A 144179-nucleotide genomic window follows, 5' to 3' on the forward strand; every position below is an offset into this window, starting at 1 on the left:
ATGGGAGAAGGATACATTCATAGACAGCAAACAGTGTAACATCAAAGCAATCAATCTTGGACCACTTCCAAGAAGAGTGAGCTCCAAGCTAAGATCAGCATTATGAGGAGTTAGCAAGTCAGAGGAGAATAAGTGTCTTTCAGGCAGAACGTTCCAAAGCTTAGGAAAAAAGAGAGGGGGCGGAGAACAAAAACTTGAGAAACTGAAAACATATTTTTTTTCTGTAAATGTATCATGAAATTAATAAGACATAAAGCGAAAGAGAAATTTAAAAAATTAAACAGTATCAAGATCCGGACAGGTCAGATCAATTATGTTTGAGCTTTATCCTTAGAATCTTGTACACAGACTGTTTTCAAGGTCCATGGTGACAATACTAGACTCTAACACAAGGTGCTGCAGAAAGATCCATGGACAGCACCAAGGAATGAAGGGGCTGAGCATGCCCTGGGGGTCACAGCACCTTGAGAGTAAGAATTCTGTTGATATTAAACAGTTAGCATGGGCTGGGCACAGTGGCTCACGCCTGTAATTCCAGCACTTTGGGAGGCCTAGGTGGGCAGATCATGAGGCCAGGAGATCGAGACCATCCTAGTTAATATGGTGAAACTCCGTCTCTACTGAAAATACAAAAACTTAGCTGGGAGTGGTGGCAGGTGCCTATAATCTCAGCTACTTGGGAGGCAGAGGTTGCAGTGAGCTGAGATCGCACCACTGTACTTCAGCCTGGGTGACAGAGCGAGACTCCATCTCACACACACGCACAAAAGAGTTAGAATGGATAGGACTTGAAGGACATGAGAGATAAATGAGAAGTAGTAGTTAGAAAAATGTCAGCTTCTTCTCTTGGAGAAATGTTGATGCCGAGCTTGGAGATATTGGAGATAGGTGACAAGGGGATAAGGAGAGTTTGGGCATGTACACAGGGATGGAAGGGAGTGGTGGTGAGCTCTCACCCTTGTGTATGTTCAGATTGAGATGCTTTTGAAAAATCCACATAGAGTGCTCTATGGCAACACTGTTCAAAGTAGCCAGCTGTGAGCAGAGTCCATCAAATTTCATCATCATATTTTGGTAGAAGTGTTGTGAGTCACAGGGATGACGGATGTACCAAGTAGCTACTGACTGTGGAAGGTGATGTGTGAATGCTGGTTTAAGGGTAGGTTAGGAAGAGAAAAGACATAAACTTTCATGAGAAAGTACCACATGTGAGCTCAACTACAGGAATAAAAGAGAGTCTGGCTTCTACCCTATAGTTTGTGAATTCTCGGAGAAAATGTGAGAAAATAAACATCCTTCTCAGATGAGTTCCCTGGGTACCAGAGAGGTAGGAGAAAAAGACATATTGAAGTAGTCTCTCCCAATAGAAAATATAGAGTTGCACAGTCAGGCTATGGCTGTTTTTTCATCTAGGCTCTTTCATTCTTTCCGATCACACACACGGAGACACACACAACCTAGATGTTAGTTGCTAATGGTCTTGAACTCCTCTGGGATTCCATCACCTTTTGTTTCCAACAAGGAACTGTGACCTTTTTAGGCAAATACCTTGCCTGGGTCACAGACTGGGGAAGCTCAGTAGAAGAGACAGAGCAGACACTGCAAACTACGCTGTGCAGCCTGAAATCAAGAGCATCCAATGTGAATCAGACTGACTTTGTCAGAAATGGGATGATGGATCACCACACAATTGACTGTTACGACAGCGGAAAAACTCAAACCAACTTCTGAATGCTCAATTACAGGAGGGGCACATAAACAGAGGCATGCAGCAGAAAGCTGAGGATTCAATTTCCTTGAGTTCCTCTGCCTGATTTTCATTACACCCACTCTCATTTATTTGGGGCCTCAGGCTTGAGTACTCAGTCTTTCTTGATTTTCACGCATAAATGACATTTTCCTAGTTTCTACCTCACCTCCCGTCCTTTGTCATTTCCTAATGGGCTCCGCTCTGACCATGCTCAGCCTGGGGTGCCAGTGTGGGCCTGTGGGCTGCTGAGTGCCTTGAGTCTGATTAATTCCCATAAATATATTTTAAGTAATTATCCAAGGAAGAAATGCCAGCACCTACCATGGGAGGTGACCACCAGTATGTGAAAATCACCAGCTCCTTAACAACAACCTCCAGTCAAATTTAATCAGGAACATTGGGCTCTCTCCCTCTAACAAAACCAGCTAGTGCACGTAAAGAGGCCCTTGCCACTGTCTTACAAAACCAATAAATCTATACATCAATAAATCAATCATTATCAGCCCAGATAATTATAGCTTTCCTTTGTGGTTGAAAAAGCAAAACTTGTTTCTGTCACCTCCCTATAAGCTTCTCTAGTGACAAAAAACACATGTCAAGAAAATCTCATTGATCTTATTATGTCAAAAACAATTACTATTAAGGGACTGAACGGATCAGAGCTTTTAGAAAGAGCTCATGATCAAAGCCCAGGATAGAACGCACTAGTTAGAGCCATGGTTACATGCCCAACTTATCAGAAATATCAAAGCCAGGTATATTTTTAATAAAAAAAAAAACAATATAACAGCTAAAGTTGATTGCCTAATTATTATAAATTATTCCGATAAAAACTCAATTTTTAATTTGTAAATGAAAACTTAGAAAAATAAAAATTAACCTAGATTAATCCATACGGAGCTAGAGTTTGTAAACAGGTCTTCTAAGTAGAGCACCTGCACATTCAAGCAGGATCTTGACCTTTGAGTAGAAGCACTGGCCTCACCCTGGGTCCCTGCCGTCCTCCCATGACTTGCTTGCTCTTATCCTTCCTTCCATTAAATCAGGATGTCTCATGGACTTTTGAACAGTGTGTGTAGAGTGAAATGCATTAAATTTTCAATAAGCTATCCTTGATTTCATATGTAGACCTTGCCACTTACTGTAGCCTAACTTTCTTAGTCAATACCATAGAATAATATTATTTGTCTAAAAAGGTCTACAAGAGAACATAGCATATTGAGTTGACCCCCACCTCTTAAGAAAGGAAAGATCATTTGTGTCTCTATCTGGCTTACTATGTTTTTTCCTCTGCAGCCCATAGTATCACTGCACCATACAACAGTTTTTAATCTATCCTTCTCTTCTCCATTAAAATATGCTCTAATAAAATTATTTTCCATCAGTAACTTGATGGAAAATCTAGTTGCTGAGCTGATGATGAGAAGCTCATTGTCTTATTCTTCAAACGCTCATTTTTTGTTTTGCATGTATCTAGTAGAAATTTAATCACCTTATTTAGCTGAAGCATTCAATTTTAAAACTTTTATTTGTTTGGACAAACATTCTTACTCTTTAATGATCCAATTACCTATTTGAAAACACACTGAATGTCACTACAACTATTAACTACTCTAGGCTAAATGATGCCAAGTTTTTTTAGCCACTGAACTTCAGGTGACGTGTGTGTGTGTGTGTGTGTGCGCGCGCGTGTGTGCGCGTGCGCGTGTGTGTGTGTGAACATATATGTTTAAGGGTTTGAATGAAAAATTTTAAGCAAACTTAAACATAGCAAAAACAGTACAATAAATACACATGGTAGCCATCACTCAATTTCCAAAATTATCTACATTTTATCAAATAAATTTTCACTAGAGTAACATATCATCTTGCTCTATTCCTCTTAGTCTTCCTCTGTTAAAAATAATGGTACTTTGATATACTGAAGAATGCATCAGAGTCTCTTAACAGCAGAACTGATCAAGCATAAGAAAGAATTAGTGAGCTTGAAACAGGCTATTTGAAAATACGCAGTCAAATGAGACAAAAGAAAAAAGAAAAGAATAAAGCGTGCCTACAATATCTAGAAAATAGCTGCAAAAAGCAAACCTAAGAGTCACTGAACTTAAAGGTAGATAGAGACTACTTACCTGGACTTAAAGGTAGGTAGAGAGAGAGAGGTATGGGTAGAAAGTTTATTCAAAGATATAATGACAGAGAACTTCCTAAACCTAGAGAAAGATAGAAAGATATCAATATTTAAGTACAAGAAGATTATAAAACACCAAGCAGGTTTAACCCAAATAAGACTACCTGAGGACCCTTTTTATACAAATTCTCAAAGGCCAAGGAAAATAAAAAGATCCTTAAAGCAGCAAGAGAAAAGAAACAACTAATATGCAATGAAGCAACAATACACCTGATAGCAGACTGTTCAGTGGAAACATATGCCAGAGTGAGTGGCATGACACATTTAAAGTGCCGAAGAAAAAAAAAAATCCTAGAATAGTATATTCAAACAGCAAAAAAGGCTATTTGAAGAATAAGATAATGAGCTCCTTGTCATCAACTTAACTAGATTTTCCACTAAGTTACTAATATAAAATAATTTTGTTAGAGCATATTTTAATAGGGTGGAAAGGGATGGATTAAAAGCTATTATATATATTGCAGTCATATGATGCAATGTTCTTCAAATATAAATACGAAATAAAGACTTTCCTAGAAACACAAAAGCTGAGGTATTTTAGCAACACCAGACCTGTCTTGAAAGAAATGCTGAAGGGAGTTCTTTAATATGAAAGAAAAGGATGTGAATAAGCAAGAAGAAATCATCTGAAGGTACAAATCTCACTGGTAATAACAGGCACGGAGAAAAACACAGAATATAATAACATTGTAATTGTGGTGTATAGACCACTCTTATCTTTAATAGAAAGACTACAAGATGAAGTGATAAAAATAGCTATAACAATTTTTTAAAACATAGACAATACAATAAGATATAGATAGAAATAAAAAGTTAAAAAGCATGGAGATGAAGTTAAAGTGTATAATTTTTATTAGTTTTTTCTTTGCTTGACTATTTGTTTATGCAATCGGTGTTATATTGTCATCAGTTTAAAATAATGAGTTATAAGATATTATTGGTAAGCCTTATGGTAATATCAAGCCAAAAAACATAGAACAGATACACAAAAAATGAAAAGTAAGAAATTAAAATATATCACCTGAAAAAAGTCATCTTCACTTAAATGAAAAAAAGAAGGAAGGAAAGAAAGAAGGTAAAATTACAAAATAACCAGAAAACAAATAACAAAGTAGAGTAAGTATTTACTTATCAATAACAACATTGAATGGAAATGGACTAACTTCCTCAACAAAAGACATAGAGGGACTAAATAATGAAAGAAACAAGACCCAATGACCTGTTGCTTATAAGAAACACACTTCTAAAAAGATACACATATACTGAAAATAAAAGGAATGAAAAAGATATTCCATGAGAATGCAAACAAAAAAGAGCCAGAGTAGCTATATTTAAATCAGATAAAATAGATTTCAAGAAAACTATAAAAAGAGAAAAATAAAGTTAGTATATAATGATAAATTTGTAATTAAGCAAGAGACTACAACAATTATAAATATATATGCACTCAGCTATATATATATATATATATATATGGCAAATGTTATTAGAGCTAAAGAGAGAGATGGACCCCATTCCATTACAATAATAGCTGGAGACTTCAACACACCACTTTCAGCATTGGACAGATCATCCTGACCAAAAGATCAACAAAGAAATATTGGACTTAATCTGCACTATAAATCAAGTGGACCTAAAAGATATTTACAGACCATTTCACCCAATGGCTGCGGAATACACATTCTTCTCCTCAAAATATGGATCATTCCCAAAAATAGACCATACATCAAGCCACAAAACACACCTTAAAAGATTAAAAAGAATTGAAATTATATAAAGCATCTTCTTTGACGACAACGGCATAAAATCAGAAATCAATAATAAGAGGAATTTTGGAATATTGTTCACTTTCATGGAAATTACACTATATGTTCCTGAATGATCAGTGAGTCAATGAAGAAATTAAAAAGTAAATTAATGGATGCAGCTGGAAACCATCATTCTCAGCAAACTATCGCAAGAACAGAAAACCAAATACTCCATGTTCTCACTCATAGGTGGGAATTGAACAATGAGATCACTTGGACACAGGAAGGGGATCATCACATACCGGGTCCTATTGTGGGGAGTGGGGAGGGGGGAGGGATAGCATTAGGAGATATACCTAATGTAAATTACAAGTTAGTGGGTGCAGCACACCAACATGGCACATGTATACATATGTAACAAACCTGCACGCTGTGCACATGTACCCTAGAACTTAAAGTATAATAAACAAATATATATAAAAAAATTTCTTGAAACAAACGATAATGGAAACATAAAATACCAAAACCTGTGAGGTACAGGAAAAGCAGTGCTAAGAGGAAAGTTTATAGCTATCATGGCCTACATTGGAATAGTAGAAAAACTTCAAATAAATAACCTAATATTACATCTTAAAGAAGTAGGAAAGCAAGAGCAAACCAAACCCAAAATTAGTAGAATAATATAAATAATAGACATCAAAGCAGAAATAAGTGAAATTCAAACAAAGCAATACGAAAGTTCAACAAAACAAAAAAGTTGGTGTTTTGAGAAGCCAAACAATATCGACAAGCAGCCAAACTGACTAGAAAAAAAATGGTACAAATGAATAAAATCAGACATGAAAAATGAGACATTACGACAAATACTACAGAAATTCAAAAGATCATTAGAGGTCACTATGAACAACTATATGCCAATAAATTGGAAAACATTTATAAAATGGACACATGTGTAGACACATCCAACCTACCAAGATTCAATCATGAAGAAATCCAAAACCTGTACAAACCAATAACAAGTAACAAGATTAAAGCTATAAAAATAGTCTCCGAGAAAAGAAAAGCCTGAGGCTCAATGGTTTCACTGTTGAATTTTACCAAACATTTAAAGAAGAAATAATACCAATCTTACTCAAACTAGTTCAAAAAATAGGGAAGGAGGAAATACTTACAAACCCATTCAATGAGGCCAGTACTACCCAGATACCCAAACCATAAAAAGGCCTAAAAAGAAAGAAAGAAAGAAAGAAAGAAAGAAAGAAAGAAAGAAAGAAAGAAAGAAAGAAAGAAAGAAAGAAAGAAAGAAAGAGAGAGAGAAAGAAAGAAAGGAAAATGACAGACCAATAGCTCAGGTGAAAATTCATGCAAAAATCCTCAACAAAATACTAGCAAAGTGCATTCAACAATACATTAAAAAACTCATTTATCATGACTAAGTGGGATACATCCCAGGAATGCAAGAAAGGTTTACCATATGCAAATCAATCAGTGTGAGAGCTTATGTCAACAGAATGAAGGATAAAATCTATATGATTATTTGAATTGATGCTACAAAAGCATTTGATAAAATTCAACATCTCTTCATGATAATAATCCTTAAAAACTGGATATGAAAGCATATATAACAGTTCCTCAGCTAGTATCATACTGAATGGAGAAAAGCTGAACACCTTTTCTTTAAAATCTGGAACATGACAGGGATGCCTACTTTCACAACTGGTATTCAACATAGTACTAGAAGTCCTAGCTAGAGAAATCAGACAAGAAAGAAGAAAGAAATAAAAGGCATTCAAATTGGAAAGAAAGATGTCAGATTATCTTTGTTTACAGATGATATGATCTTATATTTGAAAAAAACTAAAGACTATTAGAACGGATAAACAATTCAGTAAAGTTGCAGAATACAAAATCAACATAGAAAAATCCGTAGCATTTCTATGTGCCAACATTAAACAATCTGAAAAAGAAGTCAAGAAACAGTTCTATTTACAATAGCTATAAATAAAATAAAATACCTAGGAATTAACCAAAGAAGTGAAAGACCTCTATAGTGAAAACTATAATAAATTTAAGAAATTGAAAAGGACACAAAAAATGGGAAGGTATTCTATATTCATAGATTGGAAGAACCAATGTTTTTTAAATGTCCTAAAGCAATCTACCTAAAACAACCTACAGATTCAGTAAAATCCTTATTGAGTTAACAATGACATTCTTCACAGAAATAGAAAACAAAAATCCTAAAATTGATATGGAACCACAAAAGACCCAGAATAGCCACAGCTATCCCAAGCAGAAAGAACAAAACTGGAGGCATCACATCACCTTACTTACTTTATGTATGTATGTATATATGTATTTTTATTTATTTATTTATTTATTTATTTATTTATTTATTTATTTATTTGAGATGGAGTCTTGCTCTGTCTCCCAGGCTGGAGTATAGTGCTGTGATCTCAGCTCACTTAAACCTCCGCCTCCCAGGTTTAAGCAATTCTTCTGCCTCAGCCTTCCAAGTATTTGAGATACTGGCCAGAACCTCCTTCCTTACAGAGGCCTAACTTTGATACAAACCTACATACAATGTCACCATCTGAGGTAAGACATAACTCTTTAATCGGACTGACCTATTTTCAGATCTCTTACTACTCAGCTACGTACTAACCAATTTTTTTCTCTCCATGGACATCAGCTCAGCTTTCACTGTGTAAAAGTTTTAGGAAAGTTTTAGACAGGGGGAATGAAAAGCTCAGAACATGCCATCCCTCAGTATGCCACTTTTATATGGTAATTACTTCAAACTGAGGGCCTTTGGGGAAAGCAAATATAAAAAGGGACTTTCTCTGAACTGTGACAATATAATTATCACAAACTCCCTCCCCAGGAATGTCATCAACCAAAGACGATTAGCTGACAGAAGAGACTGGAGATTGACACTACACCCAGATAGTCTTTGGTACGGGTTATTACCTATTCTTCTAAAAGCCCATTCATCTTTTCCAAAATCATTTACCATCTTCAAAGTTGCCTACGTCACTCCTTCCTTTTCCCTTATGAAGAGGTTAGTCAACCTTCTAGATCATCCTGGGTTTTGAAGTATTCACTTTTCTTTCCTGTGATGTCCTAAATGCACGTGACAAATGTGTGTATATTTTCTCCTGTTAATTTGCCTGCTGTCAGTTTATTTCATAGGCCTAATTTTCAAGCCCTCAGAGAGAAGAGAGAAAGAGAAAGTGTTTTATTTCCTGAAATAGTTGAGGATGGACTGTTTTATTTGTCACTGTAGACTTAGACTCTGTACAGTAGAAGAAAAGACAGAGAAGAACAAAAGAGGGAGAGAGAGAAAAACTTTAAAAAAGGATAAGACATGAAGGAATAGATGGAGGGAGAGAAGGAAGGAATAAAGGCAAGAAAGTAGGAATTCAGGAAGCAAAGAAAAAAGGAAAAAAGAGAATTAAGGAAGGACAGGAATGAAGCTGTCCGGAGTAAGAATCTGTAATGTCTTTGAGGATTTGAAATACTGCCATCAGTTTATTTTTATAAGGAAAATTGTGCAATATTAATTTCAGCAAATATTTGCATTTTGCTTTACACTTTGCAATGTCATTTAATATAAAATATCACACTTTATATTATGATAATAAATAATATAATAAGTAACTCACCAAGCCAGCCTGTGCCAGAGGAAAAAGGAAGATATCCACTGGGAATATTTATCATTGCAGTAATATAGCACACATTTCCAGAAAATCTGTAATAATACTCTCTGTCCTTTGATATAAACAAAACCACTGACTTATCTACCTGTTCCCCAAGTATAACAACGAAACAGATAATGCTATATTTACAATTATAATTTATATTTAGAATTTTATTTATTCGTTTGTTTGTTTATTGGACAGAGAGAGAGAGACTATCTGGAAACATAAAACTACATGGAAGAAGAAAAGGACTTTTAACTATTTTAAAGTTAACCTTTAAGAATTTTCATAAGACTCCAGTCAAACCCAAAGTCAGTCTTCTAAAGCTGACTCTACTGACCTTGGAGGATGCAACTGACCAGAGGCTAGTAAGTTTGCTAAATTATTGTGGATAACAGGGGTGTATGGTGACATGAATTTACATATGAACAAAATAGGAACTGTTGGCTTGATTTCCCTCAGGATGCAAACTTGGTAGAATACCAAGAATAAAAAGTCACCTTTTATTCAGAAAGCAGCATCAAATTATTTCACCAAACACACGTTTTCAGAAGGACTGCTGTAGTGTAAAATTAATTTTATCGTTTTTATTGCAATTTATTTAATAACACATCCTCTGATGTATGGAGTCTGTCATATTCAACTGAGTGATTTGAAAATAGAACTCCCTTTCCCCCAGCCTCCACACATACCCAAATAAATTAGGAATAGAAGTTCTATTTTGGAAGCTCTTTGCACTTTCGCTTCTAGTTTTCTGTTCTTTTTCAATTATAAAGTGCCTAAAATATGTCATGTATTTGGATTAAGTTTTTACATATATTAGCAAAATAAATGCTTTTCATAATGTGGAAATGCTTCTTCTTTTGAAGCTAAATGGTCTCACAGTAGTGATTCTAATCTATGACTTTCTAAATTAAAGCATAAACTTTCTATTTAATATAGCTTCTTTCTATCTCCAAGTTTGGGGCAGTTAAAGAAAGACTTGATAGTCTCTAAACATTATGAAGATAATGACAATTAATATTGTTTTGGTCTTCACACAGTTTTTTTTCTTCTGTCTGTGCTTTCTGGCCAAATATGATACTTGAAATTCTACCATTGAAATCAGGCTTCCCTTCAGATTATATCACAATGCTCCTAATACAAACTTATTTCCTAGAAAGGGGATACACCAAGTCCTTTGTTTTTGGTCTTAGCAGGAAAAGAACCAGTGTATATAAAACATGTATAATATGTCAATGTTTTACTAATCCAAACAACAAACGTATTTTACCTCTATTTTATCACAAAAGGGATTGAGGTTTAGAGAAGGTCTATACTTACTAACAGTCACACATTTCAGAGCAGAGGGAGTCAGAATTCTAACCCTTTGATGGTCTCTCTTAAGATGGTACAAAGCTATCAACCTTAAGGGCTCCTTGTTATTGTAGAACTCACGAGAGACTTTCCATGCCTTAGCATGATCTGAAACCTTAATATTTTCATTCCTCTCCTCCTCCTCCAGCATCGTTTCTCATCATCTACCTCTTTCTACTTGATTTCAAACCTAACATCACAGCCATTCTAAATATAGAAATTTGACAGTAAGATTGCACTTAGATTTCTAAGTAACAAATAATTAACCTTGTCCTTCAAAATGCAGAGGATACTCTCATGTGAAAATTTGGATCTACAAAAAGAACTAAAGAGCACCAGAAGTGGTAAATATGTGGGTAAGTAGGATTTGTGAGCTTGTACTCTCTACCACTTTAAAAGCAACTGACTGTTTAAGATAAAATAACAATACTGTATTATGAGATTTATCAGTGAAAATAAAATATGCAAAATACAAAAATATCTAGATGGAATGTGGAAATTTACTGTCGAGCAGTACAAATGTGTTAAATGAAGTGATACAATAGTAACTGTAAGTAAACTTTGATAAGGATGCTTATTGTAATTCCTATGGCAACTGACATAAAAATACAAAGAAGTATAACCTAAGAGGCAATAGGGAAATGAATGAAATATATATAATGTTTCAGCATGATTGTTTTTCGTTTTTCATTATTATTAATTTTTGTCTCCAGTTCTCCTTTATTGACAAAAAAACTCACATAACAGAAAATTTACCATTTTAATGTGAAATTCAGTGTCATTTAATACAGTCACAATGTTGTGCAACCATTTCCTCCATCTAGTTCAGAAGCATTTCATTAACCCCAAAGGAGACCCTGTAGCCATTAAGGTACATTCCCTCCTTTTGCTAGCCCTAACCACTAATCTGCTTTCTGTCTCTATGGATTTACCTATTCTGATTATTTTTTTATATATTAGTAAAAGAAATCATATATTCCTGGCAAGAATGTGAATTGTAAAAATACTTTGAAAATCTCTTTAAAATTTTTTCCTATAAAATTAAACATTCCTACCTTTTGATACAGAAATTCTACTCTTAGGTATTTGCTCAAGAGAAATATGACACAACCTGATTCATAACAGCTCCAAACAGGAAGCAACCCAAATGTCTATCATTAGGTGGATTGAAAAACACTATGTACTATATTTAAAACAATGAGATACTACTTATCAATGAAGTAAAATAAAATACTGGTATAATACATAGCATGGATGCATCTCAAAAACTTTATGTTCAGTGAAATGAATCAGACACAAAAGTATATATATTGTTTAATTCTGTTAATAACAGATTCATAATAAGGCAAAACAAATGTTTACTATAACAATTGCAACAGTGGTTGCTCCAGTGAGTAGGGATTGCCTGGACAAGAAATAATAAAATATTCTGGGGTAATAAAAATGTTCTATATTTTGATTGGTGTGACTCTTTCACTATATTTAAATCTTACCTCAATTTTAAAATAAATAACATAAAGCAGATACTTCTATATTATGAATAAAGAAGAAATTAGATCATTGAGATCCAAGACTTTGAAACATATTTCAAAGTGATGAGTCCTCCATAGACACTTAGATAAGGAAGAACTTTGAAGTTTCTTTAATACAACTCCTTTCTTCGTTACTTCAGGTGAGGCCCAGAGATCAAGTTTCCTTTATCTTACTATACATTTGAGATTGCATTTTTATTTTAATTAAAAAAACATTTCCTATAATAACCATTCAGATTGTACTCCGTGAACTAGAGAGAAAATTTCAACAAACATATTAGCTCAATTAGACTAATTCATTTTTTGAATTCTTTAATTGAAGGAAAACACATAAAGAGGAGAATATATAACATAATTGTACAGTATAACAACCATAGAGATCAATAAATAGCACTCTAGAGGACACCTATTTTCTAATCCAATTGCTATTTCTTTCCATATTCCCAAAGATGCTGCCCATCCTTACTTCTAATATAGCAGAGTAAAGTAGATGTGGCTGTTTTTGAAATCTTATATAAGTGGGATTTTACTAGATTTACTCATGGATATCTATCTTCTTTCCCTTAGTAGTATTTTTATGAAATTTAATCACATTATTTTTTAAAAACTAAAGTTAAAGAGTAAATTTACTATTGATAATCTATCCTAACAATGGTACACTTTTTCCAGTGTTTATATTACAAATAATGAACATTCTTGTACATTTATTGTATACTTGTACTTGTGCTATTGTTGAATATTTCACAGCACAGAAATTATAGAATTATTTAGTATATGATTGCTTATATTTAGTAAATCATGTTCCAAAATGGATTGACTAGTTTATGTCTTACCAGCAAAAGAAGAGTTGCTCATTGCTCCCTTTCCTCACTCACACGTTTTTACTGTCAGTCTTTTTATGATTACCCAGAGAAGTGTGTGCCTATCAGTATTTCATGGTAGATAATTCTTATTTCCCTGGCTGCTAATAAAGTAAGGACTTTTTTATAGGTTGAACTGCCAAGTGCCCATGTTATTTTTGAACGATGACCATTCAAGTTTTTTGCCCATTTTTAAGTTAGGTTACCTGTTTTTATAAGAATATTTCTATATTTTTTATGTATATCACTTTCAACTTATGTGTTTCAAATATGTTTTCTATTCTATGTTATTTTTTCTCCCTCTTTTTTGATAAAAAGTTAGGACCTTTCTAACTTTTTTTGCCAAATGTAACAATATGTTTATTTATTTGCTATTTTTGTCTTATTTTTAAAAATCCTTCCACATACCAAATTCTTGGATGTATTTTTTCTACTTTAGTTTACAAACATTTTATTGTTTAGGCTTTTATAATTTGATCTACAATGCCTCTGCAACTGTTTCATGTATATTGTGGTGTGAATGTCAATTTTTTTCGTATTTATAAAAAAATTATACCATACATTGAAAATATTATCTTTTATTTACTATTTTTATAGAATCAACAGTGTAATATATCAAATGTCCATATATATATTTGTAATTGTTTCCAGCTCATTCTTTTTGTTCTATTGCATATGTCTCTATCTACTGTACTCCCAATATTATACTGTCTTAATTACTATAACTGTATAAAAAGTCTTAATATAGTGTTCCCTTTTTTGCATTAAAATATACATATGTGGTCAGCTTTTTAAATATCACACTTTTGTACACATACAAGTAAGGCCTGGGGTATTGATTAGGATTTCATTGAATATGTAAGTTAACTTAAGATGAATTTTTAATTTTACAACAACTTGCCTTGAAAAATATCATTTCTTTCAAAAATGTTTTGTCATCTCACCAAACCCTTTCAACATCATACTGGAAGTCCTAAATATGCAGTAAGAGAAGAAAAATGAAATATAATATATCCAGATTAAGAAGAAGAAATAAAACTACCTTTGATAGTAGATGACTTAATTGTTTATGTAGAAAGTCTGAAAACATCAATAAAAAATTCTTGAAAGTAATAAGTGATTATAGTAAGGTTGTCAGATACAAAATTAAAATACAAAAGTCAATCACTTTCCTATATGCCAGCAATGAACAAGTAGAATGTGACATTAAAAGCACAATATTATTTACATTAGCACTCTCACAATTTAATACTTAGGCATGTTTAATAAAATATGTGGAATATCTGTATGAGGAAAACTAAACTTGGATGGAAGGAATCATAGAAAAACTAAGTAAATGGAGAGGTATCCCATGTTCATGGATAGAAAAATTTAATATCAACAAAATGTAGCTCTTTCCCAATTTCTTTATTAATTCAAGGCAGTTCCAATCAAAATGCCAAACTTTTATTTTCTGGAGAGTGATAAACTGATTCTAAAATTTATCTGAAGGGGCAAAAGAGCCAGAATAGCCAACACAATATTGTAGGAGAAGAACAAAGTCAGAGGACTGACACTATTTGACATCAAGACTTACTACAAAGCTTCAGTAATCAAAACTGTGTAATACTGGTGAAAGAAAAGGCAAGTAGATGAATGCAACATAATGGATAGTTTAGAAATAGACTTACATAAATATAGCCAACTGACTTATGATGAAGGAGCAAAGGAAACAAAATGAACAGCTCTGGTTTGTTCATTTTAATGTCTGTAAAGTTTTCAATTGTTTCACATTGTTTTATGTTTTCATTATAATGCTGATGGGGCATTTGGGTTGTTTCAAGTTTTAAAACTTAATAGTTTTAACATTTAGTTTTAAACTTAAAAGTTTTAAAACCTAATAGTTTTAAATGTAAAAGTTTTAAACATAGTTGTTTAAACATAATATAACATGTAGTTTAAAAGGATAGTTTAAACTATTAGAATAAAGTTATGTAGATTTTTGTAGACTTGGGGCATAAATGCAAATATATGTTGGGTGTATACCTAAGAATAAAATCGGAGGGTTGATGTTCATTGTTAGTAGACTTTAACAAACAGATTTTCTAAGATAGGAGTCTTTATTTCTGTCTCAGTAAAAGATAGTTTTTATAGCTCCATATCTTCATTAAATTTTCATATTACATAATTCTTCAGTGTTAGCAATTCTGCTGAGTTTTTATTACATCTCACTGTGGAATTAATTTTTGCCTCCCTGATTTTTAATAATAGAAAACATTCTTTTGTATATTTATTGACCATTTGGTATCTGCTTTTGGGAAATATCTGTTGAAACTGTTCCTTTTCCTCATGGTTTGTTGGTTTTTAAAAATTTTTTTTTTATGGTGGTTAATACATTCAATGTATGTACCATGTATTAATTATATATGTTTTAAGTACACACTCTATGACTTGCTTTTGCACTTTCCTAATTGTGCTTTCATTAAAAGTCTCTTATTTTAATGTAGTAAAATGTATCAATTACTTCCTCTTAGCATGAGTGTTCTTTATATCATGTTAAAGAAGCCTCTGGCTCCAAGGCATGAAGCTATTATCCTATGTTATTTTGTAAATAATTTATTGTATTTTTAAATTTCATAATTAAATCTACAGTCCCTCTGGAATTTATTTATATATATGGCATGAAGTAGATTGTCAATGGCTGTATTTTTAATATAGATTTGCAATGGACTCCACAACATTTATTGAAATAGAAACCATGTATTTCAGTGTTTTTCAATGTATCTTGATAATAACTTTTGATTTTTTAATGTAGAGGATTAGCACAACTTTTATGTATTCTTAGGTATTTAGTGCTTTTCATTAATTTAAATATTTTTATTTTCCATATCTCAGCTTCTAATTGTTGCTGAAATACAGATATGTAGTTGACTTTTAATCAGGTAATGTTTAAAAATTCACTTGTTATGTCAACTAATATGTCTATCTTTTTTTAAACAACCTAGTACTCAAAATGTTGTGATAGTTTTATTATTTAATGCCTGATTGCACTCATTAGACAACTCTCAGCATAATAGTGACTAAAACCTGAGAGTGTAATTATTTTATAGTCTTCCAAACTTAGAGAGAAAACCACAGTATTTCACCTTGAAGTAAAATGTTTGCTCTAAGTGTTCCCCGGTATCAGATTTAAGAAAATAGTGTCCTTCTTAGTTTTCTAAAAAATTCTTCTAAATTTATTTTGTATGTATTAAATGTCTTTGCATCTATTAACAGTTTATCCTTTATTTTATTTTATTATGTGATATATATTACAGTAACTTTAAGTAAATATTTTCCTATTAAACTAGGTAAGCAAAGTGCACAAATCATAAATGTACAGGCTAATTAATTTTTCATTATTTTCAGTTTTGTTTCACATGTGTTAACTTTTGTATTAGATATTTACCTAGCAGTGGAGTTCCTGGATTATATGTACCTTTCTCATGAGTTTTTCTTGAAAGTTCTATTTAACTTGCAACATCATCTCACTCTCAGTAGCCTTTTTCAGATTTAATAGATGCCTCCAAACTTAAAGAGATTCCAAATAATGGTGTATCTCTCCATTTCTTTTTTCCTGAATTCTATGCAGTCATATTTCTTTATATTTATATATTTATTTACTTAATTATTTACTCAGTATAGTTTTTCCAACTGTGCTCATCACAAGTTTTGGGTCAGTTTATGTAGTAAGCTACCAGAGGCATCTGACGGACCATTTGTTAACTAAATTAGTGAACTGCCTATCTGGTCTTCAATGTTAACCTCAAAAGATTTGGTTCATCAAAACCAGTAAATTACCTTTGTAACAACTGTATTTCAGATTATTTCTGACTCTTAATTAAAACAAGATCTAAAGTCTCACCCTATCATTAATAAGGCAATCAGTCAGAAAACAAAAACTACTTTAGAACTGCCTTACATGTGCTAGAATACTATTAATTAATTTGGGAAAAACAGTGAAGTTAAAATGTATACGTGCTGAGTAATTTAAAGTCTTTAGCTCATGATTTTATTTTTGAAAAGTATATTTCTTTTGACAAGTTTTCATTTGCAATAATGAGCAGATAAACCAAAAAAATGGTAAGGACATTTAGAAGATGAGTACAAATGTCATAGAACTTGATAGTTTTGTGTGCATGTTTATTCATATTTTTGTATGTAGTTTTTTCATGAGTATATCAGCTGTTAAAAATTTATGCATCTAGCCCAAAGATATAAGAATCCATGCATAAATAAATAAGACTTTGAATACATTTCAGAGGGAAAGAAAGCACCAAAGATAAGGAGCTATTTAAATCTGTTTAACTATTTGAAATGAGAATTATTTGGCATTCTAATTACGAAGAGATGCTCCATTTAAAAAATAAGTTTAATTAGGGATTTTAAGGTCTGCTGTAGTAACCAGAATACAATGTAATTTGTTGCTGTTATTGGCTCACAGATAAAATGAAACATCTGATAGGGAGTTTGAAAGAACAGAAATCAATTGAAAGCATAATGTAAAGACATTAAAAAAATCTTAATGCAATTCTTAGCCAGTTTTTGTTGTTTGTATGTGTGTTTACTTATTCATTCATTCGTTGTATATAGTAATATATTTCCATGTTGTAATATTGAACCATGCTTACTATATGTCTTTTGTGGTATCTGGTGAATTACTTCTTTACTCTCACTAAGCAACAATGAAGGCTTTATCATGGTGTTTAATTTTATGCTATTCGTTGAATCATCTGCGTAAGGATTTATTTAACAGATGATCTGATTTATCAAAATGTTACCTTCTTTATTGTAGAAAGTAAAAAGTTTCCTCTTCAAAGTTCCCCTTCTTGTTAAAGAATAAATCATAAATGTTAGAAATCATAGTTTCTTTTAAAGACGAACTTTCTTCAAGCCTCCTTGCTTTGTGCTAATAACTCTTCGTTAAACCCTATCCTATGTAATACAGTGAAATACAATGAACAGTTCTGGTTTGTTCATTTTAATTTCTGTAAAGTTTTCAATTGTTTCACAGTGAGCATGCCTGTGGACATGTTCACAGGCAGGTTCCAGCTCACAGCCTATGCTCCTTCCTTATTTGGAAATGTTATTGCTTCCTTAAACCTTTCATAAGCAACTTCTTTGCTCTTCCTTGCATTTACCTATTTAGGGAAGTTTTAGGATATTAGCAAATTGGGTATCCGTTTAAGAGTGAGGTCCCGCTCCAGCCAATGGACGCAGGACACAGCAGTAAGGACTACCAAAATGCGTAATAGATAAATACATCTGCTTTTCCGTTGTTCCGGTATGCTCTCACCATTGTTCCATTCTGCTGAAAGTAAAGATGGCCTTGCTGAGAGATCTTTTTTCTCTGTGCTGACTTTTTTTTTGCAGCACCCATTATCTATTTCTAAAAGTTTTGGTATTTCTAACATTTATCATAGTTTACACAGAAACTTCACAATGGAGTGAAAGTGGCAGGAATTTTGTAGTGCCAGTCTCAAGTTTGACTCTTTTGACTGTGGAGATTTCTTACGTTTTCTGTTCCTCAGGAATTATCACCTGATGGTGTGTTGTAAAATAAAACATGTCAGTATAAATGCTTGTTCCTCTCTGCTTCTCACTGCCTCAAGAATCAATTCTTAGTCTAAAATACATGGTCCTTTATTATATTCTATAATGAAGTTTTCTAATTATTTCCTGTTGCTCTTGTTACCCAAATTATTTTGACATCTTTCAAAAGTTAAAATGGTATTATAAAAAAGGAGTGTTGGATTTAATCTCAGAAGGACCAAAAATAGAATTTTCCTTCTAATACTTCTTAACTGTTGGATCTTGGGCAAGTTACTTCATCTTTCTACTTTCATTTTCCTCATCTGTGAGATGGAGTTAAAGATGTCCCTCAAATGGAATGATTACAAGGATTAAATGAGACACTGTATGAAAACTCATTAGCTGAGTTCCTGGAAGAATGTATGAATTCCATGAGTCCTCCTTTCTTTCCTGCTTTTCTTTCTTGAGAGCAGGCATTATATATTTTTCCCTAAAACACTTCATTCCCTGTTGCACTTAGTGTCTAGCGTGGATTGGGTCTATGGCTAATCAGAAAGAGTACTTGGTGTTTCGAACACAACTTGATAGTCAACATGCTTCTTCCCTGATATTGCCTTCATCCTTTTCTCCACACATATGTTGTGAGTGCCTGCTGTACACCAGGCAAGCTCCTGGCACCTTGCTGAAACCATTATAAGAAACAGCAACTGTGAAGACACTGCTGTGTCAGAACTTGCGGGTCAATTGATTAATCAGATAAGATAACAATAGAACAATAAAGTCGTAGAGGTGAGGATGGCAGTGAACAGCCTTCAAATAGCTATGTGTTATAGTCCTCCTTATTACCCACAACCCAGCCAGTGTCTTATCCTTCACGAGAGGGATACTTTTCCTTTTGGTCACAGCATCAAAACATATTTGGTGTCTTTGGGGCATGATTGTTTGAAAAGAGGCATGGGGAGAGAGAAAGTCCTCAGACTGGTGTACAAGAGTCTTTCTTGATGAGCTGCCTACCCTTCCTTCATAACCTTAGTATCATCTACCCACTTACACGTAACCACACATCCTGAGCTCTGTGCATAGAAACTACCCAATGTTACTCTGTGTGTGTATCTTCATATGTGCATATGGATAACGGGATGACTAAACACTCATTTGAACCACATATAAACAAAGTGGTTTAAAAATACCAGATATTTGACTGACTGATCCACTTTTTATTTGCTCATTCATGACATTTAGACCCAGAATTGAAGAATTATACATAAACAAGAATGTCAATTATGCCCATATTGGTCTCTGGGAACTTTCTACTCAGCCCCAACATAGTCAGTTCTAATTAACTTAAAATAATCACATGGGCTATGTTTCAAAGAGAGAGAAAGAGCACTGCCCTCTGAGAATTTATGTTAACAAGTCAGTTGTTATGAACTGAATTACTTTTTGAAGCCAGAAAAAAGATACTCAGTATTCTGTATTTAAATCCAAAACTGCATTATCATGTTATTTTTTATTCAGCTTGCATTATGAATATTTATTAAAGGCTTTTGTTTCCAACCCCTCTCATAATATATTAAGGTGGTTTCATCTCAGTCATTTTCTGAAATTGGATATTGTATCATGACAATTCCATGTGCATGTTAATTGAGAAGTTATTGAAAATACAATTAAAATTAATGGCAGGCATTGTTATTACCATTGTTATTATCATTATTATTACACAGCTGTATTCGGATATAATCTGATCTTTTCAATAGCTCTGTGAGGTAGAAAAGACAGTATTATAATCAAGAATTTATAAACAAGGTCTAGTGCTTAGCTGAGGATATTTATCCATTGGGTCAATAGTTATGTACCTATTTTGTGCCAGGGTTGGAATGAGGTCTCCAAACTTTTGACCTGGTTTTCTTCATTGATTAGAGACTTCATTTTATTTTTTTCCCCACTGTAATCAAAGTATTTAAGTGCCACCTACAGCAAATTCAGCCCTAGAAGGTTTTGGGTTAAAGTGCACATTGGACATTTCCTGAAAGATAGCTTTTAAAGAACACAGTATTTCCTTTGCCCCCTTCAAAAATTAAGATTGTCTTTCTAGCTATTTTCCAAAATGGTTGTGTCTTTCTTAGCTTTGGAACGATTTTGCTAATTTTCCCTTCTGGTCATCTACTTTGCCAATATTTTACCTATTTAGAAGAGAAAAAAATGTCACCTTATTTGGCATATAAAAATAGAGAACCCTTTAGTTTCTCATCTGAACTTGGAAGATAATGGTTTTAAGCAAATGCTTGGGCATTTTGCACAAGGGTGTACTGCCTTCCTTATGGTCTCATCTTCTATCAGCCCCTGCCTCTGATTCTTTAGGCTCCCGCGTTTCCTTCCATCCTTTCTTCCGCTTGGAAAGCTGGTGGAATTGGGGATGTGTTTCCTGCCCAGGTGCTCTGGCAGTGATTAGATAATCTTATCTACTTTGGAAAGATAAGCAAACAAATGAACACTTGGAAACAAACCTTTGACAGCCTCTCATGATAAGAGCATGCCCATCCTTCTGCCCTCACACCCTACTCGCGTGTACTCAGATTCTTTTCTGGGGTAGCATGGGCCCCTGAAGAAGGTCTGTACCTTTCATTAAACCTGTGTGTAAGTCCCATTACTACATTATCATTTGTTTTGCCTCATAGCTTCCCATCTTGAGGAAGACATTACTTATCCGTGCCTTGGTAGAAGACACGTTTCTTTCTCTCTGTGTTATTCGAATGTGCTGTTTGTTGTGGCTCATCCTCGGTTGGGGCTCTTTCTAGACACTATCTCTGTGACCTGCAGCTCTGAGGTCTAGAGTCACATCCAGAGTTTCTGAGAGATAAGGTAATGGATAAATTTCAAAGTAAAGGAAATATATGCAAATAAAAATGAAAGTACTGCTTCCTGAACTGCATTGTGGAGGTTCCACAGATGCTCTGCACATTTCTCTGAGTTAGGCTCTACTTCATGAACTGAACATCCTAAGGCCTAGAGAAATGAAGGTATTAAGCCAAGAGACAAGTCTGTGAAATATCTCTGTACTTCACCCCAGCTCTCTTTTGCACCAAAGTGCCATCTCTTTCTGCTCCACTGTATCACCCTGAGTACACACAGGAGAAAAGGCATAATGAGAAATGGATGCATTGTTAAGACAATATATCTCTAGTGAAGAACAAGAAAATTCCAGATCTCAAACCCAAGTTTTGCCATTACTACCTGTATCCTCAGTCAAATTTTGTAACCTCTAAGGACCTCAATGTTTTCAACCCTAAAATGAGTCCAGCAATGCCTGCCTGAAAGGGCTGTTGTGATGATAAAATGTGAATAAAAACACTTTCACTAAAGTGCAGTGAGGACCATGACACTTGAAATGTCTTTGAAATACAGGTTATTCATCTTCAAACTGAAATAATTGCCGTTACTATCTGCATGGTCTCATCCAGTTCTTAGACTTCATGAGTCTATCTTGATTGTGATCCCTATATTTGATCCTTTTACTGTTGTCTGATTCTGTAAGTGCTTACTTCATCCTAACCCAAACAAAAGTGCATTGTTGTAGCATGTACAAGTATATCCACCACGATTCAGACAGAAGTTCAGCCAGAATGCAAAGATATACCCTTGGGTACTGGCTCCTACCACATCAGAGACATGTGCAGAGACAGGAAGCACCATTCACACATTACTCGTACCAATGTCAGCTAAGAGCAGGACTAGGAGGCCATAAGGATTTTATGGCAGCCCTGGGCCATGTGAGTGCATAAGAGGTCCATACTCTGAGAGGTGCAAGAGCACAGCCAATAGCACTGCAGCCTCTGGAGTCCCACTGTCTGAGTTCAAGTCCTGTGTGACCACTTTCTAACTGTGTGGCAAGTTACTTCTACACACAACTGTCCCATCTGTACAACGAAAATAATAGTAGCTTCAACTTTTCAGGCTTTTGACAAAGATTAAATGACCTAATAAGATTCTAGCACTTAGAAAAATATCTCACAAATAATATAAATTAGATATATGTCTTGCTTGATTCTCAAAATAATCCTGGGTAACAGGAATTATAACAAGTAAATGAAGGTTTGGTAGGTAAAACAATTTTTCCCCAGATTATACCTCCAATAGGAGATGCATCTTGGCATTCAAACCCTGATAGTCTGGACTTAAAGCCTGGGCATCTCTAATTTAACAAAATACTATCTGTGTCCAGTGAAATGATTATGTGTATGCAACTATAAGCCTGGAAAAGCAAATCTGCAATGACAGGTGCACTACTCCAAAAAATCTTTCGGAGTAAAATGTAAACACTAAGAAGTAAGTATACCTGCTAAAACTTAGAGATGCTTGAGGGACAACAAATCTTGGGGCAGAATACAGCCACAGAAAATAATGATTTAATGAGTTTTCTAACTATCAGGGAGCAAAATAATATAAACACTTAACTGCTAATGGCAATGATTATAAAACCAATGGAGTATTTCATGAGATTTAGTGCAATGCCTCCAAAATAGGGGTTATGTTTTCTCAGCTTTTGAAAGTGAGCTGAAAATAAAATTGCACATCATTTTATAATTAAAAGACTCTGAGGGCCTCTAAAAATTTTTATGCTCACCCCTGAGTTATGTTACTGTATTGCCTGTTGTCAGTGACAAATCAAATGGCTTTAGCAGTCATAAATTATCAAGATATAATAATTTAATAATCAGTGTGATGAATGAGGCCCCAAGTTAAACAAAAGACTCACACTGAATTCAAGATCATCTAAGAGAAAATCTACCAGCTAATGTTAGGTACAGAGGCAAGTAACCTAACATTGACTAAGTATCGCTCTTTAATGTTCCAAGCTCTGTCACAGGTGTTTTAAATGGCTACGTCATATCATCCTCACAACAGACCTAACAGAACTAATTTATTAACAGGTAAATAGTAACAGAACTGTGTTTGAAACACAAGTCACTACAACATGTCGTTCTTATCCTTTTTGTTTTTCCCACCTATCCTCTTGGACCGTCTGTTTTTCCTTCCTTCTCTTCTTTCTTTTTTGATTCCCACCTTCGCCAAATAATTCAACCAGCATTTACTGAACATGTAGTACACATTGGACACTGGATTAGTTGATAAACATTGAATGGGCAGCGAAACCCGCTCTGGACTATTTCAGTGGAGCTGGACCTAAAGTGGGGGAAATGAGCATAAACTATTATACCCATGAAGGTGAAATGACAGCTAAGAGAAGTGCCGTGAAAGAAGGAATAATTCTACAGCAAAAAGGAATGTGCAGTTAAAGAAGTCATCCTTAGGAAATGATACTTTAAATGCCATGTAGAAAGTGAGTCAATTACCTAGGAAAATGGATGAATGTGTGAGGGCCTGAGAAGTATTCAAGATGATTGAATTGTACATGAAGAGACCAACGACCTAGGTGGGTGGATTATTGGGATACAGAAGCAGCACAAGGAGACTGAAGCACAAAGACCTAAGGTAGGAGTGAGATGAAGCTGAGTATGAGAGCCTTCTGAGGTACCTTTTAAAAATATCATTTCATTTTATTGTTCCCAGGGTAAATATTTTATTTTATCTTAAGAAAAATAAAAAACCAATAATATATCAGTGTTTCAAAAAGCTGACTATGGATAATAAAAAATAAAGGATAGATAATTTGGGCAGGGGAGGAGAATAGGAATGAAGAAAATGTATGGGGAACTACCAAAAAGAAAAGGGAAATTACCATGCCCTGAGCAAGAAGAAATAATGTCCATAACTATAGAAGTAGAAGGGTGCTAGTGAAGATAAAGGGAAAATTCTTAAAAGAATATGCCTTATGTGAACTCTGTTATTTCTAGGTATTAGCAATTTCCTTCCCAAATGTGATTAACATACTCCTATTAGTTAGGATAAGTAGTATCTGAGATCGTCACTAAATGTCCACTGGGGCTCACCTCAGTCAATGAACCCAGTGGATTGGGGAAAAAAAATCACTGGGGAGAATATGAGGACACAATGGTAGTCATAGCGTAAGTTTCATAGCTTATACAAACATTAACTCAAAATTGATCATGGACTTAACCATAAATCATAAAACTATAACACTTTTAGGAAAAAATTTGGAAGAAAGTTTTTGAAATTTAGTACTAGGTAAAAAGTTTTGATTTCACACCAAAAGTGTGACCATAAAAAGAGGAATCGATAAATTTCACTTCACTAAAATTAAAAGTTTTGTGTTATGCAAGTTCCTGTTAAAGGGATGAAATAAACCTACAGACTAGAATACAATAGTGTGGCCAGGTGCAGTGGCTCATGCCTGTAATCCCAGCACTTTGGGAAGCCGAATTGGGTGAATCACGAGGTCAGGAGTTCAAGACCAGCCTAACCAACATGGTGAAACCCTGTCTCTACTAAAAATACAAAAATTAGCTGGGTGTGGTGGCGCATGCCTGTTAATCCCAGCTACTCGAAAGGCTGAGACAGGAGAATTGCTTGAACTCGGGAGGCAGAGGTTGTGGTAAGCCGAGATGACTCCACTGCACTCCAGCCTGGGCAATAGAGCGAGTCTGTCTCAAAAAATAAATAAATTTTTTAAAAAGTACAATAGTGTTTATCTAACAAAAGACTAGTGTATAGAATCAATAAATAACTCACAAAATTCAACATTAAAAAAGCAATCCAATTAGAAAATACGAAAAAGACATGAAGAGTCACTTCACTAAAGAGAATATGTAGATGGAAAATAATCCCATGGAATGATCATCAGTCATCAGGAAAAAAAAAACTAATTAAAACCACAATGAGATATCACAACACACCTATAAGAATGGTTAAGTTGAAAATTAATGGTAGCACCAAGCATCCAGAGAAAATCGATGCTTCATCTATTTTTGGTGAAAATGTGAAATGGCAGACCAACTCTAGAAGGCAGTTCGAAGGTATCTCATAAAGATCAACATGCAACTTCATCAAATCCAACAATTGTATCCTTGGGAATTATTACCAGAGAAATAAAAGCTTACACAAAAAACTATTTATAGCATCTTTATTCACATTAGCAAAAAAAATGGGAAACAACACCGATACCTTTAATAGGTAAATGGCTAACAAATGGACACGCTCATAACAAGGAAAATTACTCAGAAATAAAAGGAAGTGAACTACTGATACAAGCAACAACCTGCAGGATTCTGAAGAGAATTATGCTGAGTTAAAAAAGAAAGCCAAAAAGATTACAAACCATATTATTGCACTTGTATAATGTTCTTAAAATGGCAAAATTATAGAAATGGAGATCAGTGGTCACTAGAAGTTAAGATTGAGGGGCATGTTTAAGCAAGAAGGAAGTGATGAAGATACGGAAGAGCAACATGAGGAATCCTTGTGGTGCTGAAAATATTCGTTTGTTGACTCTGTCAACGTTACCATTGGGAGCATGATGGTGTACTATAGTTTTGCAAGATGTTAACACTGAGAAAACAGGATAAAGGGCTAATGGGATGCTTCCATTATTTTTCCACCTGCATGTGAATTGACAATTGTATCAAAATAAAGCATTCAATTAAAATAATAATTTCTCATAGAAACAAAGAGTAGAATGGTGGTGGGGTGAGATCCCAGAGATAGTCAAAGCATACAAAATTGCAGTTAAATAGGAGACATAAGTTTAACAGCTCTACTGCACAACATGGTAACTATAGTTAATAACAATGTAGTTTTAAAACTTTATTGGAGTAAAAGAAAAGAACAATTGAAATACATTTCTATACATCTGGAAAATATCTGTGATACATTAATAAATAAAAGAAGTAACTTGCAAAGTAATACAAATAATGAGATGCAATTTCTGATATAAAGAAAAAGACAGAAAACAGAAAGTTGTATGCGTACATGTTTGTATAAGTGGACACACCCCAGACTATTGACACTGGTTTCCTCAGGGATAAACTTATTAAGGAAAGGACCACTATTTTTCTTTAAATATTTTCGTATTGCTTGAAATATTACAATAAACATCCATAGTTTTGCGATTAAGAAAAATATGAAAAATCATATTTTTGGAGAAAAAATCCTAGAGTTTATAACACATAAACTAAATCATGTTTTTACTAAGTCTGAGTGTGTGCAAGCAAGTGTAGGGGCTTGCATAGAAGGTGACCACCTTCTGTTTGGGTTTTCCGCCTCTTGCATAACCAGCTCCTGCTGCTGGTGTACCTTGCAGAGTCCCTGCAATTCTATGAGTCATGGTTTCAAAACCACCGCACTACACAGTATCAAATACATTGTCCATGTCTAAGATTATTGAACAGTTGGGAAGTCCAAAGTCAGGGGGAAGATCTCCATGGTCTCAGGCTGTATGTGACATTCAGGATGACCTCTCTAGTCTTGCTCCACTAGTGACTGTTCACTTACCCCATATACAGGTCCACATGGTCTCTTACACTTTTGTAAAAGTATAACCTAGGTCAAGGTCATCCTTTTTTGGAGTTAGGTGCCCTAGCCTGGATATAAGCTTTCTCTGGGAATACCATGTAACCACTCACCCTGTCAGCATTGCTGACCCAGTGGGGCCTACACTCTTTTTGGTAGTCCTGATCCTGAAGTGACTTCTACAGCAAGTTAATTACCCCCAAGTTCACAGTTGTCTTCTAGATTCAGGGAAACCTGCCATTCAAGTTGCTACTCGTTTCCCACTGAGACTCAAATTTAATTGCACAAGTGCATTATACAAAACTCATTTAAAAGATAGCTATGTGCTTAGGTCTGTGTGTGTGTGTGTCTGTGTGTGTGAGCACATGTGTGTGTTCCCCTAATATATACACATGTATCTTCATCTATTACTATTTTTCTTTCTATATCTCCATCTATATAAACACATATGTACATACACATACACACACATGTGTGTGTGTGTGTGTGTGTGTATATATATATATATCTCTTTTAGAAGTTTTAGATTCTGAAGGCAAATGAAATCCTTTCCATGGTAAAAAAAAACATTGTTTATTTCTAGTACAGTTTTCTCAAGTAAAATCTATTTCATCTAACTTCCATTGCTTTCTGGACATGGCCTTGTTGCAAAGGGGAAAAAGACACAAACATATATACACACAGCAACAGCAAGGCAATCCTTTCCTGTTCCACACATAATTAAAAACATAATACATTTTCCTTTCTGTGACACTGTCAACTTTTCTCCAGCTGTGTTTAATCCCATGACCTTGAAAGGCTTCAGTCATAATAGAATGAAAGGAGGAGGAATGTGGGGTTTGATCTTGCAAGTGGAAAGATTCTTCTATTTTTGAGCCAGAGCTCCCATTTCGAGCCAGAGTTCTGAAAGCGAATTAATCTTTTCACTCACTGAAGAGGCAAAAGGTCCTTGACTACCCAAAGATGCTCAGACATGAGTTTCTTTGACAAGGGCAGAGCCTGGGTCTTTACATTAGTGATTGGCAATAAGAAAAGAAAGAAATATTGGGGTAAGTGGATGGGAGAATGTTTCAAAATCTCAGAAAGATAAAGTGGAAAAATGGAAAATGTGTCCCTTGGTGTTAATGGCTTAGCATGAAGAGGGGTACCTATTTGGAATGTGTAGAAGATATTGTACAGTTTCAAGATTTCACAGAAATTCATTCAAATGTTCTCCCACTAAAACAAATTAACACCTTTTTAGTGTTGAGAAAAGGTAGGGAGAAAACATATTCTTAATCCCATTATTGAAAACAATGTGTTAACATGTAAGGCTGTTTCCTTACAGAGTTTCTCTATACTGCATATATGTACTGTATAATTATGATAATTCTGTTTTACAGCCATGTTTCCTATTTATTAAAGCTAAACACTTCCTCTATACCATCACAAGTTCTTGTTATAGTAGAGTACGTGTGAGCAAGGAATATGATTTTAAGTCTGAGTCTTTCACGTGTACATTTTATCTGATTTAGACAAAATTCTAATTAAATTAATTTCATTTTTCTCATTTTAAAATGGTAGCTTGAGTAATACATTCCTTATAGGGTTGTTGAGATGATCAAATAATAAAATATAGATAATATGTTTATGACAATTGATGGTACATAGTAGTCAATAAAAATTAGCTTAAAATGATAACATGATTTGATACTCCTATTTTAGTTTATTCTGTGACTGTCTAATAATTTAGTTAACCAAATAGCTATTGTTAGACTTTTGAATTATAGCAAATCTTTACTTTTAAAAACTGTCAAGATATTATGGATCATTAGACTTCTATTTTTAATTATTATTTCTTTCGGATAGTTTCCCAGAAGTAAGATTGCTATGCTAGCAGGTATTCTCTTTTTAATTGGTCTTGATACATATGAATTTTGCTTTCATTAGGAATTTATCAATCAATTTTTTATGTCAACAACATGAGCATGTATATCTCTTAAATATATTTTCAAGGACATAGTTTTATATTTATTTCTCTCAAATCAATACTTCATCATTGAAAACAGTAATTTTTTGTTATTCTAATTCAATGTTTTCTAATTTTATTTATTAATTATATATCAATTATATATTATATAATTTTGCTTGTTAATCAATTATATATTTCTTATATATTAATTTTAGTTATTAACTATATATTACACATTTTTGAAATGTTAAATATCAAAGATCTTTATTTTTTAATAAAAAATATTCCATTTGAAGGTCAATCATTTCACATTTACATGATTTATTTATGAATACTACCTAATCAATACTTTTTGAACTTTAAAAATTTTCTTACAAGTGAACAAAATAAATGTAGTAATATTTCTTCTTGCTTACTTATACTATTTATCCGTGCTGGGCTGGCAGAGGTATGTTTATGAAGGGCACCATAAATCGCTAAATTTACTTAACAAATAATTAAGCTTACTTGTCAAATGACTCATAACACAGTTTGATCAAGTTCCATGGCTAAAATTCTGTTATGACAAAACACTACAATAAGGGGAGAGTTGGTTCTTAAATATGTTAGATTTTAAAGGAAAAAGACTTCTATTTTTATGGTATCTGTTGACTTTTAAAATTATTGTGATAATATCATTCTCCTTTCCACTTCTGTGAATTCATCCATGCCATTTCCTCTGCCTGAACTGTCCTCCCAACAAAATCCTGCCCACCCTTTAAAACATACCTCTGACAACTCCTTCTCTGGGCAAGTCCCGTGAGCCTCTCCTGTCAGGGTATGTAGGCACACTCTGTACTGCCACTCAGCACATACCTATCATAGTATCTGTGTGGTTTTGGAACTAATTTAGATTCTCATTTCCCATATTATCCTGCCAGATTCTTGAGGGCAGTAATTGTCTCATTAGACTACCAGGTCAATGTTTGGCTTTAAAAAGGTGCTTTGTAAATATTAACATGGCTTCATCTTAAGGAAACTATATTGATCTCACCAAGTGCCCATGTGTGAAGCCCAGTGTCCTCTGGTCAACATTTCCTCAATTGCATTGTCTAAGATTATGGACTCTTATGGTGCTCTTCCCTTCTAGGGCCCATCAAGGCAAATTGGCATATTCTCCTGCTGTTTTGTCCTAATCCCACAGGTCATTAGGTGGATTTGTGTTATTTTTGCACTTGTCTGAAAGTGCGTATTAAGTATAGTCCAGAGTTGTATGGAGAATTTTTACCATTCAAGAGTGGATGCTGGTGGGTATACTGAGAACCCAAAGGAAAATAGTAATATCAGATCTTTGTTGTAAGGTGAAGTCAAAGACTTCATTGGCAATGTTGATGCTCCTGTGTCTGCTAATATCTTTGTCAAATACCGTATGATGTAAATTGTTTGATCATGGTGAGAGGGTTTAGGGGAAGTGGTAGAAATATGCTGAAATAGAATAGTATTACAAAATGTTGCAATTGGAGAACAATTTCTAAATTAAATTGGTCTATATTTTCTTTTTAGTTAGGCCTAATGCAAACACAGTTTTCATGATTCCACTGGAAATCATGTTGCTAATTAAAACTCCTGTGCTATTGGAAACCCAGAATTGTCCCTTTTCACTTTATACTACACAAAACCCCAGGTGCAATAGCAATGCAAATATTGTTCTGGGAGAGATAATAGTTTGTTGAACGAATGAGTGATCTAGTAAATAACTGCACTGCTAAAAATAGTAATTAACTGTGGATACACATGATAAATTTTATTTCTACCTCTTTCATTACATTTAGGATGGCATTGTGCCGCAGAGCAGATACTCAATGAATGTTTTTATTTAGGGAATAAAATAATTAGCCATTGTATGTGTACACTTTTTAAGTCCTCTCCCATTAGAAGAAAATCTTCATGAAGCCAGAAATCTATTTTGTAGCTTCTATTTTCTGGGAAGAATCTACTGAAGTACAGACCCACAGTGGGAGGTCAGTTATTCATTGACTGAGTGGATACTTAGATTTAAAAGAAAAGCATCAACGCTGGACTATGGCACAGGATGATAATGAATTCATCAATGTAACAATTTTGCTGATTTCGAATGGCTGCTTTCCTATCACAGTTCCAATCAGATTGATGGTGTAGTGAGCTAAATTTGCACCATAACCAGCTTGATTATTGAGTGGTTTTTGTAAGCTAAATTGGCAGAAATGTAGTCATTAAATCCATGTTTATCAATTGCTTTTTATTTATTTAATTGGGATAGATTTCTCTTGAAGCCATTCGACAGATGTTTGGTTATGTTAAGATTTATTTTGGCTTGAAATGTTCAATTAAAGGGTCACTGATTATATCAGTCAGGGTTCAACCAGAGGAGCAGAAAAGTCATACAGGTAGTCAGGAAGGGAGGGTCACAGGCAAGCTCAAAGCCACAAGCACAGGTTGAAGCTGTCATTCACACAGTCAGGAAGAGAAGCTCAGGAGCAGGACTGGAACCCCATGGGGATGGAGCACGCTGCTACCCACAGCTGGAATCTCTTTTCCCTCCCAGGGAAGCCACAGTCTTGCCTTAGCACCTTTCAGTGGATTCAGTCCCAGCTACGCAGTTATCCAGGATAGTCACCATAGATAGTAAAATATAGATAATATATTATTATATATGTTATATATAATAATATATATATTATTACATAATACACATATTAATTATATATAATAATTATATATTAATATGTGACTTAAAGGCAGCTGATTGGGGCCTTCATTACATCTGCATAATCCATTCACAGCAGCACCCACATTATTGTTTGACTGGATGACTAGATGCGTAGCAGAGCCAAACTTATGCATTATAAAAGCCATCACATCTTTCTCCACCAGGCCTGAGACTCTACTCTTCCACACAGAGACAGAAGGCCAGGGAACAGCGGGAGAAGGATTTTACCACACACACACACACACACAAAATCCGTCGTGGGCTGCAGGCACCCGCCACAATACCCAGCTGATTTTTTTTTTTTTGTATTTTTAGTAGAGACGGGGTTTCACCGTGTGCAGGATAGTCTTGATCTCCTGACCTTGTGATCTGCCCGTCTCAGCCTCCCAAAGTGCTGGGAACGACAGAGCGAGACTCTGTCTCAAAAAAAAAAAAAAAAAAAAATCCATCTTACGATGTGTTCTCTATTCCACACAGGCAGGGAGGATACTACCAAAATAAGCAAGCCCCTAGCCCACTAAATATTCTTAGTCCCCTGCAGTCTGGAGACTCCCCGTCCTTGCCTAGCAGCAACAGGCAGCTCAAATGTGGGAAAGCCTGCTGCCCTCCAGCGTAAGGCCTCAGCGGCCAGCAAGGACCAGTGGGAGTCCCACTTGCTTGAGATGGCCAACTTTTTTCTAAAATTTATATGAAAAGATGTAGGCCCTAAAATAGCTAAAATTACAAAAGAATCTAGTGGGAGGAATCACTCATTCAGTATCAATGCCTGCTGTACAGCTGCAGTGATCATTTAGCCACATCAGTTTTTGTACCCTGTGTCTATTATGCTCCCAAGCTGACCAAAGAGAGAATTAAAAATAATATATAAATCACTTCTGTCACAGCAATCGACTACTGTTGTATTTTTTAGCCAAATATAATATTAAATGACTTCCAAGTTTTGTTAAATATAATTTACTAATTGTTTCTGCAGTGGTGTCACCTTTCAAGGACAATGTACTCTTCTTTCCTTTATAACATTATAATGAGACTTTTAAAAATATGAAAAATATTTGCTGGTGTTTTAGGTGTGGCTCTGCTCCGTTATTTACATGTGCTGTCATTAAGTACTACCACAGCTTATCGGCAGGTATTATGTATTCCATTTTACAGATGAAACTAGAGCTCAACATAGAAGTTAGAAGATTCAGAATTTGAATTAAGACATTTGAGTAAAAACCCAAGCTCTGTCATTGTGCAGACTCCACGACCCCTTCACCAACAAAAAAAAAAAGAAAAAAAAGAAAAAAAAAGGTCATTAATTACACATCTACAGTATTTTTCCTTTAAAAAATGTTACTTTGGGAAAATGCATTTGTTCATACATTTGAAACATTTTCAAACATCGAGCCGTTCTTTTAACAGGATTTTAGAGCCAGTATGCCAGCAGCAGGAACAGAAACACAAAACCCAAAAGTTATTACTTTATAGTCGCATTTCATTTTTACAAAATATGTTTCATCAACTTTGTAACTGGTCTTTTTCTCTAGTCTTCTTTCTAAATGTCATCTATTTCTCAAATCAAATTCTTTCATAACATTTATCTGTTTAAGCAGGCATGCTACTGATTCTGAATGCAGTTATAAACAGGAATTCCAAAAATAATTTTAGTTATAGAGGCATTTTGAAATAAATGGATAACTCTTGTGGTTTTTCTCAATTTATATGGAAAATATTACAGTATTTAATATATTCAGGAAAATAGAAAAACCAAACAATTTATGTATCATCACATCCCCTCAGTTCTAGAGTTGGGAAAATTGGCTTTTTATCTCAGTTCTTCTACTTAGTTATATGAAGTTCAGTGACTTTGAGAAAAGAACCCAAAGATTCTTTTCTAATCCCCACTTTCCTAATTCTAGACATTCATGCAATAATTATAATGCCAGCCTTACGGGTTATTGAGAATAAATGAGAATGTATGTGGCATGCTTTCCTTGTTTGGACACCGTATCCTGGGATAGCCTATATTTCACACACATACTCTGCGTGGCTGCATTCATAATATGCGTTGTTTTATGACGGGAGCGAGCTACTCATTTTCAAACATTTGTTATGAAGTTTTGTATAATAAGTCACATGCATGGATGGATGTGAAAGAATTGTCATTTTGTTTAGTCTCACAAGGAATTTTTTTTTCTCTTTAGTATTATTATTATTTTATTATTATACTTTAAGTTCTAGGGTACATGTGCATAACGTGCAGGTTTGTTACACATGTATACTTGTGCCATGTTGGTGTGCTGCACCCATCAACTCGTCAGCACCCATCAACTCGTCATTTACATCAGGTATAACTCCCAGTGCAATCCCTCCCCCCTACCCCCTCCCCATGATAGGCCCCGGTGTGTGATGTTCCCCTTCCCGAATCCAAGTGATCTCATTGTTCAGTTCCCACCTATGAGTGAGAACATGCGGTGTTTGGTTTTCTGTTCTTGTGGTAGTTTGCTAAGAATGATGGTTTCCAGCTGCATCCATGTCCCTACAAAGGACACAAACTCATCCTTTTTTATGGCTGCATAGTATTCCATGGTGTATATGTGCCACATTTTCTTAATCCAGTCTGCCACTGATGGACATTTGGGTTGATTCCAACTCTTTGCTATTGTGAATAGTGCTGCAATAAACATACGTGTGCATGTGTCTTTATAGCAGCATGATTTATAATCCTTTGGGTATATACCCAGTAATGGGATGGCTGGGTCATATGGTACATCTAGTTCTAGATCCTTGAGGAATCGCCATACTGTTTTCCATAATGGTTGAACTAGTTTACAATCCCACCAACAGTGTAAAAGTGTTCCTATTTCTCCACATCCTCTCCAGCACCTGTTGTTTCCTGACTTTTTAATGATTGCCATTCTAACTGGTGTGAGATGGTATCTCATTGTCTCACGAGGAATTTAAGAACAATTCCCAAATTGCTTCTGGGCCTTGACTTTCTGTCATGCATTCAAATGACAAAATCTTTGCCTGGAAGAATGTGCTACACCTGCTGAAGGTATGACCACCCCCTTTTGGCTTCTGAAGTTTGCTCATACTGAATGAATTCTGATCTAAGTTCTGTGCATTCCTGGAAAATGGTTCATAATTCAAGGAAACTGTTATAGGTAAAGAAGAAACAGAGAATTTAAGTGACATGTAGTAGATCTTGTGTTGGGTTAAATTCAGAACTAGAATTTTATGTTCATAGAACGTTTGTTCTTAGCGTCCTCCCGGTTTCTCCCACCCCGCCATAAATGGACAGTGTTTAGATTGCTGTCATTTCATGAGATGAAGTCAGGGTGCTGCTGTTTTCTGAGTCAGGCCTCTGACCTTTCAGGGTGATGTTAAACACATTCTTATTTCACATTTACAGCAATTACATTAGAGATTCTTTACTCTAGAATTTTCTTTCAAAGAGGACTTAATTCATTGTGTATTTTATAATGAATTTAATCAGTTATTTGAATAGCCAATATTCATTAGAAATAATTTATTAAATTAAAACACTATTATTTGTATATTATGTCATGAGGTACCATCTTCACTCCTGTTTGACCTTGACAATGTAAATTAATATTATCGTTTCTAATGTGTTATGTAAATGAGTGAGCATAGGCTCAGGAAATTTGAGTGCTTAGCCAGAGAAATAAGGTGACAACGCTGAATTTTAATCTCTGTGGCACAATTTTATGTTCCCTTTAATGTACCATAATATTATGTAACCTTCAATTATGCAACATGAATGAGAAGCTAAAGTCTTATAATCTATTGTTTGATATATCTTGTCACAGGCTTTTATATTTTCTCTCTTTTTGTGTCACACAGCTCCAGTTATGCCCTTGATAAAATCAGTCAGAATGATTTGCTATACAAGAGTCATTCATTGATTTGTCCATCCTTCCTATAAGCATTTCCTGAACATCTATTATGAGCAAAATACCATGTCGGATGCTAGATAAAAAGAACAGAGAAGTAAAGTCTATTCTTAAAGGCAGCACAGTCAAGGGAGGTATGTACAACTGAATCAAGTGTGACAGTCACTGTGATGAGGGCTATGCTAAAGGTAAGCACAGGTGCTTGTGAGAATGCATAAGAGACAAAAGGAGAAAAATCTTAATATCAATGTTGACTTTTTAAAAAGACTGCTTAACTCACAAACTAAATTAAGCAAACAACAAACTGAGCCTCACAAAAGGAGAAAAACCTTAATATCAGTGTCAACTTTTTTTTTTTAAGACTGCTTAACTCACAAACTAAATTAAGCAAATAAAACAAAGTGAGGCTCACAAAAGCATAAATCTTGGCATAAATTACATTTAAGAGTAAATCATTGAATAGAAACCTGAGTTAGTCTAAGTTTTCCGAAAATGAAGATCATGGAATGGGGGATAGGGCTTATTTTGTAACTTGAAAGAAGGAAGACTTTGTATTGTGAATGTATGGCTGGACATTGGGCTGTTGGTGCCAAGCAAGATAGCACAGGAAAGGGAAAATACACAGGAATATTTTTATGCCAAATCCCATTGCTGATATATGCCTTTTAAAATGAATCCATCAGGAAAATTCCATATTGGCTCTAAGGAAAACTTTCTCCTAACTTTGTCTTTGGTGCACTTTCCATACGCAACTACATTCTTTTGACAAGAGGATGAAGTTAATTTTTTTTTATCCTAACAGTTTTTCTTATGCTTCATCTCCTGCTTGGAAACCTTTCTCTATGTTTTTCTAAATGTCCCCAACTCATAAAGGCTTAGTTTTAACAATCAACTAATATTGGGCAATTAGGTGATGTGCCAAGTACTTCAGTAGATGCTTGAATTAGAAAGGCAAGTAAGATGGTTTGGTCCTGTTCCTCAGAGAATTCATTTTTTTGGTGGATTTAAACATGGCACTTATTTCACAGTTATCTGATTACAACTATGGTAAGTGCTGTGGAGAAGGTGAGGGTATAATCAGAGGGTGCTAATATACAATTGAGAATTAGGGACAGATGCCATAAAAATAGTATTTGAACAGCACTCTGAAATATAAATTTAGATTAACTGAATTAAGAAGAAACAATATGTGATGAGGTCCAGGGGCAGGTGAGTCCCTTGGAGGAACTCATTGAAAGCTATTGCTGCCAAATCACAGAAAGGAGATGATGGTGCTTGTGGCTGACTCCAGGTTATACCTAAATAAGGCAGACGCAAAGTTGTACATGATCTTGTTGATCAATATTAAGACTTTAAGGGTACTTACTGAAATTTAAGTTATTGATGATTTTAAACACATTTATATTTTATAGACATATACTTGTTTGTGGAGGTAAATACGAATTGAAACGTTGATGTCACAAGACCAGAAAAGAGAATATTTCTGTAAGGCAAGAGAAAAAATCTTATTCTAGGCTAGCATGTTACATTGGAGATGGAGATAAATTGATAGAATTAAACATATTAAACAATAAAATTAGCAGTAAATATTCTTTGATGGAATATGAGAATAAACAAGAAGTGAGTGAAAAGCATCTAGTCTCGTCATTGGCTTGTGTGGCTATGGCGGATAGAACACAGATAGCTAGAGAATATAAGGTTAGGGATAAAGGTCATGAGTTGAGGTTTCAGCATTGAGACTTTAATTACCTATATGAAAAGTCCAGATAGATGTATTGAGTAGAATTTTGAAGTATGGAACTAAGAAAGCAAGTCTGAATTAGGGATACAAATGTGGGAACTGTAAGATAGAAATTTGAGCCATCAGGAGGAACAATGATACCATTAGTACATATATGGCAGGAAGGGAAGAATATCTTTAAACTAAAAAACTTGAGAAGTGCTTATACATTTATCAATCCAGTAGAGAAGACTAAATTGGCAAATACAATAAATTAGGTATACCTTAGCCCAACCAACTCCACTCAATCCAGATAACTTAAATTGAACATGAGATAACTCTGCTAACACCTGCCCTTGACCTTGCCCAAACAACATACTTAGTAAGTAAAGAACTCTTTTTCTTCATGTGCAAGGCTAATTCCAAGAACTGCCTCTCTCATGCCATCCTGGAATTCTCCATCATATCATCAAATTAAAATATTTGAATACACATGAAGTTCATATGAGAAAAATATATTATTTACAATAATGGGAGTCATGTTTCTTCTGCTTGAGAAATTCCCAAAAAGTACAAAACAAAGAAAGCGAGATACCAGGGGAGTGAGCAACGGTGTCTGGGGCTCAGACTCCTGGCAGTTACTTGGCCAGAATCCCTGCCCCTGTTTTCCCCTGCCCCATACCCAAGGTAGAAAGGAAATAAGGCTCTCTCCATCAGAAAAGAGAGTAACAAATATAAAAACAGGTAAGGTGAAAAAAACGAATTCTGTGACGTTAGAGTGAAGTTGAAAATATCAATATTAGCTCAGACTTCGGATAGAAGATAGATGATAGATAAGTAGATGGGTAGAGAGAGAGAGAGAAAGAGAGAGAGCACAGACGCAAGAGAGGAGAAAGATAGATGATAGATTTTCTAATGCTGTCAGTTTAGAGGGCCTAGAAGCAATGAAATCCCTGTATCAATGAACACGTGCAGCAACCAGATTTTAGTTTCCTAATATTCTCCACTAAAGGGAACAACTGATCTTTTTGAGAAACAGCAAATTCCAGACTGTGTCTGGGAAGTGTATATGCGTCTCGAGTATCTTCTTGTTCCAGGAAGTATAAGATTGCTTAAAGAATGGTGGGAACTTATTAGAAGGACAAAAGAACCTATTTAAAGGACTTTTACTGGTCTTGTATGGGAGAAACTCATCATAAAATAAGTAATGGTAGTAATGAATCATAATCTATTGAATAAAATAATTCATTAGTCTAATACTGACATACATATACATATATATGTACATACCTAAATACATAAGATAATAAAGTTCTTCCTTATAGGAGAATGGCAATTAATAAATGTAGAAGAAGAAATGGAGCCGGGCGCGGTGGCTAAAGCCTGTAATCCCAGCACTTTGGGAGGCTGAGGCAGGTGGATCACGAGGTCAGGAGATCGAGACCATCCTGGCTAACACAGTGAAACCCCGTCTCTACTAAAAAATACAAAAAACTAGCCGGGCGAGGTGGCGGGCGCCTGTAGTCCCAGCTACTCGGGAGGCTGAGGCAGGAGAATAGCGTGAACCTGGGAGGCGGAGCTTGCGGTGAGCCGAGATCCGGCCACTGCACTCCAGCCTGGGCGACAGAGCGAGACTCCGTCTCAAAAAAAAAAAAAAAAAAAAAAAAAAGAAATGGAATTAGAAAATCACTATTTGGCCACCATCATGGTAATAACTGCCTGAGTCAAGAATCATCAGTGGATCATTCTAATGGGTGAAAGTTTAAGCACTAACAAGATATTTCATGGTCTCAAAGCCTCTTGCCACAAGATGTTTATAATAAAAAACAAAAAGTAGAAACTTCAGAGCAAAGAAGTCTGACAGACACTGCCAAAACCAGTCAAGCCAACACCATGTGTTTCCTAATACAAGGCACTGAGAAACACACAGGATGACTTCTGCAGCATCCTTGCCAAAAACACCTAACGATAGTTTTATGATGATGAAACAAAGAACCACTTTCAAACTGAGGACATTTTATGAAATAATTTGTCAGAGCTCTTTAAAATTATCAAATAAACGAAATATAAAAAAGAACTGTTAATGAAGGACTTAGAGGACTGTTAGATTATAGAAAAGCAAAAAGACATTGCATCTAAATGCAACAAATAAATTAAGATTCAATATTTTTATAAAACACATTGAACAACTAGCAAAAATTGTGATAATGTCTATGTATAATAGCATTGTATCAGTATTAAGCTTTGATTTTAATTATTTTACTCTAATCATGCGAAATTTCTATTTTAGAAAATACAAACTAAAGTGTTTTGGGATGAAGAGAATATATATTGAAAAATACATACATATATGAAGAAAAAAAGAAAATGGTATAAACTGTTAGCTCTTGGAAAATGAGAACAGTAAGGTCATTATTTGTGCTATTCTTACTATTTTTCTACAAGTCTGAAATTATATCAAAATGACATTTAAAAGAAAAAAACATGAGATAGATTTTTATGACTTGTATAGTTCCTGCTTATTGTAAACTTTTGAAATACAAAAGTGTATGTAAAAAACAAATAAATGTCCATTATCTCACCACTAAAATATATTCATTGTTAAAACTTTAGTAATTACATTTCAGTCTTATATTCTCCACAGGAACACATACACACACCAACACACAATTTCAATACTTAACTTTCATTTGTTAATAAAAGCACATTGTCCTAGGTTTAAAATATTCTTACACATTTTAATGAAAATATAATGGTCTATACTTCAAATATATTATAATTCATTGAATCACTCTCCCCTTTTTCATTATTTATGCAATATTATGCACTTATATGTAACACTATAATAAAAACAGAATTGTGGATAAATTTCGTATGCATTTATTATTTCCCTAGAATTAGTTAAGTGAAAAATTTCTAGGTGAGGTTATGTAAATATTTTTATTTCCTCTGAATATATGTCATGCCTCTCCAGTCGATTGATCATTTCTCTGCCTCTTCAGTCTCCTCAATCATTTTTCTCCCCCTACTCCCACTCAGCAAATAACATTTGTACCTACTACATCACAGAGAAGAAAGAAGGTACATCTTAGATTTTCTGCTAACCAGTCTATGAAGATTCACGTTTTTCCCATTTTTCTCTTTCCTTCTGGTTACAATAGTGGAGCTACCCTTCCTCCTATCCAATCTCTTCATGAGATCTTTGCGTCTCCTAACTTCCTATCTTTTCAGGACCCCTAAATATTGACTATCCTTTCTGTATTATTTATATTTACTTTAAATGTTTAATATTGAAATATTCTTAGTTTTCTTCCTATCTGACAAACAGAATTCACTCTCTCTTCTTTTTCAGAATCAAAATTATTTGAGTATTATTTATTCTGTCTCCAATTTATCAACTTCCATTCCTCAACGTTGTTCAACCTGCTTTTGTCCAAATAACCATGTAATAATAGCTTTTCAAAGGTCATCTCTCCCTTGACCTTTAACCTAATTCAGACCTTTTGGACTCTAATTCACTTGCTTTCCAATAGTTTTCAACAGTATTAAACATATCTACCTGTCTTTTCACTTTATATTCCCTTATCAGAATATTCCATCTGGACTCATAATTTTAATTATCACTTACTTACTGACAACTCCCAAATATTATTTTTGTCTTAATTTCTCCATTTCGATGTACGTTCTATGCATATAGGACAAGAACGTCTCAAACGCTTTCTATGTCTGTGGTGAGGTAACCTGAACACCTATGCATGTCAGTCATTTTACATTGTAAATGCCTATTCATGGCCCGGGGGAAGTTGGGTAAAGATTGAGTAGCTATTCTCCAACTGGTGTCCTAGGGATTCAGTCTCCTTCCAAAATGTGACTTACTCAGCTATTTTGAAGATCTAGGCTTCAGTGAGTGGAAAAAAATTAGAGTGGGAGATCCCAAAGGACCTTATAGGCACTAGAAATAGAAATGATTTATCTACTCACATTTTGTTGGCCAGAAGTGCCAATGCCTAGATCCTCATGTGCTGGAAAATGCAGTTTTCTTAGCTGTTCAAAAGGAAACCAAAATATGATGAATATATTATCTCAGCTCCTGTTCCCCAAATGGAGATAAAGGAAAACCCATTCCTTCCAGTTCTTCCAATGCTCCTCCTATCTTCCAATATTCTTCCAATGCTCCTATCTAAATAATTGGCAACCTCTTTATAAGTGGAACACTTTTAGTTTCATATTCATCTTCCTCCCCAGTTTAAAACCCTTCAATCATGTGCCTTAAGATAGATGACATATTTATAATTCTTAAGGCATCACACAACAACTTGAACAATCTGACCTTATTAGAGCATCCTCCAACCCCCTATCATATGTCCTCCAGTTACCCTGTACTTTGATGATCTTTCAACGTGCTGTTTTGTTTTCTATCTAATAATATTTGACTGTAGTATTCCCTTCTCCAAAAATTGTTTGCCTATCCCTTACTACATCAATTCTATATTTTTTCTTTAGATTAGATCTCAAATATTGCTTTCTCAGGTAATTTTTCTTTGATCTCACAGTTTAGAGAAGATCCTCCTATTCTACACTTTCTCAGTGTGGCACGTTCTTCTTTATTTTACATACCACAGTTCTAATTTTGCATGTAACTGTGTGGTTAATTGAAATATCTCTATCTCTTCCACATGTAGTAAGAAGATATGCAGAATAGAATAAATACCATTAATTTCCACATGTTATGCACAGGGCCTATCTCACAGCATGATCTCAGTAACTATTTATTGAATGAGTCAATAGATTAATGAGTACATGAGTCAAAGGCTTATTTTCTCTTATTGCAAAATATTTCACAGGAAAGTCATCTTCAGTGACGAGAGACTCATCACATACTATTACGAATATGAACGTTAATTTTACTTTCCATTGAGATTCAGGCCATTTCTATTAAATTGTCTAAGCTCTTTTGTGGTAAGTATTTTCGTGGATGCAACAATTTATTCTCACATTCTACATAAGCAGTACAGAGAAATATACCGCTACATTTTTCTTGGTTTGTAAAAAATAGGACGTTCTAATTATTCTACCTTTTCTCAATCCAAGAGAATTTGCATTTTTAATTTTACTTCACTATTGATAGTCTCTCAACAAAAATGGAAACCAGTTGAATCTATCCTTCTCTAATTTGGAGAATGGTCTTTCATTTCCCAAGGTCACATATACTTTCAAAACTAATTTGTGCTAAGAAAGTGACATTAGTAATATGGTACACTAGGAAGCTCTAGGTCATTGTTCCTACATAAAGATGCTATCATGGAGTAATAGCTGTAAAAACACCACACAAATGAAAATAAACATGTTAACGATGGGACCAGAATTTCACATTATGTAGTAAAAACAAGATTTTTTTAAATCTTAGAAACAACATTTAAATATACAAATTTGTAAGGATATTTTAGGTTTTGCAAAGATACATTTGAAATTGTGAGTTATGGTTTCCAACAAGCCCCTCAATCCTAATATATATTATACTATTTTATTGTACCCTTTATTTCTTTTTCAACAAATTTAATGAAATTAATTTAATAATTTTTTTTTTAATGTCAAGTCGACAACAGACTAACTAGAATAGCTTTGTGGGAGCTCTAGAAACCAGGCAAGGGTCTATAGCAGCTAAGTGAAGACTTCATAAAGAGAGAGAACACACACACACAACACAAACACACACACAACACATGCATGCATGCACATACACGACACACACGTGCACACACAAACATACACACAACACACACGCACACACACACAACACACACACACATTCAAAACAGTGGGAAATTGTGTCATGCTTTTGTTCACCCTACCACATTCTTTGTGCAGTGCAATGTGGCTTCATGCAGTCAGGAGGAAGCTGCCTAGTTGCCAGTTCCTCCTTCATGATGGAAGAGAATGAGTAAAATTAACTCGCAATGTTTGGCTTGTCTGGGGGCTCCCCAAGGAATTGACTGCAGTCTCACCTGACTTGGAACTAATGCAGGAATGGAGGCATGGTTTGGAGATCATGTTGAAGGTGACAGAAAGCAGTAGCTGGTGCTGTAGCATGTAAAAAGTGCAGAGGAATTGGAGACCTATGGGGTGTCTGACAGCAAGAGATTACAAGCAGAAAACGACATAGAAAATCCAAGGCCTTGAGAGAAGCAGAGGTTAGATTCTTGGGAAAGTTAGACATTTAAAAACAGCCATGGGTATGGATAAACTGAGTAAACAGCATACATATATGCTCAGGAAATATGCAAGACCAGAAAGACCTAAAAGAACCTAAGCTTTCATGTTGAGTCAATTAGTGAAGGTCTTTCCCTTCATGGAGTCAATCTACAAAGACTGGGAGAGGTGGCTGATTTTACGAATGCCCAATTTTCTACAAAAGATCACAAGGCATACAAAGAATCAGGGGAACAAGTCCATTCAAAGAAAGAAAATAACTCTCCAGAAACCCACCCTGAAGAAACATAGGATTCAGATTTACTGGACAAAAAAATTAAAAAATTAAGACAACTGTCCTGAATATACTAAAAGGGCTAAAGAGAAATATAAAGAACTAAAGTAAATCTGGATAATGATATGTGACAAAATGTGAATGTAAAAAAAAAAAAAAAAGAAATATAAATTATTTAAAAATTACCAAACAGCAATTTTGGACATACAAAATACAATAACTGAATTCAAATGTTAACTACTGGAGTTCAACAACAGATTTGAATAGGTATGATACAAAATTAGCAAACTTGAAGACAAATCGTTTGAAGTTATTGAATCTATGGAGGAAAAAAACTGTAGAAAAGCAAGCAGAGCCCAAGGGACATATGAAATGCCATAAATTTGACCCATATATACATTATATAGGTTCTAGAAAGAGAAGAGAGTAAGGGGTAGGTAGGTTAGTTGAAGAAACAGTGGCCAAAAATATTCCCAATTTGATCAAAGACATAGACGTACAAACACAAGAAGTTTAACCAACTACTTATAGAATAAATTCAAGGAGACCCAAACCAAGACACTTTATATTCAAACTGTTAAAAGTTAAAGACAAAGAGAGAAACTTGAAAATAGTAAGAGAAAAGTGACTCATCACATCTCAGACTTCCTCAGTAAGATTATTAATGGATTTCTCCACAAGAAACCTTGCAGGCTGGCGAGGAGTGGAATGATATACTTCAAGTGGTGAAAGAAACAGAAATAAAGACAAAAACTGTTCACCAAGAGTATTATACCTTGCAAAATAATCTCTCAAAAACGAGAAATAAATTAAGACATTTCCATGTAAACAAAAGCTGAGGGAGTTTATTACCACTAGAACTACTCTAGAAGAAATGATAAAGGAACTCCCTGAAGTTGAAATAAACTCATACTAGGCAGCAACTTGAAACACTATGAATTAAATACATGGACAAATATAAAAACCTGTATTGTTTTAATTTTGATTGACAACTCCACTTTAGTTTATAGAATTTTTTAAAAAATAAATAATTATAAATCTATGTTAATAAGTACACAGTATATAAAGAAGTAACTTGTGGCATCAGTAACATAAAGTGGGGGAAATGTTTAGTGAAGTAGAAGGGAGGTAACATTTTATTTGCTGTACTCCTGCTGGTAAACTCATTCACGGCTTTCACAATTGTAGACCAAGCATTAATTTTTTTCTAATATTCTTAGTAAGACCACTTTAATAAATTATTTTTAAGAAAGGTAAGGTGGATGGCTCTTAAAGAGGAAGATTTAAAATAAAGAGATGAAATTTTTTTTTTTTTTTTTTTTTTGAGACGGAGTCTCGCTCTGTCGCCCAGGCTGGAGTGCAGTGGCCAGATCTCAGCTCACTACAAGCTCCGCCTCCCGGGTTTACGCCATTCTCCTGCCTCAGCCTCCCGAGTAGCTGGGACTACAGGCGCCCGCCACCTCGCCCGGCTGGTTTTTTGTACTTTTTTTTTTTTAGTAGAGACGGGGTTTCACCGGGTTAGCCAGGATGGTCTCGATCTCCTGACCTCGTGATCCGCCCATCTCGGCCTCCCAAAGTGCTGGGATTACAGGCTTGAGCCACTGCGCCCGGCAAGAGATGAAATATTAACTGTTGTTAAAACTAAATCAGGATATCCCAGTATCATTTGATAAGTATACCTGGTGAACTTCCCCATAATGAGAAATAGTAAGTAGGTGCTAGAAGCCCACCAAAAGGTATAAAATGTCTCTGAGATGACTTTGTTTTTGGAAAGAGTCAGAAAAAGCATTCTAAAGACCCTAATTTGATTCTAAGATTTTTGAATTGGCCCCACTTCTTTTTATATCAGCTTAGCACAGAAACTCCAAGGGCACTCTCCTTTTACCTCTACAGCCTCATCTCAACTTCTTAAAAAGAGTGCACCTAAAACTGGATAAACACAATATTATGTTTGAAGTTCCACGTTTATACCTCTCTCCTGAGATTTTATCATTCTCAGGAGGGAGGTATGTGATATATATTATATAACTTTTATTTCACTGTTTTCCATGTTTTGTATCTTTTTCCTGACTCCTGCTTCTCTATCACCTTCCCTTCCAGCCCTGATTCCCACTCAACATTTGGCTTAACCTCCCACCTCCCAAGTACACCTATATTTCCTGACCATTCTCACCAACATTCTAGTTATTTATGTATAAACTGCTCTAAATCAGATAAGCCCAAATAATTTCCATTGCAGTCTTTCCTGATCATATTCTCTCTTCCCTGACAAGCAGAATGAATTAATCATCTTCAAAGCACATCTGCATTCTGAAAAAAAAAAAAGTCACCATTAAAGCCAGCAATATGCATTATGCTAGAAAAAAAGATGCAAGTACTTTGGGAAAACACAACTGAGAAAATGTAATGCACACATCTATAGGAAATTAAGGTGTGCTACACAGTAGGACTTGACGAGGTCTGGGATGTGAAATGCAAAGCATTTTGTCAGAGCTGATGAAATCCATGTTATCCTTTCGAAACCTGCCAGTACAAAGACAGCTCAACACAAAAAGTCTTGCCTAGCTTGACAATCAAATAGAACCCCACACAGAAGCTGCATAATCACAGGGTTGGAAAAAATGGAATATGTTCTTTCAATCAGTACCACAAAAAGCTCTATTTAAACAAATACAAATATATGTGGAAAGAAATAGAAACAAAATATTTTAAAATGACACAGCCCAAAACAGCTGGATCATTTCAGCATGGATGATCCTATTTTCTTGCCACAGCAATATAATTTATAGTTTTGTTAAATACTTTTTGTTTATTAAAAGAATCCAGACAGATTGCCGATTTTTGTTTCAATTGTAATAACAATTTCAGCAAACAAATGACCACTTAAAGCCACACTTTTATGGGATACAATTTGTTTCTGTTCCTTTCAGACTGCTACCATATTAAATATATTTTTCCCGCACCTGTTTGTTCAAGGACATTTAAAGAGCACTGATACATATTCAAACTGATGTACTTCCATAATGTACTTATGATGATATCTTAGTCCATTTGTGTTGCTATAAAGGAACACCTGGTAATTTATAAAGAAAAGAGATCTATTTGGCTCATGGTTCTGAAGGCTGTGCGAAAAGCATGGTGCCAGCATCTGCTTCTGGTGAGGGACTCTGGCTGCTTCCACTCATAGTGGAAGGGAAAGAGGAAGCCCGTGTGTGCAGCTCATATGGCAAGAGATGAAGCAAGAGAGAAAGAGGTGTTAGGCTCTTTAAACAACCAGTTTTTGTGGGAACTAATAGAGCAAGAATTCACTGATCACCATGAAGATGTCACCAAGCAACTCATGAAGGATTCACCTTCATGACCCAAGCACCTCTCAGTAGATCTCACCTCTGATACTGGAGATCAAATTTCAAGCTGAGATTCGGCAGGGCCAAACAAATCAATCTAGCAGATCACCATTCTCAGCTAATCATAGAAGGAAAGCAAACCACGAATGACCACATCTACAAGGCATTATATTAAATAATATGTGTAGCACTAAGATGAGCCAGATGCTAACTCCTTTCTCCTACGCTTACCCCCTGAGAGAGATGTCTGGAACCAGCAACCAATTTATGCATTAATTCATTCACCCATGCAACTCGTTCTTCCAAAATTAATTATAAATATCAAGGAGAAGATTGTTATTGATCTACAGGGCAACGTTAATAAAACTGAAGAAGTAGGATGTTATTATGTTGGAGGTGGAATCATAGGTTTACGTAATGGATTAAATTTGGAACTCAAAGGCAAGGGTCAAGCCAAATAGAACTGAAGTTTTGTAACACGGAGCCAAGGAGTACCATCTAGTACTGGCTGGATGAATAATTAGATGGATGACAATGTGTTAATATGTTTTGGTAGGGGGCTGATATGTTTGTTTCAGAAGGTATTAAGGTTAAGACATCAATAAAATATCTTCATAATAAAAATATAGAGCATTACAAGAAATAGGGTACTTCAGGCAAGCCACAATAATGCTCCAGAGTGTCCCTAAAACATGCAAGGCCTTTTCAAATATCCACAACTTCTGCAAATGTTTTTCACACTAAGACAGATGACCTTTGAGGCTCTTCCTATCAGACAAAGAATGAGGCATTTCTCAAAGTTCCAGAAACACATCCCATGTTTCTTTTTTTTTAATTTCTGTGGGTATATAGTTGGCATATATATTTATGAGGTACATGAGATATTTTAATATAGGCATGCAATGCATAATAATCACATTAGAGTAAATGGGGCATCCATCACTTCTAGCATTTATCCTTTGTAGTCCTTTGTAGTACGCACAATCCAATTATACATTTTTAGTTATTTTAAAATGTACAATTAAATTATTACTGACTATAGCCACCCTGTTGTGCTATCAAATATTAGGTCTTATTCACACTTTCTATTTTTTGTGTGTATACCTATTAGCCATTCCCAATTCCTCCCCACATCTCTCAGCACACTCCGGCCTCTGGTAACCATCCTTCTTACCTTCTATCTCAATGAATTCAATTGTTTTAATTTTTGGCTCCTACAAATAAGTGAGAGCACGCAAAATCTGTCATTCTGAGCTAGGCTTATTTCACTTAGCATAATGACCTCCAGTTCCATCAGTCTGTGTTGTTGCTAATGACAGGATATCACATTTTGTTTATTGCTGAATACTACTCTCTTATGTATATGTACCACATTTTCTTTATCTTTTCATCTATTGATGGGCACTTAGGTTTCTCCAAAATCTCAGTTATTGTGAATAGTGCTGCAATAAATGTAAGAATGCAGATGTTTCTTTGACACACTTTATTTCTTTTGGGTATATACATAGAAGTGAGATTGCTGGATAATGTAATGGTTCTAGTCTAGATCTTTGAGGAACCTCCGCACTGTTTCCCACGGTGGTTGTACTAATTTACATTCCACAGGGTATGAAGGTTCCCTTGTCTCCACATTTGTTATTGTCTGTCTTTTGAATATAAGCCATTTTAACTGGGGATGAGATGATATCTCATCATAGTTTGTATCTACATTTTTCTGATGATCAATAATGTTGATCACCTTTTCATATAGCTGCTTACCATTTGTATGTCTTCTTTTGAGAAATGTCTATTCAGATATTTTGCCCATTTTTAAATCAGATTATTAGATTTTTTTCTTTAGAGTTGTTTGAGCTCCTTTTATATTCTGGTTATTAATACCTTGTCACATGGGTAGCTTGTAAATATTTTCTCCAATTCTGTGGGTTGTCTCTTCACCTTGTTGATTGCTTCCTTGGCTGTGTGGAAGCTTATTGTATTAGTCAGGGTTCTCTAGAGGGACAGAACTAATGGAATAGATAGATACATATATAAAAGGGAGTTTATTAAGTACTAACTCACAGGGTCACATGGTCCCACAATAGGCTGTCTACAGGCTGAGGAGCAAGGAGAGCCCGTCTGAGTTCTAAAACTGAAGAACTGGGAGTCCAGTGTTCGAGGGCAAGAAGCAGTCAGCACAGGAGAAACATGTAGGCTGGGAGGCTAGGCAAGTCTCTCTTTTCACATTATTCTGCCTGTTTTTTATTCTAGCCATGCTGGCAGCTAATTAAATTGTTCCCAACCCGATTAACATGTGATGACTCAAATGTTAATCTCCTTTGGCAACAGCCTCACAGGTACACTCAGGATTAATACTTCGTATTTTTCAATCTAATCAAGTTGACACTCAGTAGCACTCATCACGAGTCCACCTCTTTTCAACTTTAACTCACACACATCTTCTAAGATCATATATAATCTTTAAATAAAGACAATAAAAAGGTCATAATTATCTCTAACATAACACAACTATCCTTCATACAACCAGAAACGCACAAATCGCCAAACTAAATACTATTACATAAAATTAACATTACTTAAATGCTGACGTGAAGTCAATAAATCTTATGTCACATGATAAAGGAGAAAGGAAATAAAACCAAGATATTTTCTTAGTACAAGTGTATGCATTCACAAACACGTTTTTAACAAAAGGAGAACATACTCATGACAAATAGAATCCTTGTTTCTGCAGCTGGTCACATGGCCATAGCTGCTGTTGACTACCTTCTATTATCCATTCTGAATTACCTTTGCCTTCAGCAAGCACCTCAGCAGGTCATGTTTTGCTTTTGTTTTTGTTTTGTTTGTTTTTGTTTTCTCCTGGTGGAGTGACCCAAAACTTTATTCCTAACCCATCTGGGTCATTTGTAGTTCTCCCTGGATTTGGCTGTTGTAGTTTCCCATTGACCTTAATAACAGGGCATGGTAATACTAAGAGACTCCCCAGTGGATCTCCTGTAGTCCATGATTACTCTTCTTTACCTGCGTTGTGGAGTGGCAGACTGATTTCATCTTGATAGTCCAGGTCAATCACCCCAGCCAACACTATATCTCCCATTTTAGCCTGTTGACTTAAAGGTAGGAGGAGTCCAAAATATCCATGTAGCAATCTTAATTTCCAGTTTAATGAAATCGTCATTTTGTCTTCTGGTGGCAGCATTCCTCCCTCAGGAACAAAGACTTCTAGGCCAGCAGAAGGTAATGTCGTGGGAACAGGAAGAAAAAAATTTTGCTAGTGGGTCACTAGGGGTGATGGTGAGTGGTGCCACTTCCACTTCCACCCCTTGATTTCTGGACCCATGAATCCTGGCTATGGGAGAAACAGTACCATATATTGGATGCTGATTTAGAGCACACATGCCTTTCTGGAGAACTTTACCCTAGCCCTGCAAACTATTGTCATCGAGTTGGCATAGTAGTTGTGACTTCAAACGGCCATCACTGTTGCCTCAGATAGCACAGGGTTTATCTCCAACAACAGTGGAAAGGCTGATAGGCTGATGGGCTGATGGCAGCATGGGTCACGGAGGGGATGTTACCACTACTGGGGATGGGGAAGCTGTTTCTTCTGGCAAAAAGGCTTATCAGAGTTCACAATCTCAGTGTCCCCACCTTCATCAGGGTCCTCCCACACATTCCTATTGCAAGTTGCAGGGCTCCATTCTTTTCCAATCAATGCCCTCACTTTAACCGCAGACAATTGGCAAGGCTGTGCATACACCTTTTGTTACAGGTCAGCCACTTGCAGGATAAGAACTTATGTCTGTTTTTCCACAATTTCAGCTTTTTCTCCACAGGAGATAAGACTCTCACTCAGGGCAATCTTAGTAGATTTGAGGCTTAGTATCTGCTTCTGAAGCCAGGAGATAGAATCCCTGAGTTCATCATTTTATTTCATCACTTTTTCTACTGAACTTAGGAGCAACCAACCAGCTTCAATATATTCCTTGGTTCTCCACATATGGTCAATCAAAGGTGTTATGTTTGGAGTCACTAAACTCCTTGCCTCTCATGAGCCATGAATCAAGAGTGTCAAATGCATTTATTTTGCATAAATCTCTAAACACTTCATGCCAAAGACGATCAGTGTTCTCCATACTATTAGAAGTAGAGTTCTTAGCATTTTTGGGTCTAACCATATTAAGCAGCCAACTCCAGAAACCCCAAATATTTAATAATCTGTTTCTCTAGACCTCACTCCTGGTACCAAAATCTGTATCAGTCCTGGTTCTCCAGAGGGACAGAAATATGTATATACATGTCATTAGTCCTGTCCCTCTGGAGACTATATATATATATTTACATATATATTTATACACATATATGGGAGTTTATTAAGTAGTATTAACTCATATGATCACAAGGTCCCACAATAGGCCATCTGCAGACTGAGGAGCAAGGAGAGCCAGTCCAAATACCAAAACTGAAGAACTCGGAGTCTGATATTCAAGGGCAAGAAACATTCAGCATGGGAGAAAGATGTTGGTTGGGAGGCTAGGCCAGTCTCTCTTTTCTCATTTTTCTGCCTGCTTATTTTCTAGCCACGTTGGCAGTTGATTAGATTGTGCCCACCTAGATAAGGGGGAGTCTGCCTTTCCAAGCCCACAGACTCAAATGTTAATCTCCTCTGGCATCACCCTCACAAACACACCCAGGATCAATACTTTGTATTTTTCAATCCAATGAAGCTGACACTCAGTATTAACCATCACATTTATTAACATACTGTGATCTCATTTGTCCAGTTTTGCTTTGTTTACCTGTGCTTCTGGAGTATTACTAAAAAAACTTTGCTCAATTCAATGTGCTAGATAATTGGTCTATACGTCTGTTCATATGCTAGTATTACGATGTTTCGGTTACTATACCTCTGTAGTTTAATTTAAAATCAGGTAATGTGATTCCTCCAGCTTTGTACTTTTTGCCTAAGAAAGTTCTGGCTATTCTACATCTTTTGTGGTTCCATATAAATTCTAGAATTTTTTTTTTATTTCTGTGAGGAATGTCATTGGTATTTTGATAGGAGCAGCATTAAGTCTGTAGACTGCTTTGAGTAGTAGAAACATTTTAGCACTATTGACTCTTCCAATCCATGAACATAGAATATCTTCTCATTATTTTGCATCCTCCTCAATTTATTGTATCAATATTTTATAGTTTTATTGTTATTGTACTTTAAGTTCTGGGATACATGTGCAGATCCTGCAGATGTGTTACATAGTTATTTACATGCCATGGTGGTTTGCTGCACCCATCAACCCGTCATCTACATTAGGCATTTCTCCTAGTGCTATCCCTCCCCTAGCCCCCGACCCCCAGCAGGCCCCGGTGTGTGATGTTCACCTCGCTGTGTCCATGCGTTCTCACTGTTCAACTCCTACTTATGAGTGAGAACATGTGGTGTTTGGTTTTCTGTTCCTGTGTTAGTTTGGTGAGAATGATGGTTTCCAACTTCATCCATTTCCCTGTAAAGGACATGAACTTATCCTTTTTTATGGCTGCATGGTATTCCATGGTGTATATGTGCCATATTTTCTTTATCCAGTCTATCATCAATGGGCATTTGGGTTGGCTGCAAGCCTTTGCTATTGTGAACAGTGCTGCAATAAACATACGTGTGCATGTGTCTTTATAGTAGAATGATTTATAATCCTTTGGGTATATACCCAGTAATGGGATTACCAGGTCAAATGGTATTTCTGGTTCTAGATCCTTGAGAAATTGCCATACTGTCTTCCACAATGGTTGAACTAACTTCCACTATAGTTTTTATTGTAGACATCTTTCACTATTTTCATTTACTTAATTTTTAGGTGTTTTAATTGTCGATATAATAAGATTACATCTTTGATTTCTTTTTCAAATTGTTTGCTGTTAAATATAGAAATGCTACTGGTTTTTGTATGCTGATTTTGTTTCCTACAACTTTACAGAACTTGTTCATTAGTTCTGATAGTTTTCTTGTGGAGTCTTAAAAATTTTCCAAATATAAGGTCATATCATCTGCAAAAGGAAAATTTGACTTCTTTTTTTTCCAATTTGGATGCCCTTTATTTCTTTCTCTTGTCTGACTGCTCTAGCTAGAACTTCTGGTACTATGTTGAATAACAGTAGCGGAAGCAGCTCCTTGTCATGTTACAGATCTTAGATGAAATATTTCAGAATTTCCCTTCAGTATAATACTACATTTGGGTTTGTTGTATATGGCTCTTATTATGTTACGTTTCTTCTGTACCCAATTTTTCAGGGGTTTTTAACTTAAGAAGAAATGTGGAATTTTATCAAATGCTTTTTCAGCATTAGTTGAAATGATTATATGGATTTTGTCCTTCATTCTGTTAATAAAATATATCACATTGGTTGATCAGCATTTGTTGAAACATCCTTGCATTCTTGAGATAAATCTTACTTGGTCATGATGAATAATCTTTTTAACGTGTTGTTGAACTCAGTTTGCTAGTATTTTGTTGAAGATTTATGTATCTATATATATCAGGAATATTGACCTATAATTTTCTTTCTTAAAAGTTTCTTCATCTGGTTTTGGTATCAGGCTAATACCATCCTTGTAGAATAAGTTTGGAAGAGTACATTCCTCCTCTATTTCTTGAAATAGTTTGAGTGGGATTGGTATTAGTTCTTTAAGAGTTTAGCATAACTCAACTCTGAAACCACTGGGTCCAGGCTTTTCTTTGCTGGCAGACTTTTTTGAACAGTTTTGATCTTGTTAATTGTTATTGATCTGTTTAGGTTTTGGATTTCTTCATGGCTCAATCTTTGTAGGTTCCATGTGTCCAGGAATTTATTTATTTTTTTCTAGATTTTGAATTTATTGGCAGATAGTTGTTCATAGTAGCCACTAATGGTCCTTTAAATTCCTGTGGTGTCAGTTGTAATGTCTCCTTTTTCATCTCCGATTTTATTTAATTGGGTCTTCTCTGCTTTTTTCTTAGTCTGGCTAAAGGTTTGTAAGTTTTATTCATATTTTCTAAAACAGCTTTTTAATTTTACTGCTCTTTTGTATTATTTTCTTCATTTCAATTGTATTTAGTTCTGCTCTAATTTTTATTATTTTCTTCTACTAAATTTGGACTTGCTCTTGCTTTTTTATTTCTTTAAAATGCATCATTAGGTTATTTATTTGAAGTTTTTCTTCTTTTTTGATGTAGACTCTTATAGCTATAACATTTCCTCTTAATACTGCTTTCACTATATCGCATAAGCTTTCTGTATCAAAAAATATTAATTTATTAATTTTTTCATTGATCCACTTATTCATGAACATAATTTTTAATTTCATGTGTTTGTATAGTTTCCAAAATTCCTGTTGTTATTGATTTCTAGCTTTATTCAATTGGAGTAAGAGAATATGCTTGATATGATTTCAATTTTTGTGAATGTTTTAAGATTTGATTTGTGATCTAGCATATGATCTATCCTTGAGAATGCTCCATGTGCTAAAGAGAAGAATGTGTATTCCGTAGCTGTTAGATACAATTTTCTGTAAAAGTAGATTAAGTCCATTTGGTGTGTAATGTTGATTAAGTCTAATGTTTCTTTGTTGACTTTTTGTCTGGAAGAAAAATGCTGAAAGTGAGTGTTCCAGTGTCCACTTATTATTGTTTTTGGTCTATCTTTCTCTTTTGCTCTAATAATATTTGCTTAATATATCTTGGTGCTCCATGGTGGAGTGCATATGTATTTACAATTCTTATATTATCTTGCTGTATTGGCCCTGTTATCATTTTATAATGATGTTCTCTCACTTTATAGCTTTTTTCTTGACATTTTTTTTTATATAAACATAGCTACCCTGTGCATCTCCCCCCCACACACAATCATTTGGACTGCATTTGGTCAGATTGGAAGCCAGCACAGCTCTAGGTCTTACCCAAGACTTGCTGTAACCACTACTTGGGTATTGCCTGATATGGTTTGGCTGTGTGCCCACCCAAATCTCATCTTGAATTGTAGTTTCCACAATTCCCATGTCATGGGAGGCACCTGGTGGGAAGTAATGTAATCATGGGGTTGTTACCCTCATGTTGTTCTCGTGATAGTGAGTGAGTTCTCATGAGATCTGATGGTTTTATAAGGCACGTTCCCCACTTTTTGCTGGGCACTTCCTGCTGCTGCCATGTGAAGAAGGACTTTTTTGCTTCCCCTTCCACCATGATTGTAAGTTTCCTGAAGTCTCCCCAGCCAGGCTGAACTGTGAGTCAGTTAAACTTCTTTCCTTTATAAATTACCCAGTCCAGGTATGTCTTTATTAGCAACCTTGAGAACAGACTAATACACTGCCTATATTCATTCAAGGACCTTTGGAACCACAGTCAGCATTGGTAAAGCTAGCCAGAAGTGTGTTTTTCCTTTCAGGGCAGAGAGTTCCATTAGGCACTGGGCATGTTCAGACATGCCCTTCAGGAGCCACGGATTGGAGTAAAAAATTTAGAAATCTGTCTTGTGCTCTATTGTATTGCAGCAGCTAAGCTGACCCTGAAACCAGGAGACAAAGTTTTTACCACCTTTCCCTTTATTTTCTGCAGGAAGAGGAACCTCTCCCCATCTCCACCAGCCTCATAGTCCCATGGGGAGTACTGACAGGCTACTGCCAGTGTTTATTTAAGGTCCACGAGCTCTTCGAGCAGCTTGTGGTGAATGCTGCCAGGCCTGGGACTCACCCTTCAGGGTAATGAGCTTATCTCGGGTCCAGGGCAGGTCCAGCAATACCATCCAGAACCCAAGACCTAGAATCAAGCACCCCAAGAGCCTGCTTAGCGCTGTACACCACTGTGACCAGTTGATACCTAAGATACAAGATTAAGTCCCCTTTACACCTCCTTTCCTCCACTTTTCCCAAGCAGAAGGAGTCATCACCAGAGCCACCACAGTTCAGAATATGCTGGGTCTCACCTGAAGCTAGCAAATCTGAGTCTCATCCAAGGCCCACTGTATGTTACCTGAGTTTTGCAACTGGTTATTCAGAGCCCAAGGACTTTTTAGTCAGCAGGTAATAAATTCTGCCAAGAATGAATCCTTTCCTTTAAGGCAACAGGTTCCCTTCTGGCCCAGAGTGTGTCCAGAAATGTTATCTTGCAGGTAGGGCCTGGAATTGGGTCCTCAAGAACTCTGTCTGGTGCCCTATACTACTAGGGTTGAGCTGGTATACAAGATTCAAATAGAGTTGTCTTTACTCTTTTCCTCTCCTCTCCTCAAGCAGAAGGAAGGAGTTACTTCCACTGCTGCAAGTGGCACTGCCTTAGGTTGAAGGAGGAGTAGTGCAAGCACTCCCTTAGCCACTCTATCTGGTTTCTCACTAGGTCACATGTCTTCCAAGTTCACATGCTGTAAGCCCAGTATAGCACTAGGACTTGCCTAGGAATTACAGGCCTTGTGCCCATGATTAGCTTTCAAGATTATTTAGGACCCCAGAGCACTTTAGATCACAGTGTTGAGGCTTGTCAGAACTCAAGTTCTGACTACTGAGAAGGGTGATTCCCTTCTGGTTAGGGCTGGCCTAAATGCTACCTCCATGGGTGGACGCTGGCTGAGTTCTGCCAGGTTTTGCTTTCGCTGTAATGGGGCAGCACTGAGTTCAATGCAAAGTTTCACAATCACTGCACTCTCCCCACCTCGAGTGCACAGATTCTCTCTCCATGACATGTGGTCACTGCTGGGGCATGGTGGAGGAGTGGTGTTGGTGATTCAAGACTGTCTTTCCGGCTGGGCGCGGTGGCTCAAGCCTGTAATCCCAGCACTTTGGGAGGCCGAGACGGGCGGATCATGAAGTCAGGAGATCGAGACCATCCTGGCTAACATGGTGAAACCCCGTCTCTACTAAAAAAAATACAAAAAATTAGCTGGGCGTGGTGGTGGGCGCCTGCAGTCCCAGCTACTCGGGAGGCTGAGGCAGGAGAATGGTGCGAACCCGGGAGGCGGAGCTTGCAGTGAGCCCAGATCGTGCCACTGCACTCCAGCCTGGGGCACAGAGCAAGACTCCGTCTCAAAAAAAAAAAAAAGAAAAAGAGAAAGACTGTCTTTCCTATCTCTTTCAGTGTTTCTTTCAGTGATACAAAGTTGAAAGCAGGTACTAGGATTGCTCATCTGAGTTTTAGTCCATAAGAAAGTGCTTTTGTTGTGTAGATAGTTGTTAAATTAGGTGTTTCTGCAGTGGGGACAATTGATGGAGGCTTCTATTCAGACATCTGGCTCTGCCTCTCACTCCTTATTTCCATTTCTTTAAAACTCAGGTCTCCAGTTATGCCACTCTGCTTCTAATTTAATCAATGCCTTTCCTTGGCTAATATTTATAGCAGAGTTACTCCTCATGATTCAGTGTATATAGACACGTGAGTGCAGAGACAACCATTATCTGATTTGTGCTTTCAAGGGGAAAGGGATTACATACCAGTTGGAAGATGTGCACTTAAATACTAAAGTAAACCAAACAATTCTGAGCCCTTCTTGTACCCTCCAAATATCTTTTCTAAAGTTTGATTACATTCAAAATATCTGAAGATGGAAGTTTAACTACTGGATTGCAATATCTTTACAGGTAAAGGTATTGTTATCTTTTTATTTTTATTTTTTGCCTTCCACAGAGCTTTGTTTATAATGGAGATCAATGAACATGTGTTTCAGGAATAAATTATGAAGGCATTGCCTTAGAAGTTGAAAAGCAGAGATTGACTGTTTTAGATATGCAGTAAGGAGATAGGCAGTGCTTGAATAAGGGTCTCATTCATTCATTCATTTACTCATTTTTTTTTAAATTATGAATTAACATCTCAAGCAGAAAAAAAAGCCAAGATGAGGATACTGAAGTGGGGATGGGAACTTAATATTTTCAAATCATTGACACGAATGGCCTGAACATCATGGAGGATTTTTATTCAACAATGGGGAGGGATCATGTAGGGAATCTAGAGGAGGAAGCTCACACAAGCTAAGAATCATAAATCTGATGACTTGGGGATTGACAATGCTTGTAAAACCCATTTGTAAAAAGAACACAGTTGACTACATAATCTAGATCCAAATCATGCACTTTTCTGTCTTACCCATATTTTAATAAAATAACAGTGTACCTTTGACAAAATGGCAAAATGGGCACGGTCTAAGAGTTATTTGTCTTTTTAAATAGTCACTGTGCAAATTCGTAGTTATATGGCCCAAAAGTAAGCATATTTCAGGTCCAGTAATTTCCTTTTATATCTAAAAACTGAGTGTGTGCGTGTGTGTGTGTCTGTGTGTGTGTGTGTGTCTATGTGTGTGTGTGTAAAGCTCAGCCGAGTATTCAGCACTCTTAGGGACACTGACTTTGGAACTCTTGAGTGTTGCCCAGTGGGAGCTTCTAATAGGCTGCCATTGAAGTCATGCCCACATCCATGAGAGAGAAACTACATTTTGTGTGCTTTACTTTTAATTTACAAATTATACTTTAAAATTCCAGTAAAACATGAGAATCAGGGAAGTCTTCAAATTATGACACGTTTTCAGTAGTTAAAATTCCTGAGTCTACAGCTACTGTGCTTAGTCACAGCACCTGTAGCATGTAATATGTGCCCCATGCCATGTCTATTCCACTGTATTCCAGGAAGCCTTACCAAACGAAGTGTGTATGCATGCCTGTGAAAGACTGGTAGATATTCCTTTAACAATCATATGGGCAATGATTAATTTATGATGATTTTCTATTTGAGAAACTGTATAATCTTTAGTCCTTTATAAAAGAAAAACTCCTAGCTGATGTGGTTGACATTTCTACATCTGAGCTACTGGAAGAGACTCCTATGTGGTTTAGAAGCTTCTGGAAGAAGCAATGTAATGACAATAGGTAGAGAGTTGCTTCCTATTTTCTAGCTGTGACCTGAGGAATTACTTGACCTCTTTGTGTCTCAGCTTTCTATTCTAAAAGTTAGGTAGTGATACCTTTTAGAGCTCTCTTATTATTAATGAGAAAACAGTTACCTTGGCCACGGTAAACCTTCAGTAAACAGTAGCTGTTTAATCTTCAATATGGGCCAGGCTTGCCAGCAAATGTAATGGGGAGGTGGGAGAGACCCCTGAAAGCTTTCTTGAAAACATCTATTTCAGTTTATCTACCATAGCAGAAAAGAGAAAAGCAAAGCAGAGTTTGGGAAATAATGTTGGAGAGAGTAAAAGGAAATGAAATAAAAATTCTAGACCTGGTAAGGAGAGGGGAGGAGCAAATCAGACAATGCGATGAGCACCAAATGTCCACCTCAAATCAGAATCTTGGGAGCGTCTCTAAAGGAACTAGAGCCATGGCTCACTGTGTGGATTAGAGGACCTCAATACCCCTGACCTTAGTGTCCTTCTGCAGAAGTCAGAACCCAGTGAGGCTTTTGTGAGAATCATCTCATTCCTATGAAAATGTTCATACTATTTTTCAGTCTAATTTATTATCTATGGTGTTATTCCTTTTATATAGTTAAAATTGTATTTATTTTTAAATAGGTGAATTTCACCCTCCTACTTGTGTCTTTTGACCTGTCCTGGACCAGTGGATACTGATCCTTTACTGTGTAACCTGTTCAGATGTCCTGTCCTGGTTTTTAGTTTACTTCTCTGATCTAAGATAATTTGTCCAACTCCTGACTTTATCCACTCCCCAACAGATCCTGGTTTCTTAACATTTTCCTTGGGCATCCTGGAAATCACACTTAATCTTTCTTTTCTTTCTTTTTTTTTTTTCTTTTTTGAGATGGAGTCTCGCTCTGTCTCCCAGGCTGGAGTGCAGTGGCGCGATCTCGGCTCACTGCAAGCTCCACCTCCCGGGTTCACGCCATTCTCCTGTCTCGGCCTCCCGAGCAGCTGGGACTACAGGCGCCCGCCACCACGCCCGGCTAATTTTTTGTATTTTTTTTTTTTTTCAGTAGAGATGGAGTTTCACCGTGTTAGCCAGGATGGTCCCGATCTCCTGACCTCCTGATCCGCCCACCTCGGCCTCCCGAAGTGCTGGGATTACAGGCGTGAGCCACCACGCCCGGCCAGAATTAATCTTTCCATAAGCAATGGCCTCGCACTAGAGCCCTCTGATTACTACAAATATCTTTCGCAGTTTGGTGTCTAAACCCAGGTGGTGGAGGAAGGGGCCTAGCAATGTCATTCCGAGCTTAATTCATGGAGTAAGAAGAGGGAGTGACCAAGCAGGCAGCAGTGGCCATGTGAGTGTGGTCATGAAAGGATATACCTAGAGCTCTCCAGCCATCACAGAATCACTGACAGCAAGGTTAGCCAACCAAAATAACCAAAACAGATTTCCTGTGCCTAGAGACATTTTAGAGCTACAGGAAGCAGTGCATTCCCCAGCATCTGCTAATGGTGATCTCAAGTATCCAAAAGCGCTTCGAATATTAGCCATGTTTTTCTTTTCTAAGTTTCTGTATTCAAAATATATTATTTTCAATGCAACATGATCCCTTAGAGTGAATCTTAAAACAAAAAAGCAGTAGAGATTAGTGAAAATATATGCAAAATCCAAGTAAAGCCTGGAGTTTTACTTGATATTAATGTTCTATTAACAATAAAGTCTAGTTTAGAAAAATGTATTATAGAAATGGAAAATATTAATATTAGAAGAAGTTGAGTAAGAGGTGTTTAGGTACCACCTGTACTACCTTTGCAACTTTTATATAAATCTAGAATTATTCTGAAATAAAGTTTATTTAAAAAATTAATGATAGCCTTGGGGAACAGCCAAGATGGAGCAACCAAGAAAAGCATAGCATTTCTCTTAGTGATTACAGCAAAACCTCTGGATAAATACCATAGCAACTACCTGAAGACTCTCAGGAAACTGAATAATAACAAAACAATTGGGGACAGAGGTGAAATGTGAAGAACTATCCACAGAGTATTGGTGAACTTCTTGTTTCCCTGCCATTTATCTCCCAGATAAGCAGGCCAAGTCAGAAACATACGGGGTGGGGACTACAAAATCTCCAAAAGTAGTTATCTTCATAACAAGAGGACGAAGAAAAAGGCCCCGCAGAATGTGAAAAAATAATCCTCTTAATAAAAAGTCAAAACCAGAAGCTATTTTTTTTTCTTTTTAAGTCCTGTTCCAAGACCAACTCCATACACAGAACTATATCACAGGAGCGTGTCTATTCAGCAGAGGTGTTAGGACACCACCAGAAAACCTGCCCCTCTGTGTAGAGACATCAGAAAAAAAATATGACTAGAATCACTACGATTTTTTCTCTCTTCCCTTGTCACATTGCACAGGGCAGGCCCAATCATGTGAAACTGTGTGACAGTGTGGGAGGCTAAAACTATGAGACAATGTCACCTTGATGGACATGAACATGGATAAAGGGAGCCTCTTATTGCTTCCTGAGAAAACAGACCAGGAGAAGCAGATTCCTAACTCTGTGCATGATGTGACATAAGCCCTGGGGTAACCCTCAAGATGCACATGTGTGGAACATCTCCCTCTTTCCACGCCCATATCAAGGGCTTCGAGAATTGAACTTTTATGTACACATCTGCACAAGTGCCAGAGCATGTTCTGAGGGGCACATGCATGGGAGAGATCAAATAATAAAGCAAATGCTCTAAAAACTCAAATGATACTATACCCACAGTCCACAAAATGTGAGGAAGAACCTGCAGTCTGAACTTAATTGCATTGATTACCTGCTTAAACAAAACTAAACAAAACTAAAATAAATATTCTCAAGATCTTAACAGAAACCAGAGTTCCACAATAAAGTATTTAAAATGTCTGGAATACAATCTAAAATTACTGTACATGCAAAATTCAAGGGAAATACCAAAATCTTGCAAGGAAAAGACAACTAACAAATGCTGACCCTGAGATTACCCGGGTGTTTCAATTATAAGACAAGACTTTAAAGCAGATTTTATAACTAGTTTCATAAGTTAAGGTGACTAGATCTGAAGCAAGTAAAAATATAGAAGTTTTCAGCAAGAACATATAAACTATTTTTTAAATGGAATATAACATGTGAAATAGACTGGACTCAATGGTAAAATGGAGATGGAAAAGGGAGGAGTCAGTGAACTCAAAGCTATGTCAAAAGAAATGACTGAATCTGAAGAACAAAGAATATATTGTTTCAATATATTTCAAAATATATTGAAAAAATATGAACAAAGACTCTGAGACTTGCGAGTGAAGATGAGAAGGCAATGGTGCAAAAAACATTTTTTAATACATGGCTACTTTTCCAAATTTAATGACAGTCATATTATTCTTCAGTTCTGCTTACTCCGTCTGTTCTGAAATTATCCCTACTGATATCTACAGTTAAATTCTATTCACTTTAACTGCAATGTAGTATTTCATCATATACATATGTTATCCATTCTCCTAATGAACATTCTGTTTTTTTCTCAAATATTTTACTATTATAAATGATTCTTCACTGATCTCCTATACATATCCCCCATTCACATACACATTAGTTTATCTAAATTGCATATAATTAATAAAGAATATTGGTGATTCAAAGTGTATACATGTTTTTTCTTACGTTGATAAATAATGATCTAAAATGATTGTAGTAATTTTCACTCCCTTCAGCACTTTATGAGAATATGTGTTACTGCCCAAGTTCTTCACACCTGTCCTCTGGGAAAATATGCATAACTGGATTTTCTGTTCCTGATTTAATTTTTATTAGATTTAGGCCAGTTCAAACTCGATATCTCAAGTTAATTTTGGAGTCATTATTTTATTGTACTCTGTATAGTTTTTTATTTTTTATTTTTTGCTTTCCTTGAGCATATGCTCTTGTTCTTTTTTCTAACATCTTGAGTTAAATTCTTAGCTCATTAATTTTCAGTCCTTACTTTTTTATAAACATGTAAGTCTATACGTCTCCTAAGAACAATTAGAGTTGAATCCCCTAAGTTGTCTCTATGTTAACTTGATTTTCATTTAGTTCTAAATATTTTATAATTTACAATTAGGTTTTGGATTCATGAATTATATAGGATCTTCTTTTTTCTCTCAAACATACAATAAGATGTAGTGACTTCTGGATTTTTATTCTGCCATTGGCATCTAGGTTAAATGTATTTCCTTAAGATAGTGTATTCTGCTTGCTATTGATTATTAACGGTTTGTAGACTTTCAATTTGTGGAACAGTAGATTATTTGTAAATTATTAATGTGTGTTCAAAAAAAAACTTTTGATCTCCAATGGTTGGGTGACCTAGAGTCGAAGTATTAATTGAACTATATTAATTGAACTAACTATATATATATATGTATATCTTCTTACTGAATGATATTCATCTGCTTGATGTATTATTTATTGAGAAACTGGCTTTAAAATCTGAACACTATAATTATAAAATTTAAATTTTCTCAGCAATTTTACCATTTTAATTTTAAGGCAATGATATATGCTATACACATTTTACATTTACTGCGATTACCAGAGCACTGTTCTTTTTTCACTTTATAATGACTTTTTATTCTATCATCTTTTTAAAGTATCTTTTACATGTAATATATATATTCAATATTAATATTTTGCAACAGCTTTCTTTTTATAATATTCACCTGATATACCCTTTTGTTATACCTATAACTGTCCCTTTACTTTCAATCTTCCATTATCCTTTGTCCCTCTGTTAAAGAGCATATAGCTGGCATTTAAAAAGCCAAATCTGAGAATCTTTGCCTCTTAACTATAAAATGGAGGCTGTTCAAGTTTATTTTGTTTAGTGACATTTAAAATCAATGTATACTGTCTAACTTTTTTAACATGAATATTTGACATAAAATCCCATACTTATTTAGCACCTTTACTATTCCTTACTATTCTTCTAAACCTCATACAACAGTTAGGTCTCTTGACTTTTATTTTTTCTCTTCTTACATTAAATTATTAAAACTTTGAGTTTCAACTTCCTTTTATAACCTTCCAATGAATAATTGTTCAGACAGTTAATGAATATTTATATTTATGTGTGATTTAAACTATTCCTTTGCTCATCATTGCATCTTGTATCTCATTTGTTCCATCTGGATAAGTTTCCTACATATGGAAATGTAATATTTGATAGGAAGTACAGAGACAAGGAATCTGTTGGTGACCTGTCTGTTTTCATTTCCAATTACTTTGTCATTATTCTTGAATAAACTGCTTAGCTGATATAGAATATTGTATTAATAGGTGTTTTCTCTGATGCATGGGAAGATATATTCCATTGTCTCTTGACTTTTACTGTGACTTTTGAAATTTCTACTCTCAGAGTAATTGCCATGCTTCTAAGGAAGAGGATACGCCAATAATTCCTAACCAGTACTATGTGTCAAGGATTCTTTTACACAAATTGTGTGTACTAAATCCTTGACTTTTCACAGCAACCTAGTGACCAATGTATTTATGGTGTTTTTCAGCAGGCATTATTTACATTTATCTTTTGTCAATGGGATTGAGGTTTGGTTTTTTTTCTTTATATCATTCAGAGATATCACTAAATGGGAGTAAATGGGAGTAATTTTTGTTAATTTATTAGCTTGGGATATATCCAAGCCCTATGTGTATTTGACATTTGAATTCCAGCTCACATAAACCATACAGATTCTTCAAAAAAATTTTTTTTTTTTGTTTTGTTTTTTACTTTGACAGTGGAGTGAAACCGTTAAGCTTTTGTGTTTGGCCCTGTGCCTCTGGATAGACCTTTTTTTTTTTTTTTCTTGTACACTCTTCGTTCATGGTATAGGCTTTATCAGACCACAGCATAAATCAAGGAACTCAGTTTTGATTCTCTGCTTACATGCTTTGGAATCATGTCCTGTTCTTCTGTGGCCATGAACCCAAATTCCTAGCTTACCTGGGATGATCATCCTCTTGTCATTACCTACTCTCCTCCTGATGATCTCCAAGGACAAAGGAGGTAATTATAAATCTGATTTTAAGTTGCTTCTTTTCTTCTGTGTCCTGTTTTCATTGTATCTTATTTCTCTCTTATTTTTTATTTCTCTTCCTTATAGTCTTCTCATCTCCAAACTTAATAGAAGGTCTGTGTGATGACTAGTTTTATGTGCCAACTTGGATAGGCCACAGTACCCAGGTATTTGTTCAAACATGCCTAAATGTGATCATGCAAGTATGTTTTTGTATACAGAATGAAATAATTTTTCAACTTTATTCTTCTCTATATGGCTATCCGTTGTCCCAGCATCATTTGTTAAAAAGGCATTTTTTCTCCCAACTAGATAGTCTTGTTACCCTGTCAAAAACCAGTTGGCTACAGATGTATGGGTTTATTTTTGGACTTTCATTTATATTCCATTGAGAACATGTCTTTCTTTGTGCCATTATCAAGATGTCATGATTGCCATTGTTCTGTATTAGCTTTTGAAATCAGAAAGGGTGAGTCTTTCTAATTTGGTCTCATTTTCCATTTTTTTTTTGGTCTGTTCTACGTTTATTGTAATTCCATGTGATTTTTTACAATCAGCTTGCCAAATTTTACAAAATGTCGGCTGGGATTCTTGCCATCTTGTCAATGATAATTTCTCCAACTCATGAAAATAGGATGTTTTCCCAATTATATAGATCTTTCAACAATCTTTTGAAGTTTCAAAATATAAGTTTTGCCCTTTTTTGTTTAATTTATTTCTAAATGTTTTCTTTATTTTGATATTTAAGTAAATGTTACTGATTTTTAATTTTATTTTTGGATGTTTATTGCTTTTTTGTTGAAATAAAGTTAATTTTCATATATTGGTCTTATATCCTGCAATCTTACTAAACTCATTTACTAGCTCCTATAGTATTCTAGTGGATTCTTTAAGATTTTTTGCATACATGAACATGTTATCTGCAAGGAGATAATTTTATTTTTCCTTCCTATATGTATTTGTAATTTATTTCTCTTGTCTAACTGCCCAGACTAGTACTTCCAGAGTAAGATTAGTGGACGAAGACATCGTTGTCTTGCTCCTGATTTTAGGGAGAAAAGCATTCAACCTTTCACCATAATGTCTGAAGTTGGAGTCACTGCTGCCTTTTACCGTGTTGAAATGTTTCTTCTCTTCCTAGTACATTGAGTAATTTTATCATTAAAATATACTGAATTTTGTTAAATCCTTTTCCTGAATATATTGAAATGATCGTGTGGTATTTTTCCATTAATATGATGTATTATACTAATTGATTTTCAGATGTTAAACCAACTTGGTGTTCTTGGGATAAACACAACTTGGTTATGGTGTATGATTTTTCAAATATACTACTAGACTCAGGTTGCTAGTATCTTGTATCCATATTCTTTTTTTTTTTTTTTTGAGACGGAGTCTCGCTCTGTCGCCCAGGCTGGAGTGCAGTGGCCGGATCTCAGCTCACTGCAAGCTCCGCCTCCCGGGTTCACGCCATTCTCCTGCCTCAGCCTCCCGAGTAGCTGGGACTACAGGCGCCCGCCACCTCGCCCGGCTAGTTTTTTGTATTTTTTAGTAGAGACGGGGTTTCACCGTGTTAGCCAGGATGGTCTCGATCTCCTGACCTCGTGATCCGCCCGTCTCGGCCTCCCAAAGTGCTGGGATTACAGGCTTGAGCCACCGCGCCCGGCGTATCCATATTCTTAATAGATATTAATTAGTCTGTAGTTCTTTGTTTGTTTGTTTGTTTTACTCGTTACATGTTTGGCTGGTTTTGGTGTCAGGAAAATACTAGCCAAAAAACAGTTTTAAAGTGTTCTCTCCTACTTTTAAGAAGATCTGTAAAAAATTATTACTTCTCCAAATATTTTGTAGAATGCATTGAAACCATCTTGAACTGGCTTTTTCTTTGTTTGTTTTGGATTTTTCCTTTTTCCTTTAAAGATGGAGTTTTAGAGCAGTTTTAGCATCACAGCAAAACTGAGAGTTAGGTACAGAGATTTCCCATACATTTCACAATTTACCTGAGGGTTCACTCAGTGTTTTATCTCTATGGGTTTGGACAAATGTATAATGGCATGTATCCACCATTGCCAGACAGAGTAGTTTAACTACCCTAAAAGTCTTTTGCACTCTGCCTATTTTTCTTCAAACCTTGGCAAGCAATGATTTTTTAAATTTTTATTTATTTTTATTTTATTGAATTAAGTTCTGGGGCACATGTGCAGGATGTGCAGGTTTGTTACACAGGTAAACGTGTGTCACGGTGGTTTGTTTTAACCAACCACCCATCACCTGGGTATTAAGCTGAACATGTATTAGCTTTTTTCCCTAATGCTTTCCCCACCTACCCTTCCCTAACAGGCACCAGTGAGTGTTGCTTCCCTCCCTGTGTCCATGTATTCTCATTGTTCACCTCCCATTTATAAGTGAAGATGCAGTGTTTGGTTTTCTGTTCCTGGGTTAGTTTGCCGAGGATAATGGCTTCCAGCTTCATCCATGTTCCCATAGGACATTGTCTCATTCCTTTTTATGGCTGCATGGTATTCCATGGTATATATGTACCATATTTTCTTTATCCAGTCTATCGATGGGCATTTGGGTTGATTCTGTGTCTTTGCTATTGTGAATAGTGCTGCAATGAACATACATGTATCTTTATAATATAATGTATCTTTATAATAGAATGATTTATATTCCTTTGAGTATATACCCAGTAATGGCATTGCTGGGTCAAATAGTATTTCTGGTTTTAAATCTTTGAGGCATCACCACCCTGTCTTCAACAATGGTGGAACTAGTTTACATTCCCACCAACAATATAAAAGCATTCTTACTTCTCAGCAACCTCGCCAGCTTGTTTTCCTTGACTTTTTAATAATTGTCCTTCTTACTAGCATGAGATCTCATTGTGGTTTTGATTTGCATTTCTCTTTAAAGATCAGTGATGTTGAGCTTTTCTTCATATGTTTGCTGGTTGCATATATGTCATTTTTGAGAAGTGTCTGTTCATATTTTTTGCCCATTTTTTCATGCAGTTGTTTTTTTCTTGTAAATTTGCTTAAGTGCCTTGCACATTCTGGGTATTAGATCTTTGTCAGATGGGTAGATTACAAAAATTTTCTCCCATTCTGTAGAATGTCTGTTAGCTCTGATGATAAATTTTTGTTTTTTTTTTGTTGTTGTTGTTGTTGTTTTAATCTAATTAAATAGCTCTTTAATTAGATTCCATTCATCAATTTTTGCTTTTGTGGCAATTACTTTTGGCATTCTTATTATGAAATCTTTGCCCATGCCTATGTCCTTAATGGTATTTCCTAGATTTTCTTCTAGGGTTTTATAGTTTGAGGTTTTACATTTAAGTATTTATCTTAAGCTAATTTTTGTATAAGGTGAAGAAAGGGATCCAGTTTCAATTTTCTGCATGTGGCTAGTCAGTTCTCCCAGCACTATTTATTAAATAAGGAGTCCTTCTCCCATTGCTTGTTTCTGTCAGGTTCGTTAAAGATCAGATGGTTGTAGTTGTGTAGTTTTATCTCTGAGTTCTCTTTTCTGTTCCGCTGGCCTATGTGCCAGTTTTTGTACCAGTACGATGCTGTTTCAGTTAGGGAGCATGATGCCTCCAGCTTTGTTCTTTTTGCTTAGGATTGTCTTGTTTATGTGAATTCAGTTTTGGTTCCATCTGAATTTTAAAATAGTTTTTTCTAATCATGTGAAGAATGTTAATGGTAGTTTAATGGGGTAGCACTGAATCTATAAGTTGCTTTGGGCAGTATGGTCATTTTTATAAGATATTGATTATTTCTATCCATGAGCATGGAAACTTTTCTTCATCTGCTTATGTCCTCTTTGTTTTCCTTGTCAGTGGTTTGTAGTTCTCTTTGAAAAGGTCCTTCACTTCATTTGTTAGCTGTATATTTTACTCTCTTTGCAGCAATTGTGAATAGAAGTTCATTCATGATTTGACTCTCTGCTTGCTTGTTGTTGGTGTATAGGAATGCTTGTGATTTCTGTACATTAATTTTGTATCCTGAGACATTGTTGAAGTTACTTATCAGCTTAAGAAGTTTTTGGGATGGGTTTTTCTAGACACAGGATTACATAATCCACAAACAAAGATCATTTGACCTCCTTTGTTCCTATTTTGAATATGTTTTCTTTTTTTTCTTTTTTTTTTTTTTTTGACAGAGTTTTGCTCTTGTTGCCCAGGCTGGAGTGCAATGGCATGATCTCGGCTCACCGCAACCTTCGCCTCCCAGGTTCAAGTGATTCTCCTGCCTCAACCTCCTGAGTAGCTGGGATTACAGGCATGCCCCACCACGCCCAACATTTTTTTTTTTTTTTTGTATTTTTAGTAGAGATGGGTTTTCTCCATGTTGGTTAGGTTGATCTCGAACTCTCAGCCTTAGGTGATCCACCTGCCTCGACCTCCCAAAGTGCATGAATTACAGGCATGAGCTCCCGCGCCTGGCCCATTTCTTTCTCTTGCCTGACATCTCTGGCCAGAACTTCCAACACTATGTTAAATAAGAGTGGTGAGAGAGGGCATCCTTGTCTTGTGCCAGTTTTCAAGTGGAATGATTCCAGCTTTTGCCCCTTCAGTATGATATTGGTTGTGGGTTTGTCATAAATGGCTCTTATTATTTTGAGGTATGTTCCTTCAATACCTAGTTTATTGAGAGTTTTTACATGAAAGAATGTTGGATTTTATCGAAGGCCTTTTTTTGCATCTACTGAGATAATCATGTGCTTCTTGTCTTTAGTTCTGTTTATGTGATGAATTATGTTTACTGATTTGTGTATGTTGAGTCAGCATTGCATCCCAAGGATGAAGCTGACTTGATCATGGTGGATAAGCTTTTTGATGTGCTGCTGGATTCGCTCTGCCAGTATTGTACTGAGGATTTTTGCATTGATGTTCTTCAGAGATATCGGCCTGAAGTTTCCTTTTTTGTTTTATCTCCACCAGGTTTTGGTATCAGAATGATGCTGACCTCATAAAATGAATTAGGGAGGAGTTTCTCCTTTTCAAGTGTTTGGAACAGTTTCAGAAGAAATGGTACCAGATCATCTTTGTACCTCTGATAGAATTCAGTTCTAAATCCATCTGGATCTGGGCTTTTTTTGTTGTTGTTAGTAGGCATTTATTATTGTCTCAATTTCAGAACTTATTATTTGTCTATTCAGGGATTAAACTTCTTCCTGGTTCAGTTTGGGAGGGTGTATATGTCCAAGAATGTATTCATTACTTCTTGATTTACAAGTTTATTTACAAAAATGTATTTATAGTATAATCTGAGGGTTGTTTGTATTTCTGTGGGGTCAGTGGTGGTATCCCCCTTTTCATTTCTGATTGTGTTTATTTGAATTTTTCCTTATTAGTCTTGCTAGCAGTCTATCTATTTTATTATTTTCAAAAACCAGCTCCTTTTTTTGTTGATTGTTTGAAGGGTTCAGTTGAACAAAATAATTTAACACAAATTCTATTTTATAATAAAGTATTGAGTGCTGTACACAAATAGATGTTTGTAGACATAATGAGATGTGAAAACAGAAAACACAATATCAAAAAATTGCTGATAACACAGTAAACTGTAGAGTATTAGTTTGTAAACCAACAGGTATCTAAGGCAGATCTCAACCAATTTAGAAGTTTATCTTACCAGGGTTAAAGGCATGCCCAGGAAGAAAAAAAACAAAACAATATGCAGAATTATACAAATAGTTGTAAAGGAAATGGCTGTGCTTCAGTCAGGAGTAACCCAAGGCAGACATCTGGTACCCCATGACACAGCAGGTTTGGAGCACAGGTGCACAGTCCCATGCACAATGTAATTACATTTGTGTAGCCTTTAATGTTACCTAGTTGTGTGATCTCATATCTGGCTTTGAGCCACTCTTGTCTGTGACAAATATAACCACACTGCTGACTCAGTAGCAGAGAGAGGGAGAGAATAAAGCCATGTCCCAACTGCCTACAGTCCCTAGAGTGTTCTTTTAGCTACCAGTCACCGGTCTACCAGATACCCTTGGACCCCAGCTCAGGTTGGAGTCTGACAATTGGCCTAGTCAGCAGGATCCCAAGGTGAGTGAACCCTTGGTCCCCAATGATGCCAGGTCAGCCATGTGGCCCCAACATGGGCTGTGGTCCCCGGTGGCAGCCGTGCTGTTGGAAAGGCCCTGATGGAAACATGGGCAGTGGTGGACGGGTCCCCTGCAAGCATGGAGAAGGTACTGAAGCACCTGGAAGCACAGAGCACCGAGAAGGAGCGCACCTTTGCTGGCAGAGTTGGATGGGCATTTTTTACTGTGCTACGCGAAGTACACTTTCAGTCCCTACAGGATGCAATGCAGGTAAAGAACCTCCAGGTGCAAGCAGAGTCCCTGGAGGCCCTGACACACAGGTTGGAACAAGAATAGGGACTGCTGTTAAAGCAGGCCTGGGCCCACCATCCCGGCCAGAGGCTCCCACTCAGTCTGATACCAAAGAGAAAGAACCTCCGCTCACCCAGTGGTCCATCAGAAAATAGAGGAGAAACAGCCATTGGGGCCCCAGAAGCAGGCTCAGGAACCCCCTATTGTGACGGAGCACACATCATACACTGTCTATACCTCAACTGAGTTTGCCTTTGGGATGAGGGAGCTGACAGTATCATCTGCTCCACCTCTGAAATGGAAACATTGGCCTCCATTATGACCCATCCCTTCCTCTATCAGCAATGGCAAGTGAGCAGGCGGTTAGCACAGAGGCAAGGTGACCAAACCCTAATTGAATGCATGATGGCAGCCATACAAACAGTATGAAATGATGCCAGAGAAATATCAGAAACTGTGAGTACATGGCAGTCATATGCAGACTTGGTGCAAGTAATTTAGGAAATAGGTATGCGGCAGGCTATGTTCGATCTGAATACCCGAGGGCCAGATAAAGAATGCTTTACCTCCCACCTTTATGACCTTGTGTTGGGCTCTGTGCCCCTGGGTGCCTTTGGGCCCCTGGTCGCTGTCCTCACTCCATATGTGGGGTGCCGGCCACCTCACTGGACAAAAAGGGGCCCCAATGGGTGACTCACATGCAGATGTGGATTGATTTGATTTGGGTTGGGGTTGCCTGAGAGAAAACTGATAGGCAATCCAATGCGATGCTGTTAACTTTGTGGAGGAAATTGTCCCCAGAATAGCAATTCCAGAAAATGCCCAAGAGGGGGCAGGACGATGCTGCTCCACCCAGTCCCCACCCCCACGCCCCCCCTCCAACACACACACTCCAGACACTCCAGCTCAAGGACTACTTGCAGATGTGTGGAGGTATACAGCCTTTTGTTTTTGATTAGAATTTTTTTCTAATTTTTTTAAATAGTTTTTTTCTAAGAATTTTAAAAGTTTTTAAAATTTTTCTAAATTTTTAAAATTTTCTCTAAAGTATGTGAAGAATGTCATAGGTAATTTAATAGGAATAGCACTGAGTCTATAAATTACTTTCAGCAGTGTGCTCATTTTAATGATGTTGATTCTCCTATCCATGGGCATGGAATATTTTTCCATTTGTTTGTGTCCTCTGATTTTTTTCAGTAGTGGTTTGTGAAGAAGTCCTTCACTTCCCTTGTTAGCTGTATTCCTATGTACTTTATTCTCTTTGTAGCAATTGTGAATGGGAGTTCATTCATAATTTGACTCTCTGCTTGCCTGTTGTTGGTGTATAGGAATGCTAGCGATTTTTGCACATTGATTTTTGTATCTTGAGACTTCTAAAGTTGCTGATCAGCTTAAGAAGCTTTTGGGCTGAGTCAATGGGGTTTTCTAACAGCATCGTGACATCTGCAAACAAAGATAATTTGACTTCCTCACTTCCTATTTGGATTCTCCTTATTTCTTTCTCTTGCCTAAGTACCCTGGCCAGAACTTCCAATACTATGTTGAATAGGAGTGGTGAGAGAGAGCATCTTTGTCTTGCGCCAGTTTTCAAAGGGAATGCTTCCAGCTTTTGCCCATTCAGTATATTTGGCTGTGGGTCTGATATGGATGACTCTTATTCTTTTGAGATATGTTCCATCAATACCTAGTTTATTGAGAGTTTTTAACTTGAAGGGATGTTGAATTTTATTGAAGGCCTTTTCTGTATCTATTGAGATAATCATGTGGTTTTTGTCTTCAGTTCTGTTTATGTGATGAATCACATTTATTGATTTGCGTATGTTGCACCAATCTTGCATACCAGGGATGTAGCATACTGGTTCATAGTAGATAGGCTTCTTGATGTACTACTGGATTTGGTTTGCCTGTATTTTATCAAGGATTTTTGCATTGATATTTATCAAGGATATTGGCCTGAAGTTTTCTCTTTTTTGTTGTTAATTGTATCTCTGCCGGGTTTTGACATCAGAATAATGGTGGCCTCATAGAATGAGTTAGGGAGGAGTCCCTCCTTTACAATTTTTTGTAATAGTTTCAGTAGGAGTGGTGCTAGCTCTTGTTTGTACCTCTGGTAGAATTCAGCTGTGAATCCATCTGGTTCTCTGCTTTTGGTTGATGCTCTCTTTGCATTTTATTGTTTTTTCTCCTCGATCTTCACGTGAAATCTCTAGTACTCTATCTTCCAGTCTGCTTTTCATCTTCTACTACTTCAAATCCACTACTGTCATCTCTGGAGCTGGGAGAATGGCAAGCTTCCCTTTGAGTGACACCCCAGCTGGAGGAGGAAGAGTTCACCAGAGGTCCTTTGGCTGGGCTCACTTGGCATGGAAACACTGACTCATGATCCAGGACAAGGATGGTCAGGACCCCAATTTGCTTAATGTGCCATGCATAAGGTAAGTCTGCATTTCATGAGTGGAAGCTGGCCAGCTGAAGGGTTCTCCTACCTCTTGCCTGCACTGGTTTGTAACTTAGTAGCAGCAATAGGTAGCTGGGAGATGGATAAGCCGGCTGATGTTCTGCTCCTTCCAGGAATAAAGTACTCTGGGAGATGGGGGAAATAAGTACCCCCTGTGTTCTTTGCTGTGAGCTGAGAGGGAGTAGGTTTGTTTGTTTTGTTTTTTTTGTTTTCAAATACCACAAACTTTAGACTGTTTAAACAAAGTTTTTATTTTTGCGATCTTGAATATATATTTCTTCGTTAGCTCTTTGTTCCTAACACCTTTTCCAGAGGCTTTAAATGGTTGTTAGTTTTTGTTTTGTTTTGTTTTACAGTTTTTAGCAGTTTCAGTGGAAAGAGGGTCAGTGATATGGTACACCACCACTGTTGTACCAGAAGTTGCTCTCCATATAAGCCTTGTTCTTACACATGCACACTGAAATATTTAGAGAAGAAGTAATATGGTACTTGGAATTTAATTCAAAAGATTCTAGGGAAGTGCTTGGGAATACAGATAAAACAGATTTGAATGTGTTAAAACAGAGCAAAAAACGAATCAATTTTATTAAATTATTTTCTGCCTCTCTCTTTCCAACTCATATTTTTTTTGGTTGTTGTTATTGTGTGTGTGTGTGTGTGTGTGTGTTTAGTTGCAGACAACAATTTCTTGAAGATACACAAGAAACATTCAGCAGCAGCTGTGTCTGGGAAGAACTACCGTCAGAGGTAGGGCAGGGGACGAGAGAGACTTAATTTTATGATATAACTTCTTTTGTCCTAAAAAAACGTTTTAGATAATTCTGAAATATGGCCCCATTTGGAATCTATTAATACAGTGCAGTTTATCATTTTGTAAAAAGCCAACCTGTTTAAGATAAGTAAGTTAGTGGGAGTGTCAGAATTTAGATCTAGAGCCCCTGCCATCACACTCATAAGTAATGGCAAACTGCCATCCTGATTTTAGAACAATTCATTCTAGACCTCAGAGAAGTAGGAAAGCGTTCATTAGCAATGATTTCGAAACACATGCTTACAAAAAATTATTTTTAAAAATTTACATTAGTGGGTACCTGCTTCATTTAAAGTTGTGGCTAAAGATTGACTTTGATTTAAATTACTTTTGGAAGAAGATATTGTGATTGTGAGCAGGGAAACTAAATCATCTTATCAAGATGAGCCTACACAGTGACGTCTGCTGATTGAGATCCATATCTGCCTAGGTAATATATTTATTTAACTTAGGCCTCCAGGGTAAAATGAATCTTTTCTGTAATTTTTCCAATAATAGCAATAATAATGATATATGTGTTCATAAAAAATATAAATGGGTAGGTCGTGTATTATAAAATCACAGACTGAACAAAAATGGAATATTTAGAAACTTTAATAAATCTTAAATTTCATAAAAATCTTCATCTCTCACTGCTCTTGAGATACCATAGTAGTTGTATAATGTTTAACAATTGACTGTCTGGGTTTAATACAAAATGTTCTGATTTGTAGCTTTTGCCAAACTTTGAGTATAAATACTCTATGGCCAAGTTCTACGAATGAATTAAAAACCAGCTGACCAAATTCCCGAAATGTTAACAATAGAGTTTCATAGCTGGCAAGTCAGCCCCAGCACACCCATTGAATATCATTGCACAATGGAAGCACACGTAGTTGAAAATAAAACCAAATTTAGCATTAAGTTTTCAGAGGGAAGCAGTGGTTCAAATGAGGGCTAGATGGTTATAGTTTTATGTGTCAGCTTGACCAGGCCACAGGATGTCCAGAGATTGGTCAAACATGATTCTGAGTATGTCTGTGAAGGTATCCTGGAGTGAGATTAACATTTAAATTTGCAGGCTGCATACAATGATTTGGCCTCTCTAATGTAGGGAGGCCTCATCCAGTCAACTGAAGACTTAAACAGAACAGAAAGCCTGAATAGGAGGGATCACCTTCTGCTTGACTGCTTGATCTGGAACATTAGTCCTTTCTGGCCTTTGGACTTAAACTGAAGAATTGGTTCTTCTTGGGTCTTCTGCCTGCTGGCTTTTCGAATGAAATTTACATCATTGGTTCTCCTGAAGAGCAGGTCTTTAAACTTGGACTGGAGTGACACCATTGATTCTCTCAGGCCTCCAGTTTGCAAACTCAGTTATTGGGACTTCTTAGCCTCTATAATAGCATGAGCTACTACTGCTACTATATCTGTCTGTCTTCTGTCTGTCTGTCTGTCTGTCTATCTATCTATCTATCTATCTATCAGTCAATCTCCCATTGGCTCCATTCCTCTGGGAAACACTAATATAACCATTTCTACCTGAACCGTACCAAAATGCTTAAAATCCTCAGGGCTTAGATTAAGTTTGCTTCTGGCAAAATCTATTTCTGTCTTTCTCAGCCTACAATAATTCTCCTATTTTCTAAATTGTTTATATATAATAAAAATAACCATTGTGAACTCCCCAAATTTGAGACCGGTCTCAGTTAATTTAAAAAGCTAATTTTGCCCAGGCTGAGGATGCGTGCCTATGACACAGCCTCAGGAGGTCCCGACAACATGTGCCCAAGGTGGTCAGAGCATAGCTTGCTTGGTTTTATACATTTTAGGGAGATATGAAAAATCAATCAACATACGTAAAATGAACATCGGTTTGGTCCGGAAAGTGGGGACAACTCAAAGTAAAAGCAGGGCAACTTGAAGCAGGGAGGGGCTTCCAGGTCACAGGTAGGTAAGAGGCAAACGGATGCATTCTTTTGAGTTTCTGATGAGGCTTTCCAAAGGAGGCAATGAGGTATGCATTTATCTCAGTGTGCAGAGGGATGACTGAATAAAATGGGAAGCAGATTTGCTGTAAGCAGTTCCCCAGCTTGACTTTTCCCTTCAGCTTAGTGATTCTGGGGGCCCGGGATATTTTCCTTCCACACCATCATTTGCTGAGGACCTACTTCAACACTCTTAGGTCATTCAAATTCACAATTTTGAATTCCTGTAAAAATACTTCTCTGACAACAATAATACACTTACAAAGACTCACAGAATCTGTTACAGTGAATTAGGGACCTTGTAGCAAATAAGAGGCATGACTCAGATATTCCACTGGAGGCCCATCAGCCATCAAAGCCCATGGCTTTCACCTCACTGCCTATTATTTATACCTCTCTTTGTAATGATGGATCTCATTACTTAGGCTTCAACCCTGCTCTCCAAAGGAAATTAGCAAATTCATGCATATTGTGGGAGAATGAAATAGAATAAAACCACTGTGAGCAAAATATCTGGGTCATACACTGTAACGGAAACTACGCTTTCATGAAGTCACTTAATCCGAACAAGGCTATATGTAGGCATCATTATTCTCATTTTACAGAGGAGGAAACTGATGCTCAGACGTGACTTTCCTATGATAATGCCACCAGCATGTGACAAGCAAAGCTGAAACCTCAGTTTTGAAATGACTTGTTTTTTTTTTTGAGACTGGGTCTTGCACTGTCTCCCAGGCTGGATCTAGGCTCACTGCAACCTCCGCCTCCCAGGTTCAAGCGATTCTCCTACCTCAGCCTGTCGAGTAGCTGGGATAAGAGGTGCCTGCCATAACGACCGGCTAATGTTTTGTTTTGTTTTTTTTTTATTAGAGAGGGGGTTTCACTATGTTGGCCAGGCCTCGAACGCCTGACCTCATGATCCACCTGCCTTGGCCTCCTTGCATTCTTTAAACTATCTGAATATCCTTTATAAATTTTGTAATAATATGGCTTCTATTAAATCATAGCTTCATTCTCCAGTGTCATGCTACACACTATTGCTTCAACCACTGGGGATCCAGTGATATTGCTTTACCATGAATTTAGTGTATCAAATTAACAGGCAGAGCGAGGATTCACCACGTTATGTAAAAATGACAGATTGCTCAGTAACTTCTCGTTATGAGAGAATGGAATTAGCAGTGTTTGCTGACGGGTGTTCTTTGCTTCTGCCTCTTCTCATCCACTTACTTCCTTTCGGCTCACAGAGTTCACAGAAAGGAAAAAAAAACCAAGTCTGAGGGTTTGAGAAAGCTGGTCTGAGCGTATGGAGCAGGATGCATCACGAATGCAGAATAACTGAGGGGACTTCTCCCAAGATTTCATCCTCTTCCTGCACCATTTGCCACGGTCTCTTAAGTGCCACCATAAGATGTCATATCTACAAGTCTCTGGGTTCCCTGAGGGTAGATGGAATTGTATTAATCTGTTTACAGTGTAATGAGTAAGATAATGGACTTTGGCATGAAGCCTGTCTATGCTGCTCACTACTTTGAAGAATGGAGAAATTTCTTCACATATGCAAGCCTCAGTTTCCTGTGTAAAATGTACAGTAATAACCTTATCTCATAGAAAAGTTGCGAATGTTAAATAAGATGATCTAAAGTCCTTAGAACAGTGTTTGACCCATATGTTATTATTATTGCTTTATTTTTGAGTTAAGGATCTAAAGTCCAGAGAGAAAAAGTCCCTTGCTAACAGAACTGAAATTAATACCAATGTCTTTGGTTCACAATTTAGTGATTATTTCTTACGTATTTTATTATCTGAAATGGCAAGTTGGGCCAATATCTAAATAATTCACTTAAGAAAAAAGCTATAATTTTTCTGTTTAATCAGTAATCTGTTTAAAATGGTTTTTAAGTAAAATTTTGGGCAATTGACTTGATTTTTATGGACAACATATACCTAAAATACAGATAATTTATTTGGTTAAGTTATATGTATGGGGACTGTATCTGAAATGTTGTTCTGTACATCCAGTATTATATGGGACTATCTCATAAACTGTATTTTATTTACAAAAATGAAGTGGAATTTATTTATAGAATTGTATATATATATATTTTTTATTTATCTTGTGGAACTTGAGAGTCAGCAAGACACTTAAGATAGGAAGAGTAAAGACAAAAACTACTGTAGCGTTTCACTGGGGCTATGACAATGAGAGAATGTACCTGGGATACTCCTTCAGTCATGGTTTTAATGGGGCTATATTTAGCCTTTGTTTTGAGGTCATCTAGACTTGGCATATAATTGCCTTTCCTTTGACTGGTGAGGGCATAAGTAGAAAACAAAACAAAACAAGGGAGTGTGGAATTATTTTGTGTCTGTGGTTCAGGCTCTGAGTATTACTGAATGGAGCTGCATCCCTGCACACCAAGATCATGGAGTATGTGGCTCATGCCTGTAGTCTCAGCTACTGTGGAAGCTGAGGTGGGAGGAACTCTTGAGCCCAGGGGTTTGAGGCTGCAGAGAGCTATGAGAAGGCCACTGCACTCCCACTGCACTCCAGACTCAGTCTGGCTCTTTAAAAAAAAAAAAGAGAGAGATTATAGAGTGATCAGGTCAGTCTGCTGCTTTGATAATTATTCTCCTTGACAATTGCCACCACCAAAACTGCCTAGAGTAGAAAGTTAAAAGAGAGGGTTTAATATATAGACCTAGCTCTCCCAAAATTGAATATTTATAAGTATTAAAATCTATAATTCACCATTCAATAACCTATTTTCTTTCATCTACTGTTAAGAGGAAAAATTACTTGTCCACATTTCTTCAAGTTATGGGGTATATCTTATGATTTTTTAGTAATTAAATATAATTAGACCATTTTTCTCGGCTTGGCAATTAAATTGTTTTAGCACATTTCTCCCTCAGTAAAATTAGAGAATTGTTCCCTCATACCATTTGACCTGTCTTATGAGGTCATTAAAACACACACATACACACAGAAAACAACGAATCCAGTGTTGCCTGGCTTAAAAGAAAATGAAAGAAGGGGAGGATTTAATTTGTGCAAAATATTTTCTCAAGGATGTACAGACATGATTCTTTAAAAAATACATGTTCTTTTAACTTGAAAAAAAGTTTCCAGTTGGACTGAGTCAAATATATGTGTGTGTGTGTATATATATTCATATATAAAGTATATGTATTTGTATATATAGTTATATATGTTATATGTAAATATATATAAATTATATATTTGTATATATAAATAAATGAGGCACAGCTGAGTCCGATTTTAAGTGAATTACAGAAAGGTATGAAAGTTCAGCAGCCTATAAACTCAGGTTACCAGCTCTGCAACAGGTCTGTGACAGCCTCTCCAATGCCACCAGAGAAACTTTGCAAGGCTCTGGCTTAAGTGAACACACACTATGTTGGTTTATTGTAAATGGATCAGGTGTCATCAAAATTTTTTCCCATTACTCATAAGCAAACATTGCTTATTACTCTCCTTTGAAAATAAAGAGCATTGCACAAAATATGCATGTCAACAGGAAGTGGTGGAATAACCTTTAAGTAATAACTTCACTTTGAGCTGAATTTACTTCAGGAATTGTTTATGCGTTAAGTTCTAGCATGCAAGTACAATCATCATGTCCATATAAGGTAGTTCTTCTTTGTTCCAGGATAAACCTGACTCAGGCATTTCTCAGGACTGTCCCTGTACAACAAAATGGCAGCATCAGAAGAATGATTGGTGACACACTCAAGAGAATTTGAAAGTTTGTTGCTTGTCTACTCAAGCACCCATAGCTTAAATCTACTTAGGGAGGTAGAAACATTGGTTGGTTGATTTTCTGGTTACTTTCAGAACCACATGTGGATTTGAAACACAAATTTATTATCCTATAAGGGAATCTAATTTCCAAAAATATTGGCCAGGCAGGGTGGCTCACGCCTGTAATCCCAGAACTTTGGGAGCCCAAGGCAGGTGGAACGCTTGAGGCCAGGAGTTCGAGACCAGCCTGACCAACATGGTGAAACCCCATCTCTACTAAAGATACAAAACTTAGCTGGGCATGATGTCATGCACCTGTAGTCTCAGCCAATCAGGAGGTTGAGGCAGGAGAATTGCTTGAGCCTGAGAGGCAGAGGTTGCAGGGAGCTGACATCATGCCACTAGTGGCATTGTGGCCTGGGTGACAAAATAAGAGACTGTCTGAATAAAAAAAAGAAGGAAGGAAAGAAGAAATAGAAAAAACAAAGAGAGAAAGAGAGAAGGAAAGGAGGGAGGGAAGAAGGAAGGAAGGAGGGAGGGAAGAAGGAAGGAGGGAGGGAGGGAGGGAGGGAGGGAGGGAGGGAGGGAGGGAGGGAGGGAGGGAGGGAGGGAGGGAAGGAAGGAAGGAAGGAAGGAAGGAAGGAAGGAAGGAAGGAAGGAAGGAAGGAAGGAAGGAAGGAAGGAAGGAAGGAAGGAAGGAAGGAAGGAAGGAAGTCCCCCAAGCAATAGCTGTCAATCCTCATTTTCTAGTCCCCTATCCCCATCCTGAGGAAAGTATTTACCTGTTCTGGAAATTTATTATAAAAGGAAATATACAATATGTGTTTTGGGACTGCCTTATTTTATTTAGCATAAGTTTGTATATTCTGTATCTCATATCAGTGCTTCATTCTATTTAATGCCAAATATTCCATTATATACACATAAAACACTTTATCAGTTGATGGACATTTGTCTCATTCATGCTTTTTGGCTAGTAAAAATTATAGCACTATGAAAATTGGTTGACAAGTTTTTGTGTAAACATATGTTTTCATACAGCTTAGGTATATTCCTAAGAATGAAACATTGGGATCACATGGTAACTCTAATGTTAAACATTCAGAGGAACTCAAACTGTATTCCAAAGCAACAATACCATTTTACATTCCTACCAACAGTTTATGTGTTCCAATGTATTCACATATTTTGAAGCACTTGCTATTATCTCTCTTTTGGTTTATTATAAGCAACTTGGTGAGGTGACGTGGTCTCTTAAATTTTTTATTTACATTTCCCTAATAATCGATGCCTTTTGAGCAAAATTTCATTCATTTATTGGCCATGTATATATATATATATGTGTGTGTGTGTATATATATATATATATGTATATATTCTGGGGATCTTCTATTCAGATCCTTTCCCCATTTTTAAATTAGGCTATTTGTCCTTTTATTATTGAATTATAAGTACTCTTTATATGTATATCCAAATCCGATTTCAGATATATGACATGCAAATGTTTTTTCTGTTCTTTGGGTTTTTTGTTAAATTTCTTTATGGTATCTTTTGAAACAAAAAATTATTTCTTATAATTTTGATGAAGTCCAACGTTTCTTTTATGTTCTTTTGTTGATTATGTTTTGATGTACAAAGGTTTCCTTTGCCTATCCCCAGGTTACAAAGATGTTTTTTTCTATTCTTTTCCTTTAAGAGTTTTACAGATTTACTGTACCAGTCTCTTCTGAGGCTGCTAATAAAGACATACCTGAGACTGGGTAATTTATAAAGAAAAGAAGTTTAACTGACTCACAGTTCTACATGTCTGGGGAAGCCTCACTATCATGGCAGGAGGCAAAGGAGGAGCACAGTCACATCTTACATGGCAGCAGGCAAGAGAGAGAGAGCTTGTCCGGGAGAACTCCCATTTTTAAAACCATCAGCTCTCAGTCAGGTGTGGTGGTTCACGCCTGTAATACCATCCCTTTGAGACCGAGGCGGGTGGGTCACCTGAGGTCAGGAGTTTGCGACCAGCCTGGTTGACATGGTGAAATCCCATCTCTACTAAAAATACAAAAGTAGCCAGCTATGGTGGCATGCACCTGTAATCCCAGCTACTCGGGAAGCTGAGGCAGGAGAATCACTTGAACCCAGGAAGCAGAGGTTGCAGTGAGCTGAGATCATGCCACTGCACTCCAGCCTGTGTGACAGAGCAAAACTCTGTCCCAAAAACAAAACAAACAAACAAACAAACCATCAGATCTTGTGAGACTTAGTCGCTACCACAAGAACAGTATGGGAGAAACCATCCCCATGATTTAATTATCTCCACCTGGCCCCACCCTTGACGCATGGAGATTATTACAATTCAAGGTGAAAGTTGAGTGGGGACATAGACAAACCATATCAGTTTAGTTCTCACAAATATTTATTTGAGCTATTATGTATTAATTTTCTATATGACGTAAGTTGAGTTTAACATTATTCTTTTGCAGGTGGATACCTAGCTGTCCCAGTACCACTTTTTGAAATAACTCTTTACCTATTGACTTTTCTTAGGACTCTTGTCAAAATTCAATTGAACGTAAATGTTAGTGGTTTATTTCTGTACTATCAGTACTCTTTCATAGATCTATGTATGTATTCTTATGCAAGTTCCACACTTTATTGATTATTGTGGCTCTGTAGTGAGTTTAAAATTGGGGAATGTGTTTCCACCAACTAAGCCTTTCTTTTTCAGGATTGTTTTGTCTGTTCTGATGCCTTACTTTCCATATAAATTTTATATTATGTTCTGTATTTCTACAAGAAAAATAGCTGGGATTTTACAGGGTTTTCATTTAATCTGTAGCTAATTCTGAGGAGTACTGCCATGTGAGATCAATAGTAAGTCTTCTAATCCGTAAACACAGGATTCCTTGCCAGTTATTTAGATCTTTAATTTTTTCAATAATATTTTGTAAATTTTGTTCCTAAGTGTTAGCTAATTTGTTCCTAAGTGTTTTATTCTGTTACGCTATTATAAATATAATTAATTTTGTAATATAATTTTCAGATTGTTCATTCAAGCTGGATAGAAATATAACTGATACTCGTGTTTGTGGGACTATATTTTAGATTGAGATGGGATTTTGGTATTTTGCCTGAGCTTATCTTGAACTCCCGGGCTCAAGTGATCCTTTTACCTGGGACTACAGAAACAAGCAACCACACCTAGATTTTTATATATTGGTATTTTATACTGAAATTTTAGTGAACTCACTCATTAACTTGAAAAGTTTAAGTGGATGTATACAATATGATGCCATCACACATGGAGAAAGATTTACATTTTTCCTTCTAATCAAAATGTCTTTCACTTCACTTGTTTGTCTAATTGCCCTTGCTAGAACCTGCAGTACAATGCTGAAGTGGCAAAAGCAATATTGTAATTTTGCTCCTGATCTTAGAGAAAATATTTCATTCTTTCACAAATAAGTATGATGTTTTCTTTCAATGTGGGTATTTCATAAATAGCTTTTGTCAGGTTGAGAAAATTATTTTATTACAAGTTTACTGAATGTTTTTATCACGAAAAGGCATGGATTTTTGCAACTGCCTTTTCTACTTTTATCAAGATTAGGGAGGGCTTTTGGGTTTTTGTCTATTGATACGATTTTAATTAATATTGATTTCAATATATTAACTGATTTTTGGATATTAAATCAACTTTGCATTATTGGGCTAGATCTCAGTTTGTCATGGCATGCAATAATTATGTTTCTAGATTCAGCTTATATTATCTTGTTGATGATTTTTATTTGTAATTTACTTTCTTGTGAAGTCTGGTTGATTACTGCATCAATATTATAAAATAACTTTGAAAGTGCTTCTTCCTGCCAGGTGCGGTGGCTCACACCTGTAATCCCAGCACTTTGGGAGGCTGAGGCAGGTGGATCACAAGGTCAGGAGTTTGAGACCAGCCTGACCAACATGTGAAACCTCGTCTCTAGTAAAAATACAAAAATTAGCTGGGCGTGGTAGTGTATGCCTGTAATCCCAACTACTAGGGAGGCTAAGGCAGGAGAATCACTTGAACCGGGGAGGCCAAGGTTGCAGTGAGCTGTGATCATGCCATTGCACTCCAGCCTGGGCGGCAGAGAGAGACTCTGTCTCAAAAAAAGAAAAAAGAAAGAAAGAGTTTCTTCCTTTTCTATTTTTATAAAGTTTTTGTGAAAACTTTGTATTAATTTTTCATTAAGTGTTTGGTAAAAATCACTAGTGAAGCCTTCTGTTCCTGGGTTTTCATGAGTAGTTTAATGATTACTAACAAAATCATTTTTTTTCTTCTTCTTCTATGTGTATTCAGATTATGTATTAATTGAGTCAATTTGGACAGTGTGTCTTTCTGGGAATTGGTCCATTTCGACTAAGGCATCGAATTTGGGATTTAATTGTCTATAGTAGTATTCCCTTCTAGTGTTATTTTTGTTTGTGTGATTGGCATTAAAAGTCCTTCTTTTATTCATTTCTAATATTAGTAACTTTACACCTCTCTTTTTGCTTGATCAGTCCAGCTAAATGTTTATTCACTTTATTAATAATTTGAAAGAACCATTGTGGTTTCGTTTCTCTCTAGTGTTTATATAATTAATATCTACTCTGATATTTAAAATTTTCTTCATTTTATTTCTTGAGGGTTAGTTTGCTCTTCTTTTTTCCAGTGTCTTGTGGTGAAAGGTTTGGTTACATATTTTAAATGTTTTCTTTTTCTTTTTAATATATGAGTCTACAGTTATAAATCTTTCTCTAAGTGCTGACTTAGCTGCATTTTATAAGGCTTTTGTATGTTATATCTTAATTTTCATTTATTTAAATGTATATTTGGTTTTTTCCTTAGATTTCTTGTCTGACCCATTGAATATTTTGAGTGGACTGTTTCATTTTCATGTATTTCTGAATTTTCCAAATTTATTTTGCTACTAATTTCTAATTTCACTACCTTTGGCTTGAAAAAAAAAAAAAACTTTCTGTGATTTCAATCCAGTTAAACTTACTGAGACTTGCTTTATGGCCCAGTATATGTGTGATCTGCACTTGAGAAAAATGTGTATTCTGCATTTATATAAAGTATTCTGTAGATGTCATTTAGGTCTATTTTATGATGTTTTCCATATCTTCCATTTCCTTGTTGATCCCTCTGTCTAGTTATTCTATCTATTATTGAAAGTGAGGTAGTGAAGACTCTAAACATTATTGCTCAACTGTCTATTTCTTTTAATGCTTTCAGTTTTTTCTTCATGTATTTTGGGGTGTGTTTTTAGGTGCGTATATGTTTACAATTATTATGCCTTTCTCTTTCTTTGTATCTTTCGTCACTGTAAATGCATAATTTCATCTCTAGTAATATTTTTTGTTTTAGTTTATTTTGGTATTAATGTAGTTACTTCCACATTTTCATGGTTGCCATCTTCATAATATAACTTTTTTTCATGTTTTTACTTTTGTTTGATCTCTGAGTCTAATATTTTCTCCTGTACAACACATGGAGCTGGATCACTTTTTTAGCTTTAAATTATACTGTATAATGTTACATCTACTACAAGTGGCATAAAAAATAAGAGAGCAACTATATTTCTATAGTTTTATTGTGTTAAATTTCTTACCTATACTTTCTTTTTCTCCTTGTTTATTCTTGTGAATTTGATTTACCATCTGGTGCCTTTTCTTTGCTTCATGCATCTTTGTTCCCAGCCATCTACTTTGTGCTATTACTGGTAAATAGATGGCATTTCTATATATTTTAATCTTAGAAATATTATATACATATTAATGTAATTTTTAAAAAAATTAGTTCATAGAATAAATGTGCATTTTTACTTTATTAATTCATAGTCACCTTTACGAGTGCTCTTTCTTATGTTGTGCAGGTTTTAGTTAGCATCTAGTATCGCTTGCTTCCAGTCTCAAGAACATCCTTCAGCATTTCTTACAAGGTATACCTACTAAGAGTACATTCTGTCAGATTTTGATGAATGTGGAATGCCCTATTTATTTTAATTTTGTTTTTGACATTAGCTTCACTGGATATAACACTCTTGCTGAAAATTTTTTGTCCTTTGGCATGACTATGTCAGCCCATAGTCTTCTGATCCAATATATCTAATGAGAAATAAACACTTAATTTGAGGGGGTTTTGTACATGATTAGTAACTTTTGTACTGACCAATAATTTTTGTCTTCTGTTTTCAAACTTGTATCTTTATCTTTCAGTATTTTTATTATTCTCCTGTTCATTGAGTTTGTTGAATGTGTGGGTTAATTTTTTTCATCAAATTTGAGATGTTTTTAACCATTATTTTCTCAAACATTTATTTCTTATAATTTCTCTCTTTCCATTCATTCTAGTACTCTCACCATATGTTTGTTGCTATGCTGAATGGCATCTCATTTCTCTGAGGCTTTGTTCTTTTATTCATTCTTTTTTCTCTATTTTTTGAATTGCATAATCAATCAAACTTTAAATTTGCTGATTTTTCTTTTGCCATTTCAAATGGACCCTTGAGCCCCACTAGTAAACTTTTTTTTTCATTTTTGTTACTGTAATTTTTAACTTCATAATTTTCGTTTGATTATTTTGTATAGTTTCTGTACTTTATTGATGCTCTGTAATTAATAAAACATTCTCATTGTAGCTTCCTTTAGTTTTTTGTGGTATAGTGCAGTTTCCTTTAGTTCTTTGAACATTTTTTAAATAGTTGCTTTGGACTCTATCTCATACATCCTACGCCTGGTTGTCTCATAAGTAGTTTTCTCTCAGATTTTTATTACTTATTCTCATTTGCTTGAATTGTATTTTTGTTTCCCAAAGGTTTCTTGTTATACTATGAATTTGACATGCCCCTTCTTATTTGGCAAGTTACATACATCTATAGATTTCCTTATGAGCATTGGTTTAACTGCATTTATTAAGTATTGATATGTTGTTTATTTTCTTTTATTAAAAACTATTTTATAATGCAACTTGAGATTTCTAAGATATAATTACTTCATAATGTTCTAACTATATTATTCATTGTGTTTTAAATTTATCCTTCCAGTTGTACCAGTTTTTGCTGTATGTATTTTGGAGCTCTGTTGTTAGGCACATACATGTTTATAATTGTTTAATAATCCTAATGGATTTCCTCTTTTATCAGTATAAACCCCCTCTTTATTCTAGTAGCTTTTTCTGTTTCATCTTGTTTTAAAATTTATTTTTTTGTTCATCTGTTGTATTTTTCCTTTTATGGTCACCCTATTTGTATCTTTAAATCTTAAGCTCAGAGATGTTAAATAAATAATTTTAAAACAATGCCAGTTAAATGTTCATGTTTCCTGGGGAGTGGATCCACCAACCTCTTTACACCATCATCTAGAAATCCTACCCATCTTAAACCTATATTTTTGAGATTATTATTAGATATAAACTTCTATGTTTAAAGTATTTTTTTCATTATTTTAAAAATGTTGCCTTACTGATGAGAAACATGTTTCATCATTCCTTTGTTTCGTGTGATGTCTTTTTGTCTTTCGGATTTCAAGATTTTTCTTATTATTATGAGCTTCTTTAGTTTAATTTTCTTTATGTTTCTTGTGTTTTAGATTTTGTTGTTTGCTTCAGCTTCTTGGATTTCTAGATTTATAATTTTATTTAAAATTGGACAATTTTTGAGCCGTTATTTAAGTATTTTCAATTCCCCTTGTTTACTTTCCTTTAGATCTCCAGTTACAGATTTATTGAGCTGCTTAAAATCATCCCATTTCTCACTGGTGCTCTGCTCAGTTGTTTTCAGTGTTTTTTGTTTGTCTCTCTTTCCTTCTCTGCTTTCTTTCTCCTTTTCTTCCTTTCTTTTTTCTGTGTTTCAATTGATATAGCTTTCATTGCTATGCTGTCAAGTTTACTACTCTTTTCACCAACATAAAATCTGTCATTCATCCTGCCTAGGGAATATTTGATGCAATGCATTGCTTTTATCTCTAGAATTTTGATTTGAGTTTTTCCATATCTTCTATATGTTTATCAAATGTATTTAAACTTTCTTCTAGATTTTTAAATATATTAAGTGGAGCTATGATAACTGCTTTTGTGTCTCAGTGTACTAATTCTATCACCTAGATCATTTCTGAGACAGTTCTGATTCTTTGATTTTTTTTCCCTGCTTCTTTTCCTGAGTAGTACATTTTTATTAGAAGTTAGAGATTGTGTTTTGTGCTTTTTTTCTCTTAAATTAAAAAAAGGTTTAAGAAGAGTCTAATTCTTTAAGTTTTATTTTCAATAAAGATTAAAACAATTGCCCTATAATTGATATTATAGCTAATTGATCATTTAGTCATTGCTAAGAGGGTCTAAGAGAGTCCGTTTTGGTCAATTACTAAGGTAGGGCCCTGCTAAATACTTTACTTGAATTATTACTTTACTGGAATTTTGAATTATATTTTCCATTCTGATTGGTGATCAGGAGTTATTTCCATTTCCATGGATGTTTCTGAGAGCATTCTAGTTCAAGTGGTACTTTCTCTACCCTTGGGTTGTTAACTCACATCCAAGAGCTGATTGGTACTCAGCTGAAGAGTGCCACTTGACCATTTTTAAGATATCTAAGTTGTCTTACTTTGCAGCTCCGTTCTATCTAACCCTCTGTCCTGCTAACTTCAGCCATCTTGGGCTCTCTGGAATCTCGACTCTATTTCCTCAGTTTAGAAGTTTCCCTGGGCTCTGCTTGGGCTTCCTTTTCCTGCATTGCAGCCTTGGAACCCTCTGTGAGCAGTAAATTCAGAATTCTGTGGCTTTCAGAGACCACAGCACCTTGCTACCTAATGGCAAATTTCTCTTTTTATCATTTGCCTGCTTCTCGTCTTCCTTTCGTTCTTTTTATTATTATACTTCAAGTTCTGGGGTACATATGCAGAATGTGCAGGTTTGTTACATAGGTATACATGTGCCATGGTGCTTTGCTGCACCCATCAACCCGTCATCTACATTAGGTATTTCTCCTAGTGCTATTCTTCCCCCAGCCCCCAACCCTCAACAGGCCCTGGTGTGGCGATGACCCCGCCCCCTTGTGTCAATGTGTTCTCATTCTTTAAACCCCACATATGAGTGAGAACATGCAGTGTTTGGTTTTCTGTTCCTGTGTTAGTTTGCTGAGAATGATGGTTTCCAACTTAATCCATGTCCCTGCAAAGGACACGAACTCATTCCTTTTTATGGCTGCACAGTACACCATGGTGTATATGTGCCACATTTTCTTTATCCAGTCTATCATTGATGGGCATTTGGATTGGTTCCAAGTCTTTGCTACTGTGAACAGTGCTCCAATAAATATGTGAGCATGTGTCTTTATATATTTATAATCCTTTGGGTATATACCCAGTGATGGGATTGCTGGGTCAAATGGTATTTCTAGTTCTAGATCCTTAAGGAATTTCCACACTGTCTTCCACAGTGGTTGAACTAATTTACAGTCCCACCAACAGTGTAAAAGCATTCCTATTTCTCTACATCCTCTCCAGTAGCTGTTGTTTCTTGACTTTTAAATGATCGCCATTCTAACTGGTGTGAGATGGTATCTCCTTGTGGTTTTGATTTGCATTCATCTAATGACCAGTGATGATGAGCTTTTTTTCATATGTTTGTAGATTCTGGATATTAACTTTTTGTCAGATGGACAGATTGCAAACATTTTCTCCCATTCTGTAGGTTGCCAATTCACTCTGCTGATAGTTTCTTTTGCTGTGCAGAAGCTCTTTAGTTTAATTAGATCCCATTTGTCAATTTTGGCTTTTGTTGCCATTGCTTTTGGTTGTTTTCTTCAAGGGTTTTTATGGTTTTAGGTCTTAGGTTTAAGTCTTTAATCTATCTTGAGTTAATTTTTGTATAAGGTGTAAGGAAGGGATCCAGTTTCAGTTTTCTGCATACGGCTAACCAGTTTTCCCAACACCATTTATTAAACAGGGAATCCTTTCTAAAAAACGTTTTATAACTACAATGAATGTGGCCTTTGAAATAATTATGCTGGTTGTATGTGGGGGAATCAAAATTATAAAGCGGTACACTGAATGTTCTTTTAGGGAAGTGAAGTTTTCTCTTTTAGTGGACCTTTTACTTTGTCAAGGTGTGTGTGTGTTTGGGGTGGGGATTTACTTTAACTGTTCTTGGACTGAAAATCATAGAACATTAGAAGTTGCTTGAGTCCACAAACAGAATTAGCATTTTGACCAAACTCAGTAAATCACTTTTTCTAGTTAAACAAATTTGCCTCTATTAAGAGAGATATTTATCTCCATGGTGATTTCTCAAACATATCTTACAGATTTCCCTTATACAGATGAGAGGAATATGGCAAAAACATAAATAAATAACAAATTGCTCCAAATCAAGCGTCTAACATTTGGCAGAGCTGATGCAAAATCTTTGGACTCCATTTTTGTTGCCTTCAAAACATCCAGCAAGAGCGTCTATTATCAGAGCTAAAATATTTAGTCTTACATAATTAATCCAAATGGAAGTTAGAACAGTTAGAAAAAAAATGTAATACATGTTTGAGACAATTTATTAAGATTCGTATATTTTGGGTCCTTTTGCCAATCCATTTGCTTCTTCCAGTACATAAGTTTGGATGGAAAATATATTACAGTTCATTTAGTTATAATAAACCTTTTGTTTTCATTATGTGCTTTTTACTGCAAATGCTAACATTAATATTCAAATTTTATCAGGAAAACTGCACTTATTCATACTAAATTGCCAGCTGTCTGCTTCTGACCAAAATCTTGGCAAAGTCATTGACTTATGCAGCATCTGGAGTCCAGTTTCTTTTGTGCAGCCCACTCATATCATTGGCAGTGTTTCGAAAGGCAGTCTCATAGCTTTTCGTCTGTGTGATTTACAGAGCTAAGGTTCAGATGAGCTCCTGAATTTACTTCCTTCATAAACTTTATTTCTGCTTCTATGCTAACCTATTCCTAAAGTACCTGATTCTTTTAGCAACTGGATTTAGTAGAGAAAGATGAATATGGGCTATTTATCCTCAAATTTAGCTATCAGTTAAATTTCTTAATGTTAAATGCAACATCTAGATGTTGGGAGAAAAAAACACTTGCTTAAAAATAATAACCCCTATATTTGCAGTCCGATCATGTTGATAATAAGCATAATTAATGTTAGAGACGGTAAGCTGGTGGAGATGAACACTCCTGATATGATCACTTACCTACATCTGTGTGGCTTGCTTCTTTTCATTTATGTCTATACAGTGACAACCTTTTTATTTCTTATGGAATAAAATCAGTGTATTTTATTAGCAGAAATACTTTTTGAAAAGTAATAGATTTCAGATACAGTATTGTCATATTTTCGATTTTGCCTGTGTGACTAACTTATCAAGATCCATGTAAAAATTGTCAATTCTGTAATGGAAATTAGTATGAGAACAGAGGCTGGGGTTTAAGAGAAATTCATGAGAAGAGTAAAAAGAAATATTGTTATCTATTCCATTTATTTTTTAATGCTATTTTAGGATTGCTGGTTAACCTGAAAATATTTTTGCTTTTTTCTTATTGTCAAAAATTAAAAGAATGTATTCAAATATAGTCAAATAAATCAAAGATAGAGAAACAGACTGTCGAATTCCCTCTTACAAACTAACCTCCATGGTTCTATACTACTGAGCACTCAACACGTTTTTAAAGGCATTTTTAAAAAGTGAAAACTGCTGAATGTAATAAAGAAAGATGTGTCCATCAGAGAAAGTCCTGCTTGTTATTGTTTTCTCTCCTTCTAGGGTAGTTATGTGATGTATGGGGTTTAGTTTTCATTGACATTTTACTTATGCTGAGTGGGAAGCCTGCACAGTAGTAATGCAAGTTTTTAAAATTTGCTTAGGAAAACAATATCTTGCAATACTTAGAAAAATATTTTTTATATCCAGGTTATAATGAACAAGTTTAAAATAATATATATATATTTTTTTACCAAAATGGATTCAATATTTAAACCTGAAATATTTAGAAGGACAAGGTTTACTACTTTTCAAAGGATATATTGCAATTATGACGATATGTTTTTACGAAATCACTCTATACAGGCTGATCTATCTCTTTTTTTGTTATCCTCCAGGATAAAATAAACACCAAGTATAAGTATACCACTGGGCATGGTAGCTCATGCCTGTAATCCCAGCACTTTGGGAGGCTGAGGCAGGAGGAAATCTTGAGGCCAGAAGTTCAAGACTAGACTGGTCAAAATAGCAACAACATATCTATTAAAAAACAGTAAGTATACCATCATCACTTCAAATTTAACTCCCATGCTGCTCCCAGAGTAATCATACCGAAACACAAATATGATGAAGCTGTCTCATGCTTAGAACCCAATTAAATCCCTTATAAACCTCAGAATAAATTTAAATTATTCAGCATGGCCTACTTAATCCTTCAGATCAAGCCTTACTTAATTGTCAATACCTCCTCCTGTTCCCAACACTTGCTACAATAAGTGACTTGCAATAGAGAAACATCCTGTTTATGTCCATGCTTTCTGTCTGTATATTTTTAGCTTCTTTTACAATGAGGGGGGTTGCACTTTTTCTTCAATAATTAGCTTGGATATTTGTAGGTAAATCAATGAATAATAAATTATTTTTCTAAACCATTGCTTGCATTTTCCTTCTCCACTCTCTCTCCCCTGTGCTATCTTTGCTTTGGGTTCTTTTCATTAATTATATGGATTAATACCTCCTCATTTTCTTTTCTTTTCCTAAACTTTTATATTTTCATCCCTCATTCTGCCACTGAAAGCATGACTTCTTAAGTCTCAGGCAGATTAATCTTCTTTTCTGAAAAGCATACAGTAGTTGCAATTCCTTAGAGAACTAAAAAGCTTCCACAATATGGTGTCAAACTGCCTCACCAATTGCAGCTTATATTTTCCTGTGCTACCACAGTAAATGTGCCTTCATGAATCCAAGTCCAAAGAAGACCAAACAACTCACTGTTTTCCTGAGCGCTTTCTCACTTCTATTATTGGTTCATGTTGAAATGTTAACACTGTAAAAAGGCCATTTATTCTTCAAGGTGCATTTCAAATATTACCTGCTTCCCGTATAGGAAAGCCTTCTATTATCCCTCAGAGGAGTAGGGATAATATCTATTTGGTTTTTTTAAATTATATTTTATTGTAGATATGTTGTTTCCTTATTAATCGTTATACCTATGAGCCTCTTTAAGGGATTTGAATTTATTACCATAGACTCCCTTTCTGGAAGAATCACTAATGCATAGTAATTTCTCATTTCATGTTGCAGAGGAACAGAGAAAATGAGAGAAACAGACAGAGATAGAGACAGAAGCAGAGACAGAGTAATAGAGAAAAAGAGATTGAGGCTATAAAAAATGAAATAAATATCCCAGAAAATTACATAGAACAAAACTCATTGAGTTTTATAATATAATTTTAGAAAAATGCATTCATAGACTTGCTGATACGGCTTGAATTTGTGTCCCTGCACAAATCTCATGTCAAATTAGAGGAGGGGACTGGTGGGAGTTGATTGGATCATGGGGACAGATTTCCCCCTTGCTGTTCTCATGGTAGTGAGTAAGTTCTCATGAGATTTGATTGTTTCAAAGTGTGTGGCACTTCCCCCTTCTCTCTCTTTCCTCTGTCATGGTAAGATGTGCCTGCCTCACCTTCACCTTCCGCCATGATTGTAAGTTTCCTGAGGCCTCCCAGCCATGCTTCCTATACAGCCTGCAGAACCGTGAGTCAATTAAACCTCTTTTCTTCACACATTACCCAGTCTCAGGTAGTTCTTTACAGCAGTGTGAGAATGGGCTAATATATTTATTTAATTTAAATTTCATAACAGGCTTACAGTTTTTCTCTATTTATAAAATCAAGACATGAGGGTTTACAAAATGTTTCAAACACTTTTTATGAGATTTTTACTTATGGTGTGGCTCTGAACTGTTGTAACCATTAATGCTTCTGACACTAAATGTGTGGATTTGTCCTCACATCAACAAATTTTCCGGCTTCAATTTCTCACACCAACCAATTATCCTATAACTCAATTCAATTCTCCTACAACTCAATTAAAAAAACAAAAAAACAAAAAAACAAAACACTCACTGCTCAGAATTAGTGCAGACCCCACAGGATTAAGAGCTTAAGTTTAGTTACACAAGATTGGCTTCACTTCAGACTCCAACCTGGATCACCCCTATTTCTGGTCAATGGACTATAAAGCCAGGGATCCCACAGCCCCTTTTTCAGTTTCAATAATCTGCTAGAACAGTTCATAGAACTCATGAAAACAAGGTACTTACATTTATTAGTTTATTATAAAGGATACAACTCAGCAACAGCCAGATGGCAAGGATGCATAGGGAAGAGTATAGCTGGGTAGGGCGGAGCATGGACCTTCCCTGCCTGTTTCAGATGTTCTACCCTCCCAGTACCCAACATATTCAACAACTTGGAAGCTCTTTAATCTCATTGTTTAGGGATTTTTATAGAGCCTTCATCATAAAGGCATGACTAATTAAGTCACCGACCATTGATGACTGAACTCAATCTCCGCCCCTGCTTACCTCTCTGGAGGTCTACAGTGGGGCTAAAATTTCCACTTCTCTAATCATGGGCTTGGTGCCTCTGGAAACCAGACCCCATCCTGAAGCATCCAGTGGCCCACCAGTCTCACTTCACTGGCATAAACTCAGGTATAATTGAAAGGGGCTTGTTATGAAAAATAAAAGATGCTCCTCTCACCCTCATCACTAAGGAAATTGTTTCAGGAACCAGGGACAAGGATTCAATATGTATTTCTTATCACAATGCATTTAGACCATTATGAAAAATGTTTAATAACGTTTGCCTATTTCAACTCATTTTCTGTCATCGAAATCGATGTCTACTCTTAATTGTGAACAACAATAACAGCAACAGTAGCAGCTCTTTTATGTAGCTCTTGCAGTAGGTCAGCCACTATGTGAGTGAAGTCATGGGGCCACTTCCATAAATTGCCTTACTGGCTCCACTGCACAGTCACGCAGGTGCCTTGCACTAAGGAAAAGCCATGCAGCAGAAGACTCGAGCAAGGGGAGAGGAGAATGTCTGTGTCTGCTTTGCTTATGGCTTATTCCTGTTGACAGATTACAAGGCACAGGAAAGTCCTGCTTTTTAGTACACTGAAGGATCTTTTTCTTTTTTCTTTTTCTCCTTGTTAAATGAGTCATTTCTGTATGTGTTTTATACTCTAGAAGCCCCTACACTCAGAAAACAGAACAAAATACTTTGTTATGCAAAAGTGTTGACGAATTCTTATGTTCATGAGCTTTTGCCTGCTTTTTACAAACTGGAGAAAATAAAGAAGGTTGGTTTCCTTTAAAGTTCTACAGGTAATCACCCAATCTGAACTCAAGTGAACACATGAATGGATAATTTGAAATAGCAATGTTTTATGTCTTTTTAAATTAAACTTCCCCTGCACACACATATCTCTTGTTTTCTTCACTAGTACCTCCATATATTAAAATGTGGTAAATGAGAAGGTTGTATTTTTTCTCAAATCAATGTTTCTTCCAAAAAAAAATTAAAAAGCATTTCCAGAAGCTCCCCTCCTCATGCTCTCTTGGTTCATTTTCTGCTGCTTTTAACAGGATATCTGAAACTGGATAATTTATAAATCCTTTTGTTCCCTACAGCTATAAAGTCTAAGACATCCAAGGTCAAGAAGCTGCATTTGCTGAGGGCCTTGCTGCTGGCGAGAACTTTCTGTGGTATCCTGAGGCACCACAGGGTGTCACATGGCAAGGGGGGCTGAGCATGTGGCTCATATGTCTCTCCCACTTCTTATAAAGCCACCAGCCCCGCCCCTGTGATGATCCATTAATTTATTAACCCATTAATCCCCGTTCATGAGAAATTTGCCCAGTCATCTCTTCAGAGTTCCACCTCTTAATACGGCCACAGTGGGGTAACATTTCAACACAGTTTAGACGAGATATTCATACCATAGCCTTCTGCCTTTGGCCTCCCAGAACTGATGTCCTTCTAACAGACAAATACATTCATTTTATCCCCATAGCCCCAAAGTCTTAGCACAGTCCACCACCAACTCAAAAGTTCAATATCCAGAGTCTCATCTGTGAGCCTGCAAAATCAATACACGCTATCTACTTTCAAGGCTGAAGAATAATCTAGTTTGACTCAACGCTTTACTTCTTGGACACACCGAGGCAAGGGATTGGCCCCTGAGTCCTCAGGAAGTCCTGCCCTAGGGCTTTGCTAGAGAAAGCCCAGTAGCTGCCTGTATGGTTTGGAGTCCAGTGTTTAAAGCTTTCCCAGGTGGGCGCTGCATGATGCTAGTGATTCCACAGTTCTGGGCTCCTGGTGGTGGCCCCTCTCCCACTGCTCCATTAGGTATTACTCAGGCGAGGACTCTCTGTAGCAGATACAGTCCCACGTTTCCATTCAGCAATGCTCTAATAAAGGCTCTCTGAAGTGATGTCACCCTTGCAGTAAGTCTCTGCCTGGACCCCGAGACTTTCAGCAACGTTCTTTGAAATATGGATGGAGGCTGTCATGCCTCCCTAGCTGTTGCATTTAGTGGCCCTGCAGAATTCACACCACGTGGACGCCTCCAAGTTTTATGGCTTATACCTTTGGGAGCGGCAAGGTTGAGTCACACCTCGGGCCACTAGAGTCTCAGCTGGGATGGCCAAGGAGTGTGCTGTGCTGAAATGCAGGGAACAGAGACCCATGGGGGACCTGGGCAGCAAGCCTGTGGAGGGCATACCAGGTCTGTCCCGCAAAACTATCCTGCCCTCCTAGGCCTCTGGGCCTGTGATGGGAGGGGCTGCCTCAGTGATCTCAGAAATGTGTCCAGGTCTTTCTTCCATTCTTTTGTCATCCACTCTCTAGGTACAAATCTTTGCAAAAGGTTGCTGGGCCACAAACACTAGGTGTTCTCTTCCTAACATGTTTTTATCACTCTGTACAGGGTACAGGGGCAGGCTGAGAGTTTTCCAAATCTTTTCACTTTACTTTCCTTTTGATTACAAATTTCATGTTTAAGTCATTTTTCCCTCTAAAAGCTTAATGCAGTCAAGGCACAGGGGCTCATGCCTCTAATCCGAGCATTTTGGGAGGCCAAGGCAGGAGACTCCCTTGAGCCCAGGAGTTTAAGACCAGCCTGAACAACATAGGGAGACCTGGTCTGGACAAAACACTTAAAAGTTCGCCTGGCATGGTGGCACTTGCCTGGGGTCCTAGTTACTTGGGGAGGCTGAGGTGGGAGGATCGCTTGAGCCCAAGAGGTCAAGGTGCCAGTGAGTCATGATTGCACGACTGTACTCTAGCTTGAAAGACAGAGAGAGACTTTGCACAAAAAGAAAATAAAAACCTTAATGTGAGTAATTAAAAGTAGCTATGCAGTAGCCTGAATGCTTTGCTACTTAGATACTTATTCCAGAAGATAATGTAATCACTCTCAAGTTCAGCCCTCCATAAGGTGCTGGGGTATGGACGCAGTTCAGCCAAGTTACTTTCCCATTTATAGTAAAGGTGGCCTTAATCTCAGGTTCCAATACCTTGTTCCACAGTTCCACCTGAAACTTTGTCGGAATGTTCTTTACTGTCTATAATTTTATCAGTACTCTGGTTGTGACCACTTCACTGATCTCTAAGAAATTCCAAGCTTTCCCTAGTCTTCCAAGCCCTCAGCAGAGTCTAGGATTTTTCTAGCCTGCTCCTCCAAATTCCTCCAGCCTCTGCCCACTACCCAGTTCCAAAGCTGCTTGGACATTTTCAGGTATTCATTCTCAGCAGAGTTCCACTTCTTGGTGCCAATTTTCTGTCTTAGTCCGTTTCCTGTTGCTTATAACAGAATATCTGAAAATGGGTAATTTATCTAAAAAAGGATTTTTTTTTTTTTACATTTATAGAGGGCGAGATGTCCAAGGTTGAGTGGTCACCTCTGGTGGGGATCTTCTTACTGGTGGGACTCTCTGCAGAGTCCAAAGGTGGCATGGGGCATCGCATGGTGAGGGGGCCAAGTGTGCTAGCTCAGGTCTCTTCCTCTTCTTATAAAGTCAGCACTTCCACTTCCACCTTCGTAATAACCCATTAATCCATTTGTACAGAAATAGATTAAGCCTTTTATTTTAACATGTGTTCCATAAGGGACAAATATTTAAACCATAGCACAAGCCAGGCAAACAGATGTTAAGTAGACTATGAGTTTTCTTTTTTCTTTTCTTTTCTTTCTTTTATTTATTTATTTATTTATTTATTTAGAGTCGGAGTCTCACTTTGTTGCCCAGGCTGGAGTGTGGTGAAATGATCTTGGCTCACTGCAACCTCTGCTTCCTGGGTTCAGGAGAAATTTTTGAGGGAGCATTACTTTGAGGAGAGAGATACAGCTGAAGCACTTAAAGGCCTGTTCACAACTCATGGTTGCTATGTGACCTGGTTAATCACTCTTCCTCATTAGGCTGCAGTCCCCTCATCTGGAATAATAGGGTGACCTGGTGACCTCTAACCTTAACATGCTCTGATCCTGTTGTCCTAATGACAGAGGGAAGGTCAGTATTCTAGGTATGTGCACCTTCAGTTTAAGAGTGGCAGGCCACCTGAGGTCAGCATAGGCACAACATTCAGAATCCAAAGGGGCTCACCATCCACCCACCAGCAAAGAAGCTCTGATGCAACATTGCTTTTTGTTCATCAGATCCTGGCCTAGGGCAGTAGTGGACACCAACTAGGTCAGGAAATCCTTGTATTCTCAGTACGTGTTCATGAACAAGGATCCTAATATTTCAAAATCTCAGAGTGAGCCTCTCAAACTCAGTCTCCTTCCATGAAAGAAGAGCACACGACAACTTAATATTTGTACTGTAAAAGTCGGGTCTGATTTATACAAAATGATTCATAGGAACACAGCAAGGACATACTTGCGGCACAAAGATGAAACATGGGAATACCTTGCCTGTCTTTTTTTTTTTTTTTTTTGAGATGAAGTCTCACTTTGTTGCCTAGGCTATAATGCAGTGGCGGAATCTCTGCTCACTGCAAGCTCTGCCTCCTGGGTTCAAGCCATTCTCCTGCCTCAGCCTCCTGAGTAACTAGGACTACAGGAATGCCCAGCTAATTTTTGTATTTTTGGTAGAGACGGGGTTTCACCATGTTTGGCAGGCTGGTCACGAACTCCTGACCTCAAGTGATCCACCCACCACAGCCTCCCAAAGTGGTGGGATTACAGGCGTGAGCTACTGTGCCTGGCCGGAACACCTCAACTTTTAAAGAAAAATTTAGCCATCCTTAATTTGAAACCTTGAAAATAGTCTCAGACTTGCTTTTTAAGGAAGATTTGACAAATGCAATTAGCATGGACACTTGAAGTTTATTTAAATGTCTAGCAGTAGAATGGGTATACAGAAGTACTTCAAATAACATAGCAAATAGAATCTCACAAATAAATGAACCCTACTAGAGCCAATATTTAATATTTTCTGCATTTTTTCTTACAGGAAGAGAATCATCCTTGACATTAAAGGGATACATTAATCGCTGGCAAAAATTATTACGTTTTTGCAGTAAATAAAAGCTAACTGTTTCCAATTACTGTTTCCAATTAAAATTTAAATTAAGAAGAAATAAAAACTTCATGTTTAAAATTCTACTTTTGCCATTTATGTTCCATTTTGTCAACTAAGGCAATTATGACATCACCTCATCTTCTGCAGCATGTCAAGTTCATATGTTATTAAATACTGACAATGAGATGAACTTGAAGAAAGCAAAAGAATAGTTCATTAAGTATCAGGGACATTGTGTGTTATCAATAATGTCAAAAGAGTAAAAATCATACAAACAATTGGCATCAATCAATCACCTTCCATTCGTGCACACTGCGTCAGCTGCCTCACACCCAGCCATCTCCCCACAAGATGTTGCTACAAATATCTGTCTCTCTCTCTGTCTGGCAATATCTTCCTGCCCTTGCCTCTATCTCCTCTTGTTTTTAGATCATTACATCAGACCTTTTCTGTGTCCCCAATTACCATAAGTATAATCTTTTGCAATTTTCTGTCATTTAAGAGGTCAGGTTGCATTCCATGCTTGTCATCCTGCTGATGGTTTAAATATCAAATTGCAGCCAGAAGGTACCAGAATGAGGATGGAGGGAAGTGCACACAGCACATGCATTCCGAAAGGGCTCAGCTGGTGAAGCCTCTCTAATTGCAGTCCAGCTTAGTGTGCCATTCAAGTAAGAATAACATGATGCCCCTGAAAAGGAAGGGAGATTTAATGCTCTGTAATTCTCCCTTCATTCTGAGAGTGTTAACTTCCTTAGATTCATTCGAATCCAAAAGGAGGCTTTAGGAGGGCAAAGCAGCCCTCCCAATAAAGGTTCCTAAATTTAGACCTCTACATTTAAGCTCTTCAATCTTGCTTTCCCAGACACTCAGGTTTTATTCAAAAGAGATGGTGATTTTACAGCAACTTCCTTCTGTGCATCACCCACCAATGTAATCGCCTTAACTTATTTATCTTTTCTACTTTTCTTTATTTGTAAATTCTTATGCAAAATTATTGCTTACTATAGGAAGTGGCTGCCATGGACACATTAACTGACCTCTAAGTGACATTTGTTTGAATTTCTACATAATAAATCAGTCACTAAAATAGATAAAATGATTTGGAAAATGATAGCAAAGTGAGAATTGTTCTTCACAGGTAAGGTTGCAGGAATGCAAATGAGAGACACCTTCTAGATGACTCAACCTCATCATCATAACCAAATTAGTCTCCTTGATAAATGGGCAGTGGGTCATTCATTCCTTTGAGGAATATGACTCTGCTGCCAGTTATTACAAATTGACCAAAGGCACCCCCTGGAACCAGCTGTGATCTTTATAGTTTCAGGGAATGTTCATCATCATGAAAACACGTCTTGCTTCATCTGTGTCATCCTGCCGCCACGTCCACTGGGCCAGAACTAAAAAGCAGTGGCTCTGTTTACATTAATGTAGCTATTTATTTACTTAATTCTGTGTAGGAAAACCATTTTTGCTCTCATCTATGGTTATCCAAGACTTACTGAAATTGACCTTTGAGATGACCAAGGTATTGACTCGTTCAGTTGTAGGTTGATTTTGACCCAAAAGTCTATTAATGCAATGAAACTATTAAGCATCAGAACCCATTCTTCTATTATAAGAAGTCTATCATGTAATTCAGATAAAAATAAAGTGAAATTTCAGAGGTAATAATTCTGAAAAACTGCTAGGACTCTGCTTGATGCTCTAAGTCATGTGCAGTATACGTACATATAATTTGACTTATATAAGTAAGTGTACACTTAAGACAAGCAAATAGGCAAAACTATGGAAGGCTGTAAAACGATCAGTTGTTGCCAGGGTGTTGCAGGAAGTCAGGGATGAATAGGGAGAACACAGAGGGTTTTAAGTCAGTGAAACTACCCTGTATGAAGTTATAATGGTGGATGCATGCCATTATGTATTTGTCCAAACATGTAAAATGTACAATATCAAGAGTGAACCCTAAGGTAAGCTATGGACTTTAGGTGATGATGGTGTGTCAGTGTCGGCTGATCAATTGTAACCAATGTTCCATTGTAACAAGGGATGTTGATGGTGGAGAGGGCTATGCATGTGTGAGGCAGGGGGTAAATGGGATATCTCTGCACCTTCCTCTAAATTTTTCTATGAACCTAAAACTTCCCTAAGCAAATAAATTATTTAAAACACTGGAAAACATCCCAAACCAAAATACATCAAAACAAAACAAAAATAAGCATGGGCCAATGTTCCTAGCATGAAAGAACAAATACCATAGCTTTCTTTTTTATTTTTTCTGCAACATGAATGCAAGCTTCCTTAATTGTAGAGATTATTTGACGAGCCAAGGAATATGAGACTTTAGACTTTAGACACTGAGATCTTAAGGCACCTTGGAGATTGAGAAACCATACTGAAAACCCAAATAAAGGCAAATGACAAGCCCTTTAACGTAGATAAGGCATGATAAAGGTGCTCTGTTTGATTTCAGTCTAATACAAGATTCGATGACCTAGGTTGATGGAACTGATACTGAAAACCAGATCAAATAATGCTTTCTCCAGCCATATCTCAGCCTTCATTGCTGTGCCATAATGATTACAGAGCAGCAGCCACATTTCTTAGAATCTGCTGCATCTAAATTCTATGAATTCTGCTATGTACATATAGAGACTTAGAAGGTAGAAAGCTGCTTGGGTTGGTGCCAGTCACAGCAAAACTAGATCTGTGGCAGAGACTTTTCACTTTCTGTATCAGCTATGGTAGAATGTTGACATATCCCCTAGCATCATATATACCCAGAGGCAGTGGTGGGAAGTGTTTTGACTAGCACAGCTCCACACTGTGTTTGATCATTTCTGACAACTACACTGTTTCTGATTAGGTAGTATTCAAGCTCGGTTCCATGGCCCTCTTGAAATTGTTTAAGCTACAAAATGATGTAAAATAAAGATTTTTCTTTTAATCAACCAACAAGGCTCTTCTTGTTTATAGCTGAAGACTTATTTCAGTACAATTGCCCCATTAAACTGACAGTTTGTGAGTGCACATCATCTTTGCCCATAATGAACAAGGGATAATTTCAGAGTTACCTGAGAAACTTTTACAAATGGCCTTTCTTTATCCCCTTTCCAAACTTCACCTCAACATTCTATTATACCACCTGGTATATAAGAGCCTTCACAGATATGCCAGTCCTACGGAGCTTGAAAAGCTAAATAATTTATTTTGATATTCCAACATAATTAAGAACCACTGACCTAAGTCAGTAGTCCAAATCTGGTTCACATTAAACATTCATTAGAGCTTAGGAAACATAACGAGCCCTAAGTACAGACAATCTTAATCTATGTAAACAAATTTACTAGGGAAAAAGGTTAGAAATAGGGAGATCATTAAATTCCTGGGGTAATTTATATAATATTGTAAATATATATAATATATATTTTTATATTTAAATATAAATATATATTTATATTATATATTTGTAACATTTATTTATATTATATATTTGTAAAATATATAATATAATAGTGCCATCTGGGGATGTTTTCAAGACCTGGTGTTTGGAAGCCTCTCATATAGCTCAATCACTTATCGAAGACCTTAATAAAAGTTCGTGTAAACAACTTAAATGTATCTCATTCTCTGAAAGTATCAGTGGATCACTGAGCCAAGGGAAGTTGTAGAAATTATAAATCTGGATCTCAGAAACATATTCAATAAGAACTCTCATGATTGTGAAGAAGGTAGATAAGTGAAGTCGAAGGCAAAATCAGTTGGGTGGATTACTCATGGTCGCAATGGTTATAAACAAAAGACGCTCATCAATGGGAGGATATTCTTCTAACTTAAAAAGAGTTCTATCTATGAAATTGTGAGGATATTTAAGTTATACTACAATAACAACCACGTTTAATTCCCCTCTCATGCTATATGCTCACTGTGGGTTTGCTGGGGTTTCTGATTCACAGTATCTTCAGTCATGGATGTAGGCTGGAAAACCAACAATCTAGAAGACCTCTGTGGGCTTTGGGTGGTAATCAATATGGCAAATTGTATTCTGGCCAGGAGAACTTTGTGCCACTTAAAGTCTATTCCATTTACTAAAGCAGATAACAGGGTCATGGTCAGCTTGAGAGTCAGGAGAAAAGCAATCCTACTCCAAGCCTTGCAGGAGGAGAATTCAAATGCGAGACCTTGAGCCTTGGGTAACGCATACACTCAAAACCAAAGTCTTAATCCATCCTCATTGTAACTTCTATCTCCCTTCTTCCAAATCTGAGCAGTGTATTCTAAGGAGCATAAACTTTGGAGAAAGCTCTATCTGGCAACAATTAGATCTTTACCTCACGATTAAGGAAATCATTAAATCTCTAAGTTGTAGTATCTTTTTATACCTAAGGGGTGGATCATGCCCACATACCAGCACTGTTAATTGAGATAGATGGTTATTATGATTTTATTATTATCCTTGATTAGCACCCAATTTTCTATCTTGAATCCCAGCACACTTGATCTGGTACTTGATCAAATATGATGATAGAAAAATAATGAATGAAACCTCAATTTGAAAGAAAACTGGACGGGCACTGTGGCTTATGCCTGTAATCCCAGCACTTTGGAAGGCTGAGGTGGGCAGATCACCTGAGGTCAGGAGTTCAAGACCAGCCTGGCCAACATGGTGAAACCCTGTCTCTACTACAAATACAAAATTAGCCAGGCATGGTAGGCACATCTGTAATCCCAGCTACTCCAGAGGCTGAGTCAGGAGAATCTCTTGAACCAAGAAGGCGGAAGTTGCAGTGAGCTGAGATCATGCCACTGTACTCCAGCCTGGGCAACAAGAGCAATACTCTGGCCAAATATATATATATATATATGTAGGCAATAGACTGAAGGGCAAAGTGTTCATCTATTCTTCTAGAACAATGTTTTTGCCACATTGGCTGAACATTGAAATTGCCTGGGGAGTTTTTAAAAGACCAGATGTCCTGATCATTTCACAAGTCAATTAAATCAGTATTTTTTTGGCATGTGGCCAGTTGCTATAATTAAAAAAAATTCCTCAAGTAATTTCAGTGGGCAGCCAGAGTTAAGAACCACTGTTCTATAATCAATGCTTCTGAAACCTGTGTACCTATGAGAATCGTAAGTAGAGTGTTGTAAAATTGTACATACTCAGTAGCCCCGGTTCCAGGCTCTGTGTAGTAAAGTTATATGGAGATAGGTTTCAGGTAGATACAGGATTACAGGTGTTACCTGTAATCACCCTGTCATGCTATCAAATACTACATCTGACTGTAGATGTATATAGAATGAATAAGATCTAGTATTTGAGAGCACAGCATGGTAATTACAGTCAATGATAATTTCATGTTCATTTAAAAGTAACTAAAAGTGTATAATTAGAATGTTTGTAATACAAAGAAATGATAAATGCCTGATGTGATTATTATCCATCATATGCCTGTATCAAAATAACCCATGTATCCCATAAATATATACACCTATTCACCAAGAAAAATGATAAATAAGAAATTTAAAAAATTTCAAAAGGGAATGGTCCATAGATGAAATGAGCTCTCTCTGTAGGTAGTAATTAAGAAGAGTGACCATTTGCAGGGGCACTGCCAAAATATGTTTTAAGTGGGCACGAGTATTAGCCCTGCTGTCCCTAGGAATTTGTCCGTCTCATCTGGCAGTATACTCTCATTAGAAAACTAGTTATTCCCAATACCTGTTGTATTAGGGTTCTCTAGAGGAACAGAACTAATAGGGTATATGTATGTATGAAAGTGAGTTTATTAAGGAGAACTGACTCACATAATCATAAGTAAAGTCCCACGATAGGCTGTCTGAAAGTTGAGGAGCAAGGAAGCCAGTCCCTAAACCTCAAAAACAGACAGTGCATCCTTCCGTCTGTGGCCGAAGGCCCTAGAGCCCCTAGAAACCACTACTGTAAATCCAAGAGTCCAAAAGCCAAAGAACTTGGAGTTTGATGTTCGAAGGCAGGAAGCATCCAGCACAGGAGAAAGAAGTCCAGAAGACTCAGCAAGTTTGCAGATTTCACCTCCTTCTGCCTGCTTTTTCTGGCCACACTGGCAGTTGAAGGAATGGTGCCCACCCAGATTAAGGGTAGGTCTGCCTCTCCTAGCCCACTGACTAAGATGTTAATCTCCTTTGGCAACACCCTCACAGAAACACTTAGAAACAATACTTTGCATCCTTCAATCCAATTAAGTTGACACTCAATATTAACCATCACAAGTCTACCCCTTGTCAATTTGAACCCATACATATCTCCTGAAATAACAATATAATTTTCAAATAAGGAAAACAAGGTCATAATTATGCCTCACATAAAAACAGCTATTCTTTGTACTAAAAGAATTAGTGTGCTAATCCTTACCCTAAATGGTATTATGTAAAGATAACAACACTTAAATTGTGATGCAGAGTCAATAAATCTCTTTTTCTTTTGGAGATGGAGTCTTGCTCCGTCACCCAGGCTGGAGTGCAGGGGCGTGATCTCGGCTCACTGCAAGCTCTGCCTCCCAGGTTCACGCCATTCTCCTGCCTCAGCCTCCCCAACAGCTGGGACCACAGATGCATGCTGCCAGGCCTGGTTGATTTTTTTGTATTTTTAGTAGAGACAGGGTTTCACTGTGTTAACCTCCTGACCTCATGATCTGCCTGTCTTGGCCTCCCAAAGTGCTGGGATTACAGGCGTGAGCCACCGCACCCGGCCAGAGTCAATAAATCTTATGTCACATAACAAAGGAAAAATAAAATAAAATAAAGACATTTTCTTAGTACTAGTGTATACATGTGTTGTGTATACATGCACAAACATATATTTAACAAAGGAGGAAATACTCATGACAATTACAGTCCTTGTTGCTGCAACTGGTCACATGATTGTAGCTGTTATTGATGACTACCTTTTTCTACTACCCATTCTGCATTCCCTTTGTCTTCGGCAAACATCCTTCAGCTAGATGTGGTTTTTTACCTGATGGGGTGATCCTGAAGGGTCTGGGCCATTTGTAGTTCTGCCAAGATTACATTGTTGTAGTTTCCCATGGATCTTAATCACAGGGCATGGTAATATTAAGAGACGCCCAAAGAGATCTCTTATATTCCATGCACCCTCTTCCTTACCTCCAATGTGGAGTAGTAAACTGATTTCATCTTGATAGTCCATGTCACCCCAGCCAACACTGTAACTCCTTTTTTAGCCTGTTGACTTAGAGGTAGGAAGAGCACAAAGTGGCCAGGTGGCAATCTTAGTTTCCAGTTTAATGAAATTATTGTTGTGTCTCCTGGTGGCAGTATTCCTCCCTCGGAAACTAAGACCTTTAGGCCAGCAGAATATAATGTCACAGGAACAGGAAGCAAAAATTTTTCTAGGGGGTCACTAAGGGTAATGGTGAGTGGTGCCACTTCTACTTCTACCCCTTGATTCCTGGACCAATGAATCTTGGCTATGGGAGAAACAGTACCGTATATTGAACGCTGATTCAGGGCATATACCGCCTTCTGGAAAACTTTGCCCCAGCTCTGCAAAGTACTGTCACCTAGTTGGCATTTTAATTGTGACCTCACAAGGCCACTCCACTGTTCTATCAATCCAACTGTTTCACGGTGATGGGAAACGTGGTAAGACCAGTGAATTCCTTGAGCATGAGCCCACTGCTACACATCTTTGGTCATAAAGTGAATGCCTTTGTCAGAGACAATGTTGTGTGGAATACCATGATTGCTGGATAAGGCATTCCATAAGTCCATGGCTGGTAGTCTTGGGCAAAAGCATTGCATGGAGAATAGGCAAACCAATATACACAGTAAGTGCCTATTCTGGTGAGGACAAACTTATCTCTTTTCCATGATGAAAGTGGTCCAATATAATCAACCTACCACCAAGTAGCTGACCGATTATTTCAAGGAATAATGCTGTATTGAGGGCTCAGTGTTGGTCTCTGTCGCTTGCAAACTGAGCACTCAACAGTGGTCATAGTCGGTCAGACTTGATGAATGGAAGTCCATGTCACTGAGCCCATGTGGAAACTTCCATCCCTGCCACCATGGCTACTTTGTTCATAGGCCCATGGGAGAATGACAGGGGTGGCTGGAAAAAGAGGCTGAATGGTGTCCACAGAATGAGTCATCGTATGCACTTGATTATGAAAATCCTTGTCCACTGAGGTCACCCTTTAGTGAGCATTCATGTGAGATACAAATATTGTATTAGTCTGTTCTCACACTGATAATAAAGATATACCCAGGACTGACCTCATAATCGTGGCTGAAGGCAAATGAGGAACAAAGTCACATTTGACATGGCCGCAGGCAACACAGTGTGTGCAGGGGAACTCCCCTTTATAAAACCATCACACCTCATGAGACTTATGAGAACAGCAGGGGAAAGACTAGTCCCCATGATTCAATTACCTCCCACTGGGTCTCCCACAACACATGAGAATTATGGGAGCTACAATTCAAGGAGAGATTTGGGTGGGAACACAGCCAAACCATATCATTCCTCACCTGCCTCTCCCAAGTCCCATGTCCTCACATTTCAAAACCAATCATGCCTTCCCAACAGTCCCCCAGAACTTTAACTCATTTCAGCATTAGCTCAAAAGTCCACAGTCCAGGGCCCCATCTGAGACAAGGCAAGCCCCTTCCACCTATGAGCCTGTAAAATCAAAAGCAAGTTGGTCACTTCCTAGATACAATGGGGGCACAGGCATTGGGTAAATACATCCATTCCAAGTGGGGGAAATTGGCCAAAACGAAGGGGCTACAGACCCATGCAAGTACAAAATCTAGCGGGGCAATTAATCTCAAAGTTCCAAAATGATCTCCTTTGACTCCATTTCTCACCTCCAGGTCATGCTGATGCCAGAGGTGGGTTCCCATGGTCTTGAGAAGCTCCACTCCTGTGACTTTGCAAGGTACAGCCCAACTCCTGGCTGCTTTCATGGACTGGTGTTGAGTGTCTGTGGCTTTTCAGGGTGCATTGTGCAAGCTGTAAATGGATTGACCATTCTGGGGTCTGGAGGATGGTGGCCCTCTTCTCACCACTCCACTAGGCAGTGTTCCAGTGGGGACTCTGTGTGGGGGCTTGCACTCCATATTTCCCTTCTGTACTGCCCTAGCAGAGGTTCTCCATGAGGGTTCTGCCCTGCAGCACACCTTTGCCTTGAAATTCAGGTGTTTCCATATATCTTTTAAAATCTAGGTGGAGGTTTCCAAACCCCAGTTCTTGACTTCTGTGCACCCACAGGGCCAACATCACATGTAAGTCACCAAGACTTGGGGCTTACACCCTCTGTAGCAACAGCCTAAGGTGTATGTTGGCCCTTTTTAGTCATGGCTGAAGCTGAAGGAGCTGGGAAATAGGGCACCATATCCCAAGGTAGAATAGAGCAGGGGAGTCCCTGGGCCTGGCCGACAAGGGAGGTCCCCAAGGCCTCCAGGCCTATGATGGGAGGGGCTTTTGTGAAAGTTTCTGACATGCCCTGGAGACATTTTCCCCATTGCCTTGGTGATTAACATTCAGCTCCTCATTATATCTACCACATTGTCAGGCTGCACATTTTCCAAACTTTTATAGTCTACTTCCTCATGAATGCTTTGCCACTTAGAAATGTCTTCTTCCAGATTACCTAAATCATCTCTCTCACAAATTTCCGCAAACCTCTAGGATGGAATCAAAATGCCACCAGTCTTTTTGCATAGCAAAAGTGACTTTTATTCTGGTTCCCAACAAGTTCTTCACCTTCATTTGAGAGCACCACAGCCTGGATTTCATTGTTCGTATCACTGTCAGCATTTTGGTCAAAGCCATTCAATGAGTCTCTAGGAAATGCCAAACTTTTCCATGTCTTTCTGTCTTCTTCTGAGCCTTCCAAACTGTTTCAATCTCTGCCTGTTACCCAGTTGCAAAGTCACTTTCACATTTTGGGGAATCTTTATAACAGCACCCCACTCCTCTTACCAATTTACTGTATTAATCTGTTCTCCAGCTGAGACTGGGTAATGTATAAAGAGAAGAGGTTTAATTGACTCACAGTTCCACATGTTTCAGGAGGTCTCAAGTCATGGCTGAAGGCAAATGAGGAGTAAAGTCACGTCTTACATGGTGGCAGGCAAGGTAACATGTGCAGGTGAACCCCCCTTTATAAAACCATTAGATCTCATGAAACTTATTCACTAACATAAGAACAGCAGAGTAAAGACCTGCCCCCATGATTCAATTACCTCTCACTGGGTTTCTCCCATGACACATGAGAATTATGGGAGCTCCAATTCAAGATTTGGGTGGGGACACAGTCAAACTATATCAAATATATTCAATTTTTGACCACTCAGAGATGTGAGTCACTAAGACTCACATCCACATACCTCTTCTCCAAATTTCTTTGCCACTGATATAGTTTACCTGTATCCCCAACCAAATCTCATCTTGAATTGCAGCTCCCATAATCCCCACAAGCTATGGGAGGGACCCGGTGGGAGGTAATTGAATCATGGGGCAGTTCCCCCATGCTATTCCTATTCTTGTGATAATGAGTACATTCTCACGAGATCTGATGGTTTTAGAAGGGGCTACCTTCTTTACTTGCCTCTCATTCTTCTCTTTGCTGTTGTCATGTGAAGAAGGATGTGTTTGCTTCCCCTTTCACCATAATTGATTGATTTCATCAAATTTCCAAGGCCTCCCCAACCATACTGAACTGTGTGTCAATTAAACCTCTTTCCTTTAAAAATTACCCATCTCAGGTATGTCTTTATTAGCAGTATGGAAACTGACTAATACAATCACCGATTTTCCCATCATGCTTCTTCCAAGTCCTTAACCATCCAGTCAAACCATTGGCTACAGCCCATGAATCAGTACATACTCATATACTTGGCCATTTCTTCTTCCATCTAAAATGCACAACCAGGTGCACTGATCAAAGTTCTGCCCACTGGGAATATTTATTGTCAACACTATCCTTCAGAGATATTCTAGAAAGGGGCTATAGTGTTGCAGCTGTCCGCTTTTGACTGGTGCCTGCATATCATGCAGAACAATCTGTAAACCAGGCCCTAGGTCTTCTCTTCCTCTGTTAACTGATCATGGGGAACTCCCCATGAGGCAGTTAGTACAGGCTGGGGGAGAGAAGGCATGGTGGCAGGTGTGGAGACCATGGGCATTTCAGCCACTTCCTCGTGTAACTTCTTTGTGCCTTTGGACCTGCTTGAGCCCATTCACGTATATACAACTTCCATTGGATGATGGAATGCCGCTGTCCACACCCCACTTTATGGCTAGATAGGTCAGAAAGCACTCAGTTCATGACAGGCAGTTCAGGTTGCATGGTGACGTGATGACCCATCATCAAACATTCCATTTCTACCAAAGCTCACTGATAAGTCAAGAGCTGTCTCTCAAAAAGAGAGTAGGTATCTGCAGAAGATGGCAGGGCCTTGCTCCAAAATCCTAGAGGCCACTGCTGTGATTCAACTATGTGGGCCTGAAAAAGGCTCCAAACAGCATCCTTATCTGCCACTGACACTTCAAGTATCATTGGATATGCTGGGTCATATGGCCCAAGTGGTAGAGCAGCTTGCACAGCAGCCTGGACCTTTTGCAGAGCCTTCTCTTGTTCTGGACCCCACTCAAATTTGGCAGCCTTTGAGGTCACTCAATAAATGGACTAGAATAACACCCAAATGAGGAATGTGTTGCCTCCATAATCCAAATGCGCATCTCATCCTTCATCTTAGAAGGAATATCTCGACAGTCCTCACACCACTGAACCCTTAGAAATTTCACTGAAGTGAAAGTTCCCTGAATTTTAGTCAGACTTATTTTCCATACCATGGCACACAAACATCTTACCAGTAAGTCCAGTGTGTTTGATACTTCTTGCTCACTGGGTCCAATCAGCATAATGTCATCAATGTAATAAACCAGTGTGACATTTGTGGAAGGGAAAAGTGATCAAAATCTCTGCAAACAAGACATAAATATGGCATAAAGCCAGAGAGTTGATATACCCCTAAGGTAGGACAGTGAAGGTATATTGCTGGCCTTGTCAGCTGAAAGCAAATTGCTTCTGGTGGGCCTTGTGGACAGGAACGAAGAAAAAGGCATTTGCCAAATCAATGGCTGCATACCATGTACCAGGAGATGTGTTAATTTGTTCAAGCAATGAAACCACATCTGGCACAGCACCTGCAACTGGAGTCACCACTTGGTTAAGCTGAGGAAAGATAATCCACTGTCATTCTCCAAGATCCATCTTTCTTCCTCACAGGCCAAATAGGACAGTTGAAAGGGGATGTGTTGCAAATCACCTCTGCTATATCTTTCAAGTCCTTGATGGTGGCACTAATCTCCACAATCCATCCAGGATGTAATATTGTTCTTGATTTACTGTTTTTCTAGGTAGAGGTAGCTCTAATGGCTTCCATTTGGCCTTTCCCACCATAACAGCCCTCACCCTGCCAGTCAGGAAGCAAATGTGGTGATGCTAATTATGCATCCTGGCCCTGGGGAAATGACCACAGGATGAGTCCAGGGACCCACTGGACCCACTGCAAGTTGAACCTGAGCTAAAACTCCACTAATTACCTGACCTCCATAAACCTCTACTTTAACTGGAGGACCACAGTGACCTTTTAGGTCCCCAGGAATTAATGTCAGCTCAGAGCCAGTGTCCAGTAATCCTTGAAAGGTCTGATGATTTCCTTTTTCCCAATTCACAGTTTCCCTGATAAAAGGCTGGAGGTATCCTTGGGGAAGGATAGGAGAAAGATTAACAGTATACATTGTCAGTAGTAAGGTCCTTCCTCAAGGGGACCCAGCCTCTCCTTCATTCAAGGGCTTCTGGGTCTGTTAACTGGCTTAAGTCTGGAAATTGATTAAGGGGATGTAATTCTCTATTTTTATAGTTAAAATTAGCCTTTTGTCCACTCAACCGGGAAGTTTTCTGCTTATACAAATTAAGTAAGAATGCAGTAGGCTTTCTATCAATTTCACGTGTAGAAACACTGTGATTAATTAGCCAATGCCAGAACTCTACATGAGTCAGGCTATTCTGATTGCTGGTTCGCCTCTGCTGTCCATTACGGTAACTATGCCTATCCTGCTTTGGATGGTTCAGTGCCTCCACTTGGCCACCTCAGGATCCAATTATTCCCATTGCATATAAGTTTTCTAATTGAACGACTGTGGTTCCCACTGTAAGACCTGGCATACAGAAAAGGGCAATCACAAAGTTCTTCAAGGATGCAGGTGTTCCTCTCACACATCTGTTTCACAAGGTTTTAGTGAAGGTTATGTCTTCTCGACACTCCCAGTTGGGATGAGTAGGTCTAAAGTGACTAATCCACTCTAGCATTCCAGTCTCCCTAAGCCTTTGGAGCCCTTCCTCTACATTAAACCACGGGAAATCAGGCATTTCCAGTTCACTCACAGTTGGGAAATCTTTTGATTCACGTTTCAGCTAACCAAGCAAAGAAACTATTAGAACCTCTTCAACTCCCTGAGCTGCAACATTAAATGCAGAATCCCTGCTTAGTGGGTCCATGTCAATAAATTTAGCCTGACCCAATTTTATGTTCCTTCCACCATCATCCCACACCCTTAATATCCATTCCCAAGCCTGTTCTCCAGATTTCAGCTTATATAAATCAGAAAACTCAAGCAGTTATTTTGGAGTGTAGCACACCTGCTTGTGGGTCACACTCTAAACCTCACTTCTAGGAGTCTGTCAGGACTTGAGTCTAGTTATAGGTTTAGAAGCAAACAGGGGTTTTGGGAGTGGGTCCTGAGGGTAATCAGTATTTTCCTGCCTGGCAACTGCCTCAGGGGAGGCCATCACTGTTGCCTCAGGCAGTGCATGGTTAATAAACTCAGACAAAGGTGGAAAGACTGATGGCAATGTGGGCGGGGGAGGGGATGTTGCAGCCATTGGGGGTGGGGAAGCTGTTTCCTCTAGGAAAAAGGCTCATCAGAGTTTACAAGCTCAGTGTCCCCAGCTTCATAAGGGTCCTCCCACACATCCCCATTCCAAGTTTCAGGGTGTCCCATTCTTTTTCAGTCAATGCCCTTACTTTAACAGTAGACACCTGGAGAGGCTGAGCATGCACCTTTCATTGCAGGTCAGCCACTTGAATGATAAGAGCTTATGTCTGATTTGCCACAATTTCAGCCCGTTGTCTAAAGAGGTAAGACTCTCACTCAGGACAATTTTAAAATTTTGAGGTTCCATGTGTGCTTCTGGAACCAGAAGTTAGAATCTTTGGGCTCATGATTTTCTTTCATCACTTTGTCCAGTAAACATAGGAGTGACCAACCAACTTAATTATACTTCTTGATCCTCAACATATGGTCAAAGGTATTATGTGTAGAGTCACTATCCTTTTTGCCTCTCAAGAATGGTGAGTCAGGCGTATCAAATTCATCTACTTTGCATAACTCTCTAAATGGTTCATGTCAAGGACTATCAGTGTTTCCCATACTATTAGAAGTAGAGCCCTTAGCATATCGGGGTCTAATCAGATTAAGTAGCCAAATCTAGAAACCCCAACTACAACTAATGAAAATTCTGTTCCTCTAGAACCACTCCTGGTACCAAAATCTGTACTAGTCAGGGTTCTCTAGAGGGACAGAACTAATAGCATATATACATATTATATATATAAAATTATATATATATGAAAGGGAGTTGATTAAGGAGAATTGACTCATAGGATCACAAGGTGAAGTCCCATGATAGGCTGTCTACAAGTTGAGGAGCAAGGAAGCCAATAGTGGATCTGCTCCAGGCCCCAAACCTTAAAAGTAAAGAAGTTGACAGTGCAGCTTTCAGTCTGTAGCCAAAGGCCCTAGAGCCCCTGGGAAACCACTACTGTAAGTCCAGGAGTCCAAAAGCCAAAGAACTTGGAGTCTGATGTTTGAAGGCAGGAAGTATCCAGCAAAGGAGAAAGATGAAGGCTGGAAGACTCAGCAAGTCTGCTTATTCCCTCTGCCCGCTTTTTCTGGCTGTGCTGGCAGCAGAGGGGATGGTGACCACCCAGGTTAAGGGTGGGTCTGCCTCTCCCCGTCCACTGACTCAAATGTTAATCTCCTCTAGCACCCTCACAGACATGCCCAGAAACAAGTCTTTGCATCCTTCAATCCAATCAAGTTGACACTTTCTCTGGTGAGAAAGCCAGAGGCATCAGAAGAGCCAGTCCAGGCTAGGGATGAAGAGACACCTAGACAGTACTATCCTCCCTCAATGGCACTCTTCCATCAGAAGCTGTCTTCAGGAGGCATGTACACCCATGAGAGTACACCACTATGTACTCTGCTATCTTAAACTCAGTTGTGGATTTTGGCATCCTTTAATTGCACTAAAAGAAATTTTACTATTTTTTTTCTTGCACAGAAATTTTGGTGTTCTGTCAATCACTGTTATTCTTGGGACAAATACATAGTTGCACAGGGAAACTGGATGATGCCTTGAGGCAAAGAGCACAAGCAAATGTTGGAAGAATTTCAGACCTAAGGACGCCTTCACATTGAGAAGGAGGAAGGGTTCGGGAGTGGGATCTGTGAACTGACAATCAGAAACTGAAAGAAATACTGTGTATCTCAGGAGTCACCATAGTAGATGTACTGCAAATGAGGTCTACCTCCCTCAGTACCAAAGTCCCATCCTTCTACTAGAAGCTGCTTAGGGTCTGAGAACATAAACAATCCTTAATTCACTGCCAATAAGAGTGTATGTTAAAATCAACTTTCTCAAAATTTCCTGTATGCATTTTTCTGTATACACTTGCAATCCAGAAACGCTTATTTAGTTTTATATATGGTAACAGTCTAGAACTATTTTACCCATACAGAAATTAATATTTGGATTTATAGTATCTGTAAGTGGAAATATAGTATGTGTATAACAGAGTTATTTCAAAGATATTAAACTAAAGGCAGTTCTATAAAAATATTTTCTTTCAGTTATTTTTTTACATTGAAGATATAAAATATATAGAACTAAAGAGAGTTAATATTTGAGAAAATATATTTCTGAATTTGGAAATAGCTGTGTGAACCAATTCCATTAGGATTCCATTTATATTCCATGAGAGTATAAAAATCAAATAAAAGAATGTTATTAGTAATGATAGGGATATTAAATGCCACGTGCCATAAATCATAGCACATTAATGACTAATGTTCTGCAGTATCTTCCCCCATGTCATACTTGGAGTAGAACCAGTTTAAATGAAGGTAAAATATGAAGTATGTGCAATAATTACTGAACTTATTAGAAAAATAATTCAGCAATTTGAGAATTATTTAGAACATTATTTCAGATTCTTGCCAGTCTCTCCTCCAGTGAGTAGAAACATTGAGTCATTAGTACATATCTCCATAAAACTGATTAATTTTGATGGACAGGACTAATTTTATGGTTACCAAATTTGTGACGCCTCAAGTAAGCTGTTTCCATTAGGAAACTTGACTGCTTGAGGAGTCAGCTTCATTGTATTTTCTTTTCCTCCAACAATGAGGTTCAGGATTCTCAAGCTTCATCATCATTTATTACCAAATTACATTTTTCACTTTCTGTCCTCTTGCCTTATTATTTGTTATTCCTGATTCATGGCCAGTCTTAATGACTTCTTTAGTTCACCTTCCTCCAATCCTAACGAGATTTCCTGAGCTTATAAAAAGTTTTAAATTTGGTAAAATTTGGATAATTCTATACATACACACATGGCCTCATAATCCTAATTTCCCAATGAAGGACATTAAGAGGTCACAGAAGGAAGAGTCTTGAGCAAGACCCTGGGCTCCCGCACCAGCTAGGCTGAAACTGAGGAAGGATTCAATCATTGCTTTGCATTTGTACTCTAGAGTTTGGGTGACGTCCTGAGAAAGGCAGTAGAACTGGGTAGTGTTAGGGATTAAGAAGCACATTCGATTGTAAGAAAACAAAGTCTCTTTAATCTGCATGTTTTATTCCAAACAATTCTGAAAATTAGTAACACTGTCATTACTTGTTAATAAAGTGTGTCACTTGTGTCTGTGCTCAAACTCCGTGGCTTCAAAAAGTAAACAAAAAGTTATTTTGAAGATAAATTTACTTTCTATTTTTATATGTACCAGGTAACAAAGACATAGTTTAATTCTGTCTCCACAAACAACATGTAAAAGTGCATGAAATGGGTAATAGGGGCTCTAGGTAGGTGAAAGATAAATCCATCTTCATTCAAAAAGTAATTAAACAACACAGTCTAATGGTAGACAGCAGACATATTAATCTCAGAGTTTATACATTGTCTCTCACAGCTAAGTTTCAGCAGAGTATGGGTCATTTAATTCAGTTTTCAGACTAACTTCGTACAAGAAAAATTGTCACAAATAATTATATCTTGATTATTTTTCAGTGATTCAGGTACATTCTCAATTTGAAATAATTTCTTAGGTATTAAGAAATTGTGGCACCTATAGCATACGTGTGTGTGTGTGTGAATATGGTTGAGCGTATATGTGTTCTATTTAGGAAAGAGACTGTCTTCAACTGAATCTTCTACTAAGAGTAATGACAACGGTATCTGAATAACTACTGATGTCAATAATAGCGATGGTATTCTTAGGTTCTTGCAAAAATAATTGCCATTAATGGCAAAAAACTCAATTATTTTTGCAAAAACCTAACATGTATGTGTTGCAATTGATGTATCAGTAAACACTTAACAGAATATAACTTTTACAAACTAGAGAAACACAAAAGGTACAGGTTCCTAACTGTAATTTGCACCACTATTCACTCCAAAAAGGGTTGGTAAACATCCATGCCCAGTTATTAATGTTACAAAAAAGTTTTGCACCTGTGACAAACTTGTAATGCTTGGTAGATGCAAAAGTGAGACCCTTTCCAGAGACACACCTACAACCGGTTCATTATTGGATTCTCACAAGAAGAGCTCCAGTGATGAGGAACTCAGATAAAATAACAGTTACACAGTACACTAAGAAACAATCTTACGTAAATATGTATCAGCAGATCTCATAAAATAGGAGATTAGTCACTCCAAGATCCTGATATATTATTATAGCAATTTGTAAATGTATAAGAAAAACAATATTTAAGATACATAATACATTAAAGAAACCTAAAACTTTACAAAAATAACAGACTAAAATAGAATTAATACAGATGCAAAAATGAAAATAGTTGCAGTCATAGACTCAGTGGAGAGAGTAAACATCACATTTAACACTGTCACGAAAAATGCAAATTATAAAGAAGAGATGAAGGTATTTTGATGACTGACAGAACAGAAAGAATATGAGATGAATAATTTCTTAAATAAAATGCATTAACTTATGTAAGACTTCTATACTTAACTAAATTGTCATCTGTACTAGTAGAGAGTGCAACACAGAAATTTAAGTGCCTTCAAGGGTGGGGAACATGAAACATAAGTCCTTACTAAGGGCTTGAATTCTGGTTGTTAAATATCTCAAAAGTAGCAGAGGTGATCACAGGTGATGAAAACAGGAAAAGCTGAAATCTGAATAAGCAATTAAGAACCCATATCCTTTCACCAGTTCTATGCAATCAATTCTCTCCAGCTCTGGCAAAAAGCAGGACATTTATTTCTGCAAGGCCAATATTATTTCTCTCTTAAATACTTAATGGAGTTCAAAAAAGAAATCACGAAGCCTGTAGTCTATGTGTGTGTGTAAAATGTTTTTATTACAAATTCAATTTATTTACTAGATATGAGCTATTCTGATATTTTATTTCTTCCTGAGTTTTGATAAGTTGCATTTTTCAAGGAATATGTCCATTTCATTAAAGCCATCAAACTTCTAGAACACATTTTATTTTTTTACAATATGCTCTTACTATCATTTATTAATATCTGTGACATTTGTAGTAATATCACTTCTGATATTTATAATTTGTGCTTTTTCTATTTATTCATCAATTAATCTTGCCAGGAGGTTATTGATTTTTAATAGTTTAAAAGAGCCCACAGGAGTTTGTCAAGGTTTGTTTCTTGTTTATTCTCCGTTTCTTTGATTGTGTAATTACTATTCCTTGCTTTCTGCTTACTTTGGGTTTAATTTGCCCTGCTCTTCTAGCTTTCTTAGGTAAAAACTTAGAAAATCGATTTTAAGCATTTTTTAAAAATTTTCTTACAAAGGCAATTAAAACTATAAACTTCTCTCTAAGCACTGCTTTAACTTTACCCCACCAACCTTTCTGTTTAAAATATGAGTTTTTCTTGTGATTTCTTATTGACCCATGGGATATTTAGAAGTGTGTTACATAATTAATATTTGGCACATTTCTGGGTACCTTATTGTTACTGATTTCTAATTTAAGGTTACCCTAATCAGAGAAAACTCTTAAATTACAGTTTTTGAAAGGTTACTGAGATTTGTTGTATGCTTAGCATATGGTCTATTCTACATACATTTGAAAAGAATGCATATTTTGCAATTGTGAGAATGGGACTTAATGATGCCAACTGGGTCGTGTTGATTGATGGTATTGTTCAGACCTCCTGTGTATTTACTAATTTGGCCTACTTTTTCTGTTGCTAATGGATGGTTATTAAAATCTCAGTATATGATTATTTAGTTGCCCATTTATCCATTTAGTTCTGTAAGTTTACATTCCATTTATTTTGAAACTCTTCCTTTAAATGCATATTTAGATTTTTTGTCATCCTCATTAATTTTCTAATATATTTCTATTATCTAATACATTATATTATCATTATAAAATCATTCCTTTAACTATTATAATACTTTTTGTTTTGATGTCTACTTAGTAACTATATTACCTTTTTATGCTTCCTCTTTTCATGCCATATGCTTTTCTATGAACTAAGTCCTCTAACATTCATATGTTGAACTTTAATCACTATTGTGATCATATTAAGTGGGGCCTGTAAGTGGGATTAGTGACCATATAAAACGGCTGAAGCAAAGTGACTAGGCCCCCTTTTTTGTACATTGTCTCTTTCATAATGCGAGGACACAATATTTAAGGCACCCTTCTTGAAGCAGAGACAGCAGTCCTGATTCTAAACCTTGATATTGGACTTTCCACCCCTCAAGACTGTGAGAAATAAAAGTCAATTATTTATAAGGTACTTTGTCTCAGGTATTTAGTTATGTCATCACAAATGGACTAAGACATGCTTCCTCTAACTTATTTGTGTATTTAAATTTAGAGGGCATCTTAAGTAAATATCTGTGATTAAAGTCTTTTATTCCCAGTGTAATAATCTTCACCTTTTAATTACAAGTTCTTAATCCATTTACATGTTTGGTTTAGAGGCTACACTCACCTTTTCCATTTTCCCCTTCTGCTTTTCCTCTGATTCTTATTTTCTGCTTTTATTTAAATAATCAATTTTTTAAAGAATTTTATCTTCTCTCCTCTCATTTCCTAAACTACACCACCTTTTATTGTATGTTTGTTTATAGGTGAACATACATTTTCCTAACATGTTTGAAAGAATTCCCCGGTTAAGGTATCTAGGCCTATAGTTTTATTGCAAGAATATTTTTAATAATAGTTCTTATTTCTTAAATTGCTATAGAAATATTCTTGTATTTAAATTATTGTGGCAATTTTCTTGGTAAATTTTGTTTATCAAAAAATGTGGCTCAGGCTGGGTATAGTGGCTCATGCCTGTAATCCCAGCATTTTTGGAGGCCAAGGAGGGTGGATCACCTGAGGTCAAAAGTTCAAGACCAGCCTCACCAACATGGCGAAACCCTGTCTCTACTAAAAATACAAAAATTAGCTGGGGGTGGTGGCATGTGCCTGTAATTCCAGCTACTCGAGAGGCTGAGGCAGGAGAATGGCATGAACCTGGGAGGCGGAGGTTGCAGTGAGCCAAGATCGTGCCACTGCACTCCAGCCTGGGTGACAGGGAGAGACTCCATCTCAAAAAAAATAAAAAATAAAAAAAAGTGTGGCTCCAAGACGGTTGTACTAGTCCATTTTCATACTGCTGATGAAGATATACTCAAGACTAGGAAGAAAAAGGTTTAATGAAGTTACAGTTACACATGGCTGAAAAGGCCTCACAAACAGGGCGGAAGGCAAGGAGAAGCAAGTCACATCTTATGCAAATGATGGCAAGCAAAGAGAGAGAGCTTGTGCAGGGAAACTCCCATTTTTAAAACCATCAGATCTCATGAGACTTATTCACTATTAAAAGAACAGCACGTGCAAGACCTGCCCCCATGATTCAATTACCTTCCACTGGATTTCTCCCATGACATGTGGGGATTGTGGGAGTTACAATTCAAGAGGAGATTTGGGTGAAGACACAGCCAAACCATATCAATGGCCAACTGGGTGCAGCCAGGAGGAAAATCTCCTACTGAGGAACTGGGACATTAGGAAGACTGGTGCACTCCTGGCAGATCTTCAGAGAGGAGGCATTGAGAACAGACAGAGGGAAGACTCAGATGCTGAGCTGAAGCAGGAGGAAGCTGAGAACACTGCATGGGGCTGCTACGCAGGACTCATTCCTGGTCCCCAGTGACTCCTGTTGATGGCTGATTTGAAGAGTCAAAGAGCAACCTGCTCTTGCCACCGGTATCTGGCATCCTGACAGCAGAGACTTCATGACCCTCATGGACACTTGAGTTGGTAGCAAGAACTGTTTAGAGAAGCAGTAGCAGCAGAACTTGAGCTGGGGCAGTTTGGTGCAGGAGTGTCAGAAGTGAAGGAAACATATGATCATTTTCAGATAAGCAAATGCTGAAGAAATTTGTTGCCACTAGACATGTCTTACAAGAGATCCTGAAAGAAACACTAAATATGAAAAGGAAACACTGTTACCAGCCACTATACAAATCAAACTTGGTACACACATCAGTAATACCAGAAAGCAGGGGAGCGCCCAAGATGGCCGAATAGGAACAGCTCCAGCCTCCAGCTCCCAGTGTGAGTGACACAGAAGACAGGTGATTTCTGCATTTTCAACTGAGGTACTGGGTTCATCTCACTGAGGCATGTCAGACAGTTGGTGCTGGTCAGAGGGTGCAGCCCAATCAGTGAGAGCTGAAGCAGGGTGAGGCATTACCTCACCAGGGAAGCACAAGGGGGAAGGGAATTCTTTTTACTAGCTAAGGGAAATTGAGACACACAACACCTGGAAAATCAGGTAACTTCCACCTTAATACTGAGCTTTACCAAGGTCTTAGCAAATGGCACACCAGGAGAATATATCCCACACCTGGCCTGGAGGGTCCCACGCCCACGAACCCTCCCACATTGCTAGCACAGCAGTCTGAGATATAACTGCAAGGTGGCAGCCAGGCTGGGGGAGGGGTGCCACCATTGCTGAGGCTTAAATAGTTAAACAAAGCCGCCCCAGGAAGCTTGAACTGGGTGGAGCCCACCGCAGCTCAAAACCCCATCAAAAAAGTGGGCAAAGGATATGAACAGACACTTCTCAAAAGAAGACATTCATACAGACAACAGACACATGAAATATGCTCATCATCACTGGACATCAGAGAAATGCAAATCAAAACCACAATGAGATACCATACCACACCAGTGAGAATGGCAATCATTAAAAAGTCAGGAAACAACAGGTGCTGGAGAGGATGTGGAGAAATAGAAACACTTTTACACTGTTGGTGGGACTGTAAACTAGTTCAACCATTATGGAAAACAGGGTGGCAATTCCTCAAGGATCTAGAACTAGAAATACCATTTGACCCAGTCATCCCATTACAGGGTATATACCCAAAGGATTATAAATCATGCTGTTATAAAGACATATGCGCATGTATGTTTATTGCGGCGTTATTCACAGTAGCAAAGACTTGGAATCAACCCAAATGTCCATCAGTGACAGACTGGATTAAGAAAATGTGGCACATATATACCATGGAATACTATGGAATACTATGCAGCCATAAAAAAGGATGAGTTCGTGTCCTTTTTAGGGACATGGATGCAGCTGGAAACCATCATTCTCAGCAAACTATCACAAGAACAGAAAACCAAACGCCGCATGTTCTTACTCATAGGTGGGAATTGAACAATGAGATCACTTGGACACAAGAAGAGGAACATCATACACCGGGGCCTATTGTGGGGAGGGGGCAGGAATAGCATTAGGAGATATAACTAATATAAACGACGAGCTAATGGGTGCAGCACACCAACATGGCACATGTATACGTATGTAACAAACCTGCACATTTTGCACATGTACCCTAGAACTTAAAGTACAATAATAATAAAAAAAGAAAAAAAATACCATAAAGTGACCACACAAACAAATCTTCATAATAACCAGCTAAAATCAGGATGATAGAATGATCAAATCACACATATCAATACTACCCTTGAATATAAACAGACTAAATGCCCCAATCAAAAGGCACAGAATGGCAAGCTAGATAAGGAACCAAGACCCATTGCTATGCTGCCTTCAAGAGACCCATCTCACATGCAGTGACACATACAAACTCAAGATGCAGGGATGGAGGAAAATCTGCCAAGAAATGAAAAACAGGAAAAAAGCAGAAGTTACATCCTAATTTCAGACAAAACAGACTTTAAAGCAACAAATATTAAAAAAAAGACAAAGAACAACATTACATAGTGGCAAAAGCTTTAATTTAACAAGGATAACTAATTATCATTCATATATATATAAAATACACAAACAAACACACTCAACCCAGGATCACTCAGATTCATAAATCAACTTCTTACAGACCTTCAAAGAGACTCTGACTCCCACACAATAACAATGGGAAACTTCAACAACCCACTAACACTATTGGATGGATCATCAAGGCAGAAAATTAACAAAGATATTCAGGACCTCAACTCAACATTGGTCCAATTGGAACTGATAGACATCTACTGAACTCTTCAGCCCAAACAATAAAATTATACATCCTTGTCATTGCCACATCTACCATACTCTAAATTGACTACATGATTGGACATAAAAATATCCTCAGCAAATGCAAAACAACTGAAATCAAAGCAACCATTCTCTATAAAAGTAGAATTCAAGAGTAAGAAAATAGCTCAAAATCATATTATAACACAGAAATTAAATAAGCTGCTTTTGAATGACTTTTGAGTAAATAATGAAATTGAGGCAGTAATCAAAAAGTTATTTGAAACGAATGAGAACAGATATATAACATACCAGAATTTCTGGGTCACAGCTAAGGCAATGCTAAGAGGGAAATTCATACCACTGAACACCCACATCAAAAAGTTAGAAAGATCTCAAATTAACTACCTAACATCACAACTAAACGAACTAGAGAAGCAACAGTAAACCAACCTCAAAGCTCACAAAAGACAAGAAATAACAAAAATCAGAGCTGAACTGAAAGAGATTGAGACATGAAAAAACATTCAAAAGATCAACAAAGCCAGGAGCTGATTTTGTTAAAAAAATTAATAAAATAGATAGACCACTAGCTAGAGCAAAAACAAGACCCAAAAACACACAATCAGAAACAATAAATGGGATGTTATCATTGACCCCACAGAAATATAAATAACTATCAGAGACTATTATAAACATCTGTATGCACACAAACTAGAAAACTTAGAAAAAAAATTGGATAAATTTCTGGACACATATACCCTCCCAAGACTGAAGAAGGAAGAAACTGAATCCCTAAACAGATGAATAACAAGTACTGAAATTGAATCAGTACTAAACAGAAACCCTGGAACCTAAAGATTCACAGCTGAATCATACCAGATTTACACAGAAGAGCTGGTACCATTTCTATGGATGTTATTCCAAAAAAATCAAGGCAGAGGGATCCCTACCCAACTCATTCTATGAGGTCAGCATTATCCTGATTCCAAAACCTGAAAGACACAACACAATAACAAAAACTTCAGGTCAATATCCTTGATGAACATTGATGCAAATATCTTCAACAAAATACTAGCAAATCAAATACAGGAGCATGTCAAAAAGCTTTCCACCACAATCAAGCAGGCTTCATCCTTGGGTTGCAAGGTTGGTTCAACATATGCAAATCAATAAATGTGATTCCTCACATAAACAGAAATAAAGACAAAAACCATGTGATCTTCTCAATATATGCACAAAAGTCTTTTGATAAAATTCAACATTTCCTCATGTTAAAAAATGTCACCATACTAAGTGTTAAGGAGACATATCTCAAAATAATAAGAGCCATCTATAACAAACCCACAACTAACATCATACTGAACTGGCACAAGACAAGAATGCTCTCTCATGGCTCCTATTCAACATAGTATTGAAAGTTCTGGCCAGGGCAATCAGACCTGAGAAAGAAATGAAGGGCATCCAAATAGTGAGAGAAGAAGCCAAACTATTTATGTTTGCAGATGACATGATTCTTTATCTGGAAAACTCCATAGTATCAACCCCAAAACTCCTTAAGTTGATAAACAACTTCAATTTGAGGTATGCCTCCTCAACATCTAACTTTCTTTTGAGGTATGTCTCCTCAATACTTTAGTATTTTTTAGGCATGTCTCCTCAACATCTAGTTTGTTGACAATTTTTAACACAAGAGAATGTTGAATTTTATCAAAAGATTTTAGGCCGGGCACGGTGGCTCACGCCTGTAATCCCAGCACTTTGGGAGGCCGAGGCGGGCGGATCACAAGGTCAGGAGATCGAGACCACGGTGAAACCCCGTCTCTACTAAAAATATAAAAAATTAGCCGGGCGCGGTTGTGGGCACCTGTAGTCCCAGCTACTCGGGAGGCTGAGGCAGGAGAATGGCGTGAACCCGGGAGGCAGAGCTTGCAGTGAGCCAAGATCGCGCCACTGCACTCCAGCCTGGGCTGGGCGACAGAGCGAGACTCCGTCTCAAAAAAAAAAAAAAAAAAAAAAAAAAGATTTTGTGCATTTATTGAGATGATCACATGTTTTTTTTTCTTTACTTCTGTTTATATGATGAATCACATTTATTGATTTGCATGTGTTGAGCCAATCTTGCAACCCAGGGATGAAGCCTACTTGATTGTGGGGGAAAAGCTTTTGACATCTTTCAAAGTTTCAGGATATAAAAGTAATGTACAAAAATCACTAGCATTTCTATACACCACCAACAGTCAAGCTGAGAGCAAAATCGGGAGTGCACACTCATTCACAATCGCCAGAAAAGCAATAAAATACCTAGGAATACAGTCAATCATGGAGGTGAAAAATCTTTACAAAGAGAATTACCAAACACTGCTAAAAAAAAAAATCAGAGATGAATGAGGGGCCAAGATTGCCAAGTAAAGAAAGCTTAGTCTGCAGCTTCCACTGAGATACACATAAACAATGAGTGAATTCTGCATTTTTCTACTGAGGTACCCAGATTCTCCCATCGGGACTGACTAGGCAGTTGGTGAAACGTGAGGGCAAGGAAAAGCAGGGCAGGGCAGTAGTTTGCCCAGGAGCTGCACAGAGCAAAGGGACTTCCCTTCCCCAGCCAAGGGAGGCAGTGAGGGACTGTGCTACTTGTCCAGAGAACTACGGTTTTCCCACGGATTTTTGGAATTTGTGGATCAGGAGATTCACTCATGTTCCCACAACACCAGGGTCTCAGGTTTCAAGCACAAAGCTGTGCAGACCCACGACAACTGCTAGGCTTGGCGACTCTTCAGGCAAACACAGAGCTCCAGGAGTTTTTGCATACTCCAGAGGAAGGAGCAGGCAACAATCTAAACAATCTATGCTGTTCTGCAGCCTCCACTAGTGATACCTGGTAAACAGGGTCTGGAGAGAACTCCCAGTGAACTGCAGCTGACCTGCAGAAGAGGGGCATGACTGTTAAAAAAAAAAACAAACAAACAGAAAGAAGCAACAGCAACATAAAAAAATAGACCCCACAGAAAGCCCACCTGAAGGTCAACAGCATCAAAGATCAAAGGTAGATAAATCCATGAAGAAGAAGAAAAAACCAACAAAAACGCTAAAATTTCCAAAAGTCAGAATGCCTCTTCTCCTCCAAATGATTGCAATACCTCTCCAACAAGGTCACAGAACTGAGCTGAAGCTGAAATAGATGAGCTGACAGAAGTAGACTTCAGAAAGTGGAGTAATAATGAAATTCACTGAGCTAAAGGATGAGTTCTAACCCAATGCAGAGAAGCTACGAATCATGGTAAAAGACTACAAGAGCTGTTAACTAGAATAACCTGTTTAGAGAGGAACATAAATGATCTGATGGAGCTTAAAAACACAGCATGAGAACTTCATGATGCCAACACAAGTATCAACAGTTGAATCAACCACATGGAAGAAAGATTATAAGAGCTTGAACACTATCTTGCTGAAATAAGGCAGGAAGACAATATTAGAAAGAAAAAAAAATAATAAAAGGGAATGAGTAAAACCTCTAAGAACTATGGGACTATGTGAAAAGACTGAACCTATGACTTATTGGAGTTCCTGAAAGAGACAGGGAGAATGGAACCAAGTTGGAAAACACACTTCAGGATAGCATCCAGGAGAACTTTCCCAGCCTAGGAAAACAAGCCAACATTCATATCCAGGAAATCCAGAGAACCCCAATAAGATACTCCACAAGAAGATAAACCCCAAGATACATAATCACCAGATTATTCAAGGCCAAAATGAAGAAACAGATGTTAACGACAGTCAGAAAAAAAGGCCAGGTCACCTACAAAGGGAATCCCATCAGAGTAACAGCGGACCTCTCAGTGGAAAACCTACAAGCAAGAAGAGACTGGGGGCCAATATTCAACATTCTTAAAAAAAAAGGAATTTTCAACCCAGAATTTCATATCCAGCCAAACTAAGTTTCATAAGCAAAGGAGAAATAATTTTTTTTTAGACAAGCAAATGCTGAGGGATTTTGTCACCACCAGATTTGCCTTGCAAGAGCTCCCAAAGGAAGCACTAAATATGGATAGGAAAACCCATTACCAGCCACTACAAAAACACACTTAAGTACACAGACCAACAACACTATGAAGCAACAAGATAAAGAAGTCTGTAAAATTAATGAGCCAGAAACATGTTGACAGGCTTAAATTCACACATAACAATACTAACCTTAAATGTAAATGGGTTAAATTTCTGAATTAAAAAGACACAGAATGGCAAGCTTGACAAAAAGATGAGACTCATCAGTGGGCTGTATTCATGAGACACATCTCATGTGCAAGGACACACAGAGGCTCAAAATAAAGGGATTAAGGCAAATTTACCAAGCAAATTGAAAGCAGCAAAAATCAGGGATTGCAATCCTAGTTTCTGATAAAATAAGACTTTTAACCAACAAAGGTCAAAAAAGACAAACAAGGCCATTACATAGTGGTAAAGGGGTTCAATTCAACAAGAAGAGCTAACTATCTCAAATATATATGCACTCAATACTGGAGCACCCAGATTTATAAACAAGTTCCTAAAGACCTACAACAAGACTTAGACCCCCATACAATAACAGTAGGAGAGTTTAATATCCCACTGTCAATATTAGATTATCAAGACAGAAAATTAATAAAGATATTCAGGACTTGAACTCAGCTCTGGATCAAGTGAACCTGATAGATATCTACAGAACTCTTCACCTCAAAACAACAGAATATACATTTTTGTTGGTGCCACATGGCTTTAAAACTGATCATAGAATTGGAAGTAAAACACTCCTCAGCAAATGCAAAGGAACTTAACTCACAACAAATAGTCTCTCAGACCACAGCACAATCAAATTAGAACTCAAGAATAAGAAGCTCCCTCAAAACCACACAACTGCATAGAAATTGAACAACCTACTTCTAAATAAGCTCTGGTCTAATAATAAAATTAAGGCAGAAATCAAGAAGTTTTTTGAAACTAATAAGAACAAAGAGCAAACATACTAGAATCTCTGGGATACAGCTAAAGCAGTGTTAAGAGAGGAATTTATAGTACTAAATGCCCACATTAAAAGCCAGAAAGATCTCAAATTGATATCCATGATCAAAACTAAAAAAACTAGAGAACCAAGAGCAAACAAACCCCAGAGCCAGCAGAAGAAAAAAAAAATAACCAAGCTCAGAGTGGCACTGAAGGAGATAGACACACACACACATACACCCTTCAAAAAATAAATCCAGGAGCTATTTTTTTTAAATCAATAAAAAGATAGACTGCTAACAAGACTAATAAAGAAGAAAAGAGAGAAGATTCAAACAATCAGAAATGATAAGTGGAATACCACCACTGACACCACAGAAATGCAAACAACCATCAGAGAATACTATAAATACCTCTATGTACATAAACTAGAAAATCTAGAAAAAAATGATACATTACTGGACACATACACTCTCCCAAGACTGAACCAGGAAGAAACTGAATCCATGAATAGATCAATAACAAGTTCTGAAACTGTGGCAATAATAAACAGCTTACCAACCAACAAAAGCTGAGGGCATGATGGATTTACAGCTGAATTCTACAAGAAGTACAATGAGGAGTTGGTACCATTTCTTCTGAAACTATTCCAAATACTTGAAAAGGAGGGACACCTCCGTAACTAATTTTATGAGTCCAGCATCATGCTGATATCAAAACCTGACAGAGACAAAACAAAAAAAGGGAACTTCAGGCCAATTTCCCTGATAAATATCTACGTAAAAATTCTCAATAACATACTGGCAAACCAAATACAAAGCAGCACATCAAAAAGCTTACCCGCCATGATCAAGTTGGCTTAATCCCTGGGATGCAAGGCTGGTTCAATGTACACGAATCAATAAACACAATTCATCAAATAAACAGAACTAAAGACAAAAAACACATGACTATCTCAGTAGATACAGAAAAGGCCTTTGATAAAATTCAACATCCCTTCATGTTATAAACTCTCAATAAACTAAATATTGAAGGAACATACCTCCAAAAAATAAGAACCATTTATGACAAACCCACAGGCAATATCATACGGAATGGGCAAAAGCTGGAAGCATTCCCCCTTGAAAACTGGCACAAGCAAGAATGCCCTTTCTCATCACTCTTATTCAACACCGTATTGGAAGTTCTGGCTGTGCCATTAAGAAAAGAAAATGAATATAGTGAATTCAAATAGAAAAAGAGGTCATATTATCTTTATTTGCAGATGACATGATCCTATATCTAGAAAATCCCATCAGCTCAGTCCAAAAGATTCTTAAGCTTATAAGCATCTTCACCAAAGTCTCAGGATACAAAATCAATGTGCAGAAGTTACCAGCATTACTATACACTAACAATAGGCAAGCAGAATGCCAAATCATAAATAAAATCCCATTCACAATTGCCACAAAGGAATAAAGTACCTAGGAATAAAGTAACAATGGGAGTAAAAATCCTCTTCAAGGAGAACTACATACCACTGCTCAAGGAAATCAGAGAGGACACAGACAGATGGAAAAGCTTTCCATGCTCATGGATGGAAAGAACCAATATTATCAAAATGGTCATACTGCCCAAAGCAATTTGTAGTTTCAATGCTGTTTCCATTAAACTACCATTGACATTCTTCACAGAATTAGAATTAAAAAAACTTTTAAAATTTATATGGAACCAAAAAGAGCCCCAAAACCAATTTAATCCAAGCACAATCCAGGAGGTATCATGCTACCCAACTTCAAATTATACTATAAGACTACAGTAACCAAAATAGCATGATGCTGGTACAAGAACAGACACACAGACCAATGGAACAGAATAGATAACTCAGAAATAAAACCACACACCTACAAACATCTGATTTTTGACAAACCTGATGAAAACAAGCAATGGGGAGCAGATTCCATATTTAGTAAATGTTGTTAAGAGAACTGGCTAGCCATATGCAGAAAAGTGAAACTGGACCCCTTCCTTACACCTCATACAAAAATTAACTTGAGATAGATTAAATACTTAAATGTAAAACCCAAAACTACAAAAACCTCAGAAGAAAATCTAGGCAATACCATTTAGGACATAGGTATGGGCAAAGATTTCATGATGAGAACACCAAAAGCAATTGCAACAAAGCAAAAATTGACAAATCATATCTAGTTAAACTAAAGAGCTTCTGCATAGGAAAAGAAACTGTCATTGGAGTGAACATAAAACATAAAAAATAAGTGAAAATTATTCCAATCTATCCATCCGACAAAGATCTAATATTCACAATCTACAAGAAGCTTAAGCAAATTTACAAAACAAAAGACCCCATTAAAAAGTGGTTAAAGGACATAAACAGACACTTGGTAAAAGAAGACATACATGTGGCCAACAAACATGAAAAACAGCTCAATATCATTGATCGTTAGAGAAATACAAATCAAACCACAATGAGTTCCCATCTCATGCCAGTCAGAATGGTGATTATTATAAAGTCAAGAAACAACAGATGCTGGTGAGACTGTGGAGAAGTAGGAATACTTTCACAATGTTGGCAGGAATGTAAATAAATTTGACCATTGTGGAAGACAGTGTGGCTATTCCATAAATATCTAGAACTGGAAATACTATTTGACCCAGAAATCTCATTACTGGGTATATACCCAAAGAAATATAAATTATTCTATTATAAAGATACATGCACATGTATGCTTATTGCAGCACTATTCACAATAGAAAAGACATGGATCTACCCAAATGTCCATTAATGACAGACTAGATAAAGAAAGTATGTTACATATACACCATGGAATACCATGAAACCATAAAAAAGAAATGAGATCATGTCCTTTGCAGAGACATAGATGTGGCTAAAAGCTATTATCCTCAGCAAACTAGTAGAGGAACAGAAAATCAAACACTGCATGTTCTCACTTATAAGTGGGAACTGAACAATGAACACACATGGACACAGGAAGGGAAACACCACACACTGGGGCCTGTTAGAGAAGGGCAGGGTGGGAGAGCATCAGGAAAAATAGCTAATGCATGCTGGGCTCAATACCTAGGTGATGGGTTGACAATTGAAACAAACCATCATGGCATGTGTTTACCTATGTAACAAACCTGCATATCCTGCACATCCTGCACATGTATCCTGGAATTAGAATAAAATAAAATAAAATAAAAAGAAATCTGAGATGACAGAAATGAAAAAAAAACTCCATGCTTGTGGGTAGGAAGAATCAATATTATTAAAATGGTCACACAGCAAAAAGCAATTTACAGAATCAATACTACTCCCATCAAACAACCAATGATATTTGTCACAGAAATAGAAAATCTTTTAAAAATTCATATAAAATCAAAATAGTGCAAAAATAACAAATGCAATGCTAAGCAAAAAACAAAAAACAAACAAAAACAAAAAGAAAACAAAGCTAGAGGCATCATGCTACCTGACTTCAACCTATATTACCAGGATGTAGTAACCAAAACAGCATGCTATTGGCATAAAAACAAAACACGTAGACCAAAGGAACAGAACAAAGAGTCCAGAAACAAGGCCACACACCTACAACTATATGATCTTCTTAAAAGTGGACAAAAACAAGCAATGAGCAAAGGATTAGCTATTCAATAAATGGTGCTGGGATAACTGGCTATCCATATGCAGAAGATTTAAACTGGACCCCTTCCTTGGACCATATAGAAAAATCAACTCAAGACTAATTAGAGACTTAAATGTAACACCAAAACTATAAAATCCCTGGAAGACAACTGTATTAGTCCATTCTGACACTGCTATAGAGAACTGCCCAAGATTGAGTAATTTATAAAGAAAAGAAGTTTAATTGACTCACAGATCCACATGATTAGGAAGACCTCAGAAAACTTAAAATCATGGTGGAAGGAGAAGCAAACATGTCCTTCTTCACAAGACCACAGGAGAGAGAATCTTAAAGTTCCAAAACAGTCTCCTTTAACTCCATGTCTCACATACAGGTTATGCTGAAACAAGCAGTGGGCTCCCCTGGCTTTGACGAGCTTTGACCCTATGGTTTTGCAGGGTACAGCCTCCCTCCCAGCTGCTTTCACAGGCTGGTGTTGAGTGTGGTTTTTCCAGGTGAAACATTCAAGCTGTTGGTGGATCTACCATTCCGGTGTGTGGATGACAATGGCCCTCTTCTTACATGTCTGCTAGCTAGTGCCCCAGTGGAGACTCTGTGTGGGGGTTCCAACTCCACATTTCCTCCCATACTGCCCTAGCTGATGTTTTCCATTAGGGCTCCCTCCCTGCAGCAGACTTCTACCTGTACATCCAGGCATTTCCATACATCCTCTGAAATCTAGGCAGAGGTTCCCACCTCAATTCTTGTCTTCTGTGCACTTGCAGGACCAACACCATGTGGAAGCTACCAAGGCTTGAGGCTTGCACCCTCTGAAGTTAAGGCCTGAGCTGTACCTTAGCCCCTTTTAGCCCTGGCTACAGTGGCTTGGAGACAGAGCGCCATGTCCTGAGACTGCATAGAGCAGGGGGGCCCTGGGCCTGGACCATGAAACCATCATTCCCTCTTAGGTCTCCAGGTGTTAGATGGGGGGTGAAGGGGAGGCTGCTCTGAAGATTTCTGGCATGCCCTGGAGACATTTTCCTCATTGTCTTGGTGATTACATTCAGCAATTTGTTACTTATGCAAATTTCTGCAGTGGGCTTGAATTCTTCCCCAGAAAATGAGCTTTTCTTTTTCTATTACATTGTCAGCCTGCAAATTTTTCAAATTTTCATGCTCTGATTCCTCTTGAATGCTTTGCCACTTAGAAATGTTTTTCACCAGATACCCTAAATCATCTCTCTCAAGTTCAAAGTTCTGCAGATCTCTAGGCCAGGGAAAAACACCACCAGTTGTTCTGCACAGTGAGTGACTTTTACTCCAGTTCCCAAGTAGTTCCTCATCTCCATCTGCAACCACCTCAACCTGGACTTCATTGTCCATATCACTATCAGCATTTTGGTCAAAGCCATTTAACGAGTATCCAGAGAGTTCCAAACTTTCCCAAATCTTCCTGTGTTCTTCTGAGCACTCCAAACTGTTCCACCCTCTACCTGCTACCCAGTTCCAAAGTCATTTCCACATTTTTGGTTCTCTTTATACCAGCATCTCACTCTCTGCAGTACCAATATACCGTATTAGTCCATTCTCAGGCTGCTATAAAGAACTGCCTGAGACTCGGTAATTTACAAAGGAAAGAGGTTTAATTGACTCACAGTTCTGCATAGCTATGAGAGCCTCCGGAAACTTTCCATCATGGTGGAAGGTGAAGCAAACATGGTCTTCACACGGTGACAGGAGAGAGAAGTTTCAGCAGAGGAAATGCCAGATGCTTAGAAAACCATCAGATCTTAAGAGAACTTAACTCACTATCATGAGAACAGCATGGGGGAAACTGCCCTTATGATCCAATTACCTCCCACTGGATTCCTCCCATGACAGGTGGGAACTATGGGGATTGCTCAAGATGAGGTTTGAGTGGGAACACAACTAATCCATGTTGACAACCTAGGCAATATTATTCGGGACATAAGAAAGGGCCAATATTTCATGAAGATGACACTAAAAGCAGTTGCAACAGAAGTAAAAATTGGCAAATGGGATCTAATTAAACTAAAGAGCTTCTGCATATCAAAAGTAACTATCAACAGAATGAACAGACAATCCACAGAATGGGAAAAGTGAGAAATATTTGTAAACTATGCATCTGACAAAGCTCTAGTATCCAACATCTGCAAGGAAGTTAAACAAATTTACAAGAACAAAACAACCCCATTAAAAAGCCATCAAAGGACAGAGAAATACAAATCAAAACAACAATGGGATATCATCTCACACCAGTAAAAATGGCTATTACTAAAAAAAAAAAAAAAAAAAGATGGTGATAAAGGGGACACTTACACAGTTTGTGGGAATGTAAATTACTTCAACAATTGTGGAAAACATTACGGAGACTTCTCAAAGAGCTAAAAACAGAATTACTATTTGACCTAGCAATGCAATTACTGGGTATATACCAAAGGAATATAAATTGTTCTATCACAAAGACACATGCACGTGTATGTTCACTGCAGCAGTATTCACAGTAGCAAAGACATGAAATCAACATAAATGTCCATTAATGGTAGACTGGATAAAGATAATGCGTCACATACACACCATGGAATACTATGCAGCCATAAAAAAGAATAAGATCCTGTCCTTCAAAGGAACACAGATGGAGCTGGAGGCCATTTTCCTTAGCAAACTAATGCAGGAACAGAAAATAAAATACAGCATGTTCTCACTTATAAGTGGTAGCTAAATGATGAAAACACATAGACACAAAGAGGGGTAAAACTGACACCCACCAAGGCCTACCTGAGGGTAGAGGGTAGGAGGAGGAAAAGGAGCAGAAAAAACAACTATTGGATACTAGGTTTAGTACTTGGGTGATCAAATAATTTGTACAACAAACCCACATAACATAACACCTATATAACAAATTTGCACATGTACAAAATAAAAGTTATAAAATAAAAGTTATAAAAAAAGAAAAACGTCTAAAAATTTGTCTATTTAATTTGCTAAATGAATTTATAAAATGTTGTAAATAAAAATATTTTTAGTGGTGTGAACTTTTTATTATTAATATTGGTAAGATATATTTTACAATTTTTAATTGTTCATTTTGCTAGGAGCTGTTCACTTTTATTTATCTTGTCAAATAATTACCTTTTAAAATTTGTGATTTTATATGTTAGAGATTATTTTCTATTTTGATTATTTCAGTGTTATAATAATTTCTTTCTACTTTATGGGTTTAATTTACTGCTATTTTTCTGGTTTTTTGAGAATAAGACCGATTACTGATTGTGATTTTTAATATTTCTTCTAACATATCTTTTGAAAACTATATGCTTTATCATAAACACAGCTTTTCTTCAATTAACATCTATTTTGATTGATATTACACCAGATTTCTTTTGTTAATAATTATATGGTTAATAATTGCATATTATTTAATTTTTATCTTTTTTCTACTTTCTGTAGTCTTTAGAAAATGAGTCTCTTACAAGCAGTATACAGAATAATTTTACGTATTTTTTTCATTATTTACCCTCTCTGGCAGTTTAAATATTTTATTTAAAGTATTTAATCAAAATAAATTTAATGCATTACTGATTTATTTAGGTTTATATTTAACTTTACTATTCAAAATTAATCTATGTGTTATATTCATATGTGTTTTTCTATGGGAGAAATTAGAAGCTTTACTATTACATATATTCAGGTGGATTTTTAAATTTTTTACTACTTAATCTTTGTAGCGGTTCTTAATTTTTTAAGTTAATATTGTTAGTCAGTTTGGGAAAATCCTTAGGCATTATCACTTTAAATACTGCTTTTTCCCCATTTGTTCTCTATTCTACTTTAGATACTTCATTTATCTTATTTATGCCTTTAACTAATTGTTTTATCTGTTTCTTATGCTATTTCATGTATTTTATGTTCTTAATTGGTAATATATGTTCTTCATTTTGGTTACTGATTTTGTTTCCAATTCACTAAACCAGTGCTCTGCTTGACCTAATATCTTGATTAAGCTCATCTTTGAGTTCTTAATTTAAGATATCTTTCTACTTGCTATAATGTGCATTTAATCCATTCATATTTATTGCAATTTCTTATTGAAAATCTCTACAGTTTATTCACTTTTGTATCTTTTTTCTATATATTCTTGAACATACTAAAGTAGTTGTTTGCTCTCCGTAAATCACAACATTTGAATTAACAGTAAGTTTGTGTTGCTTGTCTGGTTTTGTTTCTTGTTTTATTATCTTTCTTGTTAAATAGTAGGTGGGAAATTGGTCATAGATCCACTTACCAGAGTGAAAAAACCGCTCAATTAAAGAGGCATTGAGTAGAATATGCAGAATGTTTTTTTCTCAATAGTGGATAAAAAATTATCCTCAGACAAAAGTCTTCTCTAATCCTGACCAGCAAAGTTTAAAAGCATGACCTGAAAGCATAAAGCTATTTTCATGGAGTTTAAGTATTTCCAAGAATGAAGCCCAATGAGATCTATTATAATATAAATATATTAAGGAACTGACAATATAAAATTTACATTTTCTAACAACCAACCAAAAATTACCAGATATACTAAATAAGAAAAGATGATTCATAAGAAGGAGAAGAAAAAAATCAATCAAGACCTACTGAGAAATTGCACAGATGACACAATTGGTAGATAAAGACATTAAGACATTAAAATTATAATTAAAATTATACTTTATAAATCCAAAAAGCTAGAGGAACTATTGAATAAGTTAACAGAGTCAATGAATAAGGGGACATACATATATTTGTGATATATATATATATACACACACACACACATATATATACACACACACATATTACAATATCACAGATAAAAAATGCCACTGGATGAGATTGATGGCAGATTAGATGTTGCAGAATAAATAGTTTGAAGAAATAACAAAAGATACTATATCAAATAAAATATGAGAATAACTTTTAAACATTAATGGAACAATAGTGATGTGCAGAACAATTTCAATTGGTCTGATATCCTTAAAACTGGAGTGCCCAAAGGATGGCAGGTAGCATAGAATAAAGAAATTTAAAAATTACTTGGGAAAATACATCCAAAGTTATGAAAGCTATACATGCACAGATGTAACAAGGTCAGTGAACTGAATCCTGAGGCCAGGAAACAAGAATAAAACACAAAGTTACACTAAAATCAAATGTTTAGAAATGAGTGATACAGATATCATCACAAAAATATTCTAAGAGAATAGAAGCTCATTATGTACAGAGACATACAGATTAGGATGGGAGTAGATTTTTAGCAGAAACAAAAACAGAAAATAGTAAAGGAACATCTTTAAAAATGGATGAAAAACAAAATTGCAACCTAGAGTATATTACCCAGGAAAAATACTTTTCCAAGTCAAAGGTGAAATACAGATATATTCAGCGTTTAAACAGCTGAAACATTCTATCACCAGCAGACGTAAACTCCCCCAAAATAGGATGCTGTTAAGGCAGAAAGAAAATGGTAAAAGGTTAAATTCTAAAACTATACAAAAGAATGAAAAGCATTAAAAAATAGTATGAGAAAATATAAAAATACATTTTATTATAATTTAAATCTCTTTACAAGATAATTGTTAAAGGTAAAAATAATTAATACGTATAGTGTGCTGGTTGCAGTGGTTCATCTGTAATCCCAGTACTTTGCCAGGCCAAGGCACCTGAAGCCAATAGTTTGAGACCAGCCTGGGCAGCATAGTGAAACCCTGTCTCTGCAAAAGATAATAAATTACTCAAGTGCAGTGGTGCATGCCTGTAGTCCCAGCTACTTGGGAAGCTGCGTTTGGAGGACTGCTTGAGCCCAGGAGTTTGAGGCTATTGTGAGCCATTATTGCACCACTACACTCCAGCCTGGGCAACAGACCAAGACCTTGTCTCTAATAAATAAAAATATAGATAATGGGAACTATAGTAACGTAAAAGTAAACTATGTGTAAAAAGTAATACAAAGGACAATAATGAAAGGAAAAGGGAGAAAAAATAAAAGTATGTTATAACAAAGCTTTTATAGTATACAAGAAGCAGAATAATATAAACTGAGGAAGAATGTGACAAATTAAAAATGAATGATATAAACCCAAAAGCAGCTCCTATTTTACTTTATTTTTATTTATTTATTTAAACTTTTATTTCAGGGCTACATGTGAAGGTTTGTTACATAGGTAAACTCATGTCACAGGGGTTCATTGTACAGATTATTTCATCACCCAGGTATTAAACCCAGTGCCCAATAGCTATCTTTTCTGTTCCTCTCTCTCCTATAACCCTCATTCTCAAGCAGCCCCCATGTCTTTTTTTCCCTTTGTGTTCTCAAGTTATCATCATTTAGATCTCACTTATAAGTGAGAACATGATATATTTGGTATTCTATTTCTGTGTTAGTTTGCTAAGAATAATGGACTTGAGCTCCATCTATGTTCCAGCAGAAGACATGATCTTATTCATTTTTTAAGGCTGCATGGTATTCCATGGTGTATATGTCCCACCTTGTCTTTATTTAATCTGTTATTGTTGGGCATTTAGGTTGATTCCCTGAGTTTGCTATTGTGACTAGTGTAAGCAGCTATTTTGATAAAATACATAATCATAGGTAAGCAAAAAAAAATAATCAATTAATTTAAAAGAGGAGAGAAAAGAGGTCCAATTAAACAAAACACAAACAGGACAAGCAGAAAAAAAGGTAGTAAGAAGGGAAACATAAATTCAATTAGATTGATAATAATGTTAAATATGAATTGTTTATACAAGCCAATTAGAAGGCAAGAATTGCTGGGTTAGATAAAAGAACTACATACTGTCTGCATGAATCCACTTTTAATATGTAGATACAAATAAAATACATATAAAAATTGAGAAAAGTATATCATGCAAACCTTTTTATAAGTCAAAAAGCTGAGATAGCAGTATCCTCTTAGACAAAATAAAGCAAAGTATATTAGCAGGGATAAAGAGGATAATTTTATAACGATAAAAGTTTAAATTTTTTAAGAGTACATATAACGCTAAATGTTTATGCAACTTCAAAATGTATGAAGCAAAAACTGTTACAACTCTAAGCAGAACTGGAAAAATCTATAAATACATGAAACATTTTTAAATAATTTTCTCTTAATAGTTGATTGAACAAATAAATATAAAATCAGTTATAATTCAGAAAACTTGTAAAATGCTATTAACCAGCTTGACCAAATTAATGTCTATAGATCACTTCATTTAAAAACATCAGAGTACATATTCTTACAATTTGACACAAAACATTTACCCTAGGGAAGGTATAATTTATCACATAATGTTATATTATATGATATACTATATTATATGCCACATTATCAATATACGTAAGGGTCCCATATCTATGACAGAAATTGAGTTTATAGGAAGAAATTTCCAATAATGAAAACTGCAAGTTCTGATGGTTTCAATAGTCAATTCTATCAAATCCTTAAGGAAGCTATAATATTAATGGCATAGAACCTCTTTCAGAAAATTAAGACGAGTGAGTGCTTCTCAATTCTTTCTATGAGGTCAGCATAATTCTGACACAACAAAGAATACAACTATTAAAAGAAAAATTCCCCACCAAAACTATAGACAAATATTACTCAAAACACAAATTCATACTACCCTAAGTGATATACAGATTCAACACAATCTATATCAAAATGTTAATGGCAGTTTCACTGAAATAGAAAGAAATAATAATAAAATTTATATAGAACAACAAAAGACTAAATAGTCAAAGCAGTATGGAGCAAAAATAAACAAAAAGAAAAAAACCATAGCTGGAAGATCACACTTTCTGATTTCAAAATATATTACCAAAGTACAGTAATCAAAACAGTATGGTACTGTCATAAAAACAAACATATGGACCAATGGAATATAATAGAGAGCTCAGAAATAAATTCACACATTTATAGTCAATTAATCTTTGATAAGTTTGCCAAAACACACAATGGGTAAAAGATAGTCTCTTTAATAAATAATGTTGGGGAAACTGGCAATCCAAAAGGATAAGAACGAAACTCGGTCTGTATTTTACACCATACAAATAATCAACTCAAAATAGCTTAAAAATAAAAACTTAAGATCTGAAATCATACAACTCCTAGAAGAAAACATAGGGGATAAGCTCCTTGATATTGGCCTTGTGTGTATATATAGTATATGACACCAAAATATCTGGCAACAAAAAATAAAATTAGCAAGTAGTACTACATCATACTGAAATGTTTCTGCACAGAAAAGGAAACAATCAACAAAATGAAAAGGAAGCCTATGAATTGGGATTAAATTTTGCCAACCATATACTTCATAAGGAGTTGATATACAAAATATGTAATGAACTCACAAAACTCAATAGCAAAATAACAAATCACCTGAGATTTAAAAGGGCGAAGTACCTGAATAAATTTTTTTTTCCAAAAAGACACAAAAATAGCCAATAGGTATAAGAAAAAGTGTTAAACATTACTAATCATCAGGAAAATGCCAATCAAAACCACAAGAATATATTACTGTATGCCTGTTAGAATGAATATCTTCAAATAGACAAGAGATAACAAGTGTTGGGGAGAGTGTGGAGAAAAGAGAACCCTTGTTCATTGTTGGTGGGAATGTAAATTATTACAGCCATTATTGGAAAGCTAAATGGAGATTCCTCAGAAAACAAAAAATAAAACTACTATGTGATCCAGCAGTTCCACTACCAGGTATACATCCAAATAAAATGCAATCAGTATGTCAGAGAGCTACCTGCACTTTTATGTTTATGGCAGAACTATTCACAACATCTAAGATATGAAATCAACCTAAGTATTTATCAATGAATAAATGATAAAGAAACTTTGTTATATTCGCACAATGGAATGCTCTTCAACCATAAAAAAGAAGGAAATCCCGACAGACATTGTCTACTACATACATGAACCTGGAAGACATTATGCTGAATGAATTAAGCCAGATACAAAAGACAAATGCTGTATGATTTCATGTATATGTCAAGCCTAAAATACTTAATTACATGTAAACAGAGAGTAGAATGGTGGTTACCAGGAGCAAGGGGTGCCAGGGAGGATGAGGAGACGAAAGTCACAAGGTTCATTAGGGAAGTAGGAGCCTAGGAAAGTCAGGTGACACCATTTTAAAATCAACTCCATCTTAAAACTAGCAAGCTACATTCCTTGCCAGCAACAACCCAAGGTTCTAAAATGTTTACAGGTAAGAAAGCGGCTTGGTAATGCCTGCAAGAACAAACTCTTACAACAACAGAAAGTCAAGATGTCCCAATACCCTTAACAATATATGCTTTCAAAATAATTATAGTTATGCTTTAATGCTTACACAGTAAAATGTCAAAGATGGTTTTCCTTCAATCAATAGAACAATAATTTTGTCATGCCCTCAGCCCACCCTCACATAGGAACAGCTTAATTTAGTCTTTACATAGACAAGACCCTGATATAAGAAAAATGTAAGACAATGATGGTGCATTCCTCTGCTTGCTTTCTGAGGATGCCCTACTCTGTAATAGAGTAGTTTTCAATAAACTATTTCTTTTCATTGCACTCTACAACTCACGTTGAATTATTTCCTGCATGAGATCCAAAAATCCTCTCTTGAGATCTGGATCAAGACACCTTTTCTAATAACAGGTAAAAACTTATTGGTATGTAGAATGAATAAATCTACAGATGTAATCTCCAACATGAGGACTTCAGTTAATAATATTGTATTGTGTATTGAAAATTTGCTAAGGAGTCAACTTTAAGTGTTCTTACAACAAAGAAAGTAACTATGTAAAGTGATGGTGATGTTACTTTGCTTGATTATGCTCACCATTTTACTATGTGTACATACATCAAAACATCATCTTGTACATCTTAAATATGTACAATATCTTAAAAATTCATATATAAAAATAAAGACATAAAGGAAAAATAAATGCATGTCCAAAAATATTTAAAATTAATTCAACTGAATACAATTATATGTAAAATGATAATGCACCGTCATCAACTGAGGTTAATCCTGGAGTTGCAAGGTTGAGGTAACATTCAAAAATCTATTGTTCTAATTCAAAAAACATAATAGATCTATAAAAATCATTTGCTAAAATTCAGCATTCATCCTTGACAAAATATTTCAGAAAATGATAAATAGGAAAATTTCTCAACATGATAAAGGGCTTCTATGCAAAATTCTGTAGTCTAACACACTTAGTGGTGAAAAAGTTAATGTTATCTTTCTTATACTACAAAAAAGTGCAAGAATATCTGCTCTTCACTAAAATAATTATAGCTGGGGGATCCAGCCATGGAAATAAAGCAAGAAAAATAAATAAAAGGCATTCAAATCAGACAGAAAGATGCAAAACTGTGTTGCTCTCAAAATGACATGAATATTTATGCAAAAATGTCTATGGAATCTATTTTTAAAAACATACTAGAATTAATATTTGGGGTTAGCATGTTTATGGCATAACAGATGATATAGTTTGGCTCTGTGTCCCCACCCAAATCTCATCTTGAACTGTCATCCCCAGATGTTGAGGGAGGGACCTGGCAGGAGGTAACCTGAACATGGGGATGTTTTCCCCCATGTTGTTCTTATGACAGTGAGTGAATTCTCATGAGATCTAGTTGTTTGATAAGTGTGGGGCTCTTTCCCCTTGGTGTTCTTGCTCTCTCCTAATGCCATGTAAGATGTGCCTGCTTCCACTTTTGCCATGAATGTAAGTTTACTGAGGCCTCCCCAGCTATGTGGAACTGTGAGTCAATTAAACCTCTTTTTCAGATAAATTAACCTAGTCTCAGGCAGTATGAAAGCAGACAAATACACCAGATCATTAAATAAAAACAACTGTATTTTTATGTAATACAACACACCATCAGAAACTGAGTTAAATTTATAATAGCATCAAAACTATGGAAAAATTAGAGATGAATCTGATAAAATATGTGTAAGATCTATACACCGAAAATGGAAACACCTTGTTGAGAGAAATTTAAAAATAAATAAATGAAGAGATATGCTGTTTTTATGGACTGAAAGACATGATGTTTTTATGATATCTAACCTCCTCAAATATGTCCATATGGTGAATACAATATCAGTTATAATCCCAGCAAAGATTTTGTTACAGAAATTGAAAAACTAATTTAAAAATTTGTATAAAAATGTAAGGGAAGTAAAATAACTAACGTATTTTGAGAAAAAAATACCAAATTGGAGGAATTACACTGACTTCAACACTTACAAAGCTGAAATAATATTCAAGATAGTGAGGTATTGTTGTTACAATAGAAAAATAGAACACTGGCCAGGTGTGCTGCCTCACACCTATAATCCCCACAATTTAGGAGGCTGAGTTGGGTGGATTGCTTGAGCCCAGAGGTTTAAAAACAGCTTGGGCAACATAATGAAATCCCATTTTTATAAAAAGGAATACCAAAATTAGCTTAATGTGGTGGTATGCACCTG

The 144179-nt window shown here is 36.6% G+C and overlaps 1 protein-coding gene across 1 annotated transcript; it reads right to left on the reverse strand.

Annotated features, from left to right (window-relative positions):
- Positions 1-37052: 37052 nt before the first annotated feature.
- On the reverse strand, positions 37053-108305 carry LOC105492439 (uncharacterized). Its single transcript, XM_071072497.1, has 4 exons — positions 108230-108305; positions 107299-107813; positions 41392-41454; positions 37053-37173 (listed from the first exon to the last, which is right to left on the reverse strand). Exons 1-4 carry the CDS (start codon positions 108303-108305, stop codon positions 37090-37092), a joined length of 738 nt encoding a protein of 245 aa, XP_070928598.1. The 3' UTR covers positions 37053-37089.
- Positions 108306-144179: the final 35874 nt, after the last annotated feature.

Source organism: Macaca nemestrina, chromosome 11 (assembly GCF_043159975.1).
Source record: "Macaca nemestrina isolate mMacNem1 chromosome 11, mMacNem.hap1, whole genome shotgun sequence".
NCBI lineage: Eukaryota > Metazoa > Chordata > Mammalia > Primates > Cercopithecidae > Macaca > Macaca nemestrina.

Bases quoted from the DNA above. Each gene is read 5' to 3' on its own strand.
- LOC105492439 (XM_071072497.1), bottom strand. From the start codon at position 108,305: ATGACTCATTCTGTGGACACCATTCAGCCTCTTTTTCCAGCCACCCCT. The intron at 107,814-108,229 runs GTAGCCATGGTG...CTCATGCTCAAG, and splicing joins CCCATGGGCCTATGAACAAA to GAATTCACTGGTCTTACCAC. The intron at 41,455-107,298 runs GTAAGGAAGAGG...CCTTTTGAACAG, and splicing joins TTTACTACTCCACATTGGAG to CTAAGAAAACTGCATTTTCC.